Raw genomic sequence first — 144179 nt, 5'->3', positions numbered from 1 at the left:
AGCTGGATATCAAGCAAGCAATAAAACAATTGAAACATCGTGTCCTAGCTTCTCTTTAATTGATGAGTATATTGTAGATTAGGATTCATTTAACATTTATCACAAGTAATTATAAGCCACTAACACGTGTTTTCAGATAGGATTAGCATCTATTCCTGTGTCTTGGTGGAGATAGTTTCTCATGTGTCGTTGGTTGAGAGCAACGAAAGAGATAATCATTACCAAATAATTCTAAAACTAAAAAGCCGATGATTAAGGAGACACATTCCTCACTTATCTTTATCATATCCTATAATGTTTCGATCTTTTAGATGAGGCGAATTGTTGATATCTGCATATCACATTAATGAAATACATCGAATGAAAAATGATATATATTCAGTCTGTATACATAAATGTATTTTATAGTTATCGAGTGCACTGCGTGGCAATGCGATGTTAATCAGTTGCACATAAAGAAAGAAAATGTTATGTAAAAGAATATAGTGTGATTATAATAATAAAAAGGGAATATCCACCAATCGTCTTGATTGAATTAGTTGAGTAAAATTTATAGAATACCATAATAATGGAAAATATTATTGAATTTCAATTGAAACACAAACAGATTCGCGGCATTCAATGAAGATTAAATGAATCAAAATAATTATATAAGAGTAACGATAACATATAGTGAGAACATGATACCGATACTTTCTTTTATCATTTTATTTAATGAAATATCCAAACACATATAATTTAATTGTAAAGATATTTCCCTTTTTCTGATCACGTACATAATATCCCAGTATTATAGGATTTTCAATTGTTGAAGAAACATATATCTTAGTCATCCAGAGATTAACCCCCACGACTCTTTCATGACTTCTATACAGACAATTATAAAAGCTTTCCTCCTGCAATACCATGTTATGTTTTGTTCCACCGCGCGGAAAAACTCGTAAAATCACTATCTTTTATCAACGTATTTCACGGATACATCTAACATTGTCTTGACCTTCCGTTTATCACTGTAGAGAAAAGGGTAGAGTGTCTATCGTGATCTTGAATCAGGCTAATAAAAGTTTTAATTTGACCACTTAAAAAAAAACCCGCATTACAATGAACAATGATTATTCTGGTAGACCAATGATTCTAAGAACACGCTATTTACATCAAGGTTTTTAGAGACATGCATGAGAGATGTCACGCTTAGGGGATTTTTTCTTCTTTTTTTAATCTCCCTGCATGTCTTTAAAGAAAGAGATGTTTCATGGTAGAACGAATTAAACAGAATTCATTGAAAGAGGAAAATATCGTGTTTATTGGTGATTATTTGAGAACAACGGTGACCAACTTGTTCCCACTGAAGAAAACATCGGTTAACATGTTATAACAGTTTCGTGTACTCGTTATGCTCTTGGAGATTGATTTTCGTACTAACGTGGTGTTTCTATGTTATAATTCAACCTAGAAATTGCGTCGATTGGAAACTAATACATGGTTATTTCAGTGACTGTTCTTGTAAAAGAAATTAAGTTTCCCTCACTTGAATTGCTTTCTCATCGCCTATGTATGTTTAAAGATAAACTATGATGATAGTTATTTTATTTAAATCAGGAAAACCTGCCTTGTGTTAGATTGAATACGGAAGTTAACAGCATTTTCCGATTCTAATGTCCAGTAAAATGAATTAATTGGTCTAATTAAAATGATTAGTGCTGTTAATTTCATTTAAGTTCATTACAGCGAAAGGGGCCACAGTTCATGACGTTGCACAAAGTTACCCTCTCACCCCCCCCCCCCCCCACCACCACTTTCTCTTTAATTTTCTTTTGGTGTTTTATTTCAACCTAATATTGTCATCGCAATTATCTTAATCATTACAGACCTACATTCATTGTGTATTTCACTTGTACACCTCCTTCCTATTATAGTTATAAAGAACAACGTTGACGTGTTATATCACAATACTTATCACCATCATCCTACATATTTTCGAAAATTTGGAACGGAAAAGATTTCCAACTCTGAAACGTTTAAAAACAAACTACATGATTCACTAGCGTACCTAAGGGGGCAGGGGGCAGACTGCCCCCCTGACGAGTCACAACTCATTCAAAGCAAAGGACGTATCTCTGCCCCCCCCCCCCCCCCCCCCCCCCCTGACGAGTCAAAACTGATCCCTGACGAGCCACAAAATCCTAGGTACGCCACTGACATGATTCAGTAATGAGAGTATGGATCTAGATATTGCAGCTTAACAAACACTATCAAAGTAGGAGTGGAAGCAAAGTCACAAAGTGTATCAGGCATTACCTATATCGAACAAAAGGGGGTCACCCCCCCCCCCCCTTTCCGCCATTGTCATGGTTTTAAGTTAGAAATGAAATTCCTCACCGATCGATAACTGTAATGTGATTAATTTACTGTATTACGAGGTTTACAAGCACAATTGGCTTTTGAACAAGGAAATACTCCTATTTTGGAACCTTTTCTTGTCCTTTAAAAAAAATCTTAATTAAGTGTCGTAACTATGTATATTAACGGGAGATCGCGGGAGCACTATCTGTATTAGTTCCCCGAGCTCCTTATATCGTGTTGTAAACCATTGAAAGCTAGAGTAATAATATGCTTGTCATTTCACCCTCCTGGATCTATTTTAGTAACCTTGTAGGCTTTGGATCTTATCCGATCTGGCAAACTAAATCAGAGGTTTGGGAAAGTCCCAAAGACGTCGTCGGAATTTGATTGAAGTGAACCGAGCGTAGATTAATGTTAGTGATGTATGGGGAGTGTGTGTTTCTAAATGTTGATTTTGTTGTCTAGTTTTTTTATTGTTTGTTAATTGTTTTGTTGAGTATTTGTTTGTGTAAAAGTTAGCCTTAATTCCTTTCAGTGACTTTTATTCAGGAAATATATATAATTAAACCTCCATCCCCCTCCCAATCATCATCATCATTACACACTATACCCAGAATAAATTTCCTCGTGTGTTTTCAAGGTTTCCTATACAGAATTATACATGGTACGAGGAAATAATTATGCCTATTTTTTGTTTTCACGGCACAATTATTCTACTTACAAAACAACAGCTTAAAAATTCTAAACATTTGACTTAAATCAACTCAAGGTGTATACTCTGATTTTTCGAAGAGGTTTTAGGCAAAACAAAATGGTTTACTGAACTTTCCTAATAGCAATCATTACATTTCGACACATCCAATCAAAGGGAATAACAGTTGTGGATGGGAAGCCTATATAATACACAAAATAGATATCCACTATAAAACTCCACTCTAAAAATCCACTATGATAGATGGAAAGGGGGTAAATCACCCCTCAATGGGTCGAGGAACGACAACGTTATTCTTTTATAGGGTGGAAGATTAAGTCACTCCTCGGCCCTGTCCAGCCTTATGTGTTGTGTAAAAAATGACAATGCTTCTCTAAATCTTTACACAACAGAATAATAACGGACATAGTTAGAAAAAAGGACAAATTTGCAAAACAGAATTAAAACTGCTATCATTTTACAGGCATGTTGAAAATATTCACAAATTCAAATTAGTCTATTCCAGAGTTTTGGTAATTGCTGAAGAAAGAGATATCTGAAACGTAGTAAATAGCCAAGATTTTACCTGCTTCTTACACATTTTGTGAAAGGGTACTATTCTCTAAACAGATGGTTATCTCACTCTTCATTTAATTGTTTTCTCAGTCAAATATAATCATTTGTACCTTCTGTTAAGTACAGTAAATGAAGATCAATATAGTGCAGTTTGGTAAGTAGTTTTTCCTTTACCAAGTATTATTATTGTTGTTCATTGTAATTCGACATTATTCTCTCTTCTTGTGTGTCACACACGGAACTTTTGCATGGTTTGATTTCAAAATTTTAGTTAGAAATATGCAAATAGTTTTAAAAATGAAATAACAAAACGACCGAGTAAAAAATAACAATGACTTATGAGTAAAAAAACCCGTTATACATACTGATTTCGTAAGAAAAAAAACACTGAAGTACACAAGACTTTTTGATTATTGTGTTTTGTTGTCATGATGGTTTTTAATTATATGGTTTTCGGTGAAATCCGTAAAACTTTGGTTATCCCGTCACAATTGCACCATTTTGTTGATACCGATTGTAACAAAAAAAAACGTTCATTAGTATTTTGATGGTTTTAGAACCGGTTTGAACTTTATATTATCGTCAGCATTGAATAGTATTTATTCTTTAATGTGGGCGGAAATGACAAAATTTACGATTTCTCCCACATTAATATATCCTAGAGCAGACACCCTATACTTCTCACGCAACAGATCAAATAAACATAACAGGATAAGTTATTGCGTTTTTCTGCCTTCACAGTGATTAAACTTGACCTAAAATATCGACGAAAGCGTCAAAATTGATGTTTTAATGATATTGCCATACCATTGCGTATATAGGTTGGATGAAAAATGAATTCTTTGGTGTGTTTAGGAAGTTATCTCTTTCCGTTATTACTTTGTTTACCATCCGAAAAACTACCGGAATACCGTACGGAACACGATCAGAACTCTTTGGCTCACCTCCCACCCCTCCTTTCTCTTTACCCCCCCCCCCCCACCACCACCACTCTGTGTAATCTATCTGTTTATCTCTAACTCCATCTCTCTATACTTATCTCTTTATTCATTTCGTTTTTTCTCTTTTAGTTTCTCGTTATAATTTTCTGCATCTCACATCCTTTTCATGTTATATGAGAGCATTATTTCTTTTGAATTAAAACAAAAACGTAATTAATCAACGCAGAACTCATACATATATTATGGCTTGTTTTCAAAGCATCAGAAATCGACAATTTTGTCATTTTCTTAATAAATTTATAGTTTCATCGTAAAGGCAGTGTATAAAGACCATAGTCATGGTATTAATGAATTTGAATATGACCTTATACGATCAATTCAACAAACCCGTGAAAATCCCCATACTGTAAAATTATGTTTATAGAAACTCGAGACGTCATAAATCTTAGGACACCGTCGTGTTCTTGATTAGAAATGACAGCTTTTGACGATCAGGTTTAAGATGATTCTCTATTGGTCTACACCATGCTTGGTCTATGGCGGCTCTTCCTGTAATATGACTAATTTTCCGAGCTTCAATTAAAAGCAGTCCACCAGAAGTTCAAGGTGATTTATATCTTATGCGTAAGAAGTGTTTATTATTAGAGTAAAGTGTGGAGGCAGGATCATCTGCTCTAGCAACAGGTTTGGTTCGAATTTAAGAAGATGTGTTTTACTTGCTATTCAATATCAAAATTCTGAATAGTATTCCCCCAAAAAAAAAATGCAGTGGTTTTTTTTTTCATTGCAAGACGATATACATACCAACCCACAATTCAAATTCGAGCTATCCGTCACACATTTCATGATTATAAACTGGTGAAAATCAACTTCATGTATTGAACAAAAACACAACAATAAACAAGGCCAAATGTATATGAACCATTGAGCTTTTACTTCCATGTTTAAACGAATTTTTTTGCCAACAAGGCACAACTGATGGACACAAATATGAAACTTTCAGGGTACCTTTGTAACTGTTTGTGCACTGACAGAAAAGTTCACGCGTATATCTACGAGCAATAGCCATGATAACCAACGAAGAGTTTGACATATAACGTTGAGTTGATTTTGAATTAGAATTTTTGATTAAAGAAGACATTTTTCTTACTACTATACTGTTACTATTATTTTAACATTTTTTATCAAAATATATATGATGATAATAAAATTTATCTCTCGGAAAATGTATGTTTAAAAAAAACTTATGTACATCAATAAAAGAAATTTGACAAATTATTGAGCACTGTTAGAGCAGAGTTTTTGTTTTGTTTTCTTTTTCAATTTTGAGCCCACGCATCTGCTCCATGAGATTTGATTAGCCATTGCTTTACCAATAAGAATTGATTATTGAAATACAATTAATTAATACTGAACACCCCAAAAGCTATAGAGATTTTTGTTTTATTAGCAGGCCTAATAATTGAGTAGAAAGGGGGTGCCGATTTTGTCATCGCCGAATTGAGCAATTTGACGCTCGCTTAACATTATTTGATTTTTTTGTCTATATCAAATGTTTACTTTACCAATAATAATGTATTTTTCAGACAGATTTTCACATCCCAATGTTGTCAATCAATCTTTGTCCAAAAATCTCCTCCGAAAAATTAACCAACTTAAAAGAACATGTAATCATAAGATTGAACCCCTGTAAAAAACATAAATAAGTGGGTAATTTCATGCATCAAAATGAATATATCATTTCACTTTTTGCTACAAAACGCTTACCACTTTAGAAAAAACAAAGCATTTTATTCAATCAAATGAGACAGCTTGGTATACCCTGATTGCAAAACAACCAACTTAATGGTTTCCATTTTCCTTGGACGCACTTTTGTCAATGGCTTCCTCGTACAAGGGTTAATAAATAAAATGATAAAAATTACGAGTATGGAACAATCAGGAGGAGCAAACTCGTTTATGAATTCGTATAATGAACTAGGACAAATGTTGAGGTCATTTATTATTTCGAGCCGGAAGATGGTTCATATTGACCAGACTGTAAAGAGGAAAATAACGAAACGAATCACTTTAATTGATCTTGTATTTCAGTACCCCCATGAACACTTATAGGAGTAGACAGGGGAGGATGGGGTGTGTGGTTAAAAGAAAGGGGGTAAAGGAAAGCGTGGGTGATACTCACCAATCTGATACCCCCATCCACTGACAGCTCCAGTAGCACTTGAATACCGTATAGTTATTTATTTCTATTTTGGAGCTACGCCAGAGAGGGGTTCTATTCTACCCCTTTCAAATCTAGACCAAACAGAACCTATGTAACTTAAGTTTCAATACCACTTTCTATTTATTTTATTTTTTTTTGAAAATGGCATTTCATTGATTGTCTTATTATACGATATGTAGGAAAACTGCTCACATATGGCGTCACAAATAAAACAAATTCTATTAAATTCTTTATTTTTGATTATTTTCCTCAAAGCCTCACCAATATATGTTTAACTATTTTTCTTCGGGGTGAACTTCCCCTTTAATGTGTCCTTCACTCTAAAAATCGAAGAGCTAATTTAGCTCTTAAAGAGCGTGTATATAGTGACTGCACTTCTGAGTGCTGATTTTTGTCGTTCAAATTTGAACGACAAAAATCAGCACTCCGAAGTGCAGTCACTATAAACTGATACATGCTAAGTTTATAGAGCTAAATTAGCATTTCGTTTTCTAGAGTGTCGTAATGAAGATGATCTAATATCTAATATTATGTTTGCGAAGTAAAATTTGTCCCTTATAAGTCTTCTGAATTGAAGATAGATCAGTCAGTGACGGATCCATAGGGGCACATCCGGCCCGTGCCCCCCCCCCCTTGAATACCATAGTCAATATTTTTAATGTAAATATGCCGTTCTTACACAATTTTGCCCCTTTGAAAATTACAGCATATATTTCTAAGGCCATATGTCGTTCAGACACAAGTGATTACCTTTTTATGGTGGACGAAATGACCTTCAATTTTTGGTGAAATTTTTTTTTTTTGCTTGTCAAATTTTCCTTGGGAAAATGTGCCCCCCCCCCCCCCCTTCTTGGAAAACCCTGGCTCCGCCCCTGGGATCAGTCATATACAGGCAATAATCTGTGTTTTTACATGTATTGTATTTTAATTCTTAGTCAACCACTTTTTTCATCCTTCTCTCGTTCAAAAAAAAATACTAAACTAAATCATGTATTGGCAACTAAAATTATACACGCAGTGTTAGACTGCTTCTAATATTTTGACACTAATAATGGTCTGACATGCTTCTAAAAATAAAACTCGTATATCCTACCTGAGAGTATCAAGAGGAAATATAAACATAGCTCTTTTGAGTTTCCTCTCTTTCTCTGACTAACGTCTCCTGAAATGTGACCTAACTTTCACCTGATCTTCCGAAATTAATTCAAGACTGTTATAGACATGTAGCCCACCCAGGGCCTGTCTCTACCCTCTCAGCCTCCCTCCCCCTCCCTTACTCTTTCCCTTTACCCTACTTGAGTAAATTCAGGCAAATGCCCTCTATCCCAACTCCACTCTCCCATACCTTACTCAAATCGCCGGCATTTTCACGTCAATTTCTTTCCTTTATGATTTTTACTTCTTGGACGTATCGATTAAACATTTTGTTGAAAATTGAAGAAACTTTTGAATTATGTTAAATGTATTTGCAAAACTCATTCTGAATCGGCGGATTGATATTCTTAACCCATTAAGTCTGTGATTCAATATCAATAACCATGGTAACAAACATGAATAGCCAACACATCAAATCTTTTTTAATAGGGCAGCAAAACTGTCTTCTAACAAATCAAGGTTATTGGTATCATCATGTTAGTTCTGCGAGGTGGGTCTTAGGATTTAAAGTATTCATGAAGTCGATTTTTTTGTAGTCGCCTTTTTAACCTTATTCTATAAAATCTTTTCATAAAATCGGAAGTAATTTTTTTCCAGAGTCGCCTCTTTTAAAATCTATCCGATTTCTGCAAGTACACAACGATACCAATTATTTGCACCTATTCGCCGATCATTGATTTTCGTTCATGCATAATCCCCGCCTACTCATTTTTTTTTTCTTTTCACCCGAGGTAGAAAGGGAGGGAAGAGAAGAAAGGGTATGAGAGGGAAATCGCATTATGATGTCATAATATTCTAGAATGCTAATGCCACAAAGGTTGTCAATAAGATAGTCTCTTTAAATTGGAATCAGTTAAGATTATGTAAATGCTAGAAGGATATTCGTTTTACAAAGATGGTCGGTATTTCTTTGACCATCAGATGGCAAATAAATAATATCCTTCGGGTTTTGTGACGTATTGTTCCAAGTAGCTATCATTTCTATGGAACTCATCGATATGAACTTATTGTATACAATCGGGCAAATCGTTTTAATATATTCTATTGTTGGAGAAAAAAAAATAATTTGCCCTTGGCTGCCTCATCGTAGAAGCACCTTAGATATAGTCCACTTGACTATCGTCATGACGGGTCGCATGATATTGTTCAAATTATCATCATTTTTACATCATGCCCATCATGATTTTGAGCTTAACTACCAATTTTGATATAGCACCCTCCCCCCCCCCCCCCCCTCGTTCATCCATGTATACGACATTTACCTTATACAAAGGTTTTACTTCTAAAATGAATACGCCCACATATCCAAGTCAATAATGTACGCATTTCTTGTCTAGATGAATTGGTGCCATTTTGAGATTAATGAATATATACATGTACACTAATTATCACTTCAGATTAAACGTAATGTCAATCTACTTTTGGTTTTTCAAATTTTCAAAAGTGTGAATAAATTAGAATTTATTAAAGCGCATTGAAACCATATTTTTCAATGACTGAAAGATTATTAACTTTCAATTTCTAAAAACATGAAGAATGCGCATCGGTGCTAACTTATCCATAAGATGACATAGACAAATTAAACAGATTATAATATGGTATTGAAAATAATCTTCGACTATACTTTATGAACGTAATTTCACTTTGTCATCGCCCATCGGCAAAGTTTTCTTAAACAATGACGACTAAATCACACTAACAAATACTATTAGAGTGACAGGAATCTGCTATTTTTTTACTGTGTATCTGGCTTAATGTATATAACAATTGACAGATTATGAATAAAGTAAATCAATGCATTCAGATAAATGAGAAATCGTCCCACCTGCAATAGATAATACAGATTGTGGCTTGACATTGCATTGGTTTCTTTTCTTTTCAATCCACTCATTTAAAGGAATCAAATCTTACAAATTCAACTATTCAAATTAAAAGTATTATCTTTCTCAGTATTTGAAACCTATGTAAGGATACTTATCAATCGAGTGTAGTAGGCCATAAACCTGTAAAATAGGTTTTGAATTTAATGGTGGTTAGTTTCTTTAAAAAGAAAAAGTAAAAATGGCAATCAGAAAATATTTGACCCATGAAGTGCTACTTGGCTCACGTGAAGATGACCAACTTTAAAGTTTTTCACAAGACCTCTCACTGGTACTTATCTATTTTTCGTGTGCCAAGCATGAACCATAAAAGATGCCAAATCATGATCATTATATTTTATTTTTAACTCTTTTTCTAAGCTTTTGAATTAGTTTCATATCGGAAAGGTTTGGTAAATGATTTAAAACCTATCATGCCTGTATCGTGGAACCTATTAGGATCCATTCCTATAACAAGCCTACAGACATGACAGAACTACGGCACCCATGGGTCCACCTATAAGGTCTTGATAATAATGATTGGAAGAAAATACCCACACTGGGTCTAACAGAGGCCTATCATATCGAAGTCAAATAAAACTTTTTGACAAAATATAATCGACTAAATGTATTTGGCAAAGATCTTTTCAAAGTTTATCAGAATACATATCCAAGAGTATGATGAAGATGATGAAGCTTATGAAGATCATCCTTTAAATTAGACATGTTAGATATTAGGTATAAATTTTACATGACTGCAGAATTTAAGAGACTGATTACGTTTTAATATTCATAATTTGGGGGCGGATTGATGCACTTGAATATAGTTGTGGTAAATAAAAAGCATTGTTTTTAAACAAAACAAAAACAATAGCTTAACATAGAAGAAGACCCATTACCGCCACTACCCTCTTACTTTTCTGATCATATATAGAGATTTATTGCCATGCAGAAATCGGAAGAGTTTATAGCGGAAAGGTCTGCAGATGATTTGACACGACTCCAGGAAATTATAGTATCCAATTTTGCCAACTTATCGTGACAGATATGACGATTTGATTGAATTGATAGGATGAAAATAATCTCATCAACGAAAGTACAATAACAAGTATGTCTGCTAGGTGATAATTCTTATGAAGAAAGTTATAGAAATCAAAGGTCATCTTCATAATGCATAACTTGGCCGTTGAACATAACGCGAGGAAATGAGCCGAGATAAGACTTGATTTCAGGGGCGGCGAAGACGAACCAAAATAAAATTGTTTCCAAGGAACTTAACTAGTATTGCCAAAAACCTTGTTTAAGTGTATTTTCAAAACATGGTTGGATGCGTTATAAATCTCGAGAATGGTAGGTATTCGCTGGTATCGCAGCTTGGGTAAATTAGCACAGATGTGTTGAGGTTCAAATGGAAACTCATACATATTTGATAAATTGAGCTCCAATATATAGTTTTCCATTGGCCTGTTCGCGCCGCGCCAGCAGGCATATGAGAGTTAGCTATACATCATACGTAAAGACCAAGGGAGGCCAACAGTTTTAATATGACATTTTCATAAGAATCGAAATATCAAAAAAATAGACAAAAACTTAGGCTGAAATTAATTTTGATATTCATGCCAATTTCAGTGACGCAGATGGGTCGTTAGTCACCATGATCATGTTTAGTATATTTCTATTTATCAATTACATGTCATTGCATAAATGAAATACAAAATAATATATATATCCCAGTAGAACCCCCCCCCCCCCCCCCCCCCGGACACAGATACAAACCTACCTTTGTTTCCTGTGGAGTCCGAATCGTTTGACGGTATAGCGCCCTCATCGTCATCTGTCATCTTAGCGTGTTTCTTAGATGAACGGTTACCCATCTTGTCTTTTTATCCTTTACAAGAGAGTTGCAAAATAAATCTGTGAATAGAAATATATATAAGAGTGAAATTTAGTGAAGCAAGAATGCATAACCAAGGTAAACAAGAAGAAAAAAAAGGTCTTTATGAGTAGACGGTCTTAATAATAAACAAGTTCCTTCTCTGCCTTTTAAGCTGTCTCCTCGTTTCATAAATTATTTCTATTTCTAGCATATTCATACATCAATATGTTTTTAAATGTTATTTTTAATATATGAACGAAATAAATGCATATGAATTAATTAATATATATATATTTATTTATCATAAGATTTATTGACCAAAACGGGACACCGTTCGTGGCTAGCAAGTTTTCATATTACTTTATATTGTAAACTTCGTAAAAATAAATAAATGAAATATAATTCCATAATCAAAATACACATTTTATAACTTGTCAATCATGATAAAGAGGCAAGTGGTAGATATCCAGGCTCTATCAGGTACATTATAGGCCTACATGGGAACGATGAGGGGAAAACAGTCAAAGGAAACCAAATTTCTATCATAACATAACAAATCGTCGCTAAAGCAGGTTTTAACCGTTGGTGATTTTTTTTCTTCAAATATTTAATATTAGATTAGATTCTTTGATAAATTTTAGCCGACTTTGCTTTGTCCCATTCATCTGTTCTCGTACATGTCACATAGAATGGTAGATGAAGGGTGGACAACAGAGGGCGACAAAGGGGAATACAATTGGAAACAGAGAGGGTGTGACGCGCGTAAAATATTCCCCATAAATAAACGTGAATTAGAGGGTCGAATGTTTACTACCATTGGATAGGATATATATATTTGACATTCCATATTTGACCAGAGAAGGGTATTGTAGCCAGCTCATTTAAAAAATAAATCGCCATTTATGAAGATAACTATGATGGGATCAAATTTATCAACTGAAACAGTAAAATAGCCCTAATTCTCCCGCCAGTCAAAAAATAGTTCCAAAGTCATTGATATACCTTCCCAATTTGGGCAAAGGAAGTTCAGTAGTTACAATTTCTAGAATCAGTGTTAGATTTTCAATTATATTCATACACTTATGTCAATCAGCAATATCAAATTGATAAAAATTCGAATGGGTTGGGTCGAACGAATATCTTTAGCCTTCCTGTTGTAATTAGGCTCATAGAACCAGAGAGTGAACACATCAAGGTTCTGGATTAAGTCATGAATATTATAGAGATAATGCAAAGTGCAATATATGATTCCAATTTCTATCTTACGAATTATAACAATGGAATATATACGCCAGACAACTGCACATAAGCCAATAGAATATCATGTTGTGAACAATTTAACGTGGTATGTGTCGGGGAAGTCATTGACAAAAGTTCAATGATCAAAGTTTTCAGATAATGAATGTCGCCCTCTTTTGGCATTCAAACTTCAGTTGAATAGACCAAACAAAACACTTTCACTACATTCAATATTACATTCATAGTACTATCATAAATCCAATTTACTTTGAGTATTATTGTGAAATATAATTTTCTTTCACCTTTATTCAGATCGCTAGGCTAGAACAATGGCTACTTTATGTCCCTAGAACTCGCTATTGTTAGGCCTATACTTGAATTTTTTTTGCCTGTGAAAAGGTACCACAAACAATAATAAGCAAAACATAAAAATACAAATACGTGTGATCTAGAACTGATATTCTAATGAGCGTCGTAAGAAAGTGTTTTAAGGAATATGCATTTTTTTCACGAGGCTAATCTCGCATATTATTAAATTATACATTACGAAGACGATTTCATTCACCTTACAAACATGTATATTTCTATATTCGATTATGATGCGTGATAATAAAAAAATAGAAGCTCTGAGCAATAGGAAGGATTCCAATGTTTCCCTTCCCTCTCAGACTTTATAAAGAAGAATTAGGACGCCATGACTAGCAGAATCAGTTTTTTTTATAGAAAAGATTATATATATCATCCTGAGGTGTTAGCATTTCCTTTGGCAATAACTCTGCTGCTTTATTTGCATAATATGTTATCTTTCAATTTCCTCTCACCAAAATGTGTCTCTTCCAAACCTCCAACTGAATACTGCAGAAGAATGTTTTCAAATATACATGATATAAGGGTACATATTCTAATGAAATGACGCACAGTTCTTTCAATAATGTAGTTAATGTTACCAATATACACATCTCCAATGGGGTCTGACATGGAAATTCTATAATAATTCACTACTTATTTTTGTTTTCAATTACGATATACGTTTTGTTAAAGGGTTAAGGGTTAAAAGTTATGACCGTTTGGATTGACTTCCCTATGTCTTTGTATTTTATCTTTGTATGTTTTATATTACGTTTATAGGTTGTGTCTTTTTTAAAAGCTTTGCATGAGGACCGCTACACGGTAGATCAACTACACCATGATTAATCTTACTGAGTATATAGGGTTATCCTCCCATTTTCATTGTGTTAATTTAACACGTGTTATTTAAATGTTATTCGTTTTTAACGGAAATAAATTCAAATTAAATTAGATCAAAATCATTTTAATGTTTCACTGATCATCACAGCTGACGAAAGTTTTTTTTAATTAGTATTATTCATAGGGAAGGAAGTCATAATTGATTTTACCGATGGCAAAGGTACAACAGTCTACTATGTCTTCTTGTTGTTTTATTCGTGTCATGAGCAATGACGTCAACCTTGGTTTTGCGGCTCGGAGAATATGAACAGGTATGCAAGAACAACAAGTTTTAATATCATGAACAGGATGAATATCTTTCATGAGTATGATATTGGGAGGAGTTTTAACTAACCGAATCATTTAAATTAAAGAAAGATGTGAAAAGGAGTACAAAACATGAACATTGTGTGTGCATAGCGTAGTGTTATACTCCTAAGATTGAGGTCAAATTCTTATAATACTAAACTTGAACAATAAACAATATGCATCAAGAGTAATACCACAACATTTAATTATCACATACTTTCTCTTATCAATGAATTTTTGCACAGAATTTATGCATATCATAGTTAGTAGTGAAAAACAGGTAGCTATGAGCAACGAGCCAGCTGAAATACTGAATTTATTCAAACCGGAAGCTCTCAAACGTGAGAAAGGAAGTGAACCTTGGGTCAGGTCCTAATATTACCAAGGAAACTGTAAGACAACATGTTGATGAGTAATTAACGTATTATAATATTGGATACATTTTACTCAAGTGATAACTATCAAGAAAGTAGTAATAGTAATAATAGCAACAGCGGCAGTATTAAGAGGATTATAGGAGTATAGTAGTAGTAGTAGTAGAAGAAGTAGTAGTAGTAGTAGTAGTAGTAGGAGGAGGAGGAGTAGTAGTAGTAGTAGTAGTAGTAGGACTAATAGTAGTAGTAGTGGTAGTAGTAGTAGTAGTAGTAGTAGTAGTAGTAGTAGTAGTAGTAGTAGTAGTAGTAGTAGTAGTAGTAGTAGTAGTAGTAGTAGTAGTAGTAGTAGTAGGGGTATAGGCCTACATGTTAATTGCGTTGCATACGATTAAACCGGTATGATATGTGTTTTAGCTTTTACCAAATCCAAACAAAATGGGTACATTTAGTCAAAATGACTTAGTGCTATTAAACTGGCGCGAGAACGCAAAGTTTCATTATTACTACTAATTTTTATTTTCAGTTTTGAAGGAGCGAGACGACAGGAAAGGAATATATATTTTTATAATCAATTGAATATTAGGGGTAGCATGGAGTTACACGACCAACACTATTTTTTTAAACTCCTCTCATCTTCTTCCCCTTCGTTATCTCCTTCTCCTCATCTTTGTTTTTGTTTTATTATTTCCTTGATAAATCATAAGGGGCGAAATCCCCTGTGATTATGGGGTCGTTGCGAAAAGAGTGGAGTTGAAAAGTACTTGTGTAATCATAATATTAACATAAAAACAGATTACTTTTACACTTTATATTTCATTCATTATGTAAGGCTGCGTTTATGCGACTCCAGGCCAGAATGATGATTCAGATCATGATTCTAGGGTTAAAAAAAGTGGCGCATAAACGCACCCTAAATCACTGAAGATCATAATAGAATACAAAAATAGTTCATATTGTATATTCCTTAAAAAATCAAAACAAAAAACTCCTCCTTTTGAATTGTCCATGACAATTATTATTGATATATTTTAGGTTCCAATGGAGGAAATAAATCCTCCAAAATAACCAATACATACATTTAGGTCTGCAAGAGTAAATATTTGTTTCTGAAAAATTTAATCAATTCAAGGAACCTTTATGATTATTGACAATAATATTGATTATAGTCAAAGCATACCAATGCAATGGCTCTAGATAATTTTATATTACCATCATTGTGATTGAGCTTTATAAAGTTCATGATGACATTCATTAATACGTGAACATACATTATGTGAACTTTGGACACGTCTGCAGTGTTATATTTATCCAACAATATTATGATTTCAACGACCCGCAAATGAATCGATAGAAGGGGATGAAAGGTCACGGTAATTTAAACTTCAAGTCTGATTGAGAAAACATATTACTCCGATTGTTATTTATTAGTCAGACAATAAAATGATATGACAGATTGTCTCATGTACATTATTACCCAGCATGCAATATGTCTTGATTTAGTTGTAGTGTGCTATAACTTTTAGCAAGGAGCTTGGAAGCTCCTTGTTTTTAGTTAAGTACACTTTCCTTTTCTATACCATATCGAGCAAGCATTACGTAATAATTTTCCGGGGTTTGACATATGGATCCCATATCTTTTCCTTCTATGGTCATCCTTGCGTGCACATTATCACTTAATCTATCAGATTCATTATTAGGCCTACCTTGTGCGATAATATCATATCCTAAATAAACTTAATTACCTATATTTTAATTTGAGTTGTTGATGATCGTTATCCGAACTTTTGAAGGAATTATTTGCATGCTTTTTTTATGTTATTTATTTCTAATATTTTTTAATTCCATTGTATACACTCTGTTATACATCGCTCATATGCATTATATTCTCAAAATTGAAAAGAGTATTATAACCAAGAGTATTATGATCACCAAACACCTTCCATTACATCTCCTAAACAAATGAAGCCTGCTTGTAATGATTGCCTGTCTGAACATTAACTAAATCAAATATGAAGTCAAACAGATGAAAAGGAACAAAGTTCAAATTGACACCCACATTCGCGAGTTAGGTGATCAATCATGCCGCATACAAACATGACAAGTACCTCTTTATGCCAGATACTATCATGATTATTGCTTGCGAATGAATACTTTCATTTTCGCCATAGATCTAGGGGTGTTTTTATCCAAACCTCTAGTTTTGGTATATCTACTGATTATTCATTTTAAAGTTTGAATTCAGTGTGGTATGACACATATCTTACAAAGCGATTATGAATCAAAACTGTCATTGTAATGTGATAGGCCATAAGAGTGTTAAAGCGTGCAAAGGGCATTACACTGCCAAATGAAACGAAATGCAATATAATTTATGTAATGAATAAAAGAACGTATTGGAAATTATGAAATAAAAGTCATCTAAATAAGCGGTACAAGGATACACCCATTTTAATAAACTTCTCCAAAATCTTAGCCCCAACCCTAGAGTGAAATAGTGGGAGAAAATGTGATGTGGTAAAATAAAAAAGTTCCGAAATAGCTTAGAACATTTCGGAATTTGAATAGGTTGGGTAAACAATAGCACCATGGGCATGGAAATACCCAGTCTTTTCAGGCTTTAGTCAATTTGACAACATTCACGCTTCAGTGTATTATGTTTCTTTCCTCGTGATTTTATTTTGTATCGAATTACACAAGAGTAATATTATTTTTAAAAGGTTTAAAGGGGCGATAGTATGGCCCCGTCATCTGGTGATCTGGGTTCTCTGTGTATTAATTTGCTTGATATTTTGTTTATTCTACCATGTAAAAAATATATTCACATTGACAACAAAATAATATTACAAAGATGAGAATACCTTATTAAGCATAAACAAAATATGTTTGAAGCGCGTGCACAGAGTCCCTTAAATATAGATAAGTAATTAGTTGAAATAACAAGGCTCGAAATAACAGTTTTTATATAGTAACAGAAACAAAACCTAATCTAAAGCAAAAACTTAAATTTGCCCCTAAAGCATATTAAGATAAGGAAATAAATATCGTTCACATCTTAAGAAAAATCAAATACATTACCATGCACCTGAATGATTATGAAGATTATATCATTAAGAGTATTTTGAAAGAAATAAATCGTTCATATTCCTTTTAAAAATGTTAAAATGTTGTTACAAAGTCGTATTATATAAAGGGAAGGTGGATTCCAAGTATTGGGTGCTACGCATCGATTTATGGGCTAAAGCACTTCTCAGAGTGAACGGAAATCTAGTTGGATTCTATCAAGTAAAACAGAATGATAGAGGTAACTGTTTATTTAAGCAATAAATAAAAACTGCAATTTTCATTGTATGTATTCAAATCTATAATGTATACTGAAATGATGCCCTAGGCTCGCGAACCAGTTTTAACTGAAAAATCTCCATAATATTAGCCAATAATGCAGTTAAGATGATTCCTCAAAACCCGATTGTCGGTTCGCTTTGCTCACTCACATCTTTCTAAAAGCAGAGCACAGTATTCAATGGTCCTTCCAAACATACGCTAAATCACCCCTGACTCAATTCATACGAAACCACATAACATCAGAACAGGTGTTATAAATCCTGGCATAAACTTGAAGTGAAAAAATAAATAAATAGCTGAGATAATCGGACGATCTATGACAATGTAATATATATCAGCTAAATGTATACAAACATCTAATTAAGATCATTTATGTGACACAAATCTTTAAAAAATGTAAAATTACAGCACCATATAATAGCTTAACACTTACCGTTATTCAAAACTTGTGCAGCTCAATTCAGATTGGTATATAAAATAATAAGTATAGATATTGAAGAAAAGCTATAGATTGCCGGATAGGCCTAGTAGATCTGAGTCGGAAGGAATATGATCTGAATTATGATCCTATGTTATTTGCTCACAAAGCTTGTTGAAATCTCATTGGCGAAATCCCCCAAAGAGTATTATTTGTTCGGTGTTGGAAAACCAACAGCTTACGGTCCATGGTTAGACAGAGGCAAACTAGGGATGTCGATAATAATAAGTTGGTTATGACGTCATTAGGAGGGGGTATCCCCGCTCCCCATGTCGTAACCGCAATCGCACAGTAACAGGTACATATACCATGTATACCGTCCGGTATTCCAGAAAAAAATGTGCAACCCAGGTTTTCTTAGATTTTCGATGGAGTCGTGCTCCATATCTCTTAGGTGTTTTTAAGTTTTCATGTCAAATTCATACTTTCTTCTCCTAAAACATCGAATCTCTAGAAAATATGAAAAAGTAAGAGTAGGTGTACTAAGTGATGACTATGATTTGCTACCTTGGGGGGGGTATACGAGTTTCTATTTTAATACGAATTTATTATCATAAATTAGATTTTGAATTGTAATACAAAAAGGACCTGGTTATATACGCCCTAATCACATGGTTGTTTAGAAATGATACGATACCGACAGGGGCGGATCCAGGATTTTCCAAAGGATTTTCCGTGGAAAAATTTGACGGGCAAAAAAAAAAAAAAGTTTTTAACCAAAAATGAAGGATATTGCGTCCCCGAAAATTTACAAGCAAAAAAAAAGGTCTTCACTTTCAAAAGGGGGGCACACTTCTGTTTCAACGGCATTTTTACATTACAAATTTTAATTTTGCTTCTCAAAAGGGGGGCACGGGCCGGCTGTGCCCCCACCCCCTCCCTCCCCCTGGATCCGCCAGTGGATACCGATGTTATGTCTGATGCCCATCATGTTCAGTTCAAAAATCAAACTTCATTTCATGTACATACCATTGTGAAAAAAACACGACTAGTGCTAGATATATATCAGTAAACTTTGATTTGTACTTGAACTGCGAGGTACAAGCTCGTATAAGGGCTCGTCTAATTTCTATTCTGGTTAGAAAGGATATATGTAATTATTACCAGGCAAATATGAGAATGGATGAATGTCACTCGAATAGATAAGAGGTGGGAAGGGTGTAAGAAGTGAGTAGGGATAGGGGTAGGGGAGGGGGTAAGATAATCAAGTGGAAGACTACTAAGCAATTAAGAACTTTAAAAAAACTAAAAATGTTGAATTAATTAAGATTATAAATTAAGATTAAATTGATATTATATGAAAATCGTATATATACAAAATAATACGAGAAAAATACTCCAACACAAAGTTCAGAGTTTTGTTTGATTTTTTTCTGAAAAAAACATATAAAAGTTGGTAAAATAGTTTATCTGCTCACTGTGTACAATCGCTTTACATCTTCATCTGTTTCATTGCTTACACCATGCTCCTCCCTCTACACCTTCTTGCCACCAATAAACATGTTCCAAAGACAGACATTTGGAAATCATCAATTAGTTGAGACACTCGTAACTCGAGCACTAGACGGAAAAGGGCAAAAATCTGGCAAATTTAGACTAATTACTGCTAAATTGGTGACTCAAAGTGTGAGATAACAAACGTGAATTTTGGAAAGAAATGAGAAGGATGTTGTTATGAGTTGATCTAACTGATGAAAAATTGATGATCGGATGCATACAGGGAGTTAGATCATAAGGAAAGTTTGATAGGGGCTTCCGTGGGGCTTTTTTTGTTTGTTTGGTTTTGTGGTGTTTTTTATAGGTCAATGAAGGTATATTATACAACAGTACAAAGCAAACGGGCATTTTTATATAATAGTGTTTGTTAATTAAATGAGCTCCAGTCACCTCACCTCACGCCCTCTCCTCTTTCACCTCATCACCCCCCCCCCTCGACCCCCTCGTTCCCTACCCCCCCCCTCTCTCTCTCTCTCTCTCTCTCTCTCTCTCTCTCTGTACGGGTGTGGGTATGTGCGTCTTGTATTATTATTATTATTATTATTTATGTTGGAAACCTGTTTCATTGGGTAACGTTTACATCCAGCTTCCTTTCCCATATCTGCTCTCATTTCTGTATTTTGTACTTTCTTTTCTTTACAACCTTATATTCGTATGGTTAATGTGACAGAACGTGGTCTAATGCTCAATGCTGACATTGATTAGTTCCCACGTGCACAGGAAGAGATCGTTTTATATCAAATTAATATGTCTCTTTACCCCCCCCCCACCCTCCTCCCCCTCCCCCTCTCTCTCTTCCTCTCCCTCTCAATCTCTCTCCCCATTCCCCCCTCTCTCTCTCTCTCTCTACATCCATTCACCAGCACCCACCCCTCTCCCATCCTATCTATTTATATCGAGTCAAAGGGGGTAAGGGGCTACGTCCCTATGGTGATCTGATATCCTATTTATTACACCCCTGTTTCTCATCGGTTTGGCCTCCCGCGACCCTCGGATCCTGAGAACCATTTAGTCACACCAACGAAACCGACTAAAACCGACCGACGATGTGACATTTGAAATAACGCAATAGCTTTGATCGGTCTGGAGTCGGTTTCAGTGGTGTGACTACAGCAAGAGATAGGTCTAGACGTTCCATGCTTACCAAGCTAATACCAACCCAACTATTCTTAAACGTACCTAGATAGATTTTGACTGGATTGTCGGGTCACACTAGACTGTTGTCATCTTAACCAAAGTTCTATCAATTTTCAAGCGAGTATCTGTCAAATATCGTTTGCGTTTTGAATCACGGTCCCCTGGGCTCCTAATCAGATATCATGGGGAGAAATCCCAGGGGGCCAGGGGGAGCGTCCCCCTAACAAAAATAGTAGGGGGACACAATATCAAATGTCCCCCTACTATCTTTGGTCTTTTATGATGGAGTAAAATACATCATTCACAATCGAAATAATAAATGACCTTACATTTCGGTGAAAAATGTTTTTTGGTCCCTGTTGCACCCACAAATGTAATAACGCCCACAAATGTAATAACACTTTACCCACAAATGTAATAACGCCCACAAATGTAATAACACTTTACCCACAAATGTAATAATTTCACCCACAAATGTAATAATGCACTTTACCCACAAATGTAATAATTTTTGATCGCCCACAAATGTAATAATGACTTTACCCACAAATGTAATAAATTTGAAGGGATTTTTGGCGAACCTGTTCTAAACTAAAATCCTATAGTAATGCGTTCATATAGCACAAAAGTGCAAAGTCTTTTTTCCAGACCCGGTTGTTTCAAAATTATAATATACTTTGGACTTATATTGTAATTTTTTAATCAACCGGGTCTGAAAAAAAGACTTTGGACTTGCAGTATAATTTTTGAATTAACCGGGTCTGGAAAAAATACTTTGGATGTATATTATAATTTTTGAAACAACCGGGTCTGGAAAAAAGACTTTGGATGTATATTATAATTTTTTAAACAACCGGGTCTGGAAAAAAGACTTTGGACTTGCATTATAATTTTTGAATTAACCGGGTCTGAAAAAAAGACTTTGGACTTGCATTATAATTTTTGAATTAACCGGGTCTGGAAAAAAGACTTTGGACGTATATTACAATTTTGAAACAACCCGGTCTGGAAAAAAGACTTTGGAATTGTACATTAATGTTTTATTAACCGGGTCTGGAAAAAAGACTTTGCACTTTTGTGCTATATGAACGCATTACTATAGGATTTTAGTTTAGAACAGGTTCGCCAAAAATCCCTTCAAATTTTAGACGGGTCAATATACGACCAAAAATAGCCTTACCCGGAACAAATTGCAACAAATGATTTTTCAACGGTATTTTGTACTATTTGACCTCAGGAATAATATACTAAAAATCTATCAAAATCCGCATCCGGGAAAGTGGTTATTTTCAAGATGGCGTCCAAGATGGCCGCCATTCACTGAAAATGAATACAACTGACACATTATCCCCCCTAGAATCCTATTTCGGTCCATATTCCATGGTCTGGGGGTACAAAAATTGATTTAGGCTAGAAGGAATTATAAGCCCTTCAGTGTACCAGGCAAATCCAAGATGGCGCCCAAAATGGCTGCCGTGGGCTGAAAATCCACAATTCATCTATTTTTTTTTATTCAATGGTTTTAAGGGTGAAATAGTACATTGAAACAAATTACAAGGACAGCCAGTGGCCTGGTGTGTCCAAAAATCCAAGATGGCTTCCAAAAATGGAGTTTAAAATGGCTGTTGATAATTAAAATGGACATAGTTCATTTCATATCCGCCTGGGACATAATGATTTTGGTGTCTAAACCATGATTTCAATGGTCAAATAAGACATTAGGACAAGTTACAAGGACAGTCAGTGGTCCAGTATGTTAAAAAATCCAAGATGGCTTCCAAACATGGAGTCGAAAATTGCTGTTGCTTCTTAAAAAAACCGACATAGTTTGCTCAATGTCCAGAAATATGATTTTTTTTTGTCTATACCATGGTTAAATGGGTCAAATATTACATTGGGACAAGTTACAAGGACAGTCAATGGTCTGGTATGTCCAAAAATCGAAGATGGTGTCCAAAAATTGGTCTTAAAAATATGCTGCTGATACTTAAAACGGACAAAGCTCATTTCAAATCGGCCTGGAAAGGTGATTTTGGTGTCTAAACCACTAGTTTCAAGGATCAATTAATACATTAGGGCAAGTTACAAGGACAGTCAGTGGACTGGTCGGTCAAAAAACCTAAGTTGGCTTCCAAAAATTGATTCTAAATTGACTGCTCCTACTTAAAACGGACATAGCTTATTTCATATCGACATGGGAGATGCGATTTTGGTGTCTAAACCACTGGTTTAAGGGCCAAAATAATACATAAGGACAGGTTTTAAGGCCAGTCAGTGGTCTGGTATGACCAAAAATCCAATATGGCTTCCAAAACTTGATTCTAAAATGGCTGTTGATACTTAAAAGTGGCATTACTCGTTTTAAATCCGCCTGTGAGATATGATTTCGGTGTCTAAACTATGGTTTCAAGGGTCAAATTATATTAGGACAAGACAATGGCAGTCTGTGGCTTAGTATGTCTAAAATTACAAGATGGCTTCCAAACATGGAGTAAAAAAAGTCAAATGTTACTTACATAAGGACATAGTTTGTTTAATATCTGTCTGGGGAATATGAGTTTGGTGTTAAAAGCATGGTTTAAAAGGGTCAAGTAATACACTAGGGTAAGTTACAAGAACAGTCAGTTGTCTGTATGTTAAAAAATTCAAGATTACTTAAAAAAACGGGGTGTAAATTGACTGTTGCTGTTTAAAAGTATGCATAGTTTATAATAAATACACCTTGGAGGTATGATTTTGCTGTCTATACTAGGGTTTACAGGGTCAAGCAATACATTGGGTTAAGTTGAAAGGACAGTCAGGTGTCAGGTATGTCCAAAAATCAAAGATGGCTTTAAAAATGGGGGTCTTAAATGACTGCTGTTACTTAAAAGTGGATGTAGAACATTATAAATACACCTTGGGGATATTATTTTGGTGTCTACACTAGGGTTTCAAGGGCCAAACAATACTTTGGGACTGGTAACCATGATATGCAGCAATCCATTTTGCCTTAAAGGACAAGTCCACCCCAACCATTAGTTGATTTGAATAAAAAGACAAAAATCCAACAAGCATAACACTGAAAATTTTATCAAAATTGGATGTAAAATAAGAAAGTTATGACATTTTAAAGTTTTGCTTAATTTCACAAAACAGTTATATGTACATCCTGGTCGGTATGCAAATGAGGAGACTGATGACGTCATCCACTCACTATTTCTTTTGTATTTCATTACATGAAATACGAAATATTCTAATTTTCTCCTCATTGTCGAGTGAAACAAAGATTAATTCCTCCCTGAACATGTGGAATTATAGCATTGTTTAATACTTATGGTTCAGTCAAGTTGGTCCTTATTGTCAAATCTGTAAAAAATGAAATATTGTATAATTCAAACAATAAGAAACAAAAGAAATAGTGAGTGATGGACATCATCGAGTGTCTCATTTGCATGTCACTGAGATGTGCATATAACTGTTTTGTGAAAAATAAGCGAAACTTTAAAATGTTATAACTTTCTTATTTTACATCCGATTTTGATGAAATATTTAGCGTTTTGCTCGTTGGATTTTTCTCTATTTATTCCAATCATCATTTGTCTGGGGTGGACTTGACCTAAGTTGGCTTGAAAAATGGGTTCTAAAGTGACTACTTTAAAATATCTACCTGTTAGAAATAATCTTGGTGCCTACACTTAAATGCATGGGGACACGTTATCATATTGTTTCATGAGTTGGTAACAGCACCCATTTTGATGAAATTTTAGAATCCATCATGGATTCTTTGACAAAATGGGTACTAACCATCCTTGTTACTTGTCCGAATGTATTATTTGACCCTTCATACCACAATTTGGACACCAACATTATTTCTTGCAGATGAATATTGTAGAACTCTGACCACTATTGAATGATATGAGTCGTTTTAGATTCCTTTTTAAAAACCTTCTTGTGTTTTAGGCAAACTGGACAACTGCATATCAATGTAACCAGTCCAAACGTATTATTTTAATCATGAAACCATAGTGTGGACACCGAAATCATATCTCCAAGGTGGATTTTAAATGAACTATGTCCATTTTTATAGTAACAGCAGTCATTTTAGACTCCGATTTTTTAAAGCTTTCTTAGATTTTCGACATACTGGACCACTGACTGTCCTTGTAACTAATTTTCTGCCTTTTGAAACCATGATAAAGGCGACAAAATCATATGCCCCTGACGAATAAAACATAACTATGTCCATTTTTAAATACCATCGCGGCTAATTGATACTATTTTTCAAGCCACCGTGGACTTTTGGACATACTTGACCACCAAACGTCCTTGTAACCTATCCCTATTTATTATTTGACCCATTTAACCATGGTATAGGCACACAAAATCATATTTCCGGATATTGAACAACCCTATGTTGGGTTTTTTTTAAGTAGCAACAGCATTTTTTACTCCATTTTTGGAAACCATCTTGGATTTTTTAACGTACCGGACCACTGACTGTCCTTATAACTTGTCCCAATTTATCATTTGACCATTGAAACCATGGTCTAGACACCAAAATCATATCTCTCAGGTGGATGTGATATGAGCTATGTCCATTTTAAGGATTAACAGCAATTTTAAACTCAATTTTTGGAAGCCATCTTGTATTTTTCGACACACCAGACCACTGCCTCTCCTTGTAACTTGTCCCGACGTACTACTTCATCATTAAAACAATCGAATGGAAACCAAATTAAATCCACTAAAGTAAGTAATAGATGAATTGTGGATTTTTTTTAGACTACGGCAGCCATTTTGGGCGCCATCTTGGATTTTCCTGGTACCCTGGAGTGCTAATATTCACTCTAACTTGTATAAATAAATTATTTTACCCATTGGATCATGGAATATGAATCTAAAAAGGATTCTAGGGTGGATAATGAGTGAGTTATATCCATTTTTAGTGAATGACGGCCATCTTGGACGCCATCTTGAAAATAACCACTTTTCCGGATGCGGATTTTGGTAGATTTTTAGTATGTTATTCCTGAGGTAAAATAGTACAAAATACCGTTGAAAAATCATTTGTTGCCATTTGTTCCGGGTCAAACCATATATTGACCCGTCTATTTATTACATTTGTGGGTAAAGTCATTATTACATTTGTGGGCGATCAAAAATTATTACATTTGTGGGTAAAGTGCATTCTTACATTTGTGGGTGAAATTATTACATTTGTGGGTAAAGTGTTATTACATTTGTGGGCGTTATTACATTTGTGGGTAAAGTGTTATTACATTTGTGGGCGTTATTACATTTGTGGGCGATTATTACATTTGTGTGTAACAGTCCCCCCTGGTCCCCCTACCTTTGGCGACAGATTTCCGCCCATGTCAGATATAACAAGTTTCTAGTCATATTTGACTAGGTATTTCTAAGAGTGTTCATATCTATGGATTACTATATAGGAAAACATATGAAAATGATATTGCTTCCTTAACAGTAGTCAGTCCAATTCTAATTCACACTAAACTGCTAAATGCGAATTCCTCCTAAAAAAACATTTTGAGTTTTCCTCAGTTTACCTGGTTTAATTTCAAACTGGGTGGTGCCCTAGTTGAACCTCTAGAATACCTTCTAAAAACTACATCATTGGCTGTAATGACCACAATGATTATCATGATTACTGTGTGAATATGAGCTGTGATTGCATTACATATCTAAAACGTATTCAATCTTGAAGCATATATACATCCTTCATTCATGTCTACAATGTCGTGAATGTAATGTAAACATGATCAGGTTGTAATGATGTGAGTCATTTGGAGCTTGATGAATTCAAAATAATACAATTAAATGTCATCAGGCATGAACATGATGAACCACACTTGTAGACATGTCCCTTCCGAATCCTTCCTCTCATTTCAAAGATCGCTCTACTTGCATGACTTGGTTTGATCTAAAAACCAACGGACCACAAATATTGCTTATTTCCTTATCCATGTTATCAAAAAAATGTTTACGTATACAAGTACACCTCCTTTGTAGCCTGTTCATGAAGGAATATAAATTTAATAGGCTAAAATGTGATTTCATTATATATACGGTTTTACTTGGGTGGCTCCATATAATGAAAAAAGCAAGACTCAAGGAGAATCGCATTAGTTTGATACCCAAGAGTTTGTTTGGCTCAGTTCCATTGAATCTTGTGTATTGGAAAGTGTCAACAACAGCAAGCAATAAGCAATTATTGCAGAATCATCTGACGCACAAAAACATAACCCCAATCTTCAATTATCGAATATATTGACTATCTCGTTGTTATTACCTAAGTATTATTTTTACTTCCTCTTTTTTTCAATTAGCATGATTGGTGAATAAAACATGGTCTCTTCGTAACATGCTCAGACATGTACATATGGATTACGAACGGGTAGAATAGATGCCGGTGTAAAAAATAATTGAAATATCACCAAAATGTTTTTTACATATTCACAATCAGTATACTTTTTGTTTTGTTGGAACTTGTGATCCGGGATGTCTGAGGTCGATATTATTTCCTTATTCCATTTCTCCATTGACGAATAACATTGCTCTTTCTCGGTCACGTACACGAGGGCGAACAGGTCAGAAACATGAGGGGTACATGAAATTGTTCAAGAATAACCTATAAACATGTACATAAAGTTACAGATAAGAAATGTTCAAGAATAAAAAATCTCATGAATGAAGAAAATATGGATTAACTTGATTCATTGAACCATTTTATAATGTTATTTCCATTACCCACTGAAAAAATAATATTGAATACCATACTACACATTATCTGATGACAATTCAGGTTCATTTTTCTTTTAATGTGTTTTCCTTTGACAGACGGTCCGAATGACTTCAGTGGCATAATAAGTTTGTGAGGGGCAGGGGTCCGTTGGAGAAAGGGTCCGTTGAGATCAAACGAAACTCCTCACTTCAAACGCAACTTGAATTTTAACGAATAAAACGCGGGACTTGGGCTTGGTTTTTGAGTTACGTGTAAACTCAACCCTCTCTTCAATGGACCCCTGATATGACGTATGGAGGGAAAACAAGTGAGCAAAGTGAGTGAGCAAAAAATTGATATTTTTTCATAGCAAAATCTAATTTTTTGATAGATTTTGACATGATATTCAGAAATATACCCTTTTCCTCTCCTTTTGTCTTTTTTTTTTTTTTGGGGGGGGGTCCAAGGCCTCCTAGCCCCCTCATCTGTGCGCCAGTGCCGGGTATATACATATTTATATAACAAATATTGTATTATTGAAGTTACATTATCTAAAGGTTCAATGTTCAATTAATCTTTATTGGGCTGGCATACAGTACGTGCTATTTCTCACATGTAAATTTGTAGAGACGAAAAAAAAGTATTGTCACGATATTTTACGCTGTCGCCTCTACATTTTATAGTAACAGACTCGAGAGTTGGCCATGATCTGCGATGGGGGGGGGGGGGTGTAGAGACGGTTGAGGGAGGGGGAGTCAACAAATACATGAGGAAAGGATACATGAAGAAATAAAGAAAGTGACGATAGAGCAATTTATAATCAAGGTTGAATATTCAAATAAATACGAGGTACCCTTAATATAAAGCTATAATTCCAATACATATAGACTTCTTATAATTAGCTGTGTGAATTATACTAATGAATGATCGACGTACACTTCAACAGCGATTGATAAATAGGCATACTTATAATGAAACTGAAATAAAAAAGCATCAAACATTAACAAAAAGTCACTATCATTATGTATTAAGCTTTCTGAATACACTTGTAACTGGTATCTACAATACAAAAAATTGCAACAATTTATAATAATACTTACGAAGATGCACGATGTATGTTAATCCAAAAATGAGATCCACTGCGACCGTTATTAAATATGATTCCTACGGGTTTGGAAATGTCTGAAGAATATCCTTTTTTGCTCTCACTAAACATTTGAACAATAGTGTAAAAAGAACGTCATAATCCTGTCACGCTCTGTCTGAGAGCGAATGATCTTGTCAAAATTGTATCGTTTACCCGCTAGCACAAATGCAACTTCTTTCCTGTTTCCAAGCAGACGACAATAACTAGTCTTAATTCCAGGCGATATTATAGTTATCTTTTGTTAAAGATCGCTGCGTTGTCTTCTGAACTCACGATATTTCTGTTTTTTAACTCACTATTCTGTTAATATGCAATAACATAGTAATATATTTGAATTATTAACCTAAAATAGGGAAAGACAAAGACATGATGATTTTAAAATACATAGGTCTGATCATTAAAGACAAGATGTACATTGTTCGATTACTATGCAAAGTCACCGGATAAGCATAGGCGGATATCCATGATGAATTACCCGACCTCAAGCTTTGTACATTCATCAGATAAATGAAAGATGTTGCCTTTTTTAAATAAAATAATAACTTGCATTTTACTTTTTTATTTATTGACATCAAAGTATTGTTTCAACGCACATGTAATGATGCGAAATATAATGTGAAAGGTACCACCCACCCCCCCCCCCCCACTCTCTCTCTCTCTCTCTGATACCAAACATAGCTCTTTTAATATTCAGCAGTGTGGTTTAAAAATGAATTCATCAGCATTGTCAAAATGATAATGCCAGGTCAGTTAATGTCCAAACGAGGAAATCCGTTAAATGCCCTCAAAAGATAATTGATAACAGCAATCGCACAAGCGAGGACCACTGACACTTTTTAGATTCAATGCTTCTATAAATAGGCCTACCAATTAACAAGAAAGAATAGTTGAAAGGGTAGGGGTAACAAGAAAGAATAGTTGAAAGGGGTAAAGGAAAGAAACCCAATGAGGATGCTGGGAGCGTTTTAGAGGAGGAGATGCCCTCCAAACTTTAATCACTTGATTCTATAATAATCATTACATTTCAAAGCCATATAAAAATATATGGAAATGTTTTTTTTTTTTTCTTTTTTTTTTTTCTTGGTAGCCATTTCCACTTTCATTATGAAACTGCTCTTTCACCTTGCATTAGAATAGCACGAAATAAGATCGTATTATGTCAATCTTTGCATGGATCAAACCACAGGGATCAAGAATCGAATCCACGACCTTCCATTCATTAGGCGAGTGCTCTACTACTCGGTCACCATGCCCGATCAAATAGAAATTTGATATAGGCCTTTAAATAGGTCCTAGAGGCCCTTCCTTAAAATTTAAGTGAAAAAAAATTAGACTTATATTATTACTTACCCAAGTAGATTGAAATTTTGGGCCAATCCTTTACAATATACACACTACACACTGGTATCCCGATCAGACTGTCTTCTTTGAACTATGATATCGAGTCCTATTACAATGTCATCTTCGGCCATTGCATTATTCAACATGGTCACTTTGTATATCTGACATCATTTCCACGTGATGGAGTGCCGAGAAACAAACACTGCGTAGTTGTGTCACTATTCACTTCATCATAATTTTCTTTATCAGGAATCACTTTTCAAAACCACTGCCCACTCAAAATGCCCCCCCCCCCTCTCTCTCTCTCTCTCTCTCCTATATTAGGTGTAAGTCCATTTATTTCCTATGAAGTTTAGGTTAATGTAATTCATTTCAAAGCTTGAATTCATTATCCTCTAAAATGTAATAATATACCATCATACCACCATGTGTGAAAGATACCTTATATTCATAACTACATTTCGCAAGTAAAATGTCTAGATTGAAAATGTTGGGATATCGAAAAAGAAGAAAGTGTTTTCCCCCTTGTTTGTATACAACCCACTTATCAATCGTGAAAGGGCTGAAAATTTCTTAGATATAATATTCGTTTGTAGGTTTCTGATGTTCAGCAATACATTTCTATTTTGGGCTTTTGTAAAAGAAAAATAAATGTAGAAGAAATACTAAGAGAAGACCCGAGATCCGTAATTTCTTTACGATGATAAACTAGTTTTGCAAGATTGAAATGTTACATGATAGTCAATGGATATTGATGAATCAGACCTGTACTTTATAGCTTTTAAATCGTGTGCATACGTGTGAAATTTAAATTTGTTTATTATAGCATGGACCCTTTATAGTGACATTGTGGAAGCTTCCTAAAGATTGCTCGACGTAGAAACAAGTGATAAATGGAAATTGTTTTCATGCTATAATCGTTTATTATGAGGAACCGATTAATAACTGATAGACACGGATGGGATTAAGACTTTCATAACACTGTAACCTGGGTGAACCAATGCCAAGCTATTAGAAGGTGAAATGGATTCATTCAATTGTTTACAACTCACTCATGCAAACCTTGCCAAGGATGAACAAGATTAAGACCATATCACATGTGTAAACATATGTATATTCACTTTGCAGCGTTATTGCAAATCTGTTCCTTTTGCATGCACAATGAGGAAGCATTTTGATTTTTTGGGAGTCAAACTATTCTCTGTAAAGTCTATAATTATATTGGTGGGCTTGAAGTAGGAATTTACTTTAGTATTAGTGGACACATAGATATATGAATCATACGATTCTGTCAAACATGAAATTAACCAAGAATGGATTTATTTTCATTGGACTGACGCAAGTGATTCAAGGTATGTCCGGGTTTAGCCGAAAATGATCCCCAGAATGTTCAAAAATTGTCAGTGTTTGTTTGAAGATCACGACCCCCCCCCCCCCCCCCCCATTTCGCTCGCGCTACCTCTCATTTTCTCTCAACGTCATAATTCTCCGGTATCTGTGTCTTTTTATTTATTTTTTTTTTCATTTAATCAATGAGAATAATAATTTTGTAAATGAAGAGTCTGATCATGATATGGATTAAAGGTGATTCTTAAAGAAAATCATGGCTCACAAATGACATTAACAGCTCCTAGAAAAATGAAGCAACTCGATATATTCACAAGTTTTTAACATTCTGCATTATGTTTACACTTTATTAAAAACATTCTTGTTTATCATGAATGAACCAGTTCCGTGATGAAATTCATCATATATTCTTCATGTATGTATTCATTCAATAAATATGAAAGCAGAGTTTGTTTGTTTGTTTACAGCCAAAGACAGTTTGTCTAATAAACATATCATAAACAGTTCTCATTTTTGAGCCATGATCAACAACTTTGACATGCCATTTCAACATTTGACATGCAATTTCAATATTCATGATGTAGATTCAATACCTTAAGCCAGGCGCACACCTTTGCGATCCGATTTTCATCAAAATCGTTATACAGTGCATATCAATAAAAAGTTTACTCTTTGAAAAAGTCCTGGGAATTGAAAAATATACAACATGGGGATATTTGTTTCACATATATTCTTGGGTATGGGTCTCATCTATCAAATGAAAGTAAAAATTTTGACAGAACTATACACCTGAGTGAGCACTGTCCATTTTTGTAAAGCTCGCAAAAATCGGTTTGTGCAGGAATGCTCATTTTCACGCTTTGTCAAGGAAAAATGGCGAAAACAAAGTATACGTGTGATACATTTTTCTTACATTTCTTTTGCATTTTTAGCGAATTGAAATTAAACAGATACATTTGAATATTTTGTAACAACTCTGCCACCCAAATTAACTTTTTAATCTATAGGTAAGCAAAACCTTACCCTTTTTATGCCATCTGGATCTGAGGACACAAATGATTGTAAACAAAAGTTTATTTCAGACATCGCCAGCATTCTTTCACTATTAGTTTTATCATTTTACGTGGGAACACATTTCATATTTCATTTGATACGTGTTTCTCCACACTTTTCCCAAGCTTGACAATGATTAAGAAACCTAAAATCAAGCATTAGCCATTTCATGTGAATCACGGCTCCGTGTAAAGCAGATATCATCATGATGGCCTCGGTGTTTGGGGAAGGGGGGCGCAATGCCGCTCTTTGAAGTGTTTTGGGCAAGGAAACAAGCTAAAAACAAATATCTACAAATCAATCTTCCGAGCTTAAGTCACGTGTTCTTCATGATTAACGCCCACTTTTATTTACATAACTATTTCCAAGTTCTGCGCAAATCATTTTCACGAACTTTTCAAAATTAAGTGGTGCTCACTCAAGCGGAAAGATTTTTCGACAGTTAAAGAGATCTGTACCAATAATGTTTAAATGTGGGAAAAGCTTCAGGATATTGCAAATATATAATTTTACCGCATTATTTCTAAGTGTAAACTTTTTTTGATACACACTGTAGTATTTGATATGAACATTGCAACATATAAACTCTTTCAGATCAAATTTCCAAATAGAGGTATTAAAACTAAAACAGAAATTCAAGTGAATTAAACTCAAATTTGTAATTCCAAATATTATATTATGCCGAAATTCAGAAAAAAATATATACTCCTTGGAACTTTCACATTTAATAATGCACAATGCGATTTGTTAAAAAATGATGTTGTATCGGATTGTGTAGTGTGCGAGCCAGGCTTTAAGAAGAAAGACAAAGGAGAATGCAGACACAAATATATAAAATTGGGCAATATTACAATGATTCTTTTAATTGCTCTTTTTAGTGTGAATCTTCAATTACTCAAGTATTATTTGATAAGATACACGTCTTTACAGCCACTGTATGACCAAACATGTACAATGTACTGATTAGATTCATTATCTTGCTTGTCCAAATCTCTATAAACAATTATCTTCTATCAATAGATTTATAACAATAAAAACATACCTACCAGCTGTTCTCAAAAGTGTCTTTACATTCGTGTGCATCTACCCATCAACATTTTTGTGACGTACAAAAATTTATGAAAAGCCAACAGAAAACTCACACACATACATAGAGCTGTTATAGAGTTAGATATATAAATCACAGATAACTGTATTGAGTATGGCATAAGACTGACAAAAATGTTAAAAGTTTTGACATTATGTATAATTGAACAAGGCAGACACAATTAAAGGTGTATGAAGGCAGTATGGAGTTGTCTTTATGTAGCAGACATCGGTTTAATTATATGATCAAGTGATCCATTAAAATCTACACCTGAAAACAATAACAGGATTTAAATATCATATATAGTTACAACTATAATGAGTAATAATGATAAAAATAAATAAAGAAAAAAACATATGGGATAAAGTGTATATGAAGAACATAAATTATTGAACAAACTTTCAAAGTTTAAAATTTCCATAAAAGAATAATCGTTCTAAAAACATTGTCAAGGACATATAACTGACCTATTGTGCCTCCCTAAATAAAAGGTATGGTGGTGTTCATAATAATTACAAGAATATTATATTAATAAATAAAAAAATCAAATGAATATAACATAGCTTTGATAAAAATGTCTCTAATAACAAGTCTATTTAGAACCAGGAGGGCATTCAAACTCTGTTAAAGTATACACCTCAGGGTACTTTTGGCAGTAAACAAGATTCTAAAATAAATTGGTATTCATCTTTGATACAAAATGCATTAAATACCTGAACATGGTATATAACTGTCTGGCAGTATATACCAATATCAACTGAAACCCATACAGACAGTCCAATATCATAACCTGACTTTTGGCTTTGTAAAAAATAGGGTAATTAGGTTTCTATGTGGCAAGTTAAAATGATACATACAATATATAGACATAACAAGTTATTGCACTACAAACTTCTTCAATAAACTCAACAATAATGCCAATTAGGATCGTGGAGAACCTTAGACAAGATTAATCAAAATGTCATTTTTTTTTATCTTGCCATAAAAGTACATTTGATAGAATGCCAGCACCTTACTTAAACAATCCATTTAAACACAACATCATTCACAACACTTATCTTTTAAGTTCCATCCTTCCCCTCAAAGATACCATAGATACATACATTTCTGAATAGTACACTACCTTCACTCAATCTTGTATAAAAACACACATGGTTATCTGAACTACTGATGGATTGTACTTATTGCTAAATAACACGTATTTCCTCATGATATCATGAACAAAATTAATCAATTTTGATACAATAATAAACCAGCTAATAAAGGGGGAAAGCTGATATAATTGCACTATAAAGCATTGTCTTATCTTATTTCATTGATAAATTATAAACATTAGTTATTTAAGAATTTAAGATATGAAAGGAAATCTGGATAGATAACTTGAATTATATAATCATAACAAAATGGTTGAGTTATAGGTCAGTCTGACAATAAAAAGCAATTTCAATCTAAAATATCAAGAAGCATAAAAACAGAATATACTCATTTTTAGAAGTTTTTTAGTTTCAGTTTGATTTTTATGTTATAGGTAAAATCATGATATGCTGCAGGTTATTCCTTAATCTAGATTTCAATAAAAGGTAATATTATATAATGAATGATCTGGAAAGATATAATATGCTATAATTTCTTGCATTTTTTTCAATTCAATTTTATCTTTATTTCCATAATTAGAGGAAAATAATCAATGATTCAAGACAAAAAGAATAACATATTTGGAACAGGAAGGAAACTGATAATCAATTGAAGGAAAATGAAATTCAATATCTCAGAAATTTCTATTTATACAATTTATAATATAATTTAAACAATTTTTCATGCATTATTTTACATAGAAAAATTACAAAAGACATCATCTCACAATGTCTTCTTATTTTATAACATATCACTCAAAATAGATTATAACAATCTAACTCTATCAAATACATCATTCAAATATATATTACATTTGTTTTCATTCTTCACACAATTATTTACAGTCATGCGTTATAATAATTTGTCTGTATTTCCTTTTGAAAGAAAAAGCAGCATAATACACTGCTTCAGAGAGCATGAAAATAATTTTCTAGCTCTCTGCATGAGATTATAATCTACTCATGCATTACTAAAATATCTATTTTGTGTTAAAGTGCATTCAACAATCCTGACAATGTTTACTGTTTCTTGATGCTCTTTTCCATTCAGTATTCATTAGAATAATACTTTCTTTTATTATTATCATAGTACTGTTGCCATGCCATGAAAAGCTCAATCTCAGCATTATATTTAATAATGAACTTTCGAACCCATCTTGGCAGAATAAATACTAATAATTTACTCAAATGAATTTCAAATATCTTATGTCATGCTCCACATCCACTATTCATCTGACAATATACCATGTCAAAAATAAAACTAAATAATTCTTTTTTTTTTCTTCAAAAATACAGTTTATAGTTTTCTATGAACCCATTATTTATAAAGATAAATCCCACCTACATTTAAATGGCCGTGTGAACAAGGCCTATTCCCTAACTTCATTTGGCCTACATATAGAAAGCTAAATGAATTGAAAATATGTGCCAAACACTGAAAATCAAGTGACTCAATTTATTGGACATGGTTCTTGAATAAATAATGAAATATATCAATAAAGTAGTCTTGATGATGTTTTAAGAAAATCCCTTAAAATAGTTTACATATTCATGAAATGTTGATAATGATACATAGCACACTTAACTATGATTAGTTATATACCATGTTACCCTTCTCTCCATTACAGCAGGGATTGCTATGTATTAACCTATACATACACTATAATCCCCACTTTAAATACAATCTATACATAATTCAATAGGTCCTGCCTCTATATATTTCCCTTTATTACTCGGGAAAACAACATTATATTGATGTAACTTTACTGTGAATACTTAATAACATAGAAAATTCTTAGATGAAAATCTTAGCAAGAAACACTGTCTAGCAAAAGTAAGGTTTAGTAACAAATTCTTCAAGTAAAATGGATAAATCTAGTGAATACTGTATTTGATGGGACTATTTTACAGAATGAAGTATTGTATGTGACGTTACTGAAAATGACTCATTGATTTGAAGAATTCAAAATTCAATATTAGTAGATCGTCATCTGTCTCTTACCATCAGTAGTTATTGCATTGGTGTTTTGTTATACAACGTTTCTTATAAACGATTGTCATGTAAGAACGGACCATATATGTAGAGTCATCAGGCAACAGTAAATTGGAAGTAGAAAAGAAGGTGGGTTTACACAAGTCTACATACAAAGACTGGAGTTTCATTTGTTGAGATGACGGTATAGTGATTGTACGTACGTAAAGACACACTTCCAATCAGGATTGTTTTTCATCATGATCATATCATCAGTATCCAGAAGAGGCATAATGTCTGCTTGTTCCCTGCAAGATGACAAATGGAAAATAATAAAAGAAGATATAGATAACAATGAAAGTTAATGCTATTTTTGCAATACGTATACTGGTTAATTAATGAAAAACAACGATAATGTTGCAAATAAATTATGTTGTAGGGGCTACCTTATTTATGGTATATGTGTGTACAACCTAATCCTCATTTTGGGAGAGAAAAGGATATATATTTCAAGAACTCATATTGATTATAATGTATAATGCAAAATAAGATTAAACAACACATAACAGTTGAAATCAATCTTACTATAAATATCCTTTGTCCATGTCCTGGATGCAAAAAAACCATGTTTGAAGGATCACATTTTTCTGATTGCAATGAACTGGCATGCAAACATAAGATTGATTGGACGTGTTGTCTAGTGTGAAATTGGGTCTTTGAGCATGGAAAGTTGAATGTGACAATAATATCAAACAGTAAATGTTCAATCAGCACATTTGGAGCTCACGCTATTAAAAATGTTCCTAGAATAATAACTGAAGTTATCGAAAATTCAAATTGGGATGAAATTTTAATATGCAGGATGCTGATCAATCATATGACATATTCATAACCAAATTTACTACATTGTATAATAACAATTTCCCATTAAAAAAAACACCTAATAAGAAAATTTAACTGAAATGCTGGATGACCGATGGTTTGCTTCAATCTATTCGACAAAGAAACAATCTATATAAAAAATATATCCATAAACCAACAGTTAGAAACGAACTTAAATACAAAGATTCTCTTAAACAAGTTAACTGTTTGAAACGGCAGGCTAAAAAACATTATTATAAATCTCAATTTGAAGAATATAACAATAATATAAATCGTACGTGGCAAATGATCAAATCAATATTTAACAAAAGAAAAAAATCAACCTATAACACCATAGTTTGTGATGAAGGTCGATCGTCAGACCCGTTCCAAATAGCAAATACTTTTAATAAATATTTCGTTGAAATAGGTCCAAAGTTAGCTAATATCAATCCTCAAAATAATACAGATTTCAGAACTTATCTATCTGAACCAAATTCAAAATCTTTGTTTTTAAAACTGGTAAGCCAACGTGAAATATGTAACATTGTCATGCGTTTCGATAACAATAAAGCCCCGGGTCTTGATGAATGCTCACCTAAGATTGTTAAACTTGTAATCGAATTAATCAGCGAACCTTTATGTCATATATTCAATCTATTGTTAACCTCTGGGGTATTTCCTGATAAAATGAAAATTGCGTGAGTTTCTCCAATTTTTAAAACTGGTGACAAAGACCAGATCGGTAATTATAGACCCATATCAGTGCTTTCTATATTTTCTAAGATATTGGAAAAGATTATTTATAAAAGGGCCTATAATTTTCTTGAAAATAAGTATCTTTTTGAATCTCAATACGGATTTTGTAGTGACCACTCAACAGAACTAGCTCTTCTCGAATTAACAAATACTATAATTGACTCCTTTGAGCATGACTCATTCGCAATAGGGATATTTATTGACTTGTCTAAGGCATTTGACACAATTAATCATAATATACTTTTATCAAAACTAACTATGGTATTCGTGAAACTGCCCTCGACCTTTTTTCTAGTTACCTCTCAAACCGTAAACAATGCACTGTTCATAACTCCGTTCAGTCTGAATTTAGGACAATTCAATGTGGAGTACCACAAGGGTCATTACTTGGCCCACTTTTGTTAATTTTATTTATTAATGACATTTATCATTCGTCAAATCTCCTTTCCTTTATCATGTACACCGACGATACCAATATTGTTTATTCTGATAGAAATCTTTATCACTTGTGTGAAACTGTAAATACTGAACTAACAAATGTTTGTAAATGGTTTTGTGCAAACAAGCTTACCATGAACTATAAAAATGCAATTACATTATATTCCGTAACTCCACAAGGCGTATTGATCTTAATCATGTAGTGGTAAAACTTAACAACCAAATTATTCCCAGAGTTGAAAATACAAGGTTTCTTGGCATTATCGTTGATAGTAATTTAACATGGATACATCACATAAATTAAATTGAGAACAAAGTTGCAAAAAATATCGGAATAATACATCGCCCAAGTTTTTACTTGCCTAAAACTGTATTGCGTACATTATATTGCTCTTTAATCTTGCCATATTTTTATTACTGTAATTTGGTCTGGGCGAACACATACCAAACCCATCTTAAGAAATTATGTTCCCTTCAAAATAAATTGTGCGTATTATTTCTCCAGACGACAACATACCACTAGCAAATACTAAAAATTTGTTTCATTCCCTAAAATTGTTGAAATTAGACGACATCAATAAACTTCAACAATGTCATTTTCTCTACAGGTGTTTAAATCATAAAATTCCACATAAATTTCGTGATTTGTTTATGCATGTTTCCAACATACATTATTTTGATACCCGCTCAAATAATCAAATATTCATTCCCAAACATAAACAAATAATCTTTCAACACAACATTTGTTACACTGGCCCCAAAATATGGAACGAAATTCCGGATTACATAAAACAATCTCTATCGTCAACTAGCTTTAAGTATAAAATGAAAAAACTGCTTCTGTCATTTTATATATGAATACTTTCCACCTTACGTTTCCTTTTGACTTTAAGTTAACAAGAACCATGGACAATTGTTGTTGCGGCATTTACATTTTGCCCCCACTGATACATTTGTTGAGCATTCTATTTTATACAGTAATTCATGCCCGCCTCCCCGCTCACGTCTCCCTCTCTCAATCCCTTTCCTTCTCTTCTTTTCTCTGCCCTTTCCTTTGTATTGTATTTTTGTCTATAGGCGTATCCCGCCACATGCCTCGGCTTTTAGGGTATACGCCTTCTTCTTGAAACCAAACAAGTACATATTTATATTCCTCATAACAATTTGATTTTTGTATGATTTAATGTTTATGAAAATTGTTTTTAAATGGAAGAAAATTAATGTTTATTTGAATTGAATTGAAGTATTAAACACATAGGAGTAATGCAGAAAATTTGTTTACAAATTATGAATTTTCTTATAAAAGCCTCTTTATTTACTATCTATTGTCCGTGGTGGACTGCATTTGCATAATAAGTCAGAAAGAAGAGGATCAAGAGTATTTGAATTCCAGTTCATCGTGACTTGGCCGTGAACCAGAATAGCCTGGTGGTTAAGTCGCTGCCCGGCAAGCAGGAGATGACAGGTTAAAATCCCACTGGTTCCAATTTTTTCTGACTTATGATTTTCATTACAGATTGAGCATGCGATCTTAAACACATAGGAGTAATGCCGAAAATTTGTTTACAAATTACAATTTCTCCTATTAAAGCTTCTTTAGTTATCATAAAGTAATTTTTCTTCACCATGAAAGCATGGAGGAAGAGCATAAAAAGTGCAAACAAAGGTTTGATATTTTTTTGCTTCTCATAATCAAATCCAATGGAAATTATATATTTCAGTTGTCTATATTAATAAGACTTACTCTGCTGTATTGAAGGCCAAATCAAAGTTTTTTCTCCTCTGTTTAGGGTCGAGTATGTTAAAATCAAAGCTATCTGGATAGTAATGATGAATGACTGCACAGAATGCCAAGCCATCAGCCCATGATGAGGAAAAGTTGGTTACATTTACACCCTGCGTGTAAAAGAGAAAAAAATAAATTTGGATTAATCAAAACGATTCATAAATGATTGAATTTCCTTTAATAAAGAACTCATGAAGTGATAACAATAAGCCCTTTGTGTACCCATTAACTCCAAAGGGGTGATAAGCCCTTTGTGTACCCATTAACTCCAAAGGGGTGATAATGAGAATTAGTCTTTTTAGAAAGCTGATAACCTTAGACCAACCATATTGGAAATCATTTTGTAGATATTATTAAGCATTATAGACAATTTGTAAGAAGATGAAGGACAAAAGAAATTACAACAACTTAAAAAAAATAATTCATGAAGGTCTAATTACGAAGCGTCGTTTCGGTACAAAAGGAAAACCAATAAAATTCTGTGATATAGAAATTAAAAAAAATAATGATATATTGCATCTTTGCTAAAAAAATATATATAATTATAATATATTGGATGGCTCAGAATGGAATACCAAAAATATTCCTAGAGTTTGGGAAAGTATTCCACGAATAGAAGATGAGTGGAATATTGGCTCTAACAAGTGGAATATTTCTGGTATTTAATATATATAAATAACGTCATCTAATATAATTATTATCACCTATCCCACCCCCCCCCCCCCTAAGAAAAAGAGGGAGAAATTTGATTTAACAAGTCATATCACTTATCACATTATGGCATCATCACTTTAGGATCAATTTTGGTCATTGACATCTACATGTAGATCATTATGGCGTCATTGAGCATAATTGTGATCTATGCTGCGCATCACATTGCTTTAATTGTTGTACGCGTTGTATATTTCACGCATTCGCATCCTAAACTGTTCAATATGCTCTCATATTCAATAGCAATTTTTGTAGAGCCTTTTGGGATATTCATCTGATTTCAGTCCTTTTTAGGGATACGCTCTGATACTGCATGGGCAATTGATGCAGACCAAACCTCGCATTTTTAATACATCGCTAGAACACTCTATATAGATGATAATAAACTTTATTCCTATCATTGTGATAATAAACAAATCTTAAATTGAACTATCCTACAAGTTTCCAATTCAACCTTATTCATCATATTTTCTTAATTTAATTTTGGTATGACTGCTCATAACAATCAGTTCGGAAGACTGAAAAAAAAGGCCTTCAAATTAATTTTTTAATTTATGCAGTGTTTCTTAATAAAAAAAAAATTAACTCTCCTCTTTCTATTGCCCCTGTAGCTCAATGGGACATAGGAATATAATACATTACATCATGTATAATAATAATATTCTGTTCTTGCAAAGTGCACATCACAAAACAATCTAATGTCTTTTTGCACTTCAAAGAGACTTTGGACATTCAATTTTTTTCCAGCAGCCATATTTTCAAGAATTAATTCCTGACAGGTACCTGTTAAACGTCACATGAATCAAGTGTAGCATATTATAATTATTCAACATTATAATCAATTATAACTTACCGAGTATCCTCTTGTGACTCTCTGTGCCCATTCTAATAGTTTTTGTTTAATAGTGGTAGCATTCTGTACCCTCATACCACCACCACCACCTCCACCACCTGCCGGTTTTGCCCCTCCACCAGCACCACCAAACTTATTAAACAAAGCTGCTTTCCTATTCTTAGCATCCTCTGCTTGTTTCTTCTTTAGCTCATATGCTTCCTTTTTCCTGTAGAAGTCATACAAATGGACAAATTGATTGATAAAAATGCAGTTTGTATTACTGAATAACACCTATAAAGAACATTATACAATTTAGAAAAGCTGACCATTAAGAATCAAGCAAAAGTTCATCACCTTTCTAACATAGAATCAAATAAAGAACCAAACAGAATATTGATCATTCAAGGTACATGAACCTCCATTTTGTTTTCTTACAGCTGAATATAATTCTATAGTAGAAGTTCTATTAAACTGACATACATGTAACAAAATACTTATTTTATTCAAATAAATTTTCAAATTTTATTCAAATAATGGGAGAAAACATTTTCTATATGTACGTATGATGAGATATGTTTGTGTGTCATCTCGTTAATACTAAGTTGGGCAGTGTAGATTTGAGTGAGCTTTGACATACCCTTTAACCCCACTCATCCCATCTGTCCAAGTTTATCAAATAGACAGCTGTGACATATGACCATCAACAAATGTATTTACAAGGAAGACAAATAGTTCAAATTCTTATAGGAATTGTAATTAAACATTGATTAACAAACTGGAGAGCTTTAAAAGGTCAAGTCCATCCCGAATAAAAAAAAGACAAGAATATTGTTGAATTTCATCCAAATTGGATGTAAAATAAATGAAATAATGACATTTGAAATTTTTCTTTTTCTTCATTTTTTTTAATTTCAAATAATAAAATACAATTAGGAATCTCTTCATTGAATCAGAATAATTTGCATCAAAGGCAATACAAAATAATTAGTGAGTGGGTGACGTCATCAGGTCCCTCATTTTCATACCTGCTAGAATGTGCTGTTTTGTGAAATTAAACGAAACTTTGAAATGTCATACTCTCTTATTTAATAAATGTATCAATTTTCCTCCATTTACAAAAATATAAACTTATTGGGAAGGCCTAGCTGTTAAAGTGAAAATCTATTTCAGATTAAATTTGATAAATTAATACAAACCTCTGCATCTGTTGTTCCTTGAATTTAGCTTCATCTTGTTTTCTCTTTTCTTCTCTTTCCCTTTTCTTTACTTCCATTTCCTCCTCAAATTTGGTTTTAGCTGATAAAAAGTGAAAAGGATAGGACAAAAACAGAAAAAACATGGCATTAATATCACTGCTACAGAGAGAAAAAACATGCTTCAATAGACTTTCTTATTAAGCAACAGAGAACAAATGAAAAAGATTCTTTCAAAGAATAAAGTGTACATTAAATCAATATTACAAAAATGAGACAAATTGTTCAAAATGATATTCAAGAAAATATAGACATGGTAAAATCAGAGAGTGAAACTGCAACTGGTCCACACTTCATGTTCAATACCTAGGGTCTTATACTTAGAGAAAAAATATATAGATATGAGGGTAATCACAACTGAATCAAATAACATTTAGATGTATATAGTTTTGTATCATTGTTATCCTTGCTCAGTTCAACTAAAGATGCTGAAATCATTAAGCCTTTCACAAAATCATCATTACATTGTATAATAGTGCATCATTACATGTATGTGAACATCAATGATGAGTTGAACTAAGTATATCATATATTTTCAGAAGCATATAGGTCTACACAAGCACTATACCATCATTTTACTACAATTAGCAATGAAATGTCATGGTATAGAAATGCTAAAAAAGTGCTAAAATTATAAATGACAATATAGCAATATTAATATGATATATATTATATAATTATTATAACTTATGTCAAATAGTCAATTTCTACATCTATCAAGTACATAAAATCTCTTTATTCTATACCAATTAATTCCTCATTATCATAACTGATTGTATTAATTAAGTAACATCTTATGGTAAAATACAGAGTATGATAGATTATCTCCAGGAATAACCTTGTAGATCAAATATCAAGCGCATCTGATTAAATAAAAGAATTCTTTTTTTAATATTGTTGAATTTATTAATAACCTTCCTCTCTTTTCTCCCTCTGTCCTTCCCTTTCTCTTATTTTTTTCCCAGATTCCCTCCTCCCTCTTCTTTTCCTCCCATGTCTCCTCCCTTCCCTCCCCCCCCCCACCCTCATCCCTCTTTCTCCTTCTCTTCATGCTAATCTTCACTCCATTTTTCTGCAACTACCCCCTCCCACACACATATTTTTCTCTCTTTTATTTTCTCTCTCAATCTCTTTGCTTGTTTTATCCCATGGCTCCATAATATCTTCTGTCACATTATAAGCTTTATCCAAACAGGCAAGTTGCTACAGCAAATATATGGCAAGCTGAGTTGTCAAAGAGTTACTTCTCCTCAAGACAATTTGTGAAAACTTGTATCAACTCACTGCGGATCAGCATATATCAGAAAAACTCTACCCTACTCGCAATTGATTTCAGAGAGGTTACGAAAATTAAATTGATCAAAATACAAATCCGGAGTTAAGCAGAGCTGGACAAGCTATATACCAATCATTTGGATTTGGTATCAGAAGCAAGTTATATTTAGTTTATTAAGAAATGTATATTGCAAGTATTCTAATTCCTAACCACATTTTGCAGTAGCAACCCACCTAGTTGTGTACACATAGCATCAATGCATTATTGTTATTATATCATTATTGATGCATAACTCAAATATCAATGTAGCCTATAATCAAGGCAGAGGCCTTTACGATATTTTGCTGTTATGCGAAACTTCAGCAAAAATACTTTTGATGCAGAAGACTAAGTACTGTGTCTACAAAGCACCCACCCCTGATGTATTAACTATGGTCTTGTATTAGTTGCTGTTTACTTTTTATTAACATATGTCCAGAGGCAGTGCTTTTTAATGAAAAAAAGGCAGTTAATAAATAAAAAACAACAAATAATGCACAGACTTGTGCATCAGATGTATTACTGATATTTTGTGTAATAGCATCAAACTACAAAGACAAAAGCTGTAGCCACTGCCTTGATTAAAGGCTAATACCAATGCAGAACATCATGCTATTTCAAATGTTTATTTCTGTCAATTCTTTCATTTATATGCAACATTATTGTATCAGGCATCAAAATAATGTCAGAACAAGCAATCTTGCTCCTGGAAGCATTAATTATTATCTCTGGCATTGGTTCCTCCATGGCAATTACTTCTCCATAGCAACGCATCATTTTATAAGCTTACATTTCAAACAGTAGCTTGCACATTGCAGTTGTCTTTATTTTAAGCCATTCATTATGAAGGCAAAACTAAAATTTCATAATTATAAAAACTCTTGTTTAAGTATGATTTGTGTTTCAAGAAGGCTGAATATGAGGAAAATATCTGACTGCAGGACTAAGAGCAAAAATATCTGAGAGAATTCTTTAACTCTCAGGCAGAAGCAGTTCAATCTTGGGCCCAAATAATTGAAAAAAAAACCTTTAATTAGAGGGGCATTTTCTAAGGGATTCTATGAAATATCAAACCTTACGAGCCATTCTTTTATCAGGTATTTGGTAAATGTTATTAAGACACTATGACTATTTCACATTTTATTTCACTATTTCCTCAAGGTATAGCACTATTGAACACAAATCATATGTAAACTGATTTCATAATGCAAAGCAATGATAATTTTTACAATATGTCACAAAGTTAACTGCCCATATTAAAACAACATGAGATGCATCAATAACAAGGAGCCGGTTTTCAATTCATTCCCACTGGATTTGTTCAAATAGCTTTGAATCAAACAACAGGCAACAATTCATGTTTATAAACACTGTACCAAATATGCATTATGTGAACATTTGCCTTGTATTCAAATATAGTTATGAGAAACAATAACACTCTTTCATGCAATCTGATTCATGAATGAGCATGATAATAAATGTTAGAAAAGCCTGTTGGAAATCAACTCCTGAGCTACATACTTAGAATACCTTGAAAGAAAAACATGATAATAAAAATTAACCAACAAGAAATGAATCATTGCAACAGTGGTAATGATGAGACATTTTAAAGTGAAAATATGCAATGAATAAAGAAAATTGAAAGATGTTTATTGAGGAGAAAGAAAATGCCCTTTGACAATTTTTCATTTTGTTTTTCATATATTACGTAGTAGTGCTAGAGAATCACTTTCCAACACACTTTTCCGTGTTTGAAATGTAAAAACACCCCAAACATGAGAAAGAATGTCCAAGTATACTCAGTTTGTACATGATGCCAAGATTCATAAGTTCCAGAAACAAATAACGACCTTCATATAAATCAAAAATTATCTGGTTGTCAACACTAGGATCCATGCTTATTATTTAGATTCATCTAACTTGTTTGACAACCTAATGTGCTAAAAGCAGACTATGCCTATAGTTTTGATAATCCAGTTTATATCTTCATTCAGTGTACTGGATTGGAAGCTTTTAATCAGCCATTGATGCTCTCTAAAAAATATTTTGAGCTGATCTCAAACCTATGGAGCAGACTATATTAACATTAACCCACTGCTCAAAACCACCAATCAGTGCTGAAAAAAACTTCTTTAACCCATTTATAACTGATTAATTTTTAAGTTCCCACATTCTGTATCTTATAATGCAAATTAAAATTGTTTATAATTTAGTGAACAAAAGATTTTTTAGTTTCCTAGTGATATATCATTCTGAGACTATTTAAACCTTGCAAGCAGCTGCTCTATTTATTTTCTCAATTGTCATCTATACAAATGTAGCCATACCACTATTACACTTACTTTAACAATGAAACCGATTTTAAAATAAAAATTGTCATTGCTTTCATGTGAAATTGAATTTAGATTTTAAATTGATAAAAGGACCCAACTCAAAATTTCAATTTCCTATAAGCCACGTGTAATGAACAAGGCAGTACTTCTTTTTTAATTGATTCAGTTCTGAAAGAATTGTACCAGTACATGGACAAGTATATTGCTCCAAGACAGATGAAGTTTGAACATTAAATAAATTGTCTTACTCTGTAAAAAAAAAGCTGGACTAAAATTTGGCCTTTTTCCTTTATGATATTTGTTTATAAGTATCAGTGGAATATACAAATACTCAGATTTTTTCCCCCTCCATTTTGATAACAGGATCTCATTTTTGCCAATCTAAAAAAGGGGCAAATGAAGAAAAGAAAATCTTAACACACTTCTAGCTTTCTTTAAAAACATAGAACACTTGCAGAACTGACATAAATTATGATGAAAGAATATATCCGAAACTTTTCTTCAAAGTCTGACTTTATAAAAAATTGTCTAAGATTTTCTAAGTAATGACTTTTTGGTGATTTTGAGCAAATGGTTATATTTGACTAGATTATAACCATTTTTTCTACTAAAGAAACACACAAAGAGAAGGGATAAGGAGGTTTTACCTGATTCTGCGCTGAAAGATACTGAAAAAATGTAAATGAAGCTATGGATATGAGATATCAGATCACATGACATGGGTAGTGGTCACATGATAAGGGATTGATCACATGATTCAATTAATTCAACAAGTGAAGAATGAGCAGAGTAATGGATAACATTTTATATGATTTTGGTTTTAACTTTAACATAGCAAAATATGGGAGATGAATGGATTTCAAAAACTATTAAAGGTGTAAATATCACAAACAACAGAACAATACCTCAAAAAAGTGAAAATTTTGACATTTGTGGAATAGAATGGATATCATCTGAAATGATTGTGATATCGAAGAAAGCTTGAAAATGGGGCATTCTATTGGAATTCTTATGAAATGACTCTTTGATTCTTGCAAAATGATCTTCATGAGAATAATACTGATTCTTTCCAAATACATAAATAAATAAAGTCATCATTAATGCTCTACTCTTATCATAAGAAAATAACTTACGTTTTCCTTTTGGTTTATCTGTCGACGTCGTCGAGGACGACGAACTGGACACTGATTTGGACATTGTGACTGAACTGCTTCCACCAGGTCCTAGCGAAGAAAGAGATTTGAAGAAAGAAATCCAAAGATGAATGAGAAGGGGTGATAAATCCTTTATAAATCCACAGTATTTAAATCCTGTTGGTACTGTAGAAAGTATTGGGTTAGTTTAATATCACTATTGTGATACCAGAGGGTAAGATGAAGGCAGGGGGTAATTATCAAATTAGTCAATCGGCACTCTTCTCTCACTGGACACTGTCAGTCACGGTCAGTAAAGATGAAGCAAGATTCACGTAAGTAAGATAGCTATCAAATATGACTTTCAAACAAAGATGGTAGGATGGAGGGGCCTAAGGTGACGCAAACGACAGGCGGGCCTAACGACAACACATTCCTTGAACCAACTTTGGCTTGGATTGGATTGATGGTACAAAGACGATGGCATCCCTCATCATAACTCATTCCATCTTGAAAATATACAGGGAGGGTGGAATCCTGGAGTGAAGGGGTTAAGGGCAGGAGATGGTTTGGTTATTGATCGGTGGGAGTGAAGATGCGAGCCAGAAAGCTGATACCATACAGGGGTGTATGGATACCGGTGGAGGAGACCAGATAGGAAGAAAAGAGGGGGTGGTAAACAATGGTAGAAACCTGGTCTGAGGACAAACTAATTTTGGATCTACTACCAATGTCTGGATAAACACAAATCATGTATGATATAGGGAGCATATCATTCTTAGATCATCAATATATGATCAGAGATAATGATGACAAATTACTCGCTTATTGAATTTTCACCCTCCCTTCCCATCACCTGATCCTTATACCCTCTCAAATATTTCACATGTTACCCATCATGCATTAGTGTACAGTATGTGGGATGCAAGATTGGCCTTGGGAAGGTAAGGGAGAGATATAGAGAATAGAAAAGAGAGATGGAAAGAGTAGAGAGCAGTTTGGGACAGAGAGAAAGGAAGAGAGGAAGGGAAAGAAAGAGAGAGAAGAGAGAGAGGAGGGGGAAGAGAAAGGAGATGGACGGAGTAAGGGATGGAATACAAGGGAGGGAGGGAAGGGATAGGTGCAAATGGGTGTGAGATAGGGACCACATATAGGACAGAAACTGTATCCTCCAAAATTGATAATTTGGACAATGACAGATAATCTAAGATTATGTGAAGGAACTTAAGAGGAAAGGTGTTATTAATCATATACCATGTAAGATACAATAAGAAACAATTACGAGTGGAGTAATCAATGAAGTGGGATACGTGAGATAAATAAGAATGGGGGTGGGGTTGATATCAGTCATCAATACTATTCTCAGCTCATCATTAAACCAGCAGACACACAACCATGTTGATATCTAAACAGAGATTCAATTATACTGTCTGTATCTTCTAAATGTAATCCAATAAGACTTGCTCAATTGGAGTTCCATTTTTTCAACTGTCTATGGGTGTGTTTATGCTTCCATTGCGAGGACAGAATCAGCGTTTTCAAACGTCGATCCAAAACTCCGATCGTAAACGTGGTTCTGGGAGTGCTGTTTATGCTTAACTTTTCAGAGGCGAAATCACGATCTCCAGATGGCTTCGCATCGTAATTTTCGTTGAGCAGGAAAGCGAGGTCAAGTTGGGCGCGCCCTTTTTCGAATTTTTTTTTTTCCGAGTGTTGTTATGGGGAAGGTACGTCGACTGTTATATAAACATCGAACAATTTCCGATATTTTAGTCATTGCATGGAGCTTCTTGATATAGCCATATAATTTCCACCATGGTGAGGATAATAGTAAGAAAAAATAAAGAATATTAAGTATACAAAATAATAAAATATCTATTTGATTATGCTATTGGGGCATCTGGCGATGTATCCTCATTATAACTCATGTTCCTGGGTTTTTTTGGTGTAAATCCCTCAACATTCATCGTGATGACAAATTGGAAGAGTAATACTAGTAATAGTACTACACATGCAAAACAAGGGAAGATGAGAGGTAATTCCGTGGAGGTAACATGCGCCCATGTGGGGCAATGAGATTATTTGCCCGCGGATTTTCATCTCACCGGAAGCATGTACCAAATGACGTCATTTAAACACGTTTACGATCGTGGTTCTGTTTATACTTCCCCAGAAAGCCTGATTGTGGTCAAACGCACCTTTTTGTGAGTTTACGATCGGCGTTTTGAAACAGCGTTTAAATGAAAGTAAGCATGGACGCAACCGTTTTTTGGACTAATCACGTTTGGAAACGCTGATTCTGGCCTGAAAAGTGGAAGCATAAACACGGCCCAAGAGCTAGAACAATATAGGGTTCACATCTTAACCTTCCATAATTAAAATCATTTCACATCATTAGCTAATTAAATCATCATTACTTATTTGTAATCATATTACACTAATCCTTGATGCAATTCCTCCTTTATTTATAAATAATTAAATTTTGAATAAGTAAGTTCTGCTGAAAAATCCACAAAATATTAAATATTCTGTTAAATCTGTTGAATTGCAATCATATTATCAGAGTGAGGAGCCAAAATGAAGAAATGAGTAAGGTTTTGAAAGCTATTACATAAATAATTTAAATTCAAGATTGGAAAAACAATCTTTCACAAAAGTACACTTTCATGATAATACCAATAAGTTCACAATTGTACTTAGCAATATGTTATAATCAATTTTAAAAAATTGTAAACAAATGCAAAACAATCATGGTTATGAATTCCATATTCTGTACCACATTCTGTAAAAGAATAAGAAAATGCTGTCTTCAATATAGAAATACTTAACAAGTTATTCATTATCTGTAAGCTAGATCAACACTTTAAATCTTAAGCCTGAATATTTGAAAGGGTCGTTGGATCATATGGCAAGCCCTCCCTCGCTGGCCCATGAAATGCCAGGTGTCAAGCAATGGCGACATTGTGCTCTACTATACCATAAGCCAATGTAACTAGTGCTTTACTCAAATATCTCTATGTATAGACCCAATGAGTGATAGGTCTATTGCTATCTTGTGAAATGGTATGCTATCTTAAACCTTCATTGTTAGGAGCAGTTCAAGTTTGTATCTAGTAAAACCAAACATTACGCATGAAATCTAATGTGGACTTTCATTGTCTCCTCTAACTTATCTGATCATATATTATTTTTATCATATTACAATACAATAATTTGAAATCTAATTTTAAGATCAAGTGCAATAGAATCATCAAACCAAACCAAAAGTTATAACCATGATTGCATTAGAGTTTACTTGTATAAGAAAATAGTGTATTAAAGCTATAATAGGGTACAGTGTCTATAGTATCAGGAATGGTGTTGGTGTTATTCATTTGCCCTAAGCGCTCTGCACAATGGATTAGGTGCATTGGATTATTATCATTATTATTATGTATCGTTATTGTGATTCAGGTTCGAAATATTGAAGATCTTTGCATATTACTAAACTAAGTAATATAAACAAAGTGTAAAGTCAAAAAGGGGCCTAAGCTTTCGATCCTAGCAGAATCTTCGTCGGAGGCAAAATGACAAACATATAAAGTGGAACAACCATAATATAGACCACAAACGAGCTACAGCAACACTAGAAACAAGGAGACAAAAGGGGCATTAGTGAGTAGAGAAGACCAATCAGGTTAGTGAAGGGGATGAAAGAAAAGGAGTAGGCAGACACAAAGGGAAGTTAGTGTAAGTAAGGCCAAGAGGGATTAAGATAATGAGGCAGGCAACATCAAACAGGATCTGGAACAAAACAGTGATAGAGGGATGAATAACTAGAGAATTAGTGAGAGGTGGGTCAAACAGGTTACAAAGAAAGGCTTAATAAACTGGTGCATAAGAGTGGGGGGAAAAAAGAAGAAAAAGAATGGGGAACAACTGATAATGTGCAAAAGACATATAAGTATATATGATAAAGCATTAAACAAACTAAGAGAAGAAGGTAAGTGTAAATATGTATCTATAAGTGATATGTATATAAATATATCCAAAAAAGAGTATATAAATATATACACATATGGTGTAACTGATATGGTAATCCGCTAGGTGTGACGGGAAAAAACATAAGACTATATAGTAGGAAAGAAAAAAAAATCTGTATATGTGAAAAAGAGGAAGCAAATTGCCTAAAAAGGTAAAAGCAAATATAGAAGAGAGGGGGTGTATTATGAAGAAACCATAGTATACATGTAAATAAGCAAATGTGGTAAATCTAAAAGAGGTGAGTGGAGAAAAATAAATATATATATATATATATAATAATTATTATATCGCCTGAATAAGGAAGGAAAAATTGGAGCTGAGCTTGTATGAGATATGGGAGGAAAGTAGAGTAAGAAACTATAATGTAACTATTCAAAAGAGCTGAGGGGAAAAATTATATGTATATATAAATTGAAAGTGGATAGGAAAGAAAAATCAGTCGTTCCCCTCTTGGATGTTCAGGCCATGAGGTTGGGTGGTGCGACTTCGCACCACCCAACCTCATGGCCTGAACATCCAAGAGGGGAACGACTGATTTTTCTTTCCTATCCACTTTCAATTTATATATACATATAATTTTTCCCCTCAGCTCTTTTGAATAGTTACATTATAGTTTCTTACTCTACTTTCCTCCCATATCTCATACAAGCTCAGCTCCAATTTTTCCTTCCTTATTCAGGCGATATAATAATTATTATATATATATATATATATTTATTTTTCTCCACTCACCTCTTTTAGATTTACCACATTTGCTTATTTACATGTATACTATGGTTTCTTCATAATACACCCCCTCTCTTCTATATTTGCTTTTACCTTTTTAGGCAATTTGCTTCCTCTTTTTCACATATACAGATTTTTTTTTCTTTCCTACTATATAGTCTTATGTTTTTTCCCGTCACACCTAGCGGATTACCATATCAGTTACACCATATGTGTATATATTTATATACTCTTTTTTGGATATATTTATATACATATCACTTATAGATACATATTTACACTTACCTTCTTCTCTTAGTTTGTTTAATGCTTTATCATATATACTTATATGTCTTTTGCACATTATCAGTTGTTCCCCATTCTTTTTCTTCTTTTTTCCCCCCACTCTTATGCACCAGTTTATTAAGCCTTTCTTTGTAACCTGTTTGACCCACCTCTCACTAATTCTCTAGTTATTCATCCCTCTATCACTGTTTTGTTCCAGATCCTGTTTGATGTTGCCTGCCTCATTATCTTAATCCCTCTTGGCCTTACTTACACTAACTTCCCTTTGTGTCTGCCTACTCCTTTTCTTTCATCCCCTTCACTAACCTGATTGGTCTTCTCTACTCACTAATGCCCCTTTTGTCTCCTTGTTTCTAGTGTTGCTGTAGCTCGTTTGTGGTCTATATTATGGTTGTTCCACTTTATATGTTTGTCATTTTGCCTCCGACGAAGATTCTGCTAGGATCGAAAGCTTAGGCCCCTTTTTGACTTTACAATTTACTCCATTGGCTCTCTTTTATTAGATAAGCAGTTTTCAGCAGCTTCTTTTTGCCATTAATATAAACAAAGTTTGATGTTACTTACCAACTGAAATGGACTTGGATTCCTGTTGTAATGTCTGTGATTTAAAGCCTTCATCTGAATAATAAATGAAAAAATAGTGCATTAGCATCAATAGAATAAATATATGTTCAATGAAAATGTTGATAATGGCAAACCTGATGGTGGATATGATGATGTCGTTATTGTTTATTATTCATCTTGTATTGATTGTAATCATAGTGTTGATTGTATGGTGATTTTATTATTAACATTGTTTTATAATACTGATGTCGAAGATGATTATGAGGATGATGTTGATGGTGATGGTGGTGATGATGAAGTTGATATTGAAGATGATGATGATGGAGATGATAATGTTGCTGATGGTGACAATGACAGTGATGACAACCATGATGATAATGATGGCAACAGAATCAATGATGGTGACTTTGTTGACAGTGGCAATGATGAAGTTCCTATATGACAATAAAAATCGATGATGAAATCAATTTGAGGTAACAAAAGAATTGCTGCTTGTTTATCATCATTATTATTCTAGGGAGGAGGAAAATAGTAATGGAAGTGTTTTAAGTAACTACTGGTAAGTATTTTTGTGGTTGATGATGATGGTGGTGATGGTGGTGGTGATGATGATGATGATGATGATGAAGGTGATAACAGTATTGCTATAACTGTTGTTCATGTTTTGATGATATTAGTATTGTTGTTATTATTGTTATGGTGTTCTGGATGATCATGAATATCATATTGAAAGCAATGATGATGATGATGAAGAAAATGATGATGATAATGGTGATGATGATGATGATGATAACGATGAAGATGATAATGATGATGATGATGAAAATGATGAAAATGATGATGATGATGGATGATGATGGTGATGATAATGATGATGATAATGATGATGATGGTGATAGTGATGATGGTGATAGTGATGATGGTGATGATGATGATCGTGACCAACAATGATGATGATAAGGATAATGTAAGAGATATGATTACTGTGGTTATGTAATATATGAACAAATATGGTGGTCACAGTGATGGTGGTGATGAAGGAAGTGGAGGAGGTGGAGGAGGAGAAGGGGGAGAAGTAGAAGGAGGAGGAGAAGGAGGAGGAGGAGGAGGAGGAGGAGGAGGAGAAGGAGAAGGAGGAGGAGGAGAAGGAGGAGGAGAAGGAGGAGGAGAAGGAGAAGGAGGAGGAGAAGGTGGAGGAGGAGAAGAAGGAGGAGGAGGAGGAGGAGGAGAAGGAGAAGGAGAAGGAGAAGGAGGAGAAGGAGGAGGAGGAGGAGAAGGAGGAGGAGAAGGAGGAGGAGAATGTGGAGAAGGTGGAGGAGAAGGAAGAGTAGGAGGAGGAAGAGAGGGAAAAGGAGGAAGAGGAGGGGATAACAACAAATAATATGGGGGGGCAGAACAACAAGAAGGGAAACCAAGAAGCTAATGAAATAGAAAGACTATCTAATGAAAATGGGAAAATGTTTCAAAACAAAGTAAGGATAAAAGAAACGTTTACACAACGAAAATAGAAAAACAACCACAAATATGAACAACACAACACATAAAAAATAAATTAGATAATAAAAAACAGAAAAAGCAAAAGATGTGTGAAATGTAACTTTGTTATTTGAGAAATGCCACTGTCTTCAAAATAAATGAAAATTTTACAAAACAAAATCATAAATACTTTGAACAAATAAGTTGGCACAATGAAAATGTATGAACAAAAATCAAAGCAAAATTCACAAACTTGAGAACAAAATCCAGTAAATTAATAGTCATAAACCAGTAAATCATTAGTCATTAAATGAAAAAAAAAGAATATTCACACATAATGTACATAAATATTGGGACCTAAACAATTGACTAAACTTTTCCAAATGCTCATAATCAGTCAAAGAATAAGCATTGCATGTCTTTGCTTAAAAATTTTCCAATATAGACCTTTAGAAATATGAATTTTATCAGAAATTCCTATCAAATGTCTAACGAACATAAATGCTGAAGGAGAAGAAACAAAAAACTTTTATATCCCTTATCAGGAAAACACAATCTTTACTAGTTTATTATTAAGAGCTTGATGAAAAACTGACAGGAAATTGATTTAAAAAATTTTGTATTAAAAGCCACAATTGCTGTTTGCATGGAGATCTGAAAGGCATGTCACATATGACAAGATTAATTGAAATTTATTAGGAGAGAACATAGAACAAAATAAGCAATTCTTAAGGTTAAATCATTGGAGTTCAAGAAAAAGATCAGAAATAAAAGAAATTAATGAAAAATTAGTGACAAACAAATTCAAATTAAAAAACACTAAGATGAGTTTACAACATTTGTATAATAATGTACATTCTTTGATTATGAAAAAATCCAATACATTATGAATGCAAGCAAATGAACAAAATTATGCATTTAGTTTTGGAAAGGATGCAACTTATCAATTTTTTAGATCCTTTATATTTTGAAATAAATTTTGTTATTTTTTTAGTTTTAACAAGTCAGGCATGATGACCCATTCCAAACAGCAACCAAAGTAAAGAAGAGATGTGTAGAATACACATATCACCTTCTGTTTTGCTCATAATGGTCATCTGAACGCTCTTGGAACTTCCTGAATCTCTCATAGTAGTCTCCACAACTGTTTTTGTCTTACCATCATCTTTTGTTTCCGTCACCGTCTTGGTTCTATTATCGACTGGTGTTTTTTGGACGTTCAGTCCCACAGCCCTCATTCTCTGCTGGGCAGACTCTACCTCTAACTTGTGCATCTTTTCTTCAAAAGCCCTCTCCTGCTCTTGCGCCTTTTGCTCTCTCTCGTCTGGACAAAGATAATAAAGTCACCAATGTAATGTTTGATGTCAGTTTCAAGTATAAAAGTTATCATCATTAAAAATATAAATAATCCATACATCTTTTTAAAATGATGTTCTTAAATGAAAGCATTCATATAAAAATTCAACTTCAATACTCTGCATATTCTAAGTATTTCTGGTATTTTCTTGATTGTGCACAGATCTCATCAAGTAAACACTGCTATAAAAAATAAATCGCAATTAAATAACAAGATTTCCAAATATTTAAAAAAAAATCTGTCTACCTGTATAGTCCAAGGAGTGATTAAGAGATCTAAACCTGCTGCTTAATAAATATTGAAATAATCACAGATTCTCAGTTGACATTTTGTTGACTGCTCTCCTGAATGCAGCATTGTTTCCAATGACTTATTAACATCACATAGGCTGTTTTTTTTTCAATAATTTCTCTTACACTTTGACAATGAATAAACAGATTATTATACCATAATTGTTTAATATGAGCACAACAGTGAAGAAATTTTGTGAAAGTTGTTCTAAGGGCCCCTAACAAAGTAATAACTAAATACTAGATACAGAGCATCTGTAATTTTTTTCTCAGGAACAAAATACTCTTACAGGCCCTAATTACTTGTAGACTTCAAAATGAATCACAAACTCTGATTTGTTGTTTGTATTTAAAAAGAAATTGAAACAATTTATCCTAAAATAAGTATGTGATCCAGGCATTAGCCAACATCTAAATAAAGAGCTCTTTTGTTTTACATAATTTTCATAGTCTATTCTTTATACATTTATGCTTCAAGTGAACTACTACTTGCAAGTTTCTAGGGCATAAATGCAATGTGCATTGATCTACGTTTATACCAATTTCACTGTAATACAGCCCAAATATATCTATGTAAATAGAATACTTGATAACATAACCCAATCCCCATGTTCTAACTTTCAGATCCTCATACTTCACTTTTGCAATTATGTATATTTGTTTTGAACTGTACCAGTAATAATTTATAGTTGCAAACTTTCTTTATATTTGAAAGTTGCTTTGTTGTGATTGTGAAACATGCAAATAAAAGATATAAATATAAGTTTTCACTACGTCTACTTAACTAAGAGATCATCCATTGATAAATTCAAGGCAGAAATAAACACAAGAATTTCAGATAGTTCATTATTTTTAGAAGAAAGACACTAAATACAATTACACATTGATTGCGTTATAATAGTAGGCATACATGTAAATGTAAGAACATTCACCTCCATATGAGACTATAGACAGTGATGCAATGCAATGTCTCAAATATATTTTACAAAAATCATGACAAAAAGAAAGACATTTATGAAAAAGATGATAAACTTTTTTTTTACTCACCTCTCTTCTTTTTTCTAACTTCCCTTAGCCTGGATCTGATCTTCTTCCTCTCATCAAACTCTGTAGCCTCCTCCAACTAGTGAGATAGAACAAATGATCATCATCAGTCTTCAACATCATCATCACTGATACCAGTAACCCCATGCCTCCCCATCTCATTCCACTCCCTCTCTCCATCTCTCACCCTTAAAGTGTTAAGTCGGGCGATCCGACACTTGCATCTGAGCTCTCTTCGGCATCAGCACACCCTTAACCAAAGGGTCTGCAGAGACGGGGCGAGAAAAGCATTTTGGCGCAGGTGCGCTTACGGGCCAGTAAATTTCCTTAGGTGAGCCAGATGTGTTTACTAATTTGTGCAGTTGTACTACCATCTCTGGCTTGATAAAAGCTACAAACTATTCTAAACCTGATGGAAATTTCCCAATGTTTTCTCCAAAGCTTTGACTGTCTTTGGTATAGGTCTTTAATTCTATAATAGCAATTAGGAACATGTGTTGATGAACCGGTAGGAGGGCATAGGGGTAATAAGGGGGGTAGGCAGGTATTTGGATACCGGTATATATATAGAGACAGGTATGTATTCAATCTGACTGTATCTTAATATCATGACTCCATATTGTTTTGTAACATAGGTGGGTGGAACATCCCCTCAGCATGATATCTATGCTTCATTTAACATTCTACCATGGATGAGAGAGAGAAGGAGGGATAAGAAAATAGGATCAGTACGTGGAGATATGTTAAGGGATTAATTACCTGGTAAATCATTATAGTAAAATGACCTTACATTGATTAGTTGGTTCCTAGTTCATACGCACTTTTGGAATAAATACCAATACATGTTTAATATCTGACAGTTTGAAAATGTTCCAACTATGGAAAATGTAGAAATAAGTTTCAATTTCATCATCCAATGATTAACATAAACTTTTCACAATAATTCTATATTCAAACTATCTACTTAAAATGTTTTTGTTTTACCTTTCAAAGAAGCATTTGTATACATATTTATATATATAATATATATATGTATATATATATATATATATATATATATATATATATATATATATATATATATATATATATATATATATATATATATATATATATATATATATATATATATATATATATATACAGTGCGTCCCAAAAAAACTATACACTTTTGAAATGGGTGCCAAATACAAAATATATCTTTTTGGGGAAAACACTTACATATATGGAAGCCAATAAAGTCAACTATCAAATGACACTAAAACGTTGGAAAATTATTCATGCTTGAGCGAGCACTGCCCACTGAAACAAAGGTTATGAAAATTAGGGTGGGCAGGAATTAGTTGAGGGTGTTTTGATAAATCAATGATCAAGCATTATCAACTTAGTTTTTCAGAGCAAATTTCAAGAATTGTTAAATTGAAATTTAATGCATGAGTGAACATGAAATACAATTTTTCACTTTTTCAAGTGGATCGCAGCAATGTGTTCATGGAAGTCAGAATAGGGATAGGACTTAGGTGGGGGAAGTAGGTTGACGGGATATGGGTCAACAAAACACTTAACCCCCCCCCCTCTCTCTCTCTCTCTCTACCCCTTTCACCCCTCCTGAGAGACTAGCCTTTGCTAGGGTGAGCACGAATTAGCCTTGGCAGTTTTTTTAGAGGTGAGTCCTTTGGAACTTGCAAAGTTAAGGGTGTTATGCTAAATTACTGATGAATTGAGATCAGTTTTGGTTTCTTAAGCAAATTTAATGAGTTATTAAATTGAAATGTAATGCATGAGTAAACAGGAATTGTAATTTTAGTGTAGCATTTTTAGTTTATTATTTGGATCTTAGCAAGTGTGCTTGTGAGAGTCAGAGTAATGTGATGGTACCTGTTACATGCAACATGTGCAAGGGGATGAGATAGAGTAAGACTGGGTAAAAGGGGCATTCTTCTTTGTGTTCTCTTACAAATTACATGTCATGCACTCATCCCCGCCCTCCACCCACTTTCTTTCTCCTGGATGGTATCTAAAACTTAATGCCAAGTGACTTATGGTTGACGGGTCTTTCTTTTCCATTGAATGATTATTAAGAAATTGACTAATTATGATGATTCATAAAATGATTTATTGAAAAAGCTGAATGTTTGATAATTTATTGATAAATGTGAATATTGATTGATCACATTGATTGAGTTGATTTACTAACAGATTGTTGATTGAATGATTGATAGGTAAAAGTTGATGACCTAATTTTCAGAATTTATTATCAAATTGACAGTCCGCTCTGCACTTAATGCGTACATGTAATAACAATCAGTCTCAATCTCAACAGGAGGGGGGTGGGGGAGGGACGGATCTGTAGGAGGGAGGCTAAACGTTCTGTTGACCCTTTTCCCATCAGCTTACTTCACCCACTGAAGTCGTTTCTTACACCTATTCTCCGGACTCCATTGAACACACTGCTGAGATCCACATTGTAAAGTTAAAATGCTGCACTAAAGATTGCAATTCACGCTAACTCATGCATGGAATTTCAATTTGATAATTCATGAAATATGCTCTAACAATTTAAATTGATAATGAATGACCATTAATTCATCGCAACACCCTCAAGTTTGCAAGTTCCAAGGGACTCGCCTCTCAAAAACTGAAAGAAACCGAAAGGCTAATTCCTGCCCACCCTAATTTTCATACCCTTTGTTTAAGTGGGTAGTGCTCACTCAAGCATAAATAGTTTTCCAACATTTTGGTGTCATTTAAAAGATGACTTTATTGGCTTTCCATATATATAAGTCTCTCCCCCCCAAAGTGATATACTTTTTATTTGGCAGCCATTTCAAAAGTGTATAGTTGTTTTTGGGGACGCACTGTATATGGAGAGAAAAACATGACAAACAACTACACTACTAGTTTAGAATAATTTCTATTAAAGATGTAAAATTTGCCCGGCATTTGAATTCTACTCATAGCTAACTGATGAATTATCTAGCTAATAGGAGAAAGTATTTACATATGGACACTGTTAATGACCCCTACATGTCTTTGCAACTGATTGATCTCATTTCATATCACAATGTGTATTGGGATATCAATCAAAGAATTGCAATATTAAAATAAAGCTCAGATTGGGATTGATCTAAATTGAAGAAGTAAAAAAAGAGAGTTTTAGATCAATTACAATTTGAGTTTATAATTTTTGTAAAGACTGGGCCCTTGAATATTATCTGACTGAGGTAACTATAACCATGATGAACATCAAAACTTATATCGATGATAAACAAACACATTAATGATTTCTGTGTAAACAGATAACATACTGTAAGATGTATGCTGAAAGTCACCAGTTAATCCAAAAAGGATTATACTTCATTTTCAAATAATTTTTTAGAGAAAGTTCTACTCTTTCAGATTAATCAAAGAAAGTTTACAAAAGTGTTATATTTGTAGCCAAAATAACTGTATCTTGCTATATTACAAATAACTTTAACTGGCAATCAATACGTGAAAGCAATTTCAGTTAATATTACATCTTCACAAATAAATTTTACATACCATTTTTTCAAGGGCTGCTTCATCGTCTATCTGTTCAATCGGCGCCATGCTGTCTTTTAAATTTGAATTCTGGCAAAAGATGAATCAAAATGAAAATACATTTTAAATGATTATCTTTATGATAGAAAAATCAAGCTAAATGATTGTGAATGAATAAGCAGTGTGTGACCTTCAATTCTGAACAAATAATGATGAAATATTGGCTTACAATTCCAAAACCATGTAGGCCTATGATACATAATAAACAACAAAAATTAGATCCGATCCATTCACATTAAAAAAAATAATGATGTAAATAAAGATAATGAAATGAACATTGTTCAGCTCAAACAGAGGTAAAAAGATTTTAATTGAAATGATTAAAATCTATTTAACTCTTTTGAACAGAACAATGTTCATTTCATTATCTTTATTTACATCATTTTTAACTATCTGATTTTTTCTTTATCATATCTTCTATTCTTTCATACAAAAAAATCCAATACAAATAGACAATTCAAGGATTTATTATTTTGGGGGAAACAGGATTTCAGACATGAATCAGTCATAAACTGTACAGAAAATCTATGAAATGTTGAAGGAAATAAAAAAAACATGAATAAGAGTTAATGCACAATCATTGGTCTTTGAATCCAGACTTATGTGTAGCCTAATAAAATACTATCAAATCCAATGCCTTCAAATAATGTATGAGAGCACATAACCCTTCTACTCCCCCTTCTATGGTATATTCTACCAGCTGCTAATACTGGTATAATGATACAGGTGCCTCCCTCAATCAAAGTGGTAGTAGGCATTCAATTTAAATAATTCTGATGCATGTGGTTTGAGAATGATAGAGAAAGTGTTATGTCCAAAATATGTCATTTGTTAAAGTATAATTTTTGTAGTATTAATTAATGTTTCTTTTTTATATATAATTTTTAACCAATAGCATTCTAAAACCAGATGGTCTCGAGATAATTAAGAAGTCTACGCGTTAACTTGACTAACTCAAGATGAGAAAATTATCTTTCATATATAATGACTAAAAGATGATGAGAAATAAAAATGCATCAGATAGCAATACATTCTGATTTCTTACAAATTTCAATATTTCTCTCTATAACTATGACTATCCCTCCACCCACCCCTTAACTTTCCCCTTCTGACACATCTTGACTCTATATGTTCCCTTTTCCTCTTCCCTTAATCTTCTCCTTTATGTCCAATTAGTTTTGCTCTTTCTTTCTAGTTCTTCATTTTCAATTCTTTCTCCTGTGTCTCTCTATCTCTCTCTCTCCCTCTATCACTTTCTTTTTCTTTCATCCATCCACTCCCTCTTTGTTCCCTTCCACCTATCTAAAGTGTTATTAATCTGTTTCATTGACACTGCTTATCACTACTAATTAACATGTTCAGTTCAGATCATCCTAGCATGATATACATACAGAACAGCAGGTTTATATCTCATAGCCTTCTCTCAAAGTGCACTGACAGTTATTAAACCTTGCTAGAGATATATATACAAGCAGTCTTCAGCTAAGCTGGTAAGGTAATGGTTCTGTATTTGGAATCTGTATTACCCCTCCACGACAACTAAGGATGCATTCCATTTTTTTTTTCTGAAATGACAAGACTAAAAAAAAAGACTTAACTACACTAATATTGATAATGACATTTTTTTCTCATGATTTCTTTATTGTAAGCAATATAAATTTTTTGTATATTTTGGGGGGTATTTGCTTCCTACAAAGACGTGCTCTAAGTAGTGCTCTAAAAGAATTATCCATCATAATTCACTTAAAAGTCTCATGTATAAGAAGATGATAAAACCATCTGATATTGAGGGACCCGTCCTTATACTGACATGAGTAAACGCAGTTTTTACTTCAGTACATCATCTGACTTAAATCATCATGATGATGATATTATCCATTTTGAATTTCTCTTCTCTTGATAAATCAAAATACTAGTAACAAGATATTACTTAATGCTCTATACTATACTATTCAATACAACCTAATTCATAATTCCAGTAACACAATTTCAAGTCAAATTCATACAAAATTGAATGGATTTATTCTAAGAGCTGGAATACAGCCTGTCAGGGGCATCGATCCATTTTTCAGATTGGGGGGCAAAATCATGAATAAACGTTCCAAAGGCGCTCGATCACACAAAACGAACAAACTCACCCACACACACCCCTACACCCCCACAAACATAGGCCTATATTATATATGCATATATATATATATATATATATATATATATATATATATATATGACTCATGAGAAAGAGATATATATCTCACCCTCACCAACAAATTAATGCGAGCGTGAAGCGCAAGCTGAAATTATTAGTATACTGACATGAAAACAGGAAAAAGGTACCTGTTTAGGACTGTTTGTAGTAACTCATGAGGGGGATAGATATATCACTACACAGATAATGTGAGTGCCGAGAGCGAGCTGAAATTTCTTTATATTCTGACCTGAAAGCTTGTTATTGTAAGCATTTTGGTACCAATGATTAAGATGGGTATCTAGAAGAACAATAGATGCGAGCGTGAAGCGCGAGCTGAAAATTTTGATATTTCGATCTGAAAAATGACAGTTTAATGGACGATTTTTAATAAAGAACAAGATATATATCCAACAAAAGATTATTGCAAATCGAAGCGGGAGTTCTTTTGAGGTTGAGAACTGAAAAAGGGACTTTCTATTCACCTATTTAATCATGAAAAGTATGGGTTTTCTTCCTACAGAAACGGATGCAAGCACGAAGCGCGAGCTGAAAATTTTGATATTTCGATCTGATAAAAAGAGTTTAATGGACGCTTTTAATAAAGAACAAGATATATATCCAACAAAAGATTATTGCAAATCGAAGCGGTAGTTCTTTTGAGGTTTAGAACTGAAAACGGGACATTCTATTCACCTATTTAATCATGAAAAGTATGGGTTATTGCTACAGAAATGATGCAAGCGCGAAGCGCGAGCTGAAAATTTTTATATTCCAATCTGAAAAGCGGACATTTTGAGCATGATTTTAAATAAAGAACTAGTTGGTATCTCGATCTCGCTTGCTGATTTCCGTGTAACATTACAATCTTATTTTATTTTTAGTTGCACATGCGGCATTATTGGGGGGGGGGGCAAAATGATGTTTGCCCCCAAAAATTTTCATTGGTGGGGCGATGGCCCCCCTGCCCCCCCCCCCCCCCAGGATCGAAGCCTCTGCAGCCTGTATACTCTTTGAAGATTTAAGATAGAAAAGTATGCACTTACATGACTCAAACATTTTGACCTCCAATAACTTCACACCTGAAGTAAGTCTCATGGTCAAGTGTAAATAAATACAATCCTAGCATCACAGATATATTGGATATATCACATTGCATATTCCCACACGAATGCTCTTGACAATAGTAAATGAGTTATAATACATCTATCAAGAATCTCAAGTTAATAACTGAGGGAGGGATATCGCTACCCAGGTGGTGGTCACGGTTCAGGTTTACACACCATAAAGGTGATATCATTAAGGAAATATAGACAGAATTTGGGAATTGTAACATGACGGAATAGCATAATAAAGCAGTGAAATAGAGAGAGAGTATCTAATAGTGACTCACTATTCACTAAATCATAAAAGAATGATAAACCACAATTTCTTTCAATCATTTAGATAAAATCACAAATGGGAAATATATAGTAAGATATGATATGAATATTGGATAAAATGAAGATCATAAATTATAGAATGAGCCATCCTAAACTTATGACCACTATTTTATTGCTATTAATTAAGGTAAAGAAATTTTGAACATTCTGCAGCATTTAAAGGTAAATTCCAGTTCTGGTAACGATCTCAAAATGACTTTTTACAGAATCTAATATAATGACCACCCAAGTGTATGTTTGTATGAATAAAAAATATGTGCCAAAGGATTCTGGAAGAAATTGTGTAATTGCTGAGAAATAAGCAAAATAAGCGCGAATTCGGTCACTTCCGTCGGGTCTTTATTCCAGCAATAATAATACACTGTCCCACGTGTGCCTATCTGTGTTGGCGATCTTCAGTGTGATCGTATTTCAGCTTAGATTTTATGATTTCACAAAGTTCAGTTTATGTAACTGTACCAGATCTAGATTCACGATGATATAGTCATACTTAACCTTGGTTTTACAGACTTTCTCACGAAATTAGTGTTTTACTGCAACTACTGTAATTTAGCTTTAAGCAACCATAATCACTGTGTTCATATCTCATGAAGATGAATAAGTTGCAAATGCATACGGGGTTATGGGATGACATCCAACCCCCGCCCCCTCCCTTTGCTATTTTTATGTACTGAAGAAAAAAAAACAGGAAAAAAAGAGAAAAAGGGAGAGGAAAGCATAAAAGATGCATCTCGGTCATATAAATGTATAATACCATTATCAATTGAAGGGGGGAATAATGAGACCTTTCGGTTGTCTTTTCAGTGCATCCTACGAAAATATCCCCACACCATCCCTGTTAAAGAGTCTAACCATACATATGTTTATGTTTGTGTAAGATCTGTTGGCTATAAGAGACTAAGAATTGTACAATGGGTTCATATCTCACAAAGATATGTAATACAAATGCTGAAACCATAATCAACCCTACATTATATTGAAATTATTGTGAGGAATGAGACAAATTCCATTAAACTATTCAACCATATGCATGAATGATTGTTGTGATAAATACAAAGCATGAGGTAACATGATCTCATAGTTGACTGTCAAGAGCCCTGGAGCTGGTTCCTAGAAAAGATCCAGGGATGCATTATCAGGTTAGCTTTACTTGGAAAGTCAATGACACAATACATCTACCATCTACACTGTTCCTTTCTTCTTTAATACTTTCTTTCCTCTATGCACTTAATTGGACCCTTTACTTCTCTATTTCTTTCTCTTTCTCTACATTATTTTTATTCTTTTGTTTGTATTAAATTCAATCTCTTCTCTCTTGTTCAACCTCACTAGTAATGTTTGCTTACTTGCTCTCCCCCCTTGATTTCTTCTCGTTCTGATTTCTATCTCATTATTCACTCTTCTCTTTTTCTACAAATCTAACACCTAGAAAGAGCCATGGAAATTTAGAATCCTGTATTGCTCAAGTTTCACACTACCAGTCTCCAACTTGAAATGAACTTTTTCACATATGACTTTATGATTCAAAGAAAATTCTTCGGAAAAGGATATCAATACCAAAATCATTCAACCAAATGTGATCTATTTGACACAATGAACTTAATTTACTGGATTCTCTTCCAGCAAAGGTGAAAATCCGATCCAAATAAAAAAAAATAGTTTACAAGATTAGATTTGGGAAAAGTAACGTTATATAAAACTTCTTAACACAGTAACATCTAAACTTTGTTTTAGCTTTAAAACACAACAGAAAACAGTTGGAGAATCTTCCTACATGTACATATAATAGTAAAAGGCTATCAAATGTGACAAGGTGGACATTACTTTAGAATAAACCTGTAACTAAATCAACAAGGAAAGAATTCAGGATTCAAAGAGTTAAATGATCATCAAAGAAATCATGTCTACCACTAATGACATCTTGGCAATCTGCCATTCCAGTATGAAAACAATTTTATGACACTACTCTAGCTATCTCCAAGAGACAATCCAAGACCAAAACAGAGAGATGGCAGCAGGCAATGCTGAAGGTTCATTCTTAAACTTCTCTTAGACGTCATCAAACCAGTGATGTCAAATAAAAGTAAACAAATATACTTTTATTAGATAGGATGAGTCACCCAAGTATATAACAGCATACAGTCATGTTTTCTTTACCTCACAGCCAAGCTTTATATCTTCACCTATTACTAATCTGAGTGTGGTAATCAGAGAGCTGGGCCAGTTTGCCCTGCCAAGTATTTACCCCTGTACACACCATCTATCATACCATGGTCACAGCTTAACCTCTATTTAGTCTGACATCATCAGGACACTCAGGGATATACATTATTAAATGTAACAACACTTGAATATGAGGCGCCGAATGTACCAATATTATATAGAACAATTATTTGTTATATAATCATTATTTATTAAATAATAACTATTATTTATATATAATTTACATTTTATTTGTAAATAACTACTATTATATAAAATATCATTTCTAATTATTTATATATAATTCCAAGTAATACTTCATTATTTGTAAATAATAATAGTTCGACATTCCATTATTTATAAATAATGATTATTTGTTTTTCATTATTTATAAATAATGATTATTTGTTTTTCATTATCTATAAATAATGATTATTTGTTTTTCATTATTTACAAATAATGATTATTTGTTTTTCATTATTTATAAATAATGATTATTTGTTTTTCATTATTTATAAATAATGATTATTTGTTTTTCATTATTTACAAATACTGATTATTTGTTTTTCATTATTTATAAATAATGATTATTTGTTTTTCATTATTTATAAATAATGATAATTGGTTTTTCATTATTTATAAATAATGATTATTTGTTTTTCATTATTTACAAATAATGATTATTTGTTTTTCATTATTTATAAATAATGATTATTTGTTTTTCATTATTTATAAATAATTTGTTGAGTTTTCCATAATTTATAAATAATGATTATTTGTTAAATAATGAAAACGTCTACTTCATTATTTATAAATAATTTTTTCGAGTGCACCATTATTCTCATTATTTATAAATAATCATTATTTAATGTTCGAGTTTTCCATTATTTATAAATAAAGATTATTTGTTAAATAATGAAATATCTACTTCATTATTTATAAATAATAATTTTGTTTCAATATCCCATTAATCATTATTTATAAACAATTTTTACAGTTTGCCATTATATACAAATAATCATTATTTATATACAAATAACCATTATTTATTAAATAATGCCATTATTTATTAAATAATGCCATTATTTATTAAATAATGGAAAACTCGCTATAACATGCAAATGTGGGACCGCCCATGATATGAATATTCATGATGCGATTTCCTTTTTCGTGATTTTTCTTCACAAATTTTTGTCCATTTCCTCTTCATAATGACATTTCTTGAAGCAATTTTCTAGGGATATGGTCTGATTGTAATATTCTTCATTTTCTATATAACTTCGTCTTCGTAGAAATATCAAAAAGTGTAATTTTATACGATTTTTCCTACAGTTCACAATCCCCATAGGCGCGCGTGTACGGTAGGGACAACCGGTGAATCGACGGAGTGCTCTTCATCGAAATACTACGTTGGTTGGTCCCCCGAAGTGGCGGGCGGAATTTAGCCCGAATCCTCGATGGAAGTCGATCAAGTGCACATGAGCTGAGAGAGTGAAATATCAGTGTACTTGTACAGGCCCTTCTACTTTTTATAAATATTTCTTGTTGCTTTTTTTGTTAAGTTAATTTTTCCTGGTGTAGAGATAAGTTTCAGTTCTAATAATGCACTTCAAATACATTTTGGAGTGTCTGTTTGAGGCGTTTGGGGCGATTTCACCCCAAAATGCTCGCAACGACAATACGGGGGCATGATCTGACCCCTAATTTTTAAAAACTTATTTTTCTATTGAAAATTATCTCAAAATTCACCAAAAGTGTGCACGAAAGCCTTCGTATTTCACTTTTAAAACTCCAAAAAGTGCCCAAATGACAAGCTTGGTCGCTTCGCTGTGTCGCATTCAACTTGAAAACGTTTACGCGTCTGCTTCGATATATCCCCCCCCCCCCCCTCCTCCGAAAGAAATTCTGTATACGGCCATGCTCTAAAGAGCCTGGCACATTGATTTATGTATACTTTCATTTTCATTATTTTTATCTCATTATCAACATGGCCTTACGCAGAATTTTTTCCAGGGGGGCCGGAGCATGACGCGCGTAAACTTTCTCAAAAAAATCTTGAAAGCGAGACAGCCACGGGACCAAGCCCAAATGACAAGCTTGGTCGCTTCGCTGTCTCGCTTTCAACTTGAGAACGTTTACGCGCGTCTGCCCCCACCCCCCGAAAGAAATTCTGTGAACGGCCATGCTCAAAAGAGCATATGGCACATTGATTTATATGTACTTTTCATTTTCATTATTTTTATCACATTATCATCATGGCCTTACATAGAATTTTTACCGGGGGGGGGGGGGGGGGAGCAGCTAGGACACGCGTAAAGTTTCTCAAAAAAAATCTTGAAAGCGAGACAGCGACGCGACCAAGCTCAAATGACAAGCTTGGTCGCTTCGCTTTTTCAAGATTTTTATGAGAAAGTTTACGCGCGTCCTGCTCCCCCCACCCCCCCCCCCGGAAAAAATTCTGCGTAAGGCCATGATGATAATGAGATAAAAATAATGAAAATGAAGTATACATAAATCAATGTGCCAGGCTCTTTAGAGCATGGCCGTATACATAATTTCTTTCGGAGGAGGGGGGGGGGGGAAGCAGACGCATAAACGTTCTCAAGTTGAAAGCGACACAGCGAAGCGACACAGCGAAGCGACCAAGCTTGTCATTTGGGCACTTTTTGGAGTTTTAAAAGTGAAATACGAAGGCTTTCGTGCACACTTTTGGTGAATTTTGTGATAATTTTCAATAGAAAAATAAGTTTTTAAAAATTTAGGGGTCATCATGCCCCCGTATTGTCGTTGCGAGCATTTTGGGGTGAAATCGCCCCAAACGCCTCAAACAGACACTCCAAAATGTATTTGAAGTGCATTATTAGAACTGAAACTTATCTCTACACCAGGAAAAATTAACTTAACAAAAAAAGCAACAAGAAATATTTATAAAAAGTAGAAGGGCCTGTACAAGTACACTGATATTTCACTCTCTCAGCTCATGTGCACTTGATCGACTTCCATCGAGGATTCGGGCTAAATTCCGCCCGCCACTTCGGGGGACCAACCAACGTAGTATTTCGATGAAGAGCACTCCGTCGATTCACCGGTTGTCCCTACCGTACACGCGCGCCTATGGGGATTGTGAACTGTAGGAAAAATCGTATAAAATTACACTTTTTGATATTTCTACGAAGACGAAGTTATATAGAAAATGAAGAATATTACAATCAGACCATATCCCTAGAAAATTGCTTCAAGAAATGTCATTATGAAGAGGAAATGGACAAAAATTTGTGAAGAAAAATCACGAAAAAGGAAATCGCATCATGAATATTCATATCATGGGCGGTCCCACATTTGCATGTTATAGCGAGTTTTCCATTATTTAATAAATAATGGCATTATTTAATAAATAATGGCATTATTTAATAAATAATGGCATTATTTAATAAATAATGGTTATTTGTATATAAATAATGATTATTTGTATATAATGGCAAACTGTAAAAATTGTTTATAAATAATGATTAATGGGATATTGAAACAAAATTATTATTTATAAATAATGAAGTAGATATTTCATTATTTAACAAATAATCTTTATTTATAAATAATGGAAAACTCGAACATTAAATAATGATTATTTATAAATAATGAGAATAATGGTGCACTCGAAAAAATTATTTATAAATAATGAAGTAGACGTTTTCATTATTTAACAAATAATCATTATTTATAAATAATGGAAAACTCAACAAATTATTTATAAATAATGAAAAACAAATAATCATTATTTATAAATAATGAAAAACAAATAATCATTATTTGTAAATAATGAAAAACAAATAATCATTATTTATAAATAATGAAAAAACAATTATCATTATTTATAAATAATGAAAAACAAATAATCATTATTTATAAATAATGAAAAACAAATAATCATTATTTGTAAATAATGAAAAACAAATAATCATTATTTATAAATAATGAAAAACCAATTATCATTATTTATAAATAATGAAAAACAAATAATCATTATTTATAAATAATGAAAAACAAATAATCATTATTTGTAAATAATGAAAAACAAATAATCATTATTTATAAATAATGAAAAACAAATAATCATTATCTATAAATAATGAAAAACAAATAATCATTATTTGTAAATAATGAAAAACAAATAATCATTATTTATAAATAATGAAAAACAAATAATCATTATTTATAAATAATGAAAAACAAATAATCATTATTTATAAATAATGGAATGTCGAACTATTATTATTTACAAATAATGAAGTATTACTTGGAATTATATATAAATAATTAGAAATGATATTTTATATAATAGTAGTTATTTACAAATAAAATGTAAATTATATATAAATAATAGTTATTATTTAATAAATAATGATTATATAACAAATAATTGTTCTATATAATATTGGTACATTCGGCGCCTCATACTTGAATACAATATAATGAGCTTTGCAATTCTCTATTTGAATTATGCAATGATAGAGAAAAAGGATACAGATTCACGAAGTACCAAAATTTCTACAAGATTTAAAAAAATTATACTAAAACTTGCTTCAAATCATTGTGTGTTATCTACATTCACAAAATGCAAAGCATATATCATATTCAATCTCTTCACTTCATAAATATAAAGAGAATTAACAGATTATCAATACCAACAGAATATTTCATGTAAGATTGTGTTAGCATATGGAATGAGAAAGGTGCCATTTGATTATTTTCAGGCTAAATATAGGTTTACATGATTTCCATCAAAACAAAACAAAACTTATTTCTCATATTCATCACTCTGTACTTATCATTATGCAAAGCAGACCGTTTTTTTAGCATAAAACTGTATGAACATCTAGCTTGAGTCAAACCATTATTTGGAATAGGAGGTGTAACTATAATCTCGGTAGATGAGATCTAATGTGATAGGGGGATGCCCGCCTTGTCACTCCCTATAGAATCCACATGTCAGGAATCTATGGTATTTGCCTCTCAGTTCACAGACTATAACCTTGATAGTATGTGCTAAACTATGCTTTATCTCAGTCGAAGTGTTGCCAATTTATATTCAAGATATCGAATGCATGCTAGCCATGAATTCTAAGGAATTAACTTAATATGGGAATAGTTTAGAGACAAAAATTAACTTCTTTCTGAGATGCTAAATTTTTAATTGAATGAAATCTAAAGATATTAAAATTTATTATGCCTGAGCTTGGATATAGTATGTTAACACTTTGAGAAGAGAAATGCTGAACATGTTTAGTTCTGAAATTGAAAGAAACTTACTGACAATATAGCAGCTAGCACTAATTCATATCAAATATACAGGTATTTAGCAATATTACAAGAGATCACATTATCTGCACATAGGGTATTTAACCTTTTATCAGTTATAGGCAATATTAGAATAGATCTTTTAGAATTCTGATAAACTAGATATTTATGATATGATCTTTATAAATCATCATAGAAACTGATGTATTTGTTTTATAAGACATTGTAAGTGAATAGACTTAGTATTATATCAGCTCAAGACATTGTAAGTGAATAGACTTAGTATTATATCAGCTCAAGACATTGTAAGTGAATAGACTTAGTATTATATCAGCTCAAGACATTGTAAGTGAATAGACTTAGTATTATATCAGCTCAAGACATTGTAAGTGAATAGACTTAGTATTATATCAGCTCAAGACATTGTAAGTGAATAGACTTAGTATTATATCAGCTCAAGACATTGTAAGTGAATAGACTTAGTATTATATCAGCTCAAAACTTTTATAAGACATTGTAAGTGAATAGACTTAGTATTATATCAGCTCAAAACTTTTATAAGACATTGTAAGAGAATAGACTTAGTATTATATCAGCTCAAAACTTTTATAAGACATTGTAAGTGAATAGAGTCTTCAGCTCAAAACTTTTATAAGACATTGTAAGTGAATAGACTTAGTATTATATCAGCTCAAAACTTTTATAAGACATTGTAAGTGAATAGACTTAGTATTATATCAGCTCAAAACTTTTATAAGACATTGTAAGTGAATAGACTTAGTATTATATCAGCTCAAAACTTTTATAAGACATTGTAAGTGAATAGACTTAGTATTATATCAGCTCAAAACTTTTATAAGACATTGTAAGTGAATAGAGTCTTCAGCTCAAAACTTTTATAAGACATTGTAAGTGAATAGACTTAGTATTATATCAGCTCAAAACTTTTATAAGACATTGTAAGTGAATAGACTTAGTATTATATCAGCTCAAAACTTTTATAAGACATTGTAAGTGAATAGACTTAGTATTATATCAGCTCAAAACTTGGAGGGGGATACTGTACTGACATTATTTATGACTTGACAGTGAGTTTTGTTAAATGTAAACAAGGGTTACTATTTCAGGAAACACTATCAGAAAGATATTATGGATTTTCAAATAGCTCATCTTAAAAGCAAATCAGCTGTTCCTGAAAGGGCAAAGGTCAATGATAGGCTTTTAAAATAAATGTATTGTTATAAACCGAATGAAAAACAATTTATTAATACACAAAGTATACGCACATTTCTTTTCTAGATCAAAAGAACTGGTTTTAATTTCAAAGAGTATTACAAAATTGAATAATTTCCTGGGTAGTATTGTAATTATAAATTGAAATCTTTAGTTCATTTCAAATATCGAGGTAAGACTATATTTCCTTCTTTGTTGCTGGAAAGAGGAAGTCACTGTTACACATTGAGAATAAAGCAAACCATCTTATAAATGATAATAATAAAAGTTGTCATTATATGTTTGTTGACATCCATGATACTCAGTTAACAATTTCAAGGTGCTATATTGATCTAAAACATTTATAAATGGATCTAATTCATCCTCGGGAAAAACAATATTTTGTATAATAAATATAACAAAAGCCGATTGAAACAATTTCTGTACATAATAACAGGTCTTATATGAATGTCTAACAATTTATGCAATGGATTTTCCCCCCATTTTTAATGGCTTTAATAATATAAGTGGATAAATACTGTCAATCAATCAATCAAGGGTTTTGTATGCCGATGAATAAGTGTTTCCATTCATACTCAAATGTGGGATGATTTACAACTTAGAATCAATCACAAACATGTATACTTTTTTTAAACAAAGAGAATATTGAAGAAATATAATAGGCTAACTCATAAATATATATGTTGATGAAAGTGAAGCTTAAATAACACAGAAATTAAATCTGATTTCAGTCATACCAATCTTTGTTAAAGTATGTACATTAATAATCTAGATCAAATAGTAGCTGGTTGAATTTTCTGATCTATAAACTGACATTAAATAGCAGAATAATCAGTATCATTGATTATGTTTTTTACACCAAATGATCATGCAGTTCCCATGCATTATGTGCTGGGTCAATCCACTACTCAAATCTAGGTGTGATGTGAGAGAAACTGTGTAGGAGAAATATCATGTATTTCATCCATCAGTATAAATATTGGACATTAATAACTGAAATATTTATCAACATCTCCTTAAATTCACTGAAATACTTTCATCACACCTTGAATTCACTGAAATACTTTCAACACATCTCCTTAAATTCACTGAAATACTTTTAAAACATCTCCTTAATTTCATAAATAGGGTTACCGTAGTTACCCTTTTTCTTTTTGCTTTTATTTATTCACCCAAAAACAGCGGGTAACCGGCAACAAATATTGTGTTCACTTTTTCTGAAATATTCTGGACTTGTTTTTATAAAGGCATAGTCTGAATCAGTATCATGTTAACATTGATGATAAAGCACAAAACTTTGATGTTCAATTAGATGTGTATATAGGTAGTGACCTTTGATCATAGAGTCCTCACCATTTTAGATGTGATCAAATGTGCATACAGTGTAGACTTTAAAAGCAGCACCAAAATAGTCTGGCTATTCTGGTCCCCAAGACACCCTTTCACTATAATTTTGAGAAATATTTCACTATACTCTCCACCCATATCAAGGAAGTGGTATTGGTCAATACAATTGGACCTTGACTATTGATATTTACACTGCTTTCTGAGGATTCTGTCTGTGCAATTAAACCCTTGCATTTAGTTTAACGATAGCTGCCATGAAAGCCCAGAGGGGGATTGCAGACATCATACAGAGATGGTACAGATGTCTAGGGGCCTTTCATTCTAACCAATGCTGTCATATAAAGGTAATATGGTTAAGTGGAGTATAGTACCCCAGATAATATCACCTTAGCTGTTTCTGAATGTGTTCAAGTTAATAAAAGTTGAAATCAATGAACCACACAGGTATGTTTGCGCCACAATCTATTATTCATGTGACACCAACAAATCTTGGCCCCGTCTTACAAAGTATTGTGATTGATTTGATCAACAACTATGGAAAGCCAGCAACGTCAACATCTAAAATGCATGTTTATTCATTATTCTTTGTATGTATAGGTTATTTATACATTCATTGTTTTCTTGAAATTCAATGTGTTTCTCTTTGTTTACAAAGGAAATTTTGCAAATTTCCTGTAGCAAAAATTATGACACTGATGGATTTCCATAGAGTCAAATTGGTTGGATCAATCGTAACTTTCTGTAAGACAGACCTTGGTCTCTAGGTTAACCTGACTAGAGGATTATATTACAAAGAGTTAAATGTGAATTAAGAGTCATGTTTAAATGATGCAAGCATTTTATTTAACGCATAATCTGAATGATGGATATACCTGACCACTACAGTGATGTGTTGTGATGTGCAATTGGGAAAAGTACAACTTTTTGTCAGACTTAAATATTTGTGACACACTCCCAGGATTAAGCTCGGGACTGCATTCATTTCACAAGGTCCATTATTTCAAGATTCTAAATATTATTTGCAACAATATGTAGCACTTTTCCTTAACCATACATATTTACCCAAAAGTAGAATAGCAGAGTACCGCAACTTTCCAAGTAAACTACTGCTGCTTATTTAGTTGCTTAACAGTAATATTCTCTCAGCATTGAGTCTGGTTTATACACCCATTTGTAGTAGTTCTAGATAATTTATTTATCCATGCATAGACAAATCTCCCTCATCCTCATAAGATATGAAACAACTCAATACATGATGCTATCAAGCTTGCACGGTATCCAGTGCATAGACCAGGTTACACAACTTGTAAGCTACATTGATTTACAATTAGGAAAGCTAAGTTCTATTAAGCCTGTCTCACACTATGAAATCGCATTTTGCATGAAATAAGAAAATTCCAAGAAGTAAATTATTTTATTTAAAGTTTGGCATATTGTAAGGAAAACTAAAATCATATTTTTACTTTGCGGTAAATCCTATGGTCGGAATAAAGTCCAAATCGGCTTCAAGTCGCAGCCGATGATGACATCATTACGATTTGGAATTGATTTTGTTTTTATTCATTCAGGGATGCTCTAACTGGACTGAATTTCAATTTCAGTAGTCATACCACTATTTTGAACTCTGATCTGTAATATTTTATTAGTTAGAATATCCATATCAAATGTTATCACAATTAATTTGAAATTCAGATCAAAGAAAATCGCATAGTGCGAGACAGACTTTACACTGTCGGCTTTAAACTATTTGGCTATCATCGACTCATTGTCAAATGCTAAACATGAAAGAACACTTTGTTGATATTCTTTGAATGGGATAAAAATCATATTATAAAATAACATAAATCATGCTCATCTCAGTGATTTAAAAAAGCACTATTACAGTTTCTTTTCCTTTATGGACAACAAAGTTATTCTATTAGGACATTATTCTGCTCATGCACAAATTGTAAATTTTACAAAACGGCTTATTTACTTGTATATATGATACATATAAACTCAAACTAAACCACCACCATTGACATGTTAGCAATTCCCTTATGTTATATTCATAGCTATGACAGACAAGCTTGTTGACTGCATTCCAATGGAAGGAGAAAGGTAAAATTCACATCTCTGATCCTTAGCTATGCACAAGTACATCTAGGCCTAGGGAAATATGGTAGTTGCGTCTCTCAGATAAAACAGCTGATCTTTAGACCATGCACTCAATGCTGTTATCATAAGAATCAAAGAATGTATAGCTTCTTTCATGAGTGTGTGGGTGGATCTAGCATATTCACACTGATACACCTAGACCAGGGACCAGAACCTAAGTAATAAACTAGTTATCAACCAGTATAATTTGTGATAGCTTAACTTGACCATTTTCATTTCAGGTAAAGTTTACTGACATAAGTAAACATAGCAGTATTATCAATCAGATTATTATCTAAAATCAAAACATGCTTACCTAAATATAATAGTTTAATAATTCTCTTAAGATTAATGAGTACCATTAAAAGAAATTAACAATCAAATAATTACAAGAGTAGAGTATGGCTGGGAAGAGCAGTGCACAGGTTTTCTGATAGAGGGAGGATAATGACTTAACCCTAAAAAGCCCTCGACGCTTTGCGCTATATTTCTGAAATGCAAAAAGATAGCGCCGCAAAATTTTATGAATTTTTTCTTTCAAGTCTCGCGCACATTTTTAGACCAAATTCGTGACATACGTGTAGAGCATCGTGACGCAACGTGACTTTTAGAGGTATCAAATAATTCTAGACCAGCCCCTCTTCTACCAATACTCTTTCTTCCCCCTTTCTCCATTTTTGGAACTCCCTCCTCCCCCCCCCCCCCTTTAACTCCTCAATATTTATAGGGGGAGGGGGACTGATAAGTTGCTTGGTCTCGGTAGGCAAGGCATATTAACCATCCAAATCAGAGGTGGGTCCCCTCTCAATTCTGCATTAATTGAGATATTCATGCTTCTATCACTCCTAATATTCATGGAATTCAGCAATACTGCCAACACATGTGAACAACGCATTCAGTACTTGGAAGAGAACAGCACATTGAGGAATTCAAATGATGCTAAAAGGTCTTATCTTCATAGCAGATGATGACAGGCATCACATCCAAAAGCTTAGAGGTAAAATGATGTTAACTAATATACGCCCTTACTTAGACTGGATGTCCTTCTACCGCTGAATGCATAACACTCTGTCATAGTCAATGTCATGTGACTAAACAACATTCCACTAGATGGCTAAATTGATATAATGGTTATCAATGGTTCGTTCATATCTAATCATGATAACAGATGAAAGGAACTACAGGTATTTACCAAGGAACAAGAAAGAAAAGTAAAAGAAAGTCAAGGAACATATTTCTGCCTGTATTGGATGAATAAACATATTACATGTTTGGAATGGTGATGGGTATAGAACGAATTCACACCCATTGATTTTGTCAAGATACAAAATATAAGAATCAATGAACTTAAATTTTGATTCCTTTCCTTCAAAGATTTGTCACCTGAAAATAATTATCTACTTTTGAACTGAATGAGTTGTTTGGTTGAATCTGTTGGTTTCAATCATGAGAAAGGGGTTGTTGGTTCAATCCCCATCCAAATCATGTCAAAGACTTACAAAATGAGACTTGTACTGTCTAGCTAGGCTCTTGGCATGTCAAAATGAATAAGGGTAATATTACAACGTTATTAAGATATTATGTAGAAGCCAATAGAAGTATTAGAGACTTGTAGTCAAAAGGTATAGAAGGAAAAATATCACTTTTACATAATAACTCAAATAAAAGTTATACCTATTCTTTTATAAAGTATAAAAGTAAAATCTATAGTTGTACTGGAAATATGTCCATTTTATTTCTACAGTTAACTCATGATAATTGCCTTGATGTAAACTTAAAAACACCTTTCCAAAAGATTTATCCTAGAGTTAGGATAATGCCTAAATTCAACACACTGGAGACAATATTGAAAGTGTTATTGGCTTGTTTGCTGTTTATTATTTACTTTGGATAGTAAGGTAGAAAACAGTTACTATTGGTAGATATGATGCAACCAACTGCATACACTTAATGGTGATCCAATGGTGATCCAATTTGATGAAAATGTGGCCATATTATGAGTTGAATTATAAAAGAGAGACCCATTATTACAGCTCACACCTCATACCACATGCGTCCAGCCTAGCTAGCACCTTGGGCTCCACACCTATCATCTCTACCAATGATACTAAGAATGTTATGATGTCAAGATTGACGTCAATGAACTGGACGATTCTCTCACTGGTTAAACTATTGAGATAGATGCGAAGGGGGAGGGGGGGGGTCTTCTCTGACCGGAACCATCGTGATAGATGCACCAGGGAAGGGAGGGGGGTCAATGATTGGTTGAACTATTGTGATGCACCAGGGAGGGGTCTTCTCTAACTTGTTAAACCATAGCGATAGATGCATCGAGGGGGGGGGGTCTGACTGGTTCATCTTTTGTAATAGTTGCACTGAGAAAGGGGAGTTTGTTGAACTATTGTGACAGATGCACCTTGGAGGGGGGATGGTTCACTATTGTGATAGATGCATTGGGGAGGGGGGAGGGGTGAGGGGGTCACCATTTCTGACCAGTAGCACATGCAATTGTAAATGATGGCATGAATGAACATTGCAAAATCAATAAATAATCTTATCAATAATGAGAGGTAAATAATTTCATGAAAAATAATGTTTATGACCATGGTAATGCATTGAATATTAATCTCCCTCTCAAAAGCAAATCAATTTCAAATAAACCTGCCCTATGAAATCATTCACTAGTTTGGTTCCTTAGAATGAATAAAATAATCTGCATACCATCACTCCCATGCTTTTGATAAAAATTTGAATAACATTCCAACACAAACTGAACTACATGTAAATCCCTATAAAACAGATTCAATATCACTGACTGTATACATAACATATTTATTGGCGGTCCTATAATGTAATGTTGATGTAACCTGTGCGCTATTATGAATCACTGCAGACAATAGTACAGCATCCTAATGAAGGGGATACTATAGCGCAGGGTCATATTTCAGAGCACACCCACTTGACAGGTAAAATACGAATTAATTAAAAGTTACAGGTACATCTCATTACATATTTATATCTGTATTTCCTATTTCAAAATAAATGAATCCAAATGTATATTTTCATCTTAATTTCACTGCTTTGTTTCATTGATTTTATTTTATATTTTATCATTTCTCATTCTTCCATGATTTCAACTTTATCATTTTCCCCATTTCATTTAAAGGCTACCATTCATTTATTGACCTTTCAACTTACATGTAATGTTTATGTTTCATATTCATCATTTCATGTTTTGTATGCCTTGAATGTATTCTGTTCAATATAACAAATTGAAATCTGAATCTTATTGTATCATGCCTTTATCAATTTATCTATTAAACCATTTGTTCACTTCCTAATTTATTCAGGATTCATTATTCATTTATTCATTTTTTTTTAAAGTTTATTTATTCATCTTTTCATTTAGGTACATAATAATTTTTACCAATACAAAAATGAGATAAAATTCTGATTAGCCTCCAAAAGGATGTAAGGGAATGATCCCATCAATGTTTTCATCAATATCATCACATTATTAAATTTGAAATGAAAAAGAGGAATCCCATGTGACAAATAATGATAACATTATTAAAATAAACAATAATCCTGTTATTTAAAGACATTGAAAATAAACAATTTAATTTATTTTAATAAAAAAGAGATATGATTAGCATGGTAATACAACTCTAAAACCCTAAAACCAACAACAAAGTGGAATGAAATGCATCAAAAAGGTTTACAAACAGTAATTTTGTGAATATTTTGTGACCATTGAGTTAAGAGAAAATCGCTGTTATTGTATCATTTTCAAATATTAATCTGAGATCTAAATTTCACTATTTACAAATTACCATTGGTATTGGTGAGACTTTATGATTGGTCATTTCAAATTATGACTCAAATGTTAATCCCTATTAAAAGTAACTAAATTAGTTTTATTTTTTAAATAAAATAACAAGGAAATTGTAAAAGCTGTAACAAGAACTGGAGTTAAACAGAATCGCAGAATAATATCATTGTCAAATAATGACCAAGATATGTTCCTATTCAAACATACAGTACATCACATGGATATTAAATCATTAGACTTACGGTATATTATTCTCAAACTATAAGTCATGTGTTCATATTATATTTAGGAAAGAGAATGACAAATTTTAATCTAAAATATTTACCAATCCCTTTAAACGAAAACTTAGCTCAAATTATAGCATTAAATAGAGATCTATTTAATTTAAAGGCTTTTAAACAGCAAGATTAAAAAAAAGTTTTTTATTTCAATGATGGTTGACCTACATAATGTGCCAGTAATTCTCATGATGTACTTTTAAAGAATGTTAAGTATGTCATCTAAAAGCCAACTATGTAAAGTATCCACGTTACAGACCTATCAAGGATGCATGGCTGAGTGTTTCCATAGCAACCATTCAACTCTTCAACTCTACTCTAGGTTTCTTATCCTCAAATCAAACTCCAAAAATTGGCTCATTAGATTCCTAACTCTGATCATATTATTCACATCTGTTTGCTTTTACATGTATCTTAGAATTTTATTCCAAATTAATAATAATTTTCTCCTTTTTTATACAGAAATGTATAAATGTACTAAAAAATATAGAGCTTGGGATGAAACAGAGTTCTCCAGATTGAACATAATAAAGTTGGGGGCCGCGAAAATGGGGCCAGCAATCCCCCTTCCCCACATTAAAAAAAGTGTTCGAAAACATCAGAACGACCATCTGATTGTGATTTTTTGCATGGTCAGCCCCCCCCCTACTGTCAAATAAAGAAATCAATTTAATCACTTCATTTTCAATTCTGGATTGCCAATATTCACTTTACCATCGCTTGAAGATTATGAATGTACACTTGACTTTTTAAATTGTAAGAATTGCAAGAATGAATACGACATTGAAAAGAAATAGGTCAGTTAATTCAATATGCTGATATAATTACTCAGAAGGACAATAAAATACACAATTATCTTTTTATTAGCTTTCAAAAATCAATGTCTCTGTCTCCTATATCAGTCTGACCTATTTTTCTGGTGCAATTGAAAATTCAAATTGGAAGGTCTGAAATGTGGGAATTAATGCCTATTTCCCTTATAAAAGGCAATCCAGATTTTTAGAAATCAAAAGAAATTACCATCACAGCTAATCACAACTCAGAAGATGGGGTGATGTGGAGGTCTTGTTACACCCCCCCCCCTTCTTTGTTTAATGTCACTTTGATAGTTAAGAATACAGAAATAATGGCAGATACACAATAACTTGGTTTATAGAAAGACTAACAAGATAACACAACAAAGAAATAAATTTGCAATAGCATTACTAATGACTGTTAGGCATTAATGTCAAACATTCATACTGTCATCATGTTGGTTTCCGATTACTCCCCATAATAAACAGAAATTAATGACTAAATCTCAACATTTTCAAGTACATGGATTCATAAGAATTATATCAAGCTAAGGAATAATTGATATAGATTATATCAAAATGATCTGAACTTAAATGATATCAATAAGAATAAAATATCATCTCATATGACCACGGAGCAACTGATCGGTTAAGATGTAATAACATACCTTCTAATGAGTATCTCCACTGATAGTCTAACACAAGAATATAAAATGAAGTAAATCCTTTTACTACCAGGCTATAATGGAGAGCAGAAGAGCTTTTAGGCTTGGGCTTTGATAATGATGATAAAACAAACAAAGTACTCAAAATATCTGACTTCTTCTTGAAACACCAGGATATGTATCCTCTTCTATAACTCCTCCAAAAACCACAAAAGTCTTAATTTCTCTTTAGAAGTGATGCGATCCGAGAGAACGGGATGGAAGTGGAAGAAACGATAGAGACAGATGCAAGAGAGGAGTAGTCTGTTATCACTAGAGACAAGAAGAGGAAGGGGGGTTTAACCTTCAAAGACTAGTCTGTTACTAGTATAGGTGTGGTAAGTCTATTATGAAACTGTTCTGACCCTATTCAAATGTGATTATTCTGAACTAGACCAGCCACTCAACCAAAACAATTCTCAGTTATAACCATTAACTATGATCAAATAATTTCTTGTAAAGTTCACATTTTCGTGCATGAAGTGAAAATGAATATTTTACCACATTCAAACATCCAGCAAACATCAAAACAGATTTTATGCTGAAAGTGATTTAGTTTAGTTTGATGAGTTTGTGGCTGTGTGAGAAGACTAGGTAAAGTTGGTCAAGTATCAATACATCCTCATGTAGACCGATGTAGGTCATCTCTACTCTCAAACTACAATTTCACTTTTAACCATCTACCATCTAATAGTCCTAATTATTGTCACTATTAAGCTATCTGTGTTGATTTCTCTTCCCATCACCGTCCCCCTCCCCCAGTCAACCCCGTCTCCATCTTAATTTGATAACAATCCTATTTAACTCTTCATACAGTAATCTACATGTACAGTCCAAATCTCATTATCAGTGATTCTTTCTCCTCCACCTATTCCTAAACCTCCTCCTTCATCCCATTATAACCTATATACTAGTATCCATTCACCCCACCCCCATCCATTTCCCTTGTCCTTGGGGTGGGGGTCACATTTTTCTTTTTAACCCATCTTTTTTTCTTCTTTTTTTTATCTATCAAATCAAAATATATTTACATCTTTTTAATTCCCTATTTTCTTACTATATTTGATAAAATGTATGTCCTGTCTATCAATCTGGATCCTTTATTTACCTGTCACCTCTTAATCCATCAGTCCTCCTCCTCCTCCTCCTCCTCCTCTTCTTCTATTAAATCTACCTCTTCCTCCTCTTCTATTAAATCTACCTCCTCCTCCTCTTCTCCTTCTTGTTTATACATAACCTCCTCCTCCTCCTCCTCTTCCACCTTCATCTATAACCTAAATCTATCTCCTCCTCTAAACCCAGCTAGGTATCGGCTCACTCCGTCTGTTCACACAGACAGTCAATCAGTCTATCTCACTCTGCCTACCATCATCAACTCTTCTTCACACGGCACTGGACCGCATCTACTGGTAGACCTGGTAGATAGAGGATACCCTAATATGGAGAATGGCATGTCAGCTAGCAGTGTACTGAGCCAGGCCTTCACCCTACTGCTGGGCCCAGTCTATGCATTCAAGGGATAGACCATGTCTTACTACACACCATATGGATAAAGTATGCTACTCATAAAATATCATCAGAAATATAGGTTTCGATGCCCCAATCTGCTCACAATTAACATGTTTAGAGGTTAAAGGATTAAGGGGCTGCTTGAGTATAATCAGAACAGATCTTATGAGATGAGAACCATTCAATGGATAGAGCTGGTGCAAATGCTAGAGGTGATGGGGTAAGGGTTGCTCATAGTGAAAATTATGGGGTAATTAAGGCCAATTTCTGGAAACAAATCATTAAAAAAGAACAAAAAAAAACTACCTCACCTGGTGTGGACAGATTAACAAAATGTATATATTGATTTTTCAAAAACAATTAAGAAAGGCCTTTCAGAAAGCTTTCACTTGAATAAAACAATAACTTCAACAAAAATATGCAAAATATTTGAAACTTTAGACACTTTTTACTCTCATTCATATAAACTATTAAAAACAGATAGATTCACTAAAATTTCAAAACGATTTGAAGAAAGGTATCAAAGTATTATAGAGTCATCATTAAAAAAAAATGCAAATCATTCCAGAAATGAAAATGTATAGTATAAGATTTGATAACCTGAAAATGATTTTACCTCAAATTTGGAAAATTAGTAGTAGCAAATGAAAAGAGAATGTCATTCATTTCATTCAACAATAAAACTCATTTTTGACATGGAGGAGTCTATTAAGGTAAGTGAATAAATTAATTTTCTTGAAGTTGAACTAAGTTTAGTTTTAGATCTGTATGAAACCTCACTTCCTTTTAAGAGACTGTAGTTAGAAGCCATATTTATATTTAGCTCTTGTAGAGCATGTCAATTAATACTAATATATTCAGTCAATTGATCAAACAGAGATTACTGTCAGGATTAATGAGACATCAATAGCTACACAACATTTCTCCTCTACAATGCAAAAAGGAAACAAGTCACACATTGATTTTAAATAGCAATATCTGTCATTTTTACAATGATGTTGATATGACATGATTTGTCTCATGGTGGCGGTCTAGACAAACCCTCTTGGGTTTTATACAGCATCCAATTTCAATTATTAATCATGTATTTTATCTATATCATTGTAACATTGTATTTTTATTATCATATTTATATATGCTGATTTCACTATTTCTATATTGAATGGAATAAAATCAAATTGAAATAAATTGAACCATCACTTCCCTTGAGTTAAATTATGAAAATATCAATAACTTCATTTTTTTTTCATTTTTAACTTGCATCCTTTTGAAAATGATGCATGAAATATACATGCATGGTATGTAAAATGGCACACAATGTCTCTGAATTATTCAGAAAAGCAGAAAAATACATACATTGAAAATACAAGGCTGGAAAATCATTTGTGTAAATCAATCACAATCACTTTTTTCCTCTTTGAAAAAACATGAATTTCAATTGCTTTCTTTCATTCTTTAACAGAGGAACATTAATGTTCACATTCATTGAAGGATTAAACTTATCTATATATATAAATTACTGAACATGTCAACATTAAAAAAAAGCTATAGGCATAAACACATCCCTAATAACAGTAACAAAAAACAAACAAAAAAACCCACAAAAACTAACATTTCATTACTCCAACACCTTTCATTTCATCAAGTATCAAACTTTGTATTCTTCAGGTTTTCCAAATAAATGATTAATGGAAATGTTATTGAAATCATATTTGTTTGACACATAGGAATACATACAAACAACAGGGGTGTGTTTTTTTGTGTGTTTTTTTTATATTTACAGTATGTAATTCACATTTTTTGCCTTTAATTTACTTTTTTTTAAGAAGTTCTAAGAAATATGTATGCTTTCTGATTTAAGTGATGTTTCTCTTTTCTATACCATAGAAAAGGGGAACCTGCTTTAAACCTTTACAATTGATTTAAAACAAAATGGGCCACAATGAATTAAAGCATATACAGTTGAAATATTCATGTGGGGAAAACAGACATGATTTAAAAATGAAAAACAATACAATTTTCCAAAACTTGTTCTTAAAATCTTATTTTCTTTCTCTTTCTCTCTTTCCTGTGACCCATACCCACCTTTGTTCCTCTCTGTACATTTTTATTTTTATTTCTCTAACTTATACCCCTCCCTCCTTCTCCCTATTTCTCTTAATCATCTTCTTTTTTTTTCTCTCTCATCATGTTATTTATTTTAAAAATTGATGGATTTAAGAATGTTATGTCACTTACCTCATCCTTGGCTCCCTTCTCATCGACAAAAACATCCCCTTGTTGAGAATCGTCTCTCCCAAACAAGAACTGTCTCTTAAGCTCAGCTGCAGTTGGACTCTTCAACTCTGCTGCTCCAGTGGGGGTGCTTGAAGCCAGAGGGGTGGAGGTCTTGCCTTTAAAATCCAGGGGGCTTTCAGGGGGGGTCATATAAGGCAGAGGGGTAGGGGGAGATGAGGGTGGGGTCCCGTATATTGATTTCTTTTGTTCAGAAGTATTTGGAGATGATTCTTCACTGATGCTGCCACCAAAACGAGAAGAGGAAGATGGAGATTTCTGTTGCCATAGCGATTTTGGAGTTGTTGAAGGAGAAGGAGAATGGCCACCATGTTTTCCCTGGCCTGTTAAAATTTGAAGAAAGGAAAATGCATTTGTATCACAAAAAAAGACTACAGCTGAAATGAGTAAAATACACATGAATTGTTCTTTAAGAAATGGTATGATGTACCTCAGTAGCAAAACTCAGTAACAATACCCAGTAAAATTTGGGGTACAATGCAAATGGTATATGAGGCATTTAATAAATGCACTGGCAAGAAACACTTGTTTGTTGCACCAATCAAATTATTTATAAATTAATTACAAACTAAATGATCCAGAAAAGAGCAGAAACTTCATGACATGATGTAACATGATTTATAACACACAAAAAATATCAAGTTGCCACAATGATGAGTCTATCTATGTAACTTTGGACAATTCATTTCAATCTGAATCTGAATCATTAACTTGCATATGTAGGGTGCTTTATCTTACCACATCTGAACATGGCTTTAATGTTCAGACATTGAAATATACACATTTCAAATCATCAAATTGTTGCAGTCTGTTAAGTTCTATTTATTCATCTACAATACATAAACTTGTGCATATCTTACTTTATCAGAAGTCTGTAAAGACTCAACAAGAATGCAGCATACCATGTAAACTACACTTTCCTAGCAAAATTCATTTTATCAATTAGAAATTGAAGAGGAAGATTTGCTCTTCAAATAAGCTCCACAAGTTCTGTTTGCAAAATATCTAATGCAGTATCCAAACCAAGTACAAGGTACAAAACTACATGACAACTGACACAAGATGGCAGCAGTCTAACCAGCATCTGCAATACTAAACTTAACCAGGCATATTCATGATAACAATGCAGCCTAGGAAGGAATGAACACAAGAGGACAGTATATCATATTCCTATGGTGGCTTATTCAAGTGAAGTAACTACACATTTTAATCCCTCAACCGGCTCGCTTTGGTGTCCTATATGATTTCTTTTTTCAGCCATGAAAAAATTGTAAAAATTTGAATTAAAAAATATTAATTTGTCAGTTCTACATACACTGTTTGATAATTTGTTTTTTCAATTTGTTTTTCTAAATATGATAGTTTATATGAATAGACTTATAGAGAGAAACCTCATGATAACTGATTATGAAAGAAAAAAAAACATACCTGCATTATTATTGCTGTTGCCATTTGATGCACTGAACTTTTCTCTGAGAGCAGCAAATTTGCTTCCTGAGACAACATTCTTAAACGATCTCGCTGGTGTGGAGCTTGTAGGGCTAGTGTCATCATCAGGTCTTGGTCTGTTGTTCAGGAATTTATTCCTCTTTGCCTGCAAGGATGATACTGCACTCTCACTTCTTTTGACCGATGTTGTGGTTTTCTTTGGTGTTGGGATAGCGTTGTCATCGCGAGTCTTATGAAACCTGAACGGATGACCAAAGTTCTTTGGAATGCTAGGAGTAGTAGAAGTGTCTGGTGAACTTCTAATAGGTGTATGTTCACTAGAGTTTGTTTTATCTACAGAAAGTACTGCACCATCATGAGAGTCCTCAGAAGCTGAACTATTGACTTTTTGTGATTGACTACCTGAGGAGGTACTTAAACTTTGACTTGTTGACTGAACCCTCTCACTCATCTTCGGAGTGACCTCGATGACGGAAGATATATTTTCTGAGGTTGATGTTGATGGTGATGTGGAATTTGAGATAGGGAATGTGGTGGTGGATGTTACAGGGGAATGTAAAGTCATAGAGATCTTGGGAGATACTGTTCCTGTAGTGTCTTTGACCTTGCTGATACTGTCAGCATCATTTGATACTGACTTGTCTTCACTTGGGGCTTCCACCTTTTCACTTTCAGTATATGATAATGATAATGAAGACACCGGACTCTGGGATGAAGATGTTTCCTCATCCCCCTCCTTCTGCTCCTCCTTGGTAGCACTACCATCATCCTGTTTCCTTGAGGCTTTCACATCTCCTACATCCTTCACCTCCAGTGTGGATTCTACTGCAAGGTTTTCAGTAGTCTTTGACACCAAGCTGTCATCACTGTTCTTGGTATCTCCATCAATTGTTCTATCAATCTTTTCCGTTTCATCCTTGGTAGCATTGTTGACAGCCTTGCTCACAGATGGTGGTTCCTCTTGGGTACAGGTTTCCTCAGACTCTACTGAGATGACATAAAAATACAAATACATGTTTATATAAAAAAAATCTGCAAATTAAAAATCAATGTACAAAGGAAATTGGAATTAAAAAACAGTGCTAAGTAGACCATTCTGTAATAACAGAAATCATCATACAAAGTGTGTTTTATTTTTTGAAACTGCAGACGTCAGCTCTTCCCCATCTTGTTTGTTTCAAATACACTCTCATAATTCCTGTTCTGTCATCCTGCTTATTTTTTCTCTCTAATTTCACTCTTTATTGACAACAACAAAATCCAACTTATATACTGACAATCAAATATCCAAACCTGTTTCTTGAGCCACAGAAGGCAGTTTTAGTTCAAGCTGCTTCATGATTAACAGAAATACCATTATGTGATGTCAACATGAAAGAATAACTGCTTGTGATCATTCTAATTTCACTGAAGATGTTTATATACAACATGATCATAACATTAGAGTTAGGAAACCCCAAAGGTATAATACAAAATTCACGTCATTATTATCAGAACCTTCCTCTCACAAAACAATAAACACAAACCGTATTCTGAAAACAGTCAAATCTGCTGACTCTTTCTCAAAAACATTTTCAAGACCATTTCAACGAAGAGGGGACCATCTTGCAAAACATTTGATGAATGAATAGTTCTATCAAATTTCAAACGACAACCTAATAGTGAGGTTTCTTTTGATGACTCATGCTTTTATAACAAAGCAATTCCAATGAGGGAAAGGTTAAAAGATGATCAAGCAATGCCAGTTATTCACACAGATTCTCAACTGCAATTAAACCTTGATATACATTTGGAGAATGAATGAATGAGTTAACTATTGTTTACAATTGTTTCCCCACTAAGATTATTTTATTGCTGTTCCTTTTATACTGGTGTTATATGGATCAACTGTAATCAGGTGCAAGCGTCATTTGACATGTTTTGTGACATCATTACCTTACAACATAAAAGATGTAATCTTTGTTTGAGCTTAACTCTAATTTGATGATAAAACATGTACAAACAGTTACAATCGATCGCAAGTATCAACCATATATCTTTATGAAACATTCCCACGCGAAATCAAGTCGGTAGAAAAAACATATGAAACAGCGAGAAACAAACTACCTACTGAAATTACTGATATTTGTCACTGCTATTATAGCCCATACCCTCATATTTATTACCAGAGAAGAGAATATGTAATATTAATCTTATTTTACTTTGCTTTCTTCCCTTCAGACTATAAAGAAAACCATCTCGGTAATATTTTCTCATGATTTGAACATGGGAGGGGGGGTCATAGAGTTACATCTGACGACAAGCCAAATTCTAAATGCCAACCATATTTAACAATATCATTGAGTAACACATGGTAGAGCACATCCAATGAGATATGACTAATGCTGTGATGTGTTATAAAGCACATAGAGTTCAAATTTGATTTAATTTAAAGTAACACTTAAATCTTTGTGAAACACCCTCGAGGAAGTTTCAACTCAAATCTGTCTATTAACAATTTGACAATCATTCTATATTTTTATCTCTTTTTAATAGTCAATTAATGGATAAATCTTGGATCACTATTTACAAATGTCATCCAATTTCATTTTCCTATCCTCTCATTATTCTAATGTATTCCATTAGCCTTTAATTCTAACAATTATTTTTTCACAGATTCTGTTAATACATTTCCTGTGGCCTTATGAGTTTTTCATTACGAAATTGATCTCCCCTTGAAGATAAACCAACAAAACCATTCTAACAATATCCTTCAATAAATTGATTTCAAAGAATATTGAAAGATTTCATTGATCTATTATCCAGTAAATAGCCCTCCCCAGTGAACACAATCAAAGTTATTTAGTTTTTATCGCATCTATTGACCAAGGTCCATTCGTACATTTAATTCCTTGATTAGTTTGTTTAAATGAATGCAGATTTCTCAGCAGGGATTTAAATTCTTTAAATTGAACTCCAAGATTGTAAAGTAATGGTTGATTGAATTATAAACTGCCTAACAGAAAGACTGAGGTATCAATTGGTCTTTATATGAGAAAAGCAAACCATAATTCAAGGAAGATTTTGGTTGATGTTCACAATCACCAATAAAGCATTATTAGAACTCTTATAATGAAAAGGGTGTACATGCTTACATAGAAATCTTTCATATGAAACATTAGATATGTTTTTTAATTTCCACTTCCACTTCTTAATTTACATGCAAAACGATGAGTTTACTCTCCTTTCACTGTGTTTTATACAAAGTCATCTTACTCAAATAATTATTTTCACAAAAATGTCTCTTTCTTGTTAATCCTTACCTTTCTTCACTTCTTTGGTTGACTGTTTGGCAAGTTCAGTGGCCTTCAGTTCTAAAAACACGATAAATTAAAATGTTCAGTAATAAAATATAATATCTTACATTTTTAATACCAACCGGTTTCCAAAGTAAACAGGAAAAAATAAAGTCATTTATACCAACCGGTTTCCAAAGTAAAAAGGTAAAGATAAAGTCATTAATGTCTCAAAGATTCATTAGAATTATTTACTTTAAAATTATTGTTAAGTGTTGATAGTTAAATTCCCATGGTTACATTTCTTGGAATCAAATTCAAGGAATAATAACATATTAATAATAATAATAATAATAATAACAGACCCAACTTTCCTGAATTGAAAAAGTCTGGAAAAAAATGATAAAAAGTCAGTCAAATTAAATACTTACGTGCTCTTCTCCTCATCGCTTCTTTAAGTCCTATATGTTTTCTCTTCTCCTGTTAGAATTATAAAAAACTAGATGTTAATATTAATAGAAATATCAATCTCAGATAAATGTGATCATTCTTTCACTCAATAAGTGATGTCTCCATGAATATGAATATATACAGATTTATGAGGTGGATATTTTGGAGCAGATAGACTTGCAAAATTAGCAAGAGTGCAATACAAAAACACCCACTCAGTATTTTTTCACTCAATATAAGCCCAGTGGAGCATTTCATTAAATAAAATAGTCTGTGGTTTTCACTTGGTAACTGTTATAAGCTACTGAAATCCTTGCATCTGATTGGCTCATAGCAAAATTTTCTGTGAAAATCATAGACCAGATAGTTCATGAAAGACTTCCCCCTGGGGCCTGTTGCATAAAACTTTTAACCTGAGAAAACTCTGGTAAAAACTGAAAACTAAGGTTAGTCTGATTTCTGCCATTGACTTTAACACAGGGCAAAAACTCCGGTAAAAACAACCTGAGTTTTCTCAGGTAAAAAGTTTTGTGCAACGGGCCTCTGGTGTGTAACAATATAACCCACATGTAGAAACAAGGGATTTGAATTCTCAGTACAATATATCTAAGATTTAAAATGTGTTGTGTATGTATATTAATCACATGCCATGTCAGAGGAATTAGTGATGGCCAAATTTATTATTCTCTTGCAATAGCTGTATGGATGTATTTGTGAATTGACCTTAGGTTGACCTGTGACCTCATCAAGCTCTGAGGATGACCCTGACGATGATGCCCCTGATGACGAAGATGATGCTGATGATGATGATGGCGATGATGATGTCTGGGATGGTTTAGTTTCTGGTTTGGTTTTCCTTACTGCTGGGATAGGCTTAGCCTAATGAGAGAAATAGATAGATTAAGTACATATACTGTATGTACCTACAGACTGAACTGAAGACTCTTTATTCCAATAGGCAATGAATAAGGGAGACAACCCTGTTTCTGATATATCATTATCAACCATTAATGTTAAATCATTACTGGAACTTATACGAATGTGTCTTGTTTAAATGTTTAGTTCTGAATATTGAGATATGCTTAAAACACCTAATTATTGATCAAAATTACAACAAAATATTCAACCCAAAAGAGACCCCATATGATTTACTTTTCTGATCTATTTTTCTTCTTTCCTCGATTGATATTTTTTCCATTATATTTCAAACACCACAAAATTATTGCTCCTTCCTGTCCACTCTTTAGTTTCTTATTTCTACAGTTTAATTAGCATGCAAAACATAGCTCTAGAATACTTCAATGGTACCTGTCAATTTACTGGATACTATTTTGGGTAGGAATTCATTAAATGGAAAATGATACATAAATATGCCGGCATGTCTATTTTACAACATCCACCAATTCCTTGACAGAGAAAGGTTGAGCTAATTGGCTGCCAGCTAAAAGAACAATATTACTAATAATATGATGCTACAACATTCTGTCAATCTTAGCCTTTTTGCAGGTAGCAAAATATGCAAGCTTTTGCATACATGTACAGACAATCAAACTCTGTTTTAAGCATTGGGTTGCATATAGTTTCCCAATTTTCACAAGAGGATAAAATGATTAATAAACAATGGATTTGTGAAATAACCAACTGCAAGGACTTATACAGGAAACAACAACTGCAAAAGAATATTTGAAACAGACATGAAGGTGTGATTTTTTTATTTTTTAAGAAGATATAGGCAATAACTGACAAAGAGCCAAGTAAATCCTTGCAGTCACCAAATAACATGATTCTTTCAAGGATAGTAAGAGGGATGCCCATAAACAGGTGTGAAATAATACTTCAATTATTGGGGGCTATATACAGGTACAGGAAAGGTCACTTCTAATATATGAAAAAAATATCATACATAACAAAAATCTGTGATAGTCCTCAACAACAAAAAATATATATTTGTTATAAAAAAGAAGTACTGAATATAGTTTTTATGTAGCACAAACAAGTGTTTCATGAACGTGAATGAAGAAGAAAGATAAGGAAGAGAAGGAGAAACATGATGAAGATGGGAGAAGAGAACGGATAGAGGAGAAAAAAAACACAAATAAAGTGGAAATAGATGCAGATGATAATACAAATACTGTGGAAATATACAAAAATAAGAAAAATATTGCATATAATTAACATATTTATACATATGCCAGATAACCCTGGAATTCTCAAAATGATCTTGGATCACATTAAGTGATTTGAAGAGCTTTCCGGCCTTTCAATTAATCTCCTTCCCTTTTCTTGGCGTTAGAAACCTCACCTGGTCGACACACCTTGTACATACTGCTTCACGAAGGGAAATAAGTCATCAAGAGAACTAGATCTCCAAATGGTTTTGATGTCAAGACAGCATAAAGATAATTTGACATGACAGGTTTCTTACATTACAAGATGCTTAAAAACTTACTAAATCACTGCTCTAGTTTGAACCTGCACTTATTTGACATTAATTTAAAGGTTACTTTTGAAAAGGTCTTGGAATCTTTCCTTTTATGTCACATATTTAAATAAATTCAACGTCACTTCCTTCAATCATTTCCTTGAGCTATGACCATCGAACAAACTTCTTTGGGTTCCTTTTAATTCTGCTTCATGGTTTTCTTTTCTCATTTGTTTCTTCCCTCACCTGTTTATTTACTTTTACTTCCCTTCCTCCAACAACTTACATTCATAAAAGGTTATCCAATTATCATAAAATTGTTAGGCTTCCTTTGTTAAAAAGATCTTTTGTATGCTTTCATCAAACTCACAAATTTAAAAACCTTATTATATTCCAAGAATACTTGGGAGAGGGAAGTATTTCCATTTAATTTATTTCAGAATCTTCAGGATACGATTCATATACAATTGATGACATGAAATAATTTATCAAAATAAATTCAAACAATGTAATAATGTTCATTTCTGCTACAAAGGGGGCTGTAAATTCTGAAAAAAGGGAATAATTTTGAGTCAAATTTCATATAATGCAGGTTATAACTCACTGAATTAATCTAGATACTCCTGAAGAAAATGAGAAACAATGTTTATTACAACAGGAAACTCAATTGTTGCAATAGTAATAATTGTAGTTGTTTATAATTTCTAGCTAACAAATGAATGCATGTTTTGAGAGTGCAGGGGTTTGTTGCATAAAGAGTTTCTATTTCATTACTTTTGGCATGCAATGGTAAAAACTAATACTCAATTGCCAATAAAACTCAAGGAGTATAGAGGTTACAAGTAACTGTAATAATAAAGTTTTATGCAACAGATAAAGAACTTTATAGACTAATTCACACAATGTAGTCAAGTAATGTCTAACTGACCTGTTTAGTGGTTTGGATGTTGTCACATTTAGATGCTTCATCATCTGCATCCATCTCAATATTCTCTAAGACCGGTCCTGGAATGGATTCAGGACCACATTCATCTTGATTTGGAATCTCACATCTAACTTTTTCAGAGTCAATTTCAGTATCACTAGAATTACTCTCCTGTGGTTTTACAGATTCCTTCTCTACTGAGTCTCTATCATCCCTTGGCTCCGGGAGATTGAATGACTGGGATGATAATGGTGATGCATTTATGGAAGATGGTTGTGGTGGTGGTGGTGGTGATGAGGGTGGTGATGATGATGATGGTGAAGCAGATGATGATGGAGAAGAAGGAGAAGATGATGATGATGATGGTAAATTGGATGGAGAAACAGGCACTGATAATGCTTCTACAATCTCATGCTCCTCACTTACATCTCCTCCATATTGGTTGCCATTGGAAACGCTGACTCTCTCCTCAGATGTTGATGCTACCCTGTCCTCATCCTTCCCTGAGCATTCCTTAAATGATGCTAGTGATGTTTGAGGAGATGAAGATGATTCTGATGATGGTCTCTCATCACTCGTCTCTCCTGTCACAGGTTTTCCTTTCTCTTCTTTCTTTGCTCTTCTTGAATCATCCGCCACCACCAGTGGAGTTTCTTTTGTTTCTGCATTGGTCCTACGGACATTTGCCGGCTTCCCTGAGCTCTCCTCCTCTTCCTCTCTGACACCATGGTTCTTGAGAATGATAGCACCATCCTGAATTGCACAGAAAAAAATCAAATCCCCAATTAAGAAATCACCTACAAATCTAAATATAGAATGTTCACACAAAAATCATATCATTCTCTCAGTCTCTCCGCCTTTCCCCCTTCCAAGTCTCTCTCTCTCTCTTTCTTGAACTTCTCTTCTATTTCTGTCCTAAGCAGACTGAAGATTAAATATTTATGGTAATTTTAAATATCAGACTGGATTATAAAAAGACAGGCAGAATGTTATGGATGTTACAGCAAGGCTGAACTTGATAAACAAACAAGGTTAAGTCATGACGTCTACTTGGCATAGGATTACCCGGTATAAATGTCACAGGGAGGTTAAGGAGCTAACAGGATTCTTCATAAGGCATTTATTGGGGGTTAGGACCGATTAATCATGGCTTAAAAGTACAGCTATGATACATTCTGAAACGTGTTGGTAAACAGCTCTACATCTACCCTATTGCAGACTAGAAAGTGATGGACCTTATCTTAAAGCTTGCAAAATGAAGAGAAAATTTAGGGATCAATAAAAGTAGAGGATTAAGCTTTGATAAATAAATTAGTGAATAAAACAACAAAATTCAGCTTATTCCTTGATAACCAATCATAAAGACTACAATCAAACATAAAAATACAAAAGAAAACATATTTTAAGTGAATATTTAAATTAACCAGTGCTAATGCTTACACTACAGTACAATCTTGATTTCATTGAATAAATTCAAATACAGATCAGTTGTGGTCAGTGACAACTAAACAATATATTAGACTTGCATCTAAACCTTTAAAGATCGGAAATATAGTCATTTGAGATTAAGAAATAAATCTTTATGATTCTTATTAAATCCTGGGTTCAACTCAGTAGTCATCAATGATACATTGAATTATAGTATAACTTATAATTAGACATGGAAAGACAGACATGACAGAAGCAAACAACATCAACATAAAGTTATCTTACCATACAATCATGTATACAAATAAATATAAGTAGACCTAATCATAGACATCTTAACAAATATAAGAATTTCAATATCTCATATAGGCAAAAAAACATCAAAATTCACTAGATTTGAGTATAGACAGAGGTATATTTCATCTATCCATATGACCTCCAGACAGGTATCACATGACCAAAGGAATGTTGTCTAATTGGATGGGATCACTGAAATATGCTAACCTCTGTCACAGTCATCAGATTGGTATAAAGGTCAAATGAGGTCATGACAACATTCTGTTCCCAAATAAATCTGATGTCTGTAACAATATAGTACTGTAATTACAGACTCAATCTAATTGAGCATGAAATTGTAGAAACGAACTTGAATATTTCTATTTTGGAACAAAATCTATCCTTGTGAATCTCTGGAGTACCTATACAAATCCCAAATGAAATTAATTTGATAAAATCATAACAAATTTACTATAGACTTAAGAAAGTGTCCTGTCACTCAATTCGGTGGAATCACAAATACGGTGCGTCATCTATCGGTTGCAGCGGATAGGCCGAAATTCGCAATGCCTCATAGGAAAAAGTCGAAATCTTTTGCACGCGGTAGTACATGCGATTATTCAGTGCTGGCCGATGCGGCTTGACCGGATATGCTGTAATTGCTGTTTACTAAGGTCTAGGAGGTGGCAGGCGCGTAGCCAGGGGGGGGGGGCGGTGGGGGCAGTCGCCCCCCCCCCCAAAACGTCCCCAAAAAGAAAAAAAAAGAAGGGGAAAAAGAGAGGAGAAAAGGAAAAGCGAAGAGAGGAAAGGGAAGAAAGGTAGCTTTGTGGGTTTTTCTTTTTATTCTTTTTTTTTTCTCAAAAAAGAAACTCCTTCACTCTTGCTCTAAATCTATATACCGGTATATGAATTTTGCTTCCGCACTGCACGCGGTTAAATGACAATATTGCAGTTCTCCTTTGTTTCCCTCACCCTTTCTCTAACCCTGTTTTCCCACCTCAGCTATATGTGTTTCTTGCCAGTTAAAGTTCAAATTTATACATTAGGGCATGGAATTAGAGTAAGGTTAGGCCGAAGTATATGAATTTATCTTTTTTTTTAATTGATCGCGCAACTTCTGGTCGGGTCGGCTCTGGGCGGGTAAAATCTTTATCTCAATTTCTGCCGTCACCTCCATATAGGCAACTTCTCCCGCTTTTCAGCTCATTACTAAACAACCATAATTTGGGGGCAAACATGTTCCTAATATAAAAAGAGGAAGGTATAAAATTTGTGTCGTATTAAATAAAAAAAAGTACAATATTTTTTATCAAATTCTATTCAACTTCATGTCATTTCCCTGCACATTCATCTCCTGTCCGGTTTTGCGCCCTCATTTTGAAATTTTGAATGACACTTAAGTTTCTTTATCATTCAAAGTGAAGCGCATCGTGATAAGTGAAAGAAATTATACATCATCGTGTTTTATATAATTTCAATAATTACAGAAGTTTCAACTTTTTGCGCACTATTTTCCTTGTAATGAAGTTCAATAATCTTAGAAAATTAATTGAATTAGAGCTGATGGGGGTATTAGAGATATCTGCATTTGATGAAACGTCCGCCCGTTTGAAATTCCAGAGTTTCATTGCTCTGAGCGGGGAGGAATATCTAATTCCTCCCGGCATATATCCTTCTTCTCCTCTGTTTTGCGTGTTAAGATATGCACTGTCGCTAAATTGTTTGTAATCAAATCTGATCTTTCCAATGGAAGTATTCAATATAACTAAGAGGATACCCTTTTCTCGGGACCATTTTCTGTGCAAAAAATTTAAAAAACGCTTTAGCTTCCGCGCGAAGCGCGGGGTTAATATTATTTTAATTTCCTCCATTATATCCCTTTTTTGTTCGTTTTACAATCACTTTTGAAAACAAGGTTCAAAATCACAATATATTCAAATGAATTGGAGCTGATATATGTACTAGAGACAAGGGAGGCGGCTCCTTTTTATTTCAATTTATGAAACACCGAAAACTTCGCGCTTCGCAAAGGAGGGGGAAACTCTCCCTCCCTGCATCCACCCCCTAGGGAGCACGCTTCGTGCGCTCTGTAAGTGTTGGCACGCTTCGCGTGCATTTACCGCCCCCTCCAAAATGAAATCCTGGCTACGCGGTTGGGAGGTGGGAGAGAAATTTGCCCACATATTTCTTTGCGAAATTTAGACCATTTTTGGTGTATATGGTTTTCATTTTTGAAGCATCACAGTCACCAGCAATGTGCGCTCCCTGCGCCTGCGCGATGTCGACCCCGAAGTTAAAAATTTGGCCTGGATTGTGAATCTACTGAATTCTAATGGAACAAGGCTATGAAAGTCTCCTTCTTTGGGGATCCTCTTCAAATAATATTCAATTTCATATTTGTTTAAAGGAAGCCAACTGCAAATTTCTTGACTCCTTAAACTGACTTATTTAATCACTTCTCTAATTAATGGAGTCTTATGGTCCCATTCAATTGTTGGTTTTCTAGTTCAGTTATTTTTGCTTTGATTTAAATAAATCTGTTACTAGTTCTATTAGTTTGTTAGCCCAGCTGCACATTTCAAACAACTGTATAAAGTGCATGAAGTATTATATCAAATGATGTAGGTGAACTGGTAAGATGGGGTGGGAGCAGTTGAAAATGACACCCCTTTCCCCTCCCAACCCCACCCCACCTCCTTGATATGTTTAAAAGATATTGATCAAACTTCAGACTCAGAACATATAGGCCATTATAAAGTTGCCTTTTACCTGATTTAATGCTGAAAGCAAAGCTATAAAAAAAAAAAAGGAAAGAGAGGGGTTAACATAGGGGTTAACTTAATTTGACAACTCAGTCCAAGTGGGGTAAGATACTGAGTCCAAACACATGAGAATCATGTTCACATACAATACATTTTCCCACCAATGACAGTGAATTTAACAAATAACTGGGATAAGTCTCTAAGTAAAATGCACTCATATCAATAAGCTGATGCCTGGATACTTTCTAACAATTTGACACTTTTATATTATTTGGCACTTACATTAGTGTGTAAACTATCTCTAAAATACTCCCATTAATATATCTCATGCCACTGATAATTTATTCCCTTTCAAGTTCACTATTTTATTCCTCTGATTCTTATTGCTTTTTTAGAGGTGTATCTTCATGTTTGAAAATATTTATCAACCTGCTTTCATCTGATCTGCCTTATTATATATTCAACTTATCAGCCTGTCTGTCCATGAATTTGTCACTTTATCCCCCCCCCCCCCCCCGATAGCTGTCCCTATCTAATATAAAGCGTTCTGTCGGAATGAAGCCAATATCCTCTCCACCCCACCCCTGTCATCACCCCACCCTCAGAGCAGCTGGTAGGATATCATTCATTACTCCAACCATCCTATCAAATACTTTATAGTTTCTTCCTAAATTCACTGATCCATCAATCAATACTCTACATCATTAATTTAACATCTATAGGCCTACCTCGTGAGCAAGGTTTAATGAGGATGGGGCACCCTGAGAATACATGAAGAGGAAACTCCTTGGCTAAGAATAAGTATTTCCAACTTGCTATTTGAAGATTATAGTCTGGCTCAAAATGTTTTTCCAGAAGAAGAAAGAAATGACTTTGTCCACAAAAATACCATAAGTGCTGCTTATACTATTAAGACTCGATCTGCACTCAATTTCATCTTTGAATGCATGATCGAGATTCTCAAATAAAAAATCATTCTGAATTCTTGAATGCAACTTTATTATGGGTCTGCTTTATATTCTGATTTGCAATGAGTTGGGATTATATGGGTGAATTCATGAAAGGGATATTATATTCTGGAATAGACAGGTAATATAAACCCTTCCAAAACATTTCTATCTATACCCGTCTGATGCAGGTGTGTACTCGAAACCAACTCAGATAATTGAAAGAATCCTTCAAGAAAGTAGCAGACATTTGGTCTAATCCTTGAAAGCTTTGTTGGGACTATCAGGTGCTATGATATGGTATTAAAGATGGGAGGGGCTCATTTAGGGATCAACTAAGATCTACTCATACCCATCTGATCTACCACATAGTGCTAAACTGCGGCTTAGCACTATCAACACAGTCAAGATAGGGATTCTGAGCATAGGCCTACCACATGATATGCATTTATTGAGCCCTTTCTGAACAAAATACATATGAAATTTATTTTTTAAAATAGGCCTGTCTTTAGAAGTTCATGGTTATCTTTACATACATCCCATGCTAAGCTAGAGAAATGAATCAAGGATTTGACCAGTTATCTTCAGAGAAATGAATTAATGAATAGTGAGAATCATTACACATGCCAATTTTCTTGCCCATACCAAGCCGCTGTTTAGTCAGTTAAATTTGTTGAATGTTTATGATTTCTCTGATTATGAAATTGCAATTTTTATGTATTTATGTTACAAAAGATATATTCCAAACAATATCTCAGAAATATTTTGTTACAATGCCTATGTTCATTCTTATCATACGCGAGGATCTTCAGACTTCCACATACCCAAAATACGCACCTCTTTAGCAAAGAATTGTATTTTTTACAAAGGACCCGTTATCTGGTACAAGTTACCGTTTTCTGTTAAATCTGGTCCATCATTAAATGTTTTTAAAAGGAGATATAAAACCCAACTTCTCAGTAAATATTCAAATAATGTATGATCAGGTTTCTTTTCTTCCCCCTTCTTTTTTAGTAATTATCGTTGATATATATATATATATATATATATTGTCATTGTGTTATAATTTGTATTTCCCCCTTTTATGTTCAATGTTTATATCTGTTTTTCAGTATTTATTACATCATTTATTTTACAATATCATATATATTCAGTTTCCAGATTTTGTAAAGGTGGCAACACTAATAAGGCTTTCCCTTTCTAGTTGCCTCCTCATTCGTTTATAAATTATGTACACTCTTTTTTTTATTCAACTGTTTCCCAGAATTTATCATTGTATTATTTGCAATATTCCCATGTAATATATGTTAACTTTGTATGTGCCTTGTTTTTGTTTTTATGATGAATGGAATAAATTCTATCAAATCAAAATCAATGGCAGTAGACAGGTCATTGCAAATTACCCCCCCCCCCCCAAAAAAAAAAAAAAAAAAACAGCTCTGTATTCTCCTGTTTAATTTTTGATATCAAGCTCATTAAATAAAGTAAAATGACAATAACAGGATAATTGCACCTAAATATCTATACTATAATTTCACATGACAATGTACTTGTCCATTCAAATACTGGAATTACAGAATTCTGTCACTTTGTTAAAATAATTGTATTAATCAGGAATTGTCATTTTTAATTTCTACCATTTTAAGAAACCAGTAATGAGCTAGAGTATATAATACTCTAGCTCATATCTGGTTTTATTTCATGAACTGGTAGAAATTGAGAATTCATTTCTTTCTTGATTTTATATTATTTTTAGAGCATGTTTGAGCATCTTTGACAGATATACCACAAGTGCAAGACCATAAAAGTGCTATATTGTGTTACGGTGATTCCTGAAAATGAAAATTCCTGGTTAATACAATTGTTTTAACAAAGTGACAGAATTCTGTCATCCCAGTATTTGAATGAACAAGTACATTGTCATGTGAAATTCCCATATAATTTATGTGCACAGTAAATTTGTCACCTTTGTATTAATTAAATAAAATAAATATTGATCCATTAACCTACAATGAATGTCCTACAGTAGCCCACTGGATATCTACCCACAGAAAAATAACTATGAACTATCTTATATCCCAGCCCTCTGTTCAGAGTGATAACACAGTAACCATGGCAACCACCCAGCTCCCAAATGGTGGAGGCCACACAGGGCTGTTGTGTACTAACTTGATTATATTTCTCTTACTCACAAACAAACTCACAAGGGTAAACATTCAACTTTCTTTCAAGTCTCTATCCTAGTTCCTGTGAACCTTTCATACATTGTGGACAAGGGTTTAGGAAGAGGCCTACTTTATGTCAATTAATAAATAATGACGAAATTCTAACAATGGGTAACATTCTAGAATTTCAAAAGTTACGGTTGCACTTTTTGACCCCAATGGCCCACTACCCATCCCCCTCCCCCCCTCAAAACATTTGCTCCTGCGACACTTACTCCGGTCTCAATATCTTAGAGGGCATAAGGTTAGAGTTAGGATTGTAATAAACTTTTGTTTCAGAATAATATAAAGATAAGGATTAGGGTTTATTTAGTTTTATAGGTTATGTTTTACGGTTGGCTTAACAAGCAGATTTTCCATCGGAGCAAATTTCATGGAACCCAAAAATCTTACTGTGTGATTGAATACTGAAATTACACCTCTTCTAACTTTTGGTGCTGGACGTCTTCTAGAGCTTTCCAGCTCAATTAACTTCAATGTTTGTTATTACAATAATTTTTCCCTTTTCTGCTTATCAATTTTCATCCCTATGGAAGTGGTGCCTGGGGCATATGTCCCCCTTGTACCCCCCCCCCCCCCCCCCCCCCGGATACTGCACTGCATCCAGGTCACATGTTACTTAGCCTTTCAAACTTCTAAAAACAGACCTGAAATCTCATTCAATTCAATTTTAAATATATTTATTTGTTTTCCTCTTTATCAAAAATGAATTCCAAAGGAGGTGAAAGTTTAAAAGTATCCCGAAGCTAGCAATATGTAGGTCAGCTCCTGACCCAAATCTAAACAAATTTAGGTCAATGTAGTTGTCAGGTGGTCAAATCACAAAATGGAAGTATATCCTTACTCTGGAATATCTATTAACTTAAACTTCAAGAATATTTTGGAGGAAATAAACTGTATCATTATGTCTAACAATTACATGTAAAAACTTGGACAAATGCCTTAGTGCTTCCAGGGTGCTATACATGATTTATTTTTCCACCTCCCAAAACTGTGAATCACATCATAGTCTGTCATAACATCTGTGAACAATTCTGAAATCTGTTACTGTCTTTAGTGACCTACATTGGTAAGATTACTCATCACAGAGCCTAGGCTATAGCAAAGTGGGACATTTTATTTACCAAACCTATCTAAAGTACCTCTTTCAGGAGTGAGATTTACATTCCAGAATACAAGATAACAAAAACAAACAGATAGGACCAAGTACTGCACTATTTGAACTATTTCAGGAAATCAAACAGCCCCTATTGATATCCAATCAGTATAAATTGAGCTTAATGGATACAGGATATTTACATCATAATTTATCTATTTAGGATATTTGTGGGTGTTTCCACCCCCCCCCCCCCATCCGCTACCCTCCAAAAACCTTAGACTTAGTATCATGTGAGAAAATTATATTTCTATGTCCCTCAGCTCTATCTAATTCATTAATCAATAGCTAAATATAAAAAGGATTTTACCTCTTGGTTATAATAACTCTCATCCTTTTTAAGACAAACTTGCCTTGCTTCAAAATTGAAAGAAAGCTAAGCTGTTCTACATGCTAAATCAATTTTTACTCAAAGTTATCAGATCTGATAACTTTTGACAAGCACCATTACTATGGTAATTGTTGATAAATCAGGACCTGTCAGATGTAATATCGTTTAAGTCCCTTCATGAAATACTTTGCAGGAGCAGTTTGTCGAATAAATATTCCTCTTTGTCTCTGAAACTATAATTTTACTATTACCTAAAAACATAATATTGTTCATCTATTAACATAAAAAAGCCATCACAAATAATAAATTTACTGGTTTTACTTTGTTATTTCATAGATATTGTCACCATTTCCACAAAGTGTCCCAAGATCACATACAAACTGATGGCATTTTGAAAAATCATTAAAGTGCTGTATATCTATAATCTATCAAAATTTCTGAGTTGATTCCTTATATATAATTGTATTACCATGGTAGCAACAACTAAATTCACTCACATATTTTCATCTTAAAAATAGTCTTAAATAATGTGACATATTAATCTAAAAATTTGTTTCCATGTGCTGAAATCTTCTTGGTATGCCTTGTGAAACTGGTGACAATATTCAAAGTTCAACTCACTGGTTTGATACTTGATTCAAATCCTTGAGTTGTTGCCAGTCCTCTGCTATTGTTGCTGTTAGTATTGCTGCTATTGTTGTTGTAGCTGGGTGAGTTGTTACTGGTCCTTGGTAGCGATAAACCTGTACACCAGAACAAAATAAGAATAAATTAATCAACAGGCGTTTCAATACCATTCATAGTAGGACATACTGGCTTCGGATCTTACTACTCGAAGTTGACCAATTTATTTTTCCCCATTGTGTGTGGAGAATCCTATTTGATAAGGAATGTCTTGTTCAAAATGGTGTATAAATGAAATCGTCTAGAATAGGCAGACTTACAAATTGTTGACCAAAAGAATGACATGATATAAACTTAGAGACAAAAATAAGGAAAAGAACATACATTTTATTAAACGGAACATGTTTCGAGGTTCACACCTCATCATCAGCCTAAAATCATAAAAGAGAGTCACTTTGGGATATCAAGGTAAATTTCAAGAATGTAGTTACAGAATACAACAATATGTGGAACAGGAAGAATTTAAAAAGGAGTGAAAATAAAAATTACCTTGATAAAGTTGATATCCCAAATGTATAAGTACCAGTGACTCTCTTCTATGATTTTAGGCTGATGATGAAGTGTAAACCTCGAAACACATTACGTTTAATAAAATGTTATGTTCCTTTCCTTATTTTCGTCTTTGAATCATTGTACATATTTTCATGGTCATTTATTAAGCTAAAACCTTATTATCCCACGGGATTCCAAGGACCCTGGATCACAATGGTTTGTAATCAATTAAAAATTGACAATGGAAAATTAAACTCATCTTTGCATTCTTGCATGCCATGCTGTATAAAATTAGGACTAGAAACCAATTAGATTTAATTGTTTTTGCGATGAATCACAAATCTTCATATCAAAGGACTTCCTAAAATCCTAAAATCTAATAACATTCAATGTAAAAGTAAAAATATAACTAAAAACAAATCTGATGAAGAACATACTTGGTTGTTATTCTAGTTTGACTGGTAGCATGCATTCTTAAAACATTTTCTCTTTGAAAAACACTATAAAGCCTATGGTCAACGTCCTCTTTTGTTGTTAGAAGTCCAGTGGCTTTGTGTTGTATTGTTTTACATATCTTAATTACAAATATAAGACCTCTATGATAACAGTCAGCCAGTCCAAAGAAGCATATGTCCATGGAATAACGTCCTTGTTGCTGTCAAATATTATCACAGAACTAAGAATGTTCTTACAGGAAGATGGCATCAATAAGCCAAGAGATCTCAAAAAGTCTTCTAGAAGTTTAGCCGATTCAATTGATTTCTACCACATATCATTTCCTGATCAGTCACCAACCTTCCTGTTCCCTCTCATCTACATCCTGATTAACGTTCCTCCTCCAAGCCGCCCCCCTTCTACCCCTACCCCCCCCCTCCAATGACTCTCTCTCTATACCCCCTCCCCCTCTTCTGGTGATACTCACTTTCAACCTTAACCGCATTCGTCAGACAATACAACTTGCATTGGTTTAGAACAAATCCAGAATGTTAGTGTATGGACAAAACGAATTTGGGACTTTATTTGAATCCTAAAACTTTTTTATTTAAAAGGACTAAACACTTTGAGATTTGGAAGTAAATCTTTAGGATTCAAATAAAATCAACAATTAATATAGTACCTAACTACAATCGATCTGGATTTATTACAAATACATGCAAATCAGCATGCACTCCATTCCACTTTCCCTTTTCTCTTAATTCTATTTAGTTTCCATCAATTTTAATTTTTTTCTGATAAATCCCCTTCCCCTCTGACAATACTATGATATATTACAAATCATTTCTTTTCCCCTTTATCTGAATCTCAGAGTCACTCAGTAACATACTTTATTATCGCACTCTCATTCGCTAAATCTCAACTTAATTTTTTTTTGTATCAACTTAAATGCTTACTTTGATCATGAATATTTTACTTATCTCCTATATTTATTCACGTTCATTTGCATACTAAATTAATCTGAACAATTACCATGATATTTTGCTTTCTCAGGTACAATGGTAAAGAAAAAAACAATTAATGTAATCATTCATGGGAGAGTATATCTGATGTCTGACAGTCAAAAAATTACATATCTATGTTCAGTTCCTGCAATTTTTCACCCTTCCTCCTTTTATTCCCTCTCTCACTCCATTTCACTTTCTCTTTCTTCCATTTCTTATTCCATCTCTCCCTATACCAACATTCTATTTCAAAGAATGTCCGTCATTCAATAAGTTTAGTTCTTAATTTCCTCTCCATTGATCACCTGAATGTCAGAAGGTTTGTTGTCGGCATGCAGTCTATGGATATGAAATTGACTTTTCAAGAATGACGAGGACTCTCGATATTGACATTCCAAATACCTGGGAGTGTATTTTCACACAGGTTCACATGTCATTTCACTGAACTCCACAACCTTACATGTCAAACCATCCCCTCTAGATTTCTTTGTATTATTACATGATTTTTGACAAAACACACGTTTATGGACAAAGAGTAAGAAAAGTTGAGATCTGTTTCCATTTTCAGTCTACTTTTATATTTTATTTGAATCTTTAAAGTTAAAATACCCATATAGAATGACACAAGCCAGGTTACATGGGAGGATAAAATACTTGAAATTAAAAATAGATATTTGCCAATTATTCATTATTTGGTAAAAATCAATGCATATTCTTGAATCATGGATGAAATTAATATCATACAATTCGCAATTAAAACATGTAAAATACTGAATAGTGTACAGAGCTCTAATAATCACAAAATTTTAACTAATCTACATTATTCCGTTTAACAATCATTTTTCCTCTATTTTTAGCCTTGCAAATAAACTATCTAAAACCAGCAATCGATAATATCTTTAAAGTCAGTTTGCACTTGATTTTGGTTTGACTGCCAATTTACTTATGTTTTTGTGAGTTGGAACTACTTAAATTATTTGCAATTAAAAGATAATAATACTTTATAGTAAGTTCAGATGAAATAATCTTTGAAGAATGATGTGAATTACATAGCATGAATAACTTTAGCTTCTCTTATTACGGCGCAATCCTTTCTGTACTTGAGACTAAACGCTCGTTAATTCCAAGCTCAAGTAATTAACACCTGGTCATATGACATGCTACTTGATATCGTCGTAAAGAGGTCATATTGCATTGGCCACACCCAAAATCTACAATCTATACAGATGGTGTATCAAATTTACAGAAAACAGGTCTATATAATCTTATATTTTTTGTGAGGAGAATAGCACCTCATTGGCAACCTAATTGGATTGGAATTTTATTGTAATATACCAGAATAAGTGAATGTGGTTTATCATTCTTTTATAAATTAGTCAATCACTATTAGCGAATCATCTCCCCCCCCCCCCTCCTTTCTCGTTCCCTCTCTTTCTCTCTTGCCTTGTATACTAAAAATGCACATCAAAAAGTATCATAGAGGAAACAAATAAATGAATGATGAAATGTGAAATACAAATCTTTCCAAAAAAGCAATGATACATACACAGGCTCGTACACAATGCTACTAGTAAAGTGATACAAAATCACTATTCGAACAGACACCAATACATAGTATGACAGTACAAACAGTTATATCATCGCATTGAACAATTTTTTTTTAATTCAGAATCCTTAACTGTCTAAATTAGGTATTATTATATTAAAAATCGATTTCAATCACTTACTTTTAGCCTATCCAAATAGCCTACAAGCAAAATATGATTAAAATCTAAACTTTAGATGCATGCATCTTTAAAAAATAAAAATCAGTCGCTAAACCCCTCTTGGGACAGATCTTGAAAACTGTAATTATATGTTCTAAAGGATATTTTCATAACAAAAATCTATGATTACTGTAAAGAATATTGGCATGTATAACACTCATTTCTGTGAAATATTGAAGTGGTTACTACAATCCTGCAAAAAAAATGCAAATTTTTAGGAAGACATAGTTAGAATTTGTGTTATGACAGGATTTGTTATTCTCATAAATGCAAAGGAAATTATAAGGATAATGGAGAGTGTTAAGTTTGAATCTAAGCATTACATTTGTTCCAATGTACAATTATTAATGTGAGCAACTGGCACCAGATCAATGGAATCATAAATGTATGTAATTGTGTGATGATAATGAATTATCAACAAAATATGCAATTCCTGAAATATGTGCCTGGACACTTTCTCAATAAAGAGCCTTCAGCTTTTGTTTTATCTTTTTAATCTGTCAATTCAAATAGATTTATGGAAGACTGTATCAATAAACATTCAGATGAATCCATTATTATATTTTACTTACTGAACATCTCACAATTCACTTTAAAGAAAATTCATCTTATTCTATGTTTCAGTTTCATAAATCCCATCAGCAATGACATACTCATTCGTGGCATCATGCAGAAAATTGTGGAAAATCATTATCAGGCATTTGGGAGGCAACTGCCCCCTCCCCCCCCCCCAAAAAAAAGGGTAAAATTTCATCTTTTTACTGATAATTTTCATAAAATTCAACAAAACTTTGGAAAATTTAAAATTGCCCTCATGACAAACTCTGTCACTCCGCTCCCTCGATTTCAATTTTTGTTTTTTAATTCATGTATTTGCCCCCTCATTCCATTAACACAAGCAAAATATGAAAACTGTGTTATCCCATGATTAATTTTAAACCTTATATAAAGGGGTTTATGTATTTTATAAATTCCTGCAAGAAGTTAACAAGAATAACTTCTAAGCTTGGCCACTCAGCTGGTCAAGATATTTTATCTAGAAGAAATGATTGGTCATTTATTGATCAGAGTTGATTGATCACATCCTTATGATGGATAGTATCTTACAACAGCCTTAAAAACTGACATCCTAACTTTATAGTTTCCTTATTCCTCCTGGAACACAATCTTAACTCTTAACATACATGTACCATTAAAGTGCCAGATTGCAGATTGTATTCTGAAAATTGTCTTATCTCATATCTGACTTCTCTTTTGATATTCAATTCCATTTTGAGAAAGTGTTGGATTATTTGGCTACGATAATTATGATTTGAAATATTTTTTAAAATAATTTTCATATGGGCTACATTCATTAAAGTCACTAAAATTTCATTATTTACACTGTATCTATTTTATTAAACAAATTTATAATATATTCAAAATTTCATTTTTTTTCATTCATTCATTTCATTCATTCCCAGAAATTATAATCATTAAAATTTCTTTCTGTACATAAAATTAACAAGTTGAAAATGACTTTTCATCCATTAGGGCAAATACATTTGTACCAGCAGATTTTACATAAGTGTAATAATCCTGGTCCCTTATGATTTTTAACACAGACATAATTGCTAGAAGAAACTTAAAATGAAATGGCCATTATAATTGAAAGGTAATGATTGTACATGTATGTGTAAAATCAGCACTTGTTGAAAATCTCATATATCAAAATTTTCCATGAAATAATGGTTTAATAAATGCTGGTATCTGGATTTAAGCGCAAGAATATCGTAAAAATCTGTTTCACATTTTTGATTGTCGAGATGAGGCAAAAACATGAGCTCTGCATACAGAGGTTCAACCAAATCTCCCATCACCAACGCTTAACTAATTTAAATTGACAACTACATTTTCCTCAAAATCATAACAAATATACAATATATTGCCCAAGGATAATAAATATGGATATTATATTCACAAGTGACAAATTATGAAAATATGGGTAACCTAAACAAACTGATTTCTTTCAGGGAGTATCATACATTTGCCAGATACCAGTATTTTCATATGGCAGGTGTGAAAACATCTAATTTGATATGACACAATTATACAACAGGTGCAACATGATAAATGCAATTGGACAAAACAGAACAGTACAGTACATATATGATATTTAACAATGAGAAAAAAAGACTTTGTAAATGCGATTAAAAAAATGCCACATGCCACACTATTCTAATCTTTGATTCTCGACTTGCAAAGAACAAATAATCTACCATGATTCATCACCCTCAATACAATAAAAACAAACCATGCAAAATTCAGCCTTTAAAAAAGTAAAAATCACAAGAAGCTTTTGGTCTACTGAGGAAATTAACCAAACTTCATAATGAAATGGAATGGATAGAGAAAAATAAGATTAGATGCAGACAGGACGTGTTGCTACCTAACATGCAAAAGTCATTTCATTCTAGTGAATCTTAATTACAATTTCAATCACAAACATTCCACAATGCCAAGGGTTGGGTTTGATGCTAAGGTAACTTGCCTTTCCCTCTGGAATGGACTCCCAACTTATTCATCAATAACTGGCGGTTATCATCCTTTATATTGACTTCCAATTCTCCATCTTTTATATCAATATTAAAAGCAGGGGGTTTCTTCAGTCCTTTGGAAACTGGAGTAGCACCTGTCTTCCCACTGCTATGAAATCCTTGAAAACCTGGCTTGGGAGTGGGTGCAGAGCTCTCCCCGAAGCGATTGAGCATCTTAGCGATACCATGGGATGGTCCTAAGGTTTGATGTCTGGAGGCAGGTTGTTTAGAAAGAGGTTTGGTTGTCTTAATGGGAGTTGGGATGGGAAGATGAGAGGGGCGCTGTGGGGGTGTAGATTTGGAAGTTTTATCTACGGGAGGAGTTGCGATGGTGTGAGGATTAACACCCATAGCTTGCATCAGCTGAAGATTGATCATATCTTCCAGCATCTCATCTGATCCTCTAAGACCACCACCAGCACCCTTCATCTTTGACATCAATGCCATGTTCGGAGCACTGATCTGGATTGGTTTCCCATCTGATTGATTAACTCCTTCTCTCTTAATCCTCTCTAGTTCTAGATAGCTATTGATTATCCTGGCACGACGGGACCCAGGTGGGCGGTGCACTACCTCAATATTTGATGAAGTCACTGAGTTCTGAGGGGGAGTCTGGGCGGGTTTGGGAGGACTTACAGTGTTTGGTTTGTTCAAGTTTGATCTGTTAACCTTCAATCCCTTTGGTCCTACCTGCTGTTTCTTGATCTCACTTGGCAAAAGGTTACGAACAACTTCCACCTCATTCTTCTTCGCTACCTCAACCTTCTTTTGCTCCATCTTTTCCTCCCTTTTCTGAAACACAAGTGGTTTGGATTTCAAAGGCACATCTGGAAGAGTTTTTATCAAGTCGGGAGAATCTAAAGGTATTTCTTCTTTGGTAACAGATTGACATATTTTGGTATCATTCTCACATACATCTAATGGCACTTCCTTCTTGATCTCTGCATATTCAGGTTTAATCTCCATTGGTGTAATGATCTCATAGATATTATCGCTCTTTCTATTCTGTGATGAACTACTGCTTGTATCTGCTAAACCAGATTTATCTACCACCTCAGTTTTATTGGGTATTGTGTCAACAGTGATAATAGGCTTTGTTTTTTCTTCCTCATCTACTATCGCACAATGTGAATCCACCACACAGTCCGTTGCTGGGTTATAAATGGATTCTTCCTTGACAACCGGGCAATGTGTTTGTGGTTCTGCATACCCATGATTTGGATCCCCTCGAAAAGTTGGTTCAGCGTATTCCCGATCCTGGATTGCATCGGTGTTAACATCATTAACCTCATCTTCAGAACTTCTGTTCACAGCTGCATAATAGCACTGCTCATGTTGATCCGTTTCATCCTCATCCATAGGAGAAGATGGCGCTTGATCTAAGCCATCGACCCCATTTAGCTCGCCTTCCTCTTGATCACATACCCCATTGACCTTTGACCTTACTAGGTGTCCCATTCCATTTTCCTGGTTCAGAGATAGCTGCTCTGGTGGCAGGAGAGGTTGGGTTACATCATTTGCAATACCTGTTGGAAAATGTTTTTGAGTTTTAGTAAGATTGTCTACTGGTTTGCTAGTGACTGTTTCTGATTCTGACTTGCTATCAATGCTAGTACTTAGGTGGCAGGAGTGGGATGCTGATGTCACATCTCCTGATTTGATAACATTACTTGCCCTATCAAGATGTGTCTCTACTGATGACAGTTTTCTCTTTAGTTGTGTTTTTTTCTTCTGTACTTGATGTGACCTTTCTTCAAATGTTTTCAGAGCCTCAAATATTGTTAACACACTGTCCGCTACCACACTCTCCCCACTATTGCTATTACAATTACTATCAGTTTTATCAGAATCAGTCAGATTTTTCCTCTGCAGTGATTTCCGGAATGTCTTAATTAAAGACCTCTTTTTGGAATTTGTCTTCATCCCCCAATCTTGTGCTAATGCAGCATTGAGACAGTTTATCTTTTCAGAAATTGAACGTGGCTGTTCGACATTATCAAGCTCCTGTCCATTAGTTTTGATTGAATCACAATTATTTTTAGTCATTACATTATCACAATCTACATTGTTAACTTTTGTCTCACCATTTCGCTTCTCCTTTGATACAGTTTTTCCTTCAGCGATATCACTCTCTGTGATTACATCTCCATGATTATGGCTATAACCAAACAAATCATTTGGCATTATAAATGGAACAGAATCCTCAGACATCATAGCAACTGTTTTTCCACCAATAACATTTGACCCTGAATTTCCTTGAACAGTATTAGCATCACTTTGAAGAGAATTAAAAGCTACCTCTCCAATGAAAGGACCAGGAAGAGTTCTTTCAAAGCTACCATCAAAACCACTACCATTTGTCATTCCATGAATATAGAACGAGTGACCATTGACTTCACCATCTTCTCTGATATTGTCATCACTATCTTCAGCATCATTATCCCAACTATCATTATCACTACTCTGACACAATGAATTCCTCAGAAGACCAGGTGATGTAGGAACACTTGGTAAAAGAACTTCAGGTGGTGGCAAAGATGTTTTTGATTCAATGGAAGACTTGGAGGTCAAACCTCCCGATATCATTTGAAATTCCTCTATCGTCATATAGTCTAGATCCCTATCCTCTTCCCCAAGTGAGGCATGGCGCAGTTTGATTGCAATATCCTCAAGATCTGCTACATCAGAAGCATCTGCAACAGATTGTGGCATTTCTAATTCATCATCATCATCTATATGATTTTGCATCATGGCATCAATATCAGGAAGAAATACCTCAACATCTTCGATTCCTGGAGCAATAGGAAATTTACCTTTCATTAAGTCTATTTGTTCCTCTACTTCTTCCTCTGTGGTTTCAGTTTCTTCATTTTCAATGGTACTCATGCCAAGCTCCTCCTGCAATCTGGAGATTTGTTCCAAGAGACCCATGCTAGTCCTTTGGATAGTACTCATTCCATATTGGTTAACTTGTTCATTAGGGCACAACCTCCAGTAATCATCCTCACTATCTTGATCCTCATCTTCATCATAACAATCCTCATAGTCCTCATCATCACCAACCTCAGAGGCATCCTTGATAGATGCACCTTGTACTGTAAAGTCATCATAATCGTTACTGCCAGAAATCTCTGACAAGTTTGGGTAGAATTCTGAAGGGGCACCTATTGGACTAACTACATCATACGTTTCTGAGAAAGGGGTAGATGGTGTATCAAGACGATCTTGACTGTTTGGGAAGTCAACAAGATACATAGCATCTAAAGATCTCCTACCTGGGCTGCTATCTGGAGTATGAAGGCTGGTACACAAGTCTCCCATCTCCTCCTCCATGAAGAACAACTCTGGCTCCAGATCATCTTTGTTTCTTTCCAGATTTTGAAGTGTAGTCTCATCAAGCGTTCCATCAAAATAATCCCGGTCACCCTCCTTATCTCCCTTAACATTTTTACCTTGTGAAAATTCCGGCAAGTTTGGAATAATGTCTTGAATCACCTCTTTGGTAAGCAACAATTCTTTTTTAAGTTTATGGTGACTAGGCTCCAAGTCCTGTGAGAACTCCTGCGCATGTTGCTCCAGACGATCAAGTCTTTTCAGAGCAGTATCAACCTTGTTTTCAATTTTATCCAAGGTGGATAACTTTTGCCAGATTTTCTGTAGTAAATGCGAGTCTGTGTTGGCTTCAGCAAGAGAAGTTGCTTCTTCCATGACTGGATCAGTTTGTGTTTGGAAAAACCTGGTGAAGTTTGGATCAGTACAGAAGCTTGCATCATTCTGGCTAAAAGCCTTTGACAGTGGTCTATGCTGTGCAAGCTCTTTGCACTTCTCTGCATTTCTTTGCTTGGCCATGATGATCATAGAATGGTGAACCCAAACCTGGACTTTGTTCAATTGGCCTAATGAATCGCTCTAAATTAAAGGAATATTTGATGCAGAGCCTGATGGTGAGTTTACAGAATTCAATGTGCTGTACTAATGGAATCACTTCATTGTAAAAGTAATCCTTGTTTTGCTATCTCACAAAGATAGCAATCATCCATAGAGAAATTTCAAGTTATTTCCAATCACTAACCAATAATAGATTTCAGCATGCCAACATTTCTTTAGCATCTTCAAGATAACTATTGTTTCTTGTGTCCCAAAATGATTCCAGTGACTAAGAATGGAGTTGAATACAATTGAGGTCAAGATAATCCCATTACATTGGTCAATTCAGTAGCTGAATAAAAGGGACTTCCTTTCACGTAATATTCAATTCACTTCCTTTATGATCCAAATCTGGATGAACTTTCTGGCAGAGATTTATCAAATTTCTAATTCTGTTTCTTCAACAAAGGCTCCAAGATTTAATTTTCAAGATCCATCTGATTAAAGTTTGAGTAGATAACCAGTTCTGGAAGCAATGTCATGGACTATGACTCCAAGGAATAAATGTCGTCCGTTGTTAAGCTTCCTGGCTTGATCACTAAATTGTTTTAAAGGAAGGGACAAAGTGTGACTCTTGCTTCGAAGGACCATCCCACCTTAAGCCATGAGACAAGAGTACCGTTGTGTCTCGTGAGAAGTGCATTTCCTGTTTGCTTATTCTAACCGAGGATGATATGGTATCATGTGTTCCGTTCATCACCAAGATGATCCTTAGCAATATAGACATGATTGGGTTTGAATCAGAACGCTGATATCTTGTGACATTAATGTCTTTATTGCTAACGTAAACATCCTGACACTGCTTGTTCTCCACATTCATACCAAAAAGTATAAATATCTCCATTAACTATAGATGCTTGACAAAATAATTATTATTAGTCAGTAAGAGAAAGAAGTCATATCCAAACCATAGATCATCAACTATTGCAATTAATTTTTCATCAGGGTCCATAGTTTCCGGGTACTTCATCAATATGAAGATTATTCTGTATCTTCATGGACCATGAATTCCTAGAAAGCTACAAATTCAAACGGGAGTAACAGTAGTATCTCATCAGCTTTGAGAATTAAGTCTCCTGAATTCTTGTGCTTCTTGACGACTCTGAATATTCTGCATAGATCTATTGTCTTATTCTGGTTGATTCAAATCTTCTTCGGCTACCAAGCAGGTTCACTATTCAAAACCTGTTCATTATATATTAAATATTCATCAAATTGTGTACTCGGATTTTACACAATGGGAGACATCACCTACCGAGGGCACCACATTCATAAAGTATACTGGGGATAAAGTTGTTAAGCAAGTGTTGGATTATGCATCTCCACACTTCATCCAATATCACACAGCTGGCAGGCCGCCATGGTTCGAGCTCTATTTATAATCCAGGGATGGGTTCAGATAAATGATGAAGATAACTATGGGGGCTCACCCCCGAAGCGCCAGGAGGGGCGAATCCTAACTGTCACAAGACATTATGTAATGATTTCCTTTAATGCTTTTGCAAATGCTCCATATCAGCTACCTCGGGCAAATGATCAAGTCAGTGTTCTTCATGAAATTTCCCTAAAGTAAAAGACGGCAATGAAGATTGCTACTTTGTAACATTCTCTATTTGTTGTAATGTTATCGTTAGACTTACTGGACGTGAAGGAGGCAAAGGCATTAAAAAGATAAACCAGGAACCTGTGGCTCAATAACGGAGGATAACTCAGAGATTAAAGGTTTTAATATTTGTATTCATCAAATTAGAATTGAAAGCCCAACCAAAAACAACCAACAAATATTTCTCTGAGCCACCACGTAGCATTCATGAAAACCGTCAGTATTCAATAACTTAATTGGAAAATATCCTTTAAATACATGGACTACACGAACCTTAAATAATCATAACAGGGCTGACATCAAAATAATTTCTATGACAAATAAAGTCAAACAACAACTTTTTTTTATATCATTACTCATATCCCATGGAGAGAAAGCATGTCACTGCCAATAAAACCCTGTGATTCATAGGCTGTGGTTATATAAACCATTCTTTTCAAATGGTCAAAAAAGGGAAGAATTGGTTGCTCTGTAGAGTAGACATAATGACCGATGATCACATCCAGTCCAACACGTTTGTAACGAAAGGGCAACAGACATACTACACACTTCAATCAAAGCAATCTAGCCATGACTCATTCTTCACAAAAAAATTTGTCCCCTAGAAAATAACAGAGTCCAAAAAACCTGGCGAAAAATCATTCACAAACACCTGAACTTTAACAAGAGAACATGTGACATCAGAGTGGCTTCAACTGATATCCCTTGATCATCACTGGATCAAAACATGAACCAATAAAAAATGTGATTCTCCTAAAATGTCATCCAAGCTCCAATCTGGATCATCATCTCGTGAATGAATACCTCCGCTAGATACAGAGACAGCTCACCACACGTCACAAGTCTCCAAACAGTGGCTACTTCCAGATTTTTGACGGGTTATTTTGGTTAGGAGGGGATGATCTCATCCCTTTGCTCCCATGCAGGGTTCGAGTTACGTTCGCCTAAACCGATCACAAGACTTTGGGTTCAATATGAGGCATTTCCCCCCTTCCTTTATCCAATCGATGTAGTCGCATACTTGTTGAATCGAGTGTGTTTCCTCTACCCATCTAATCTCTCTCCAATGTGTGATACACCCTTTTTATGTGAACTGACAGGAACTGTCTTTGAAGGTTCTTCTGACAATGGTCCTATTGATGACAGGATTGGTAAAGACTTGAGGGTGGGGATCAACAGGAATCCTAAAATGATTATACTTCATACTTTGCTACTTCTCTAAAAAAAATATTGATATGGAGATGTCCTGATGGTGCTATGATAACTGAGTCAAGATGAAAAGATTAGTCAAATGCCAAGAAAACACAAAAATATAAAAAACATATGGTATTTCTATAAGATATGGTCAGTTTCAACTTGTACAAGTATTACATACATAGTTCTATTGGAATCATAATAGCCCATGTTACTAACATGGTGATCAGGGTTCCGTTGACATTTCTCTGATATCTCAGTAGGAAATAGTCCCAGACAGCCAGGTAGGGCATGACCAGGGTAACCATTAAACCAAGCATGGTGTCTTAAGCTCTATTCACATCAGTCAGCATTTATGATGACCAACCGTTTTAAAAATGATGTTCTTCATACCTGCCTAGATAATGATTTATATTAGCTAGTGGCTTAAAGAAAGCATTAATGCATGTATAGATCCAATGACAAGCTGACTTCTGACTCCTCTCTGAGGGACTTGACACTCAAGTCATTACCATTGTTCATTAGCTCTTTGGCTTAGTTTCCAACCAGTTTGCTGGATCATGAGATCATTGATGTTTCATGTTTGATTTCTAATAACTGTATAATGACAAGTGTCAATGAGTAGTTATTTTAGTTGAGAGTGTATAGACCTCAAATATCATGTTGGAATTTAATTTTGAAATGTTATTCTGAACTGAAGGAAACAATTCAGCAAACCTTACTGGTTGGTATGTAAACTGCATTTACTTGAACGTTTAATGTTTTAATGTTACTTTCATGTAAAGCAACAACAGTTCAGTTGCTGAATAAGGTATCTCCCAGATATATGTCATGAAGTTTACATGAACAAGAATCATCATTTAGCAAAAGAATTTCAAGGCAGTATAGATCACTGAGTGTGAAAGTGGCCTTAGTGTCAGTCACTTCCTCTTAACTGATGACAACATCTATTTGGCTTGCAATCTCTCTCCAATTCTCCCCCACATTTTAACTTTATATTCTCACCCATCCAAGCAATGTAATATTCCTCATCTTTCAAAGTCACTTCCTAAAGATTTTAAAGATGAAAATATTTGAAGGTCCCAAATCTTTGTCTGACTTTCTCTGATACAATAATGATACCATCACTCCAGTTTTTATAGCACATAATGCAATTCCAATCACCTTAATCTATCTATCCAGCTAGATCTGATGATTTAGCATCAGACTTGCCAACTTGATAGTTTGAACTAATCTTTGTCATTTATTTCTTTAAAGCAACCAAAAGGAAGTCCTCAAGGACGCATTTAACATCCCAGAGGAAGAATACCTCGGTTTTTAATTTCCATCAGAACAGAAATGCAAACATTCTCTATATCACTAAAAGTCTAAACAATCAACCTGACTCCCATCTATCCTTATCCTCCCAAAATAACAATGCTCTTACACTCATCCATGGTTGTAGGCAGAAATTTTTGCGAGGGGGGGGGGGGGGGCACACGTAAGCTTTTTTTGAAAAAACCTGAAAGCGAAGGAGCAAAGCGACCGTGCTTGTCATTGGAGCGTTCTTGCATATTTATCAAGTGAAATTGAAGGATTCAGTGCATACTTTTGATGAATTTTGTAAAAAATTTCAGTTACAAAATGTGTACGGCCATGCATTCATCAGTATACAAATGATGCATGGGTTAGAGTGGGTCAGTAGGAACTGTGTGCACAAGGTAACTTTGGCATGGTTTTACCCACGAGGCGCAGCCGAGTGGGTTTAGACCATAATGCCAAAGTTACCGCGTGCACACAGTTCCACTGACCCACGAAAGAAACCCATGCATCATCTGTTTTATAGAATGGAAAAATTTTATTGAATAAACCACAAAAATTAATGATTTACCGGATGCATGATAATTTCATGCGTCCAGTAAATTCAATTTACTGGACGCATGAAAATATTTACTGGACGCATGATTTTTTTTACTGGACGCATGATTTTTTACCGGATGCATGAAAATTCCAAAATGTAATGCAGACCCTTTGATAACCCTGGAAAACATAAATATGTATGCCTAACTTGATAATATGTTGGCACAAAGGCATCATTATACCCAAAATGCCAGATACAGCTTTGCATTGACTAGATCTATGAGGCAGCCTCAGACCTCCAATAGCTGTGTGTGTATGCCCGGGCCGCGCCGGTGGCCAGTGCCTACGGCTGCCTGGGCCCGCAGTGGAGATTTGGCTGTGCACAGCTCAGCCAGCCAGCCCAGGGCAGTAGATCTATAAACGTTAGATCGTATGTCTGGACTTCTCAACTAACGAGTATGCAGGCAGTTTTAATCCCTATGACAATTACGGTAACGTATTTGTACTTACAGATCATTTTGCATCCTTTATTTGATTCATTCTGCCTTGATCGAAAATTCAAAATTTTGACGTAAACAAGCGTAACAGTACATGCGCGATGACATCACAATGACCTTTTCGGACGATAGCTTGTTTACAGTGGATATCGTTTTGATTATCGGGATATCGTTCATGCAGCCCAGTAAAAATTCTTGCATAGCTCTCAACCAATCAGATTGCAGGGATTTTCCCATCCATTCTATAATAGATTATATGGGAAATGAATGATAAATACACTTGGCATATATTTGCCCTGTATCATAAAAGATACATTAAACTGTACCCTGGTACAAAAAATCTGTATAGACCCAGGTACAAAAAGTACAATCACTTGTCGATATAAAGCATTTTTCTGCATACATCCCCTGGTGTACTCAATTCTGTTTAAACAGCCTTATCATTGTTAAATATTCATTTAGATGTAGTTCCTCTTCTGTTTATCATAGTTACTGATATATAAATGTATATTTTAAAAGATTAATTGAAGGATAAAGATGGTGCACATTTGCAAACTGGAGATATTTTTAATGCCTTAGCTCCTAAATTGCTTTTCAATTCTGAATTATCCTGTGTTCATGATCTGTCACACCTAAGAGTGCATTAACTCATCATTGCTCCAGGACACAACAGTTGATCGTACAGCAAATTTTTACTAATGATTGAACTGATTGCAAAGCACAATCAGTTGTATGATCAATTGTAAATTAGGGGGTCTCTTTTTCAAAGCTTTGAAGTAATCTTGCTTCTCATTCAAAGATATTTCAGATGTATGCACAAAGAGTGAAAGAGATTAGAGCTAAAAACCAAATTGACAGCAGCCAATGACTTTCACCACACAAAGCAACTACTTGGGAGAATTTCCCCTTCACCATCACCATAACTACTAAGCATTGATATTCAAGCAGTCACGAGACAGACAGGCAGTATAAAGCTAGATACATGGACAGAAAGATAGAACTCATAGATAGAACATACATAGTTTTTGTTAAAAAATATAAAGGGAAATCACTTACAGTAAAAAAAAATACATTGTGTGTTGTTGTTGTTTTCATAAATATTTTGAGTGCCAGGTAAAAATAACATGCAGATACATTACATTTCTTCTTTTCACTTGGAAAATACATAAAATACAGTTATAGAGAGAGTGGTTACAATAAATGAAGATTAAAGCTATCACACAATAGTTTCAAATTAAATCAATGTGAAGGCAAGCATCAGCAACCAGAGTTAAAATACTATTAACATTTCAGCGAATGGTTGAGAAGACAAATTAAAAAGTTTATGTAGGGGAGGAAAGGATAGACAGAGATAGATAGATAGATAGATAGATAGATAGATAGATAGATAGATAGATAGATAGATAGATAGATAGATAGATAGATAGATAGATAGATAGATAGATAGATAGATAGATAGATAGATAGATAGATAGATAGATAGATAGATAGATAGATAGATAGATAGATAGATAGATAGATAGATAGATAGATAGATAGATAGATAGATAGATAGATAGATAGATAGATAGATAGATAGATAGATAGATAGATAGATAGATAAATAGATGTTGGAGAGGATGATTTCAGAGAATACAAATGACTAAAATAAAACTTTTTGCACAGTCAAAAGGTTCGCACCATCATTAACATTGAGAAATGGAAAATATATTTTCTCTGCAGACATATGTTGTCTAGAGGAACATATCTATTCTTATCTCTACCACAAACTATATTTATCTGAATGATTAAGACACCCACAAGACCCACAGACCGAGACAAGAAGCAAATGTGGATCACTGAGGTATGATAGGCAATTAATGGACTCCTATCTCTGGTTAAGACAGGGTGGAGCTAAGCAAAGATGCAAATTATAAATGACAGGATATCTCCCATAAAAAATAAAAGCCTTGGAGATTGTGACGACAATGCTTGGAACCTTCCCTTCACATCTGCTTTGTTCTATATCTTCTAAGAAGGATTATTCATAAATCACAAAATGTCTTTAATTTGATTCTCTTCCTCTAATTAGAAATATAGCATACTTTGGTTTGAATTAAAACCAAGATTCAAATATGCGGTTTAACCATTGAAGTGTCTGTGAATTATAAGAGTTTATTTACCATTAAAGCATGAGACCGAAATCCAAATTTTAGGCTTTCAAAAATGGGATATTTATTTACACTGGGTAAAAGCACTGGACTCCATAAATTGCTTTGTCAGATGTTGTGAGTATATAGGCCAGCTTTATCCCTATTAATGGTGATGTATGGAAATGACTAATTAGATTAAATGAAGACTTGCCTTAATCTCTGGAAGTATCTTGATTGGCTAGATGATCATGCTGCTCAACAGATGTCCAAAGTTCTACCATACCTTCATTATATATTATTGTTTCACCCCAACCCCTCAAATTGAATATCATGATCTCCCTCTCTTTCCTTTTATATCATCTAGCTGTCCCGATTCCCTTATTAAGTTTTACCTGCATCCACTTGCATTCCTTTTAATTTTTTTCCTTCCATAAGTGTCTTCTCTTCTTACTTTCCCTCTAATTTGGTCCCCCTCTCCTCCCATCGATAACATTTTTGTATTCCAGGATGGCCCCTCCAAACATGCTTTTTTTTCTTCATGATAAAATATGTTAAAACATTTAATCAGTCCCTTATATGTAGTGTTATCTTACACTCCATGGAAAGCTTTAAAAAGCATGCCTTTGTTGTTCTTCAACTCCACGAAACAAGCACTAGACTTTCTGATTCAAATCTTCATTTTCTATTTTAGCTAACAGAACTAACCAAACTTATTTTAATCATTTGTATTCTCTTACATTAAAAGTACATTAACCCTGGTTGTTATGGAAACAAGACACTCGTCTGTCATTTGCAGGATATGACTATAAGCTCTTCAATTCTACCTGTTTTCTTTTGACGAAGCTCCCTGATCTCTGTCCTTAGCTTCCGACGTTCCTCGTACGTCTCTGCACCCTCAAGCTGAGGAAGATAGAATTAATACATTACAATATGTAAGAGGAGTGAATTTAAAGAGGGGTAGTTGTGTCAGGGCACTTGACTCGTAATGGAGCGTTTGAGCTTAATGAAAGTCAATTTCATCCATTTCCTTGGTCACAGTGTTAGCTTCCTAACTAAATAACCACGATATTCATCAAACTGTCATATCTATTAGGTTTGATTCTTTTCATAGGATGATAGATTTTATATTAAGAAAATAAAGAATGGATTGGGCCTACTTTGATATATATTGGAATTTATCTTAAATCCTATGAAAACATGATTTTATATCATTGAGAATATACTGCTTATAATGGTATATTATCATTCCTCCAAACCCCCTATTCCTCCCCTTTTATACATTATGCTATTCAAACAAAATTATCAGGGTAACATACATTTAATTCAGCCCATGAAATTTCAAGTTAAGAAATCGAATCCATGTCCCCCCCCCCCCCTCCTGACCTCCCAACAAAAAATATTTTAAGCATCAAATCTCAAGGTATTCCTGGTTTCTTTGCCACCTGCATGGTTAAATTCAGAACCAGAAGAGGAAAATATTAATTGTCATCCCTGACCTGCTTCTGTAAGGCCTCAATCTCCTGATCTATATCCCTCCTACTGGTCTCCTGGGTGAGATCTTGACCTTCTGAACTTGACCTCTGACCTTCAGTTGACCTTGATAAGGCCAGGTTGGTTTGGTTTTCCTGTAAGACAGTGACAGCTGTCTCTGCTGGGGGTTGAGCTTGGCTCTGATTGGTTGGTTTGGTTGTAGCGTCACAGTCATCTGTCATGAGAAGGAAGAGGGATATGGATTATTAACGTTTGGACACTTTCAGGTTGAAGAATGGATCAACTGCAGACTGATCTAGATTTTATTGAAAGTTGGTTTGCTTGGTGGTATATCAAAATTTTTGCATATTGGCATATCGAGAAACACAAAAGCTTTCAGAAAAATACGTTATTAGATCAAACATACTTCTTCAAAAGAATTTCAAACTTAAAACAATTGAGAGGTTTTCCCTAAGGAATACAAATAATATTTAACTATAGTGTACATGATTTTATTCTTTTTCAATGATCTATAAGAATCCCATCATCACATAAATATTAATGAACTATCAAATAAAACATCATAATAAATGCAATGTCAAATATACAGTATGTCACATAAGATTACATTACAATCTCTTTAAGTTCCTAAAAATGAGAGATATTAATAAAATATCTAATCATCAATATTTGTACAATTAATACCAGGGAAATGTTGAGTGAGTCAAAGTCTTAAGACATTCTCCTGATTCATCTTGTAAAAGGAAGTCCATTTTGTTTCTCATGAGCGATAAACGACTGCCCTCTCTCGTTTGGCGACTTCCCTTTACACTTCCTACTTAATGAATCATACTACAATTAAGACAGAGATTTAAACCTCTAAATATTGTAATTAATATAATTGGATATGAATCGCTTGGTTTATGCAACCTGGGTCTTAGCCAAGCAGAAAATCCTGTTCATCCCCTTACCCCCATCCCAACCTCCCCCTCCTCCACGTTGCCTTCTTTGCTAATTGCTCTTGATTTTGTTGGTTGATGGAAACATATTTGACTGATTTCACTCTGCTAGTAAGAAGCTTTGAAAACATGGAAAGCTAGCTCACAACAACTTTATTTGTTATCCATCATCACTTTGTAATCATAAATTTTTAATTTGATTTGATAAGACACATTTTGAATGAGAATAATCATTTCTGTATCTAGTCATTTAATTTCCTTTCTTAAATGTAAACTTATATTTACATTATTGCGATGCTTTCTGATGAAACAATTAAGGTGGTGTTACCTTCCAAAAGAGCAGACAAACAAAGTTCTCTAATATATTTACTCTCATTTTATACAAAGTCAGAGTGCATGATAACCTTGTACTAATCTAAATACATTGTAATGAATGACTGTCATAGAAACTGCCTTATACATGTCTAGAGGAGGTTGCCTTCTCTTCTAATGTATTTCATATTTAATACTTATTAATTAAATTGGAGGAACCATTGACTGTATGAAGGCCTAGATGTTTACTAGTAACTTGGCTTGATTCAAGGTAAGATATTTCACTGATTTCTTATAAAATGGATTAAATATAGTATTTGAATATGGCCTATTTTATATTTCAAACAGTAATCTGACATTTTTGACAGACGTGTGGCAAAATTTAGCAACATTTTGTTCACCTCACCCTTTCTTGAAACAAGAGTAGATAAGCTAAATGTTTTTGAGACCTTTAATCTGATCAAAAATTTTCTCTGGAAAAGACTCAAAAGGAAATGATTTTTCTAATCTTATGTCAGGAGTCCATACAAGCTCAGAGTGATATGTTAGTTCAAATATAAAGAATTCATGTGCAAAAATAAATATATAATGGCATTATAATTAAATTCACTTTCACACAAAACAATTTGTGTACCACTATTATGATCTATTTGTATGTGCATGTGTGTGTGTGTTGTAAACTTAATAAGAGGAAGGAAAGTTTGTGGCTGTTATTTTTTTATGATGAGATAGAAAAATAAAAAAAAGGAGCAATTTTATAATAATAATAATAATATGTCCATTTATATAGCGCAGTTACTATGTGATACGTTGATACGTGGTATATTAATACCCCGGCCGTAGCTGAGCCCTTTTAGATTGTAGATCCCTTTTACAACATTCAAAAGTTCATAACTTCACATAGTGAAAATTTTTAGATATATCCTTTACTAAATTTATCTTTTTTTCAAGTCAAACATGGTAACTTTCTTTTTAAACAAAAAATATATCTAAATGTATTGCACCCCTTTCTCTATTGCGCTCCTCCTCTCTAGCTTGCCTCACCCGCCCTTCTTTCTTTCTTTCTCTAATTTTGGAAGAAACAATACAAACGAGGGCAGAGAAATGACCTGCCAATGTACTTTATTCTTCAAAAAATGGTGTACCTTCAGACACAGTACAGCATAAAATACAGCAGAGAAAACAAACAAAATCATATAAAACTACCTACCCTCTAGCCCCACCAGGTCCTATGCAAACATAAAATGTTTCCTAAGCGTTGTAGGGAGGATGAATATGATGAAAAGTTCAATTACTTCATACCCACGCATTATAAAAGCCCACTGACTGATTAAGAAAATAAATCTCAGAGGTTATGAGCACAAACATGATCTGAGAAAACAGAATTAAAAAATTACAACCGGATTCATAAAACCACTTACATTTGCCAAACCTTTTTTGCATTTTCAAATTCAATACTTTCAACAAATATTTTGTTGAGTTTATTAATCAAATTTATTTCACACTGCGATCAAAAATGTAAAAAGCACGGTTTATTAGTTTCACATGTTTAAAGTAATTTGACTAATATTTTCCAAGTTTCTAAATTTGCTTCTACCATGGCTACTTGCCAACTACAATTTCCCTATCTTGAATTCTTGCATTCTATTAAAAACATAAATTTGGCAAACATTTACTTGCACAGTAAAATACTTTCAACACCTGATAAATATTCATTTTATGACACTTATAATAATATTTTTTAAGTCCAATCATAGAATTTCTCTCAAAGTTATTCATTTTGAATCGGCCTGTTTGGTGGTTACTCATTGGATTTTCACAAAATTCCATACATTGATGACTTCCTTATTCTTTGAATAGTAAATGCCACATTTCTGAGTTTCTTTCAAAGAAAATCTGTCTAAATATAATGAAAATTCCTTTTTGCATGTACAGCTCATTTTTAACACATCTTTATCACCTGTGCATTTCAAGCAAACCAGTACATATGTTTGCAAATAAAACTACATTGTACAATTAATTTCATTTCAAGTACATGTATTTCAATGAACTTTCATGAAAATATCAAAAATAAAAGTTCTTAAATCTTGAAAGACAGTGATTCATAAGGATAATCTTCAGAATCCAACCTAACAATCTTTAATTAATATGTTCTTTCGTAAAAACAACACAGATGTGACAGATGCAAAAAGTGCATTCAAGTCTTAAGACTACCATGGTTCACTGATGTTGCTGCGCTTTCCTGAAGAAAGAAGTAGAAGATAAATTTTTTAAGCTATATTTTTCCTATATATTTAATAAGAACATAATTACTACATATAGTTTTACATTTCAGAACCTAAAACATATATATATATATCAACCCTTTGCAAGAGTAAAATACGCAACAGCCTTCAAGCATTGAACATACGTACAAATTGGGAAAAGGAGAAGGAATTTTGTTTCTGGCAGAGGTTCAACTCTTAAATCGAATGGATTAATTCCTAATAATTTTGCAACTGTGATTCAATTACCAAGATAATTACTCAGGACATCGCGATCATTTTAACCGGAATAGAGATGATTTAGATGAAATTCCATGTGACTCAAGCATTGCTAACAGATGGCTCTATTTGCTCAGCGTGTGATTTTAATAAACATCAAGCAATATCAAAATTTAACCAGAGTACCAGATCCATTTTATTCAAAGTATTTTCTTTTAAATAGGCCTAACTCTAAAATATTTTACCAATTATTTTTGTGATGGCTTAGATTGAGCCAGCATGGTTCGAAAATACTCACCTCCCCCCTCCCCGCCTTTAAAAGAAACGAAATATATAGCAAATAGATAGTGCAGATCAAAAGTCAAAAGACTTCAACTAAAACCACTTAAAGGACAAGTCCACCTCACCAAAAAGTTAATTTTAATAAAAGGAGAAAAATCCAACAAGCACAACACTGAAAATTTCATCAAAATCGGATGTAAAATAAGAAAGTTATGACATTTTAAAGTTTTGCTTAATTTCACAAAATCAGTTATATACACATCCTGGACGGTATGCAAATTGGCAGATTGATGACGTCACCCATACACTATTACTTTTGTATTTTATTATATATGAAATATGAAAAATTCTAATTTTCTCCCTATTGTCTTGTGAAACAAAATTTTATTAATCCCTGGACATGTGGAATTACCATTATTTTAACAGTTTATGGTTGAGTCAAGTTGGTCCTTATTGTCAAATCTGTAAAAATTGAAATATTGTATAATTCAAACAATAAAAAACAAAAGAAATAGAGAGTGATGGACATCATCGACTCTCATTTGCATATCGCCGAGTTGTGCGTTTAACTGTTTTGTGAAAAATAAGCGAACAGTAAAAACATCATAACTTTCTTATTTTACATCCGATTTTGATGAAAATTCCAGCATTATGTTTGTTTTATTTTTCTTTATCGATTCAAATAAAAAAAATTCTGGGGTGGACTTGGCCTTTAACTATGTAAACAGGTAGCTAATAAATTATAAGAACCATCACATTCCCACAGGTTCAAGCCAATAGTTTATGAGCATAAAAAGGTTCTTTATAAATCTATGGAAAAACCCCTTGATATTCCTAATTTGATGGATTATGGCTTAAATTCTTTGAACTTAGATCTTTCATAATGAACTCTCTATGACCTGGCCAGAAAACAGGCATATTTTGCTTGTAATTCTCCAACTTAAAAAAGGTTAATGAAAGGGGCGATTGATTTCACTCTCAATTACAATGTACTGCCTCAGGAAAGATACACTAAACTTGTGAGAAAATATATATTCTAAATTTCTGTAGTTTGTGTGGGGTAAAGGGGTGAAGACCACAAAGCTATTTTCTAGGAATTGTTGACAGGAGAAAGGTTAGGGAAAATAACAATTGGCCTCTATAAAAAATAGAAAATGAAATATATGTTTTTTTCATACCAATTGCAATTCCTCTACAGCCTTCTTTATACTTCTCTTCAATATCTTCAATTTTCTTTTTCAATTCTTTTAATGTATTTTCTCAAATCCTAAGGACCCCTCTAGGTGAAAACAACTTATGAAATGCATCAAAATCTTTTAAGAAAATAAGATTGGACTGTCAAACATACCAACATTAATTGACTATCAGCGTGATCAGTATACAATTAGTTTAACATTATAGACTCTTTCTCTACTTTCAGACATATCTGTTTATATTCAAGCTACAAAGCGTCATTTCTTCTTTAATTCCACTTAGATTTTAAAGTACATCAAAAGAGAAGCCAGATGTTTCAACATCACTTGTTGAACAGCACAAATATTGACCTCCTCAAGAAGCTTTTTTATAAAAAAATTTAGTTTTGTAAACCCCGATTCCCAAGATTTGGACTACTACTTATTTTGATCTCCATTTGACGTCATTCCTGCACTTAAGTAGCCTGAACTAAGTACACAGCAATAGAGAGAGAGATGGATTGGAATATATTGTGCTTACAATATTCAGAGAGTTCACACAAAGTACAAGTTTTAAAACTTTAAATTGGAATTATGGAAGAAATCTCACTTTGGGTGAAAATAATGTAGTCTTCAGGATTTGTTAAAAGGACTGGAGAAAACTTAGCGGCCTATACTGTATAGGCTTGGACAGATTTGGGGTTGGCGCCCGGGGGGGGGGGGGGGGGGGCCACTTCCATTGACGAGTGGATACCATGCGCGACCATGGGGTCTCGAAAAGCACCCTAAACACGTATTTTCCATATTCTGAAAATGCACCCCTTAACAATTATCGGCATGTGAAACCCTACCCTTGTATTTGAAACAAAACGATATTATTGGTAAGTATTCCCTCAACTGAACCCCTAAACAAGTAGGCCTACAGCGATATTTCAATTGTTATGTCATGGATGTTGGTCGTCGGATTAACCTTTACCCGGGCCTTTACCTACATTCATTGGGTTTAGTACATGTAGTACAGCCCCACCTCACACACCTCACGTAAATCGTACTCTAAATACGTAGTGTTGACGCTTGGGGCAAAAAGTACATCCTTTATAAAACATTTTAGTCTTAATTTTTTATACCGTCGCAAATTTGACCCTAAACACGTAGCTTTCGTAGCGAAAATAGATACCCTTTTTTCATTATTTTAGTGTTTTCGACACCCTTATTAAGCTACATACGTAATTTGCCCTATTTTGAAAAAGACATCCTTTTTACATGTTTTTGGGCCGCGCATGGTATCCACTCGTCAATGTTAGTGCCCCCCCCCCCCCCCCCCCCGGGGGGGGGGGTGGGGCGTGGCTCCTCCTCCATAAGAAATGTGTTTAGTGATTGCTCTTCTTTTCTTATCTTTTTTTCCTTTTAAAATTCTCAAGAAATTAACTCACTATCTGTGCTCCCTCCTTTCTGATATCCAAGGTCATTGAGCAAGATATAACCATACTGAATTTAGTGCTTCCATGAAATAAATGGGGTTGGTATGAAAAACTATAGTATGAATGCAGAAAATGATTGGGTATTTTTAGGACTGTAGAAGTTTTTTTGGTAAATTAACAGGTATTCTGGTGATCAAGTCAATTTGAATACTCCTAATATGAGCTATACAAGAAGTGCATATCATCATTATCAATATTTTACAAATTTTATGTTACTATTTTATTTATCCAGGAATCTATGAATAGGTCATTTGATTGAAATATATTCTCACAATCCAGCTCTGAGTTGAAATGGTTATAATGTTAGAAAATATAAAAATCAATAATACCACAATAGAATAATATTTCCAAATAACCAACAATGAAAATTCTAATTCAAAAGAGTAGTTGGAATAATGAAAAATACATCAATCAATCAGGGAGCAATGAAAATAGTATAATAATGGGATTGAATTGACAGTTTGAGAATCTCCAGATTAACAAATTGGAGATTTATATCAACTGGCAGTAATAAAATGAGGAAATTTAATATCATGAAAATTAACATGATTCAAAGATAGTGTGAAAAGTGTTGATTTGGAAAATAAAGGTATTGCAATAAATGCACAAGTTGAATTCTATGGTAATAAACACAATAAACACAAAATGAAAATTGAAAAATCATCATCATTATAAGGGTTTGAAAAGTTCTCTTTTATTCACTTGAAATTGTTAGAAGCATTCATCGATCAATCTTTCCATTTCTACTTTTTTTATTCTTTTGGACTTTGGTTCACAATAATTGACAGTTTTGTTACAAAATCCATAAATTGAATTAAATCATGATTGTAAGCGGACTTTGATAACAACGGATAACATCCAATCATTGTTCTTCACACTGACTACATTCTTTTAAGTTTAAAGACCATTTGGTCATTTATGATCTTTTCTCCAATATTTCATCTTTTGTTCCCTAATTACATTTTTACCACACACATTTACAACTCAAGTAAAAACAAAATATACAATGAACCATGCAGATGTACAGCTGAGCATAACTTGAAAGTCATAAACATTTTACCCCAGAGTACTTCATTCACTATGACTATTCCATCCACACGTGTCTTCAATATCTTGCATGTTCAAGTTGATTATGGCAACCCATTAAATTCATAATTCAGTCATTGATAAAGTAGTAATAAACCTCAGATGTACGTGTAGGAGGCCAAGATACATGTCTTTGTGGTTTTGTAGTTAAAGATAAATTCCAGTTGTGGGGACAATCTCAAAATGACTTTTTACAGAATTTAATACAATGATCACCAAAGTGTCTGTTTGTATGAATAAAAAATATGTGCCAAAGGATTCTGGAAGAAATTGTGTAATTGCTGAGAAATAAGCAAAATAAGGGCTGATTCTGTCACTTCCGTCTTTATTCCAGCAATAATAATACACTGTCCCAGGTGTGCCTATCTGTGTTGGCGATCTTCAGTGTGATCGTTTTTTAGCTTAGATATTATGATTTCACAAAGTTCAGTTTATGTAACTGTACCAGATCTAGATCCACGATGATATAGTAATACTTAACCTTGGTTTTACAGACTGTCTCACGAAATCAGTATTTTACTGCAACTACTGTCATTTAGCTTTAATCTAAGGCATACATGTATTATGTTGCTTTTAATAAATCTAACCCTTTAAAAAAAGGCTGACATGTATATGTACTTGAAAGGCTCTCATTCTCTCTCCTCAGTCTCATAACTAATTCTTCCTAAAAAGTCTAAAGTTTTTATAAAATCTCCTAGAAATTTACCTAAATAATTTTTTTTGTTCACTTTTTTTTGTACCCTCTGTGCATGAAGAGCATGTCTGTTATTGGTATATTCACAAAAATACTTAAACAATTATTGCAAAGACTCCCAACTCAGATAAGTTTTCACTGATTCAGCTGATGTTATTTGATATGTCAGGCTATACCTTATATCAAGTACATGTATGCCACACCGATCTAATTTTGTACACACCTGTAACAAAAAATCTGAAAAAAATAACACATACAGTATGCAATTTGAATTCTAAATAATAAGATGATTTTAATGGATGTGTGTAATTATTCGTACACGATAATAGTTAATTAGATAATGTTGTGCTAGCAACTGAACATTTATGTGGGCTCTGATCTACTACATGTAGTTCCCATTGCTAATTACAGGTATTAAAGTTAGTCTGTTTAACCCTAAGAATATTATATTTCTCTGAGTAAAAAAAAGGACACAAGTAGCCAATTTCACAAACCCTGAAATAAATCTAAGCTCACAGAAATCTTATTTTGCATATTATTCATAGCATGCGTTCCTAAGAGTTGTCCAAGCAGTTTTAGTTATGACCAGTTTAGAGAAATGGGGCCCCGAAGTCTACGCTCCTTACAGCAGGAAACATATCTACAAAATGACTCACTTTTTAATAATTAATCCCATTAAACTACGGAAAAACCATATATTTCACAGCCAGCATGTCATAAAAATACAGGATATAATTAAGAATTTATATACCTTCATTGAACTACAGACCCAAATTCAAATACATTAGTAGAATTATAGCTGAGAATTATTGCAGACATTGAACTAGGTCTTATGACCATATTTTGTTGTTTGTTTGGGTTTTTCTTTATTCACCCTCTATTTTTTCTAAAAAGAAATAAGCCTGCTTAAATATTATCTTCACAACTGTGATCACTTTTACATAGCCACCTACATGTAGATAGTGTAACTTGAAGTCTCCAATCCCCACTTTGTGTTTCCCCATCCAACCCTCCTCATAGAGTTTGAAAAACAAAGATATACATTAGAAATTTAAAAAAATAAGAAATAGTGATAATGCTATTTTCAATATAAATTTGATACAAATCCTAAAAAAAGAGTATCCAGACCAAAATTTAACAATTTTGGAGCAATAAATAAGGATTTACAGCCAAACTATGATTTTACACATTAATTAGCTTAATCAATCAATTTGAAAAAAAAAATGTGTGTGCCAATTTTCCACGACTGAAATCTGAAGGGGGGCTAAAAAAGCCCCCCCCCCCCCCCCCCCCCCCCCGGTATGTAATTACAAAATAGCAGGAGCTATATAGGGTTAACCCTCCCACTCCCTCTTTTCCTCCTCCCTTCCTCACTCTTCTTAATCTCCTCTCTCTCTCTCTCTTACTTTCATCTTTCTCTCACTCCTCTCTCACCTGTCAATAATCTAGGACTAGGTGTCATGCCCTTTACCAATCTCTTCTTCTAATAACCAACCAATGACTTCAATTTATATTCATTCAGGTAGAGGTGGATTGCATTATCAAGAAAATGTCTATGTACTGTAATGCAATGGACATACAGCAGTCCCAAGAAAATATGAGTTCAAGTCTGTGGGATTTAAAAAAAAGTCCTAACATAATGGTTTCACATAACTCAGGTGATTGGTTAGAAAAAAAAGAATGCTCTTTCCTAAGGTTTAACCAAAATGTGCTCTAGCAGCAGGGTGCAATCATATCTCCTTTTACGTTTTAGTGTAAACATGTCACCATTAATTTAAAACAAAGAAAAATAATTTGGAAGGAGCATCCATGTGAATATCTTCTGTATGATATCATAATTTGCTCCTGTTTATTCTACCTGTACACCTTAAAACTGAGTTAAATTACTCAAATTAGCATTTGGGAAACTAAAAAATAACTTGATTTTCAAACCCTGCTGAAGCTCTTGAATCAATCTTGCAGAGTTTGCAGCATATAAAAAATTGCAAATGTGAAATTTCAAATTTTTTAAAACAGTTTCTTCTCTATTATATCAATTCATAACAATCAAATTTTTGAGTAATTTTAAAAGAATGATTTCCGGGAAAGCATCAAAAGCTATTTGGAAGTTACGTAAAAAGAAAATAATAAAAAAAAACTTTACAAAATCTTAATTGATTTGATTGTTACATTGACATTCATAAAAAGAAAGTAAATTTCGATCACTGATTTTCAGCCTTTAAAAGGAATATAATGCAATCAAGTTTTACTATAACATTTTTAGTAGTAATTTTTAACATTTTTAAACAGTTGATTTTTGTTAATATTTGAGTCAACACTCCAATTCTATGATGATTAATTAATGACAATTCTCATCAAGTGAAATAAATGTTCAGTTTCTTATCCCCCCATTATGTCGTCTTTTTGGTTACTAAAATCAATTGCTTCCTTTATAATACTAACCAATCATCTGTTTGAAGCCATATTAGTGATATATCATACAGTGTAAATAATAACTAACATGTGTATTATTGAACTTATAATCACCTGTAATCAGACAAACGTTGTTCCACAAAATGCAATCAGATATCTTTCTACTGCTTTTTGGAACATATGATTAATCTGACCTGGTGTTTGAAATCTATATTGGCATGCTTACTGCACAAAATATACTGTTCAATTTGACCGAGATTAATTAGTTGAAGTTGATATTAAATAAATGATGATTACTCACCTTGCTGTCTTGTCTTCCTTTTGACCTCCCTGATCGCCGACCTCACTTTTCTGCGATCATTGAAGTCCCTCGTCTCCGAGAGCTGCCAATGATTCAAGAGGGATTTAAAGTTGAATTGTTTATCAGAAAGTTGAGATTCCATCTTCATCTTGACTATCTTTTTAGTATTCAGCAAAACAATACAAAATCAAAACTCTGCTCCACTGAATAAAACTTCCAAGAAACTGGAATTGCAGGTTCTGTTTTAAAGCAATTGCTGAAGTGATTCTTTAGGTAATTTGCGTCAAAAAATTAGAATTAAATTTCTCGCTTGGAAAAGATTTCTGAATCACACTTCCACAAACTACAAATGCTCCTTTCTAAGAAGCCCCTGGTGTAAGTCTTTCACAAAAAATATTAAACTTCTGCAGTCAGACGGTTGTTAGATATTCCTCTTATAGATAAAAAGACTGATGCAAATTCTCTGGGAATGACAATCATAGTTTTATAATTCAACAAGTCAATGCCTAAAAAATGATTCTAACATAAAGGTCGGTGAAATGATCTGAATCCACTTCTCAAATTCACATTCCCAAAAATTGTAGATTGCTTTTTATATCCTTCTAAAAAGAGATTTAAGTATTTCTGAGACAAAGATATCAAGTTTTGTCAAAAGTAGAACATTTGTGAAGAACTAAATATAATCATCACTGTTGAAACTGCAAGATAAAGTTATTCCTGTATTGGTAAATCAATCCCTGTACTCATATGTCTGGAAGAAGATTGTTTTGGTGTAAATAAGATTTGATTCTTCAAATTCCACAGATTGAGCTTTATAATCCTAGATTTCACCAAATTCGATACGAAATCTTGATATAGTTGATTGTACGTCTCACATTCTTTGCTTTAAATCCAGGTTTAAATTCAAGAGGCACATCTTGAGGTCTGTCTCGACGAGATGATCAAAGAACTTCCCCTGGGAGATTACCTTTTCTTCTCACAATGGCTTTGACAATTAACAATTACATGTATTAATACAGATGACAATGATAATGTTGGAGAATTTCAATCATCACTAAACAATCTCTAATGAGCTGTAACACCCCTCACAGTAGCTAAGTTAGGAGACTGGGATTATGAAACAATCAGAGAACAGATTAACGTTGCAGGGAAGGATGACAAATGATGACAACTTTGTCTATTAACATGTCAAGATTAAGACAATGATAAACGATTCCGCTGTTAAGTCCATGTAACACCTGTCTTGTTGTCTATCAGATAGGCCAATACAGTGATTCCAGGAGCGATAATTGGCCAGGAAATTTGTGGGAAGGAATTGTTTACAGTGCAAGAGATGTTTCCAACAAAGCAGGAGCAGGGGATCCTACAATGAAATCCTGGTATTGTAATCAGCATCAGGGGTGGTTGTTCCAGGACATTGGACATCAGATTCGTCATCAATATCATATCCAGTATAACAAAACTTTCTTTGCTGAAGTACATCAGAACAGATATGGTTGAATAGTTGAATACTAACACTGTCACACAACACTCTTACAGTAGACTGATAGATCATCCACTGCTGGTAAGAGTGGCAATTCTGTCAAGTTCAGAAGGTAATGGTAGCTGGGAGTCAGAAAGATCTTGACATCACTGGGGGTATAGATCACATGACCAAGGACTGATGGAGAATGGTAGAGAGATCAGATACACTCAGAAACATGAATAACATGACGATCAATTGACCTGGACTGGTCAACTCCTATATAACAAAATGGGAACATTTCTTGGTTCCGGCTGTGACAAATCTTACTGAGCTAAAAAGAGACCATTTATCAAGTCTCCCATGACATAGAGTCTTTCCCATGACTTATGATCCTTCCAAAACTTTTGGAAAACATCACATTCCCTATTTGGCCTGCATTAATCTTATGATGCAGGAAATAGCAACAGTCCATGGTCATCTCAAGGCTCTGAAGTAAAGACCAAAGATATAGATAGTTAAATTCCATGAGGACTTTCTGGTCTAAGAAGTATCACAGCTATCCTTGAAGGCTCCCAGCAAGCTGAAATTCGAGCAAGTTCAAATCATTGGCTCAAGTCTGATCAATGTGAAGCAATTTAAAGAGGTGTGGGAGAGGCCATATGACTTACAGGGCTACATGTTTAAGGTCAAACCTCTGTAAAAGGAGAATGTTTGATTATATCCAACAGAGACATTCTGTTGACAGAAAGTATCAAGTTGAAGCAAATGGCCACAAGAATATTATCTGGAGTTAGAATATCATGGATCCTTCTAATCATGTTTTTTTCCACCAAGTATTTTGATAGGCTCCTTGAGATCTGGGGGCTGGTCAGGTCTTAGCATTTCTTGATTCACTTAATCTCACTGACTAATGATTCATGAAACCCTGGCTAATTACTCCTGCGTGTCCGTACCCTGACAGTATTACGTGGGCTCAGTTATGCGATCTTCCAAATAACTTTGATATCAAATTTTTAAAAAGACGACTCCCTCAGAGTTGACAGACCCAGGCAGACAGGAAAGCTGAGAAAGCATGTCAAAGTGGTTCACTTTTAGTCAGAAGGACGATTCATGTTCTAAAATCACATCACTCATTAAAACCAATGGATGAAGCATTTCCTGTCTGTGTCTGATTAGGAACATATGGTGAGAAATATGTCCAAGAAATTGTAAGAGGCCAACACCTAATTAGCTTAAGTAAACACGATATTGTATCTTCTTCTTCTTTCATTCAATGGTATTGTTGAATGAATATTGAGGGAATAATGAGAAGAGTCCTTTATGGAATTATTCTTAAAACTTTAAACACCTTTTTCCTGGTCTAAGCCAAAAAAGAGAAAGGTGGGCATGTCCTCTACTTCCAAAGTGTCAACTGATGACAAAGCTAATTCGCTTTCTATAAAAACATGTCTACACTTAAAGTGGTCGACCCCATCAATACTCATTAAATAAAATCCCTTGAGAGACCCATAACCAAGTCTTAAAATGCGTCAAATTGGGCAATTAGTACAATCCTATCTTCTATTAGGTAATTAGTTTAATGATATTGAGCTAGGTCTGTCTCAATCAACCATAAAGATTGCTGTCCATGTCTCTGTTTGTTGTCTAGGTGGTAAGGTATTTCTTTTATTTCCTCTAAAAGGATGATGAAGTGTTTTCACACCTTGACTCGGAAAGCCAACGGAGGAAATTGCTTATCCTCCATGGATTAAACAGCTCAGTGTGACATGTTTTTTCATTACTGGACATTGAAAAATATCATTCCATTCATGCTGGCTATCATAGCGTTGAATTGAATGAGTTTCTAAACATGAGACCCAACATAACCCCCCCCCCCCACCATGACCAAGCAGGACTGATCCTCGCAATGGAGCATTATTACGTGTGTACATTCCGGAACAATCAGGAAATCTGCCCACATCAGAAAATTGCAGATATTTCATGAGTACGAGAGCACAGTAGACCTACTGGTACATACATGTGCCTGAAATAAAATATTCGCCTATACTTTCCAAATTGTGAGAACCGTTGTGCACAGAATTTCTTTTTATTACTTGAACTGTTGATGTGAGGGAAGAATAATTCTCATCTTTAAAAGTCATGTTGCTTGCTTATAACTACTGGAAATTTATCTGGTTTAGGTGGGTGTGAATGTATACAAAAAAAATCAAGTACTTGTAATTTTTTTGATTGGGTATAATGTGAAAGCACCTAAGGAAAATTGTCTACTCTTGCAATGATTTTGTCAAAACACTGTACATACAAGTATTTCTATGTTTTAAAGTTATCATTTAAGTTAATTATGAAAATCAAGGCATACCACTCTATAAACTTGCTTTTACAAATCTGACACCTACATGTAGGCAACCCCACTCTCATAATGGGAGTATCCACTGTCATGATTTTAGAGTACCAATAAACTTGCATCAAATGCTTTATACAAAGAGAAAGTTTTTGTCCAAATTTCATCAATTATGAACACTCTCATAAAACATTTGGTGAACATAGGGAGACCAGTCACTTTTAATTCCATGGAAACCAAGTTTGTAGAGAGCAAAGAAGTTGGGAAACTTACTATAAATAATAATATAATGGGAATTTGATATTCCAATATCTATTTCATTCCCCTCCTCAAGTTCTTCAAAATGTGGAAATAAAGTGATTCAAGACAATACGGATGAGTCGCTTCACCAGCGAAGGGAGACAAATGATACTCTACGTCATATACCAGACATAAACCCATTCATTACATCTTCAATTGGCACCTAGACACTCGGTACATCCATTGATGGATAGAGTGGACTACTGAGGGCTCCCTTTGCCAATCAATTAAGATTTCTTTTCCTCCGAGAGAGTTATTGGGTATTACATCGCTACAACTGGCTGCCATTGAACAAGCTTATGCAATGTCAAATGGTGCATATGTGAATTATGTCTTACAGGATTTACGGAAAAAAAATTTCAACAATCAAGAGATTGTAATAGCTATTTTTCTTTTGGTAGAAGTTATAAACTAATAAAGTCTAAAAATTAATTTTAGATTTTGTTGACCCCAAGCTCACCCCATCCCCTGAAGACTTAAGAATGTAATGACATTCAGGGGGATGTTTGACTAATTAAAAGAATACCAAAGTTCATGACCAACTCAACTTGGATATATTGAACCCTGGTTACAAAGTCACCAGACCACTGACCTATTTTTTTTTGTGTGTGTCTGAACACCTTCTCTGGCAAGAGTAACTCTAAGCGGAATTTAATTGATTTTTTTTATCATATCCCCTATCCCGGTCAACAATCCTTTTAATATCACTTCATACATAATTATAGAGAACACCATATATCTTTTTCTTTCCCTTTATATCCACATGGCGATCACAACCTAGTAACCTAGATTCCCAGGCACTTCTCTCTATATACACTGCTTAATAATAAAGTCATCTTTTAAGGTGCAAGGCATGAAATAGTAATTGAAGTGAACCAAATATTTGTTGTAATGAATGCATGTTTCTCTCTGCCCCATTCATAATCAATTTCCTAGACCAAACTATGTGGGACTGAACAAGTCCACACTCAGTTTCTGTTCACACTAGTCTACAAAGCAAAACGATGAAAATCACATTAAGGGATGGTTTTAGTGATTCAGAGAATCAATAACTTCAGTTTTGATCATCAGATAGAATATGGAAGAAACTGCAACAGAGTGATAGAAAAATTTGATTATAATTGTTCAAAGATTTAGAGCCAAAGGCACTGCACACAGCAATGCAAGAATGGGACTACACAAAACTGTTAGGCTGGAACTTTCATCTTTTTCCATCATAGCTTGAATTTTAAGGGGATCTAAGAAGACACATTTGCATTGAACAATATTACTATAATATTCTTACTACAAAACATGACAAGCACTTGACTGCTCAGAAAACATTTTTATTTTTTCCACAATAGAAGTTTTCCAATAAGATTGCTTCATTGATCACGTTCACAATCATGGTAGACCAGTCCCCAAATGGAACAGTCCATGTAAGTCAATGTGAACAGGGTCTTTGTATCAAAGCTGAAGGGGGTTGGTAAGAGGTATACACCAAGGAATTACCCACCAGGCAAGGTGTTAGGTGTAGAAGACCCCAAGTGACTACATCAAATCCTATCTGCTTCAATGAATATCCAAAAGAAATATTACTTTACTCTTCTTCTTCGTTGTATCCTGGTCTAACAAGGCAGATAAAAAACTACCAACTCCATGCTCCAACAAAACATATTTCTATACAAATAGTGATATGGAACTATATATTTCATATTTCTTGCATGGATGTTGAAGAGAGAGACACATAAGAGTTGTTTTTAGGATTTTTAAGGACACACAGCATTCTAGTCCTGAACATAGGGAAAGAGAACAAAAATGAAATTGTTTGTGGTGCTGTGTTATTTATGAACATCACAGACATGTGAAATATTTTTATATTCAATTTTTCCTTTTAACTTGAGGTGCAAAACGATGCACCTCATTTTGGTCACTAACTCATTATAAATACACCTTGAGAATTAATTGAAAAAATATATCATGATTTTATTATAACCTTGATTATTAGAGAGAGTTTACAGGCAGAGAGTCCCATTAATGAATAGTTATTAAGATAAATTTCCTCACCAGTTTTGTTAATTTTTGTTCATCACTACCGATTTCCTTTATCTTCATCTCAATATCAACCACCACTTCATTTTCATCATCTCCTTCATCCCCTCCTCCACCTCCTTGCCCTCTTCCAGCATCCATCTCTCTCCTCCTCCTAGATCGATACAAGATGTCATCATCCTGACTTTGCTTCTTCGTCACATCATCAATCTCAGGGCGTCTCCTACGTTCTGTTCTGAACGATTGATGATGTGAGAGTTTGGAAGGTGAGATAGGAGTACGGATGTGAGGATTGACCACTGAGTTATTATTATTTGTTCGAAGCTCACGTAGAGCCGCACGGATCTTCCTTCGTTCTGTGATGTCTGAACTTGTATCAAGCTGTGAAACAATGAACAAAAAAGAAATCAAGTTAGATGGACTTTAAAAAAATCCTCCCAAAATTATAAACGACACATTCCATAAGAATATTTCAATTAAACTTTACTGAAAATAATCAGTGAATATCATGCAGAATTTTACAATGAATAAATTTCATTTGTTAATCAAATTACACCAAAACATTTCAATTAAATTATAGTACTCTTATGTCTTCATGCATCATCAGATATAGTTCACCTAAATAATCTTTAATTATTTTTTAATTTCATATCTATGATAGTTCTTCTTCTGTAACCCAAGAAGATAAACTATCATTGGTAGGATATTATATTAATTTCTAGAAAAAATGGCAAGAATAATATACTATCTACAATGACTACTTTATATTGATCCAGTTCAACCAGTCCATGCATGTGTATGTATAATAACTGTATAATATGCACAATGGACAATAGAACATATATTTAATACAGGTCACAGACCCACAGCGGTGGATATCATTAATTGCTAGTATGCAGTGGCACATTTTTACAGAACATTGTCTGATACCCACATTAATTTTCCTTACTGGAGGGCATTCATGGGCATTCATGAATGACCCCCCCCCCCCTCTCTCTGTGAGTACCAAGACAGAAAATTGATGGGGCACACATATTTACAAGGATAAACAATCAAGCCTGGAAGATACATATGTGCATAATGCCAAGAATTGGCTAATATTTGAACACCAGGGACACTGCATACTGTGACAATTTGGATTGGAACATCGCCATAGAAACCAATAAACATCTGGGAAAGACCTGTTGGCAGTCAGCTTTGATTGAGGAGATTGTCAGTCATGACTGAATATCTATGAAATCTGATATGCCCCCCCCCCCCCTCTTTCTCCTACCATCTCCTCAGGAGTCAGGACCTTTTTTGTGTCATTTGTTTCTACATCTAAATAAGCATCTCAATACAAAATGACTGTCTATTTACAGTAGATGTCTCATAATAATCTAATTTTTCTCATTTTCTTTCTGCTGTTCTTTCTTTATATTTCATCATTAAATATTAATATATACTTCAACTCCCTACATCTACCCCCCCAAAAAAAAAAATAATAATAATAATTAAATAGATGAATAAAATAATACTAATATAACACTAGGAATTTTCCACTCTGAAGAACATTTATCTTCTTCTACTCTATTTCTCAATAATATCACCACTACATTAATGTATCAACGTCAACACCCCATCTTTTTACTCTGTATCCTCACCTGGTAGCCTTATTGGTAAGATGCCCCACCCTTGGGGACTTCCCCCACCCATAGGGACTTCCCCACCTGTGATCTAAGCACAGGTGATCAGTGCACAAGGATTCCACATAGACAGCCAATCAGGGTTTGTTTTTGAATGCCAACATGTCATTGCACTTTACTATAGCCTGGTGTGAGATCGGTTAGTCTAGCCTGCAGACTCAATTTTTTGCCTTACATTTGTAAATATAATATACAGTATAGAAAAAACCCATGAATCCTACTACATGTGTAGTTCTAGTAGGATCCATGGAAAATCCATAGTAAAAGGCATTTCAAAACACTGGCTATGTCATAACTTACGTGAATAAAATTACACCCTAGGTGGTTTCAAACCACCTCAATCACAAGAATCCCCGTTAAATTACGAGAACATTTTTAGGCTAAAAAATACCCACTAATAATTCCTGCATTCACACCGCCCCAAAACTTCGGGATAAATTCCTGAAGTTAGGAGCATGCGCAGTATGGTCTAATAAGCAGGCAAGGCGCGAGATTCAAAACCACTAGCCCAGCAGCCACCCACGGCGCCCGAGCCCAACGACACGCTGGGCTAAAAGTTCCCGTAAATTGCTTTCACATTTCTGTACCTGCGACCTTGGAAAAATCCCCGCGAAAGTTCTCGTAATTTCGCCAAGTACCTACTATTAAGCGGGTATTTTCTTTCGGGGAAATTACGCGTAGTTTGCTTTCACATTACCAAAATACCTGGTATTTTCTGATCGGGGTAAATTTCCCGATCAGAGAATACCTGGAACTGACGAACTTCGAGGCGGTCTGAAACCACCTCCCGTGTCTATAGATTATCATTGTAA

General features: G+C 33.8%; 3 protein-coding genes and 1 long non-coding RNA gene across 8 annotated transcripts; all 4 read right to left on the bottom strand.

Moving 5' to 3' along the window:
* Window positions 1-11569: 11569 nt before the first annotated feature.
* On the bottom strand, window positions 11570-18691 carry LOC135153259 (uncharacterized). Its single transcript, XR_010292724.1, has 2 exons — window positions 18590-18691; window positions 11570-11703 (listed from the first exon to the last, which is right to left on the bottom strand). It is a non-coding gene; the product is annotated as an uncharacterized LOC135153259 (long non-coding RNA).
* Window positions 18692-33712: 15021 nt separating this feature from the next.
* Window positions 33713-61869, bottom strand: LOC129255024 (smoothelin-like). Of its 4 annotated transcripts, none has more exons than XM_064107067.1 (10): window positions 61805-61869; window positions 58265-58340; window positions 56643-56894; window positions 54095-54148; window positions 48497-48586; window positions 48011-48031; window positions 43659-43758; window positions 42481-42688; window positions 40875-41026; window positions 33713-37380 (listed from the first exon to the last, which is right to left on the bottom strand). In XM_064107067.1, the coding sequence occupies exons 1-10, from the start codon at window positions 61850-61852 to the stop codon at window positions 37260-37262; spliced, it is 1122 nt and encodes a 373-aa protein (XP_063963137.1). In that variant the 5' UTR covers window positions 61853-61869; the 3' UTR covers window positions 33713-37259. The 4 variants fall into 4 exon arrangements, with proteins under 4 accessions (XP_063963137.1, XP_063963143.1, XP_063963139.1 ...); XM_064107073.1 differs by having other exon boundaries at window positions 56730-56894; XM_064107069.1 differs by lacking the exon at window positions 48011-48031.
* Window positions 61870-84300: 22431 nt separating this feature from the next.
* On the bottom strand, window positions 84301-114965 carry LOC129253691 (uncharacterized). 2 transcript variants are annotated; one of them, XM_064107055.1, is made up of 8 exons: window positions 111656-114965; window positions 105366-105487; window positions 95623-96372; window positions 92996-93151; window positions 92254-92302; window positions 91850-91900; window positions 88527-89534; window positions 84301-87421 (listed from the first exon to the last, which is right to left on the bottom strand). In XM_064107055.1, the coding sequence occupies exons 1-8, from the start codon at window positions 114954-114956 to the stop codon at window positions 86961-86963; spliced, it is 5898 nt and encodes a 1965-aa protein (XP_063963125.1). In that variant the 5' UTR covers window positions 114957-114965; the 3' UTR covers window positions 84301-86960. The 2 variants fall into 2 exon arrangements, with proteins under 2 accessions (XP_063963125.1, XP_063963131.1); XM_064107061.1 differs by having other exon boundaries at window positions 96046-96372.
* Window positions 114966-135043: 20078 nt separating this feature from the next.
* LOC129253693 (uncharacterized) lies at window positions 135044-142655 on the bottom strand. Its single transcript, XM_054892108.2, has 4 exons — window positions 142632-142655; window positions 141698-142063; window positions 135546-135627; window positions 135044-135048 (listed from the first exon to the last, which is right to left on the bottom strand). Exons 1-4 carry the CDS (start codon window positions 142653-142655, stop codon window positions 135044-135046), a joined length of 477 nt encoding a protein of 158 aa, XP_054748083.2.
* Between the last annotated feature and the right edge of the window lie 1524 nt (window positions 142656-144179).

Source organism: Lytechinus pictus, chromosome 2 (assembly GCF_037042905.1).
Source record: "Lytechinus pictus isolate F3 Inbred chromosome 2, Lp3.0, whole genome shotgun sequence".
In the NCBI taxonomy this organism is placed as follows: domain Eukaryota; kingdom Metazoa; phylum Echinodermata; class Echinoidea; order Temnopleuroida; family Toxopneustidae; genus Lytechinus; species Lytechinus pictus.
The sequence above is the reverse complement of the archived record's forward strand: the minus strand, read 5'-3'. Positions and strand labels throughout refer to the sequence as shown.

Bases quoted from the DNA above. Each gene is read 5' to 3' on its own strand.
- LOC129253691 (XM_064107055.1), bottom strand. From the start codon at position 114,956: ATGTATCTTGTTGACTTCCCAAACAGTCAAGATCGTCTTGATACACCA. The intron at 96,373-105,365 runs GTGAGTTGAACT...TGTGCAATTCAG, and splicing joins TTGAATCAAGTATCAAACCA to GATGGTGCTATCATTCTCAA. The intron at 87,422-88,526 runs GTATGTTTTTTT...AAATTTTAACAG, and splicing joins CAACAGCAATAATAATGCAG to GCCAGGGAAAACATGGTGGC.
- LOC129255024 (XM_064107067.1), bottom strand. From the start codon at position 61,852: ATGGCGCCGATTGAACAGATAGACGATGAAGCAGCCCTTGAAAAAATG. The intron at 58,341-61,804 runs GTATGTAAAATT...CTATCTCACTAG, and splicing joins AAGCAGCCCTTGAAAAAATG to TTGGAGGAGGCTACAGAGTT. The intron at 37,381-40,874 runs GTAAGTCTTATT...GTCATCTTGCAG, and splicing joins TTGGCCTTCAATACAGCAGA to GGAACAAGCAGACATTATGC.
- LOC129253693 (XM_054892108.2), bottom strand. From the start codon at position 142,655: ATGAATGCCCATGAATGCCCTCCA. The intron at 142,064-142,631 runs GTAAGGAAAATT...ATTGTTTCACAG, and splicing joins ATGCCCATGAATGCCCTCCA to CTTGATACAAGTTCAGACAT. The intron at 135,628-141,697 runs GTGAGGAAATTT...AATCATTGGCAG, and splicing joins AACAAAAATTAACAAAACTG to CTCTCGGAGACGAGGGACTT.